Raw genomic sequence first — 144,179 nt, forward strand, 5'->3', positions numbered from 1 at the left:
AATAAACTCAGGGACTTGGGAGGCTGAGGCATGAGGATTGAAAATTCAAAGCCAGCTTAAACAATTTAGCTAGGCCCTGAATAATTTAATTTGATTTAATTTTCATTTTTTATTTTGAGATCCTATCTCAAAATAAAAAATGAAAACGGCTGGGGATGTAGCTCAGTGGTAAAGTACCCAGGGTTTAATCACAAGTACAGAAGTAAAAAAAATTGGCTCAAGGAGCCAATTTCTTATAATCTAATATATAACGTGTGTGTATAAATATATAGCTGGGTGTTGCTATGTACTTTAAGAATTACAGGTGTGGACCACAGTTTCCCTCTGTATATCTACACCACATTTTGTTTATCCATTCATTCATTTACTGGCATTTCCACCTTTTAGCTACTGTGAATATTGCCACTGTGAACTTTGGGGTAGAACTTTGGTTCCCTTTTCAATTCTTTTTTAGTAGATACCCAGAAATGCATCTATCACTTACTTTTAGAGGTTTTATTTAAAAAATAGCGTCAGCAGGGCAATGTGGTGCATGCCTGGAATCCCAGCCACTTAGGAGACTGAGGCAGGAGGATCACAAATTCCAGTCCAGCCTCAGCAACTTAACCAACCTAAGCAATTTAGTGAGACCCGGGATGTGGTTCAGTGCTAAAGCATCCCTGGGTTAAATCCCTAGTACCAGTAAATAAAACAAATAATAAAAAAAAATCCTGTAGTAAGGAATTGTTCCTTTAACAAAGAGTATTTCAACTGCATTTCCCTAGGCCAACAGGAATCTCTCAAACTGTGATGTAACATCATCACTGCATCTGTGAAGCTTACCTTGAGTTACACTTTGAGTTATACACTACTTTTGTCCATAAGACTAGACTCCAAATTACCAAAGCCAAGATTTGTGTAATCAATCTTTGTGCTACCCCAAAACTGCTAGCATTTTTTTTTTTTTTTTGCATACAGTAGGCATTACATGCCTGTGTTAGAAAACACAGTTTCAATGTCTTTTATGGTATGTAAATATACTATGCAAGCCCTCTACCACTGAGCTACATCCCTGGCCCATTATGGTATATGAATAGGCTATTAATTCAATAGTAAACACCAACTTTTGACTTCTAAAATAGGAGTAAGATTTCTTTCAAAGACACCGTCACCCCTTTCCCCCACCCTCTTTAATCACCAACAGGTAAGTGCTGTACTTATTTATATAAGTGTTGAGTCTCTGAGAGAAAGGAGGAAACTATTAAAGTTTTCTGAGAGATCAGACATTCTTTCCACAATTTGTGTGTATGTGAAGTTGGGGTGGGTGGGCAGGAGTTGAGCTGGGAATTGAAAGAACATTTTTCTGAGTTCAGGTGTTTTCAGACCAACTTTACCAGCCTAGCAGTCGCTTAAGTCCCTCCTACAAATAAATGTTCTGGGATCAGAGGGGTGGCTCTTTCTGACACTGGCTGCCGGCAGGCTCGCGCTGAGCCCGGCTGCTCCGGTAGCCGCTTTCCATTGGCCAGGACCGTTTTCAGGTCTTTGGGTCAAACTGGGAACCTCGGACCGGGAACACCACGAACGGAACAGCCACACTTACTCCCGGCCTGCGGACGAGCTCCGTGCTGCGCCCTCTCCATTCACCAGTCACGGGACCCGGCCAAGGCGGATCACAGCTGCGCGAGCTCGGGATGCGGCGGGGTGGAGGTCATAGTGCCCGGCAGGGTTCGGGTGAGGACCTTGAAAATAGCTTCGGGGCATGCGCCACTGCGGCCGTTAAAAAACCCAAAACCGACACCTGGGAGTGAGGAGCAAGGAGGGATGGGGCAGGCGCACTGTGGGGCTTCGCACGCCGGGGCCGACGCTAAGAACCAGTACCGACGCCGAGAGCGCAAAACTTCGAGGCGCAGCGCAGGAGAGCAGAAGGTGCAGGTATGAGGTGCGCAGGTGTGGCCGCAGGCGGGTAACGTCACGTAGCGAGGCTGCGCGTGCGCGGGCGTCGGGGGCGGGGCCTGGAGTTAAATACGGCTGCGGCTCTGCTTAATCCGCTCCATCCTCTGCTCTTTGCTTTTCTGCTTGGTGTACTTCCTTTTCAAAGGTAACGGATGCTAGGACTGAGGTGCCACAAAGATAGAGCCTAGGCTCGCATGAACAGGGTTTCGTAATACGTGTCAGGGAATTATTAAAAGCTAGTTGTTGACATGGTGCCTAAATTTCGGACTAAGTTCTAGTTTATGGGGACTAGTGCCATGGAGAGCCAGAAATTTAAATTCAAGTTCGGGAGTGAATTGGATCGATGTTGCAGTATCTTTTGACTTACTAAGGGCAATTTTTCCCTTTCGAAATTTCATTTAACGATGTTTGATAGAGTTATTGAAAGCAATTTGAATGAGGTTGAGAATCTTAGCAGGGAAATAGGCAGAGGCAGAACTCAGGAGTTTGTTTCAGTGTGCATCAAATTAAACAAATAGCAGGAAAAGGAGAGAATGGGTATTATTGTACTGAGCTGAGTCTGATACTGTGAAGTTAAGATATCCTGACTTGTTTGCTAATGTCCGAAACGATACTACTTAGGTAAATTCTGTGGGCTGCATAGCAACACATAGAGGAGAAAGCTCTCTTTACATTTGGGCCAGCTGTTTCCTATAGGTGTCTAAAAAAAAAAACAAGTGTTTTGGCTAGGGGCGTGGAGCATACCTGTAAGCCCAGCCACTCAGGAGGCTGAGTCAAGAGGGTAGGGAATCGCAAGTTCCAGGCTGGATTGGCAATTTAGCCAGGTCCGTCTCAAAAAACAACCAAAACCAAACCAAAACAAAAAAGGCTAGGGATGTAGTTCAGTGGTAGAGTACCCTTGGGTTAGATTGCCAGTACTTCAAAAACAAATGAATGAATAAATAAAAGTAAATATTTTGTATTTACAGTTGAATCGCTGCTGATTCTCAGATACAGAGCTTGAATGATATATCTGCATTTGTTCTCAACAAAACCTGGAAACAAGATGGAAGAAGAGAATGAACAGGTAGGTAAATGCCACCCTTCTTGCCTGCCTCTATTTCTCTTGGGAGTTATTACAGTGGTGTACTGTGAGGAAATTGCATACAAAATCCATCACATTTAGGCTCTAGCATTTCCAGGGGTCTTAAGTGAAAGAAGGCTATATGTTGATGAAATTTTCTACAGTTGTGCATATAAAGTGTTTTTGTCATCAGTTGGTACTTATTTAAAAAAACTGTCTCAGCTGGGCACAGAGGTGCTAGCTACCCTGTTTTAGGATGAAAAATAAAAAGGACTAGGGATGTAGCTCAGTGATAAAGCTCCCTGTATTGAGGAAAAGGGGCGGGGCAGGAAAACAAATCCAACACTGTCTCTAATGTAAATGAATGGATTGCCTGGAGATGTTTTGTTTTGGTACTAGGGATTGAACCCAGAGGTGCTTTACCACTGAGCTATATCCCTAGCCCTTTTTATTTGAGCCGGGGTCTCACTCAATTGCTTAGGGCCTGAATAAATTGCTGTAGCTGGCCTCAGGCCCTAGAATTGCTGGGATTACAGATTTGTGCCACCAGGTTTGGCTTGGCTAGGCTAAATTACTTTTGCCACTCCTACCTTTAATTTTTACCAAAGTTGTTTCTCCTCCCTAATCTTATCCCAAGGATTTCATCTCCCCCCTTTTGCCTGGTATTCTAAAGAGAAGCCCCACCTAAATGGTTAAAAATCTTAATATAGTAGCTATGGGCTCAAGTGATCCTTCTATCTCAGCCTCCCAAGTAGCTAGGTTTACAGGTTGTGCCACCATCCCGGCCTCCTATAAACATTTTAAAATTTGGGCCTTTTTAAAATACAAAAGTAATTCATAAATATTATAAACCTGGGTGTGGTGGCATATGCCTGTAATCCCAGTGACTTGAGAGGCTGAGGCAGGAGGATCAGGAATTCACAGCCAGCCTCAGCAACTTAGTGAGGCCCTAAGCAACTTAGTGAGACTTTGTCTCTAAGTAAAAAGTAAAAAGGGCTGGAGATGTGGCTCAGTGGTTAAGTACCCCTGGTTCAATTGTTGATAAAAATAAATAATAAAATAAATAAAAATTAACTTTTCTACTTCCATCTGTTTAACCACTGTTCAATTTTGAGTATGTTATATCCTTGTTATGGGAGAAGAGGTGCCTCCAGACAAGGGTTCAAGGAGTTTCCAGAAGGGAGGGGAAATTCAGGACCAGTGGGTTTCTTGGCATATGTAGTAGAAAAGAATTTCAGCATAAGCCAGACAAAGGCTATATTTAGGGGCTGGACTGAAGGTGCAGCTGCACAGTTTTGCACCTGAGTGTATTTTCCTCATTTTTCAAAGGCATGCCACTGAAGATTTACAACCATGCTTTCTGCATCTTAGTGGCTCTTGGGAGTTTCTTTTAAGATTCACTGTATCTTTTTTTATCCTAAATCCCTATCTCACTTCTATTTCCCCTCCCTAACGTGCATTGCCTTGGTGATGTAGCTAAATTTCTACCCTGAAAGTGGTTGGACCTAAGATGGCCGCCAGAGTGACTGATTCTTAGATACCCTCTAACTTCATTATAATACCATCTGCATGTGCTGGAGATGTAGTTCAGTGGGAGAGCACTTGCCTAGCATGTCCCTGAGTTTTATCCCCAGTACTGCAAAAACAAAAATACCATCTGCACATTAAATGACACCCCCTTCCCCCAGTGCCATTGTCTACAGTTACCATAAAGATGACTGAAAAGGATGTAAGGGGGGAAAAAAGGGATGCCACTTGAATGCCCTGAAAATCTCCCTCTTACCAACCTGTCCCTTCTCCATCACCTGTAGATTTTACACAGCAGATTCTGTTTGAGGAGATTTGAGATAAGGCCCAAGAAAGTGTTTTTTTTTTTCTTTTTTTCTTTTTACTGTTTATAGTACTGGGGATTGAATCCAGGGCCTTTCACACACCAAAGCAAATACTGTTCCACTAAGCTACACCCCCAGTCCTTTTCCTTTTGAGGCAGTGTCTCCTAAATTGCCCAGACTGGCTCTGAACTTTTGATCCTTCTGCCAAGGCCTCCTGAGTAGCTGGGATTACAGATTTGAGGAACCTTGCCCTGCTAAGGATTTGCATTTTTATTGTTTCCAGGTGGAGATGCCACTTTTTGGCGGTGTGGGGGAACAGACCACACTTGCAGTACTTAGGCTTTAGATCCCTGTTGTCCAATCTGTATATATGATACATGGCAAGTGGATGCTTGAGTTGTGGCTAGTGCAACTGAGGAAGGAACTGAATTTAAGTTTAAAAAATGAGTATTTGGGTCTAGGGCTGTAGCTCACTGGTAGAGCTCTTGCTAGCTAGCATGTGTGGTCCCTGTGTTGTGGTGCAGGGGATGGAACCAAGGTCTCACATGTGCTAGGCAAGTCCTACCACCAAACTAAGTTCCCAGCCCTGCTTGTATTTTATTTAGACAGTATTACTCTAGATATTAAGAGCCTTTTTGTCCAATGCTTTGTGATATTGGTATATAGGAACAGTAGTCAGCAGTAAAAGCTTTCACTGATTAATCTTACAAATTCTGTTTTTTTCCCCGTTGGGGGTCTGTTAAAGAAAAAGATTATTTAGGACTCTTGCACATTGCTGACAGGGCTTAACTGTGAATAAGTACAGCAAAGGTAGCTGGAAATATGTATCTAAGGAGTAGAGTGTGAGAGAGTAGGGTAGTGGATGGAAAATTAAGAGGATTCATCAGGATGGGGTGGGTGGCAGGGTTCTTGCTAAACAGACTAGAAAGGATTCCTGCTGAGGGCAGACCAGGGTCTTAGATATACATTAAGGATGGGGAATGAAGAACTTGATTGTGGACTGGGGTTATGGCTCAGTGGTAGAGTGCTTGCCTAGCACATGTGGGGTGCTGGGTTTGATCCTCAGCACCATATAAAAATCAAGGTATTGCGTCCAACTACAACAAAATATTTTAAGAAAACTTGATTGTGAGGGTGATTAGATATCCAGTGGGTGAGATTTTCTTTTAACTGATTTAGCAGAATTCTTACTAAAACTGGGCGATGCAGATTAAAGATTGAACTGGGACTAAGGTCAAAGTCTGGTAGAGAAGTAGTCACTGAGGAACCTGAGAGAGGTTACTGGAGAGTCTTGACAAACATTTTCCAGTCTTCTAATCAGACCACAGGCTTTGGCAGTTGACTCCATAAAGGCCCTCTGTTTAGGAGGCTTCTAATTGTTTTTATTAAATGCATCATTTAGTAATGCTCCTTTCAGCTGAAACTAAGCTAGGGGAAGGACCTAGCCTGATTCTCACCTGCTAAAATGCAGGAGGGGAACGGTGGAGGAGATGTGATGTTGCCTAATGATGTTAGGACAGGGGTCTTTGATGACTTGTGTATTCTCCATAATGATAGTTCTCCGTGAATTTAATTTCTGAAGTCATGCATGATTAAGAACTCTTCTTTTTTATTTAAAAACTTTCAGTGCAATAGTGTGATTGATGGTAATTTTGAAGAAGTTTGTCCTGAGAAAGTAATTAAGTTTAAACCTCCACTATACAAACAACGATACCAGTTTGTTAGAGATTTTGTGGATCAACATAAACCCAAGAAGGTAGGTATCTTTTTGCCTACATATAACTATTAAGACTGTCTTATTATATTGTCAAATACACTAGTAAGGAAAGACTTTTTAAATTTAATTTTTAATTTTTGTAAGAAAAAGGTGTTGCTGCATTGCCCAGGCTTATTTTAAACTTGTATGCTTAAATGATCCTCCTGCTGCAGCCTCCCCAAAATTGAGATTACAGGTGTGCCCAGACATACCTTTTTTTTTTTTTTTTTCTCTTGCAGTACTGGGGATTGCACCCAGGGGTACTCTATCATTGAGTTAAACCCCAGCCCTTTTCATTTATTTTGAGGCAAGTCTCACTAATTTGCCCAGTTTGGCCTCAAATATTGAGCCTGTCTCAGATTCCCCAGTATCTGGGATTAGAGATGGATTAGAGATATGCATCACCACACCTGCTAGGAGATCTTTTTCAGAAGGATTTTTGCAATGGGGAAAATACCTTGACTCGAAGATGCAGTATCTGAGTTAAGCAAAAGTTTTTTTTCTTTCCTTTTATAGGAAAGAGTCAAGAAAGTTACAAAGTGGGAAAGTAACTAGTAGTAAGAAAGGATAGTAAGGTGTGTGTGTGACTCAGTGGTAGGGTGCTAGCCTAGCACATATAATGCCTTGGGTTCTATCCTTTAAAAAAATTGCAAAAACAAATAAAGAAAATTTACTCTAACCAGGTTGATTATGGGGAGGAATTTTTGGAAGTTTTTTTTTTTTTTTTTTTTTTTTTTTTTTTTGGTACTAGGGATGTTTGAACCCAGGGGTACTTAACATAATGCTGAGCCACATCCTCAGCCCTTTTTATTTTTTGAGACAGGGTCTTGCTAAGTTGCCAAGGCTGGCTTTGAATTTGCCATCCTCCTGCCTTAGCCTCCCAAGCCACAGGGATTACAGGTATGCGCCACTACACTGGGTGAAAAATCTTGATTTTTGCAGTTGAAAGTGATCTTATTGTTTCCATATTTCTAAAGTGCTTAGTTAGAACATCAGGCAAACTGATATTATGTTCATAAGTACTGTGGTTCTTTTAAATTAGATAATAGTAAGTGAGCCTTGATGGTGTATGCCTTTAGCCCCAGTCACTGGAGGCTGACACAGGAGGATTGCTTGAGTCCAGGATTTCAGTGGCAGCTGGGCAACACAGCCAGACTCTGACTCCAAAAAAAAAAAAAAAAGTAACAAATTGGATGATATCAGGTCTGCTCATCAACCTCAGGGGAAAGTCATGATTTCAGAACATATATACTTGTTGCCATCCTAATGGATTTGATGCTCTGGCTGTGGACTAGTTAATGGTAAAGTGAATTTCTTGAAAGTTTTTTTTTTTTTTTCTTGCTTGATGTTGAAAACAGTTAAGATTCTTTACACTATAGCTGTTTCTGCACATGTGCACAAAGGTGCAGGTTTTATTTATGTCTTTGTAGCCATAAAGGCACATGCATTCAATTGAAGAATCTGAAATGTCAACTCGAGTTCATTATGGGATATCATATGGTTTGTGATTGTTATTTCAAATAAACTATTCAGAAATGAATGAAAGCAAGTTTTAGAGAGCTCAGTCTGCTGAAGTATGATACTAAGAATATTTGACTCCCAAGTTCTGATTCTGAATGGGAAAACTGAGTATATATCTAATCTTTCTGCCTTTCTCATTAGTCAAATACTTATTTGTGGTAGGGGCTGTGGCTCAGTGGAAGTAGTACTTGCTTACTTAGCATGATTGAGCCATGGGTTTGAACCCCAGCACCACAAAACAAATAACTGGAATACTTATTTGTCTACAGGTTTATGAAATTCAAATTATTATTATTTTTTTGTCAGTGTTATTCTTTCACCTTTACTCCTCACCCCTGTACTGGGGATTGAACCCAAGGGTGTTTTACCACTGGGCTACATCCCCATTCCTTTTTATTTTTTTTATTTTAAGACAAGGTCTTGCTAAGTTGCTAAGGCTGGCCTCAAATTTAGGATCCTCCTGCCTCCTAAGTTGGTGGGAATAATAGACATGTGCCACCATACCTGTCTTGGTGAATACTATTTTATAAAAAAAAAAAATGGTCCTGCATAATAGTTTCTTTGTGGTTTTATTACTGACACAATCCCCCACTCCGTTTTTTTTTTTTTTTGTTGTTGTTGTTGTTCATACTTTTTCCGGTTACAAATGTCTTTGAAATGACATTTTGTCTCATCTACAGGTTGCAGACCTGGGATGTGGTGACACAGAGCTCCTAAGGCTGCTGAAAATCTACCCATGTATTCAACGGCTTGTTGGAGTAGATATCGATAAGGAAAAATTGCAGTCAAATGGGTAATATTTAGTGTTATATTTGGATATGGTTCATCCCCCAGAGTTTCATGTGGTGGTGCTAAAATGAAACAGCTGTGAAGAAGTGGGGCCGAGTGGAACTCACTTAAGTTCTGGGGGCTCTGTTCTCATGAATGAATTAATGTCTGCCTGTCTCCCTCTAGGGAGAGGGCTGTGTCTTATGATTGGATTTAGTTTGAGGTTGGGTTATGAGGCCATTCCTTGTACTTGGCACCTTTATGCTACCATTTCCTTTTTCATTTTTCTTATATTTATGTTAGATATTCACAGATTATTTTGAGAATGTTTTTCTTCTAAAGAACAAAAAACTGAAAAGTCACTGATCCAAAATGAACCAGAAGACCAAAAATATTAAGAGAACAATATCAAATATTCAAAATCTTTTTTTTTTTAAATAGAGAGCGAGAGAGAGAGAGAGAGAATTTTTTAATATTTATTTTTTAGTTTTCGGCGGACACAACATCTTTGTTTGTATGTGGTGCTGAGGATCGAATCCGGGCTGCACGCATGCCAGGCGAGCGCGCTACCGCTTGAGCCACATCCCCAGCCTTTCAAAATCTTATTCTCTTTTTTTGGGTGGGGGGTACTGGGGATTGAACCCAGGTTGCTTTACCACTGAACCACATCCAAACTCCTTTTTATTTTGAGATAGGGTCTTGCTAACTTGGCATTCTCCTGCCTTAGACTTCTGGGTCATAGGGATTACAGGTATGTGCCATCATGCCTAGCCAAAATCTTGTTCTCATTGCCCAGTAATTCCCCAAAATGAGAGCAAATTGCCCTATGACCCAGTGTTTATTACATCAAGACAGGAGAATGGACTGAGTCAAACTTAGATTATTGTAGGTAGAAGATGATTATCTAAGGATTTGAGTTCTCTCTCTGAAGAGAACTTTTTTTTTTTTTTAATATGGTGCTAGGAATGGAACCCAGAGCAAGCACTCTACCACTGAGCTATAGGCTCAGACCAAGAGTTTCTAAATGGATTGTGTTCAGAACGTTTCTTATGTGACAATTCTTTTGCAGGCATCAGTTGTCTCCCTATTTGGGGGAGTTTGTAAAGCCCCGAGATCTGGATTTGACTGTTATCTTGTATCATGGCTCTGTTGTGGAGAGAGATTCTCGTTTGCTTGGATTTGACTTGATAACATGCATTGAATTGTAAGTTTTAAACTGTTAATTCATCATTTTTTTTTTAAATAAAAAGTATGAAAATCGGGTACGGTGGTGCTTGCCTATAATCTCAGCCCATTAAGAGGTTGAAGCAGGAAGATCACAAGTTCTAGGTCAGCCTGTACAACTTAATGAGACCCTGTCTCAAAATTTAAAAAAAAAAAAAAAAGGCTGGAAATGTGGTAGAATATCATTTAGTTCAATCCTCAGTATTAAAAAAAAAAAAAAAAAAAAGAACTAGGCTCTTGGTGTTTTTTGTTTTTTGTTTTTTGTTTTTAAGTACTGGGAATTGAATGAACCCAGGGTCACTTTGCCACTGAGCTACAGTCCCAGTTCTTTTTATTTTTTGAGACAGGGTCTCATTAAGTTGCCCAGGCTGGCCTCAAACTTGTAATACACCTGCCTCAGCCTCCTGAGCTTTTGGGATTATGGACTTGTGCCACCATTTCCGGTTGGTGTTTTAAATATTTAGGCTTTATATTTGTAAAGAAAAATGTTCATCAGTTGGGAATATCTTTTTACTCTCCTTTGGCATTTTACTTGGAAATTCCAAAAGTGCAGAAAAGTTCCCAAAAAATAGAGTACCAAGAATACCCACATACCCTTTATCTAGATTCACCTGTGAATGTTTTACTCCTTTGTTTGCAATTGTAGTTGTGTATTCTCCCCACCTATCCAGTTTTTATGGAACTAATTAAGGGTAGGTTTTACACATCATGGCCCTTTGCTCTTGTAAACACTCAGTTTGTATTTCTAAGACATGGGGTTATATGTAACTAGCCTTCTTTTTTTTTTGTTTTTTGTTTTTGATACTAGGATTGAACCCAGGGGCGCTTTACCACTGAGCCACATCCTAGCCCTTTTTATTTTTTAATTTGAGACAGGGTCTCACTAAACTGCCGAGGCTGGCCTTGAACTTGTGATCCTCCTCCCTCAGCCTTCTGAGCTGCTGGGATTACAGGTGTGCACCATTGGGTCTGGCCCTGCCCTTTATTCCTGAAGAATACATGTGAATTATTTTGTAGAAGAATATCCCTTAATCTGGGTTTATCTATTATTTCATTTGATTTGGGGTAGGCTGTTTTTGAGGGGAGGGGCTGGGGATTGGATTTAGGGCTTTGTGCTAAACAAATGCTCTACCATTGAGTGCCACTCCCCGCCTCAGGGTATGCATTTTTGGCACTATCAAGAAGTGATGTATATTTATATGGGGAAGGTACAAACTCAGATAACGTGTTTTTAGGAGTATGATAGAGTCCCATAGAGCACAGCAGAGGACCTTGGTTAAGGGAACACTATGGGTAGAGTTGTGGGTAGGGCAAGATTAGAATATGTGAATAATTGTTTTATTGTGTCATAGCATTGTTGCATAGTTGAAGAAATTGATTTTCCAGATGGTCACTGTTTTTACTAAATCAATTTGGGAAACATTTGTCAGTGAAGCTACTTTAATTATCTTTCCCATTAACCATTTTAGAATAGAACATTTGAATTCAGATGATCTGGCTAGATTTCCCGAAGTGGTATTTGGGTACCTGTCTCCAGCCATGATTGTCATCAGCACACCAAACTCTGAATTCAACCCGCTATTTCCCACAGTGACCCTAAGAGATGCTGATCATAAATTTGAGTGGAACAGAATGGAGTTTCAGACCTGGTAAGTTCAGAAGGTTTCTGTTGTTATTGTTGTTGTTTTAAATCGCTTTTAAAAGTCCTAGGCAGTAAACCCTGATACCTATCTCTTACCTAAATTGTTTAGTTTCTTTGGTACTAGGGATTGAACCCAGGGACGCTTAACCACTGTGATACATCCCCAGCTCTTTTTATTTTTTATTTTGAGACAAGCTCTTACTAAGTTGCTTAGGACCTTGCTGAGGCTGGCTTTGAACTTGTGATCCTCCTGTCTCAGCCTCCCAAGCCTTTAGGATTATAGGCATGTGCCACTGCATTAGGCTTTTCCATATTTTTTTAAAATATTTTTTTAGTTGTAGATGGACACAATACTTTTATTTATTTGTTTTTTATGTGATGCTGGGGAACAAACCCAGTACCTCATGCATGCTAGCCAAGCACTGTATCACTGAGCCACAACCCCACCTCTGGCTTGTCCATATTTTTGTGGTAACTTGGAAACCGGCCCTATGTTGGCTGTTCCTGCATCATAGAAATCAAACAAACCCTTTGTGGCATTGTGTGGTAGTGTGAGGATGTGTAACAAAGTATTTTGATTCATTATATTTATCTGTAATACTATTGACTAGAATTTATTTAGCAATACTCTAATTATTTAGCAATAACTTTGTTTAGTAAAATGATTTCTATTATTTTGATTTCAGGGCCTTACAAGTGGCAAATCGTTATCATTACTCTGTGGAGTTTACTGGGGTAGGGGAACCACCAGCTGGAGCTGAGCATGTTGGCTATTGTACCCAGATAGGTGTCTTCCAGAAAAATAGTGGGAAGGTAACAGAATTGTGCTTTCCAGAGCAGCATGATCAACATGTTTATGAAACTGTGAGTATTTGTGAGGTAGCTGTCAGGGCAGAAGTACATTAATACAAGTTCGAGGTCAACCTCAGCAACTTAGTGAGACCCTGTCTCAAAATAAACAGGGCTGGAGATGTAGCTCAGTGGTAAAGTACCCCTGGGTTCAACCCCTAGTACTCCCAGCCCCCCCAAAAAGATGTTGAACTTTGTTTTTGGTAAGTGTCCCCAAAGTAAAGATAAGTGTACATGATCTTATTTTTTCCTGGTATCGAGGATAGAACCCAGAGCCTTGCACATGCCAGGCGAGTGCTTTATCACTGAGTTGTATTCCCAGCCCTTATGACTTATTTTGAGGCTCATAGGAAGGTCCTTTAGGACTCTCGAATGCTAGTAGAGTTAGTCTAAGGCATCCTTTGGGCTTGTCTAGCCTCTTGGTCTTTCTCAAGGTATAATACAGAGAACAATCTTCTGCTGGGGTCTTGTTAGAGTACTTCAAAAGCCTCCTTTGTGAGCTCTCAGGATTATCAGCAGTAAAGAGAAAGCCAGCAGTAGCTTCTTTCCAGTCAGGAAATGACTATTAGAACTGAGCTTCCAATAGCTATGTGTGGTGATAAGATACATATGAGATGCCAGCAATTTAGGAGGTTGAGATAGGAGAACTGCAAGGTTGAGGCCAGCCCAGGCAACTTAGGGATACACTGTCTCAAAATCAAACAAAAAGGCTGGAAATGAAGTTTAGTGGTAGAATGTTCCTGGGTGTAACCCTGGTGTTGCACAAAACAACAAAAACAGGCTCTGGGCTGTGTAGCTCAGTGGTGGAGTGCTTGCCTTGCTTGTGCAAAGCCCTGAGTTCCCTTGCCAGCACACACATGCACACGAAATACAGTTGATCTTGCCAGAGAAACACATTTTTTCCCCTTAACTGAACCCTTTCTTGTTTTTTTTTTTTTTCTTTTAATTATTTTTTTTATTTTTTATTTTTTATTTTTATTATTATTTTTTTTTAGAGAGTGAGAGAGGAGAGAGAGAGAATTTTTAATATTTATTTCTTAGTTCTCAGCGGACACAACATCTTTGTTGGTATGTGGTGCTGAGGATCGAACCCAGGCCGCACGCATGCCAGACGAGCGCGCTACCGCTTGAGCCACATTCCCAGCCCTTAATTATTTTTTTTTAAAGTCAGGGTCTTGTCCTGCCCAGCATGGCCTCAATCTCCTGCTTCCCAAGTGGCCGATACTATAGGCATGTGCCACCATGCCCAATTTGAACTGTTTTTTTTTTCTTTCACCCTTTTCCTTTAGAAATATTGGATTAATATGAATTGGTAAGACCTGGCTAGGGGACAGCTGGTTATCAGAATTGAAAGTAAACAAGATAGTTAATGTCAGTATGTAAGTTAGTTTGACTCCCATTATAATTGAATCATTACAATGAGGATTTGACATACATCCCATATGTATATATAATTAATTTTTATGTGACAAGAATTACTGATGGCTTTGGAAAGTTTTCCTACATTCTGTCTTCTTCTGTTCAGGTTTATAAGACCTCCTACCCGAGTTTACAGCAGGAGAAGATGCTCAAATTTGTATTGGTTGGAGAAGTGTTGATACTAGTGGAACGGCTGAGATTGAGACAGCAGCGAATGCTGCGAGAACAGAAGGACTTGTGCAGTGACCCAGACAACACTGACTCTTCTGGTCCGCCCCAAGTAGTGTTGGGAGCAGTCTTCACAGAGGCTGAAGAAGCCAGGATAGAGAATTCTCCAAAACCCTTCTGTGAAGGAGATAAGTTTTTCGTACCCCTGCAAAGACTCCTTGCTTATCCTAAAGTGCACCGCTTACGTGTGACTGAGGAGAGGATGAGATCACTCATCGCAGACTCGGTGCAGCTGAGCAGTGATGGTTCTGCAGTCATGGACGACCTGTATAAATCTTGGGATTATCAGTTTGAAGATTATTGAGCCATCTGCATTTCCTAAAGTTCAAGGACTCCGTGATAGTTGGGCTTACTTAGAATTTAAACTTTGTATTGTCATAATTCAAGTAACATTTTAAAAGTTTTAACACAAGACACTCCTAAACTGGTGGACAGATGCGCCTGACTACACTTTACCTGAGAAAGATTTTAGGGTTTAACTAAATGCAGTGTGTTTTCCTTTATAAGTTGGAATTTTTCTTTGTGTTCTCAAGAATGAGGAAATTGGATATGGTGATGTACTAATTTTGAACTCACCCTTTTTTTGGTGTTAGAGCCATGTGTTGAAGTAGCATTAAAAATTTTTTAAAGTGATCAAATACACTGTTTAAAACCTATTCCCAGGGGTTATGAGTTGCTTTAAAATCTTTCTAGGATTATTTGGGCCAAATTTTTACCTATACTTGGCCTAAAATGTCATACAAAAAAAGAATGCAGATGTTTGAAGGGTGCAGAAGTCTCTTCATGATGTCACCACTGTCCATCACTTCATCATGAGGAAGCAGCGGTTTAATGAGTTTTTTTTCTGTCCTTTTCTGGCATAGGAATCCAATGGTAAGTCAAGAGGTCCACCTCTGGGACCCCAGTGTCTGTGTTGCTACTGTGGTTTACCTTAGGGACAGAAATAGAGGTTTGACTTCCAGCTACCACTTGTATTTTCCATACCAGCAGAAAGAGAGGAAAAGGGAGAAGTGGCATGCCAGCTGCCTAGTATGATTTGCTGCAAGTTGGGAACATACTTCCTGTTGACTAGAATGAAGTGTATGGCCAGGGAAGCTGGAGTGTATGTGGTCTGTGTTTGGGAGGCCATGTGCATACTTGGTGGTCTTCTAAGGAACAAGGCGAGAATGTATACCTGTGGCAAATGGTATCACACCTGGAATACCCTGGAGATGGGCCTTGTGGCAGAGCAGAGTTAGTCCCTGGGCAAGTCCTCCTGTGGGAAGGCCTCCTCAAGCTGAGCTTTGGAGGGTTAATCTGAAAAGTGGATTTGGTGACAGTGGGGAACAAAGAAGAGATTCTAGAAAAGTCTTAACCACATAACCACTGCTACCCAGCTGATTCTCCTTAAATTTCATAAACTAATCCCCACCTACTTCACCTATGTTCAGATGTGCACATGATTTAAGAGATTTGTATCCTTCCAACCCATCCCCAAATCCCTCTGTCTTCACCTTTCTAGGCCTCTGCACAAGTTTCACCTTAGGGCTCCCTTCTTTGTTAGGGCCACATTTTCTATCCAGGGTCAGCCCTTTCATATTTCTCCAAAGTTGACTATGTTCATCCAGAAACTGAGGGTACCAGGGATTGAACCCAGGGGTGCTTAACCACTGAGCCACATCCCCAACCCTTAAAAAAATTATTTATTTTTATATTTATTTATTTTTTATTAGTTACACATGACAGTACAATGATCTTGACATATCATACATTTGAATCAAATGGGGTATAATTTCTCATTTTTCTGAGTGTACAGGTTGCAGAATCACATTGGTTATACAGACACAGGTATACATATAGCAATACTAGTGTCTATTTTATTCTGCTGCCCTTCCTATCCCCTCTTGCCTTCCCCTCCCCTCCCTTCTCTTTACCCAATCTAATGTGACACATTTCTTTCCCTCCCCACATCATCATACATCTATTTTGTATAATGATGAGGATCTCCTTCCGTCTTCCATGCAATTCCCCTTCTCCCTCCCTTTCCCTCCTACCTCTCTTCCCTATCTAGAGGTAATTTTCTTCTCATGCTCTTCCTCCCTACTCCATTTTGAGTCACCTCCCTATATCAGAGAAGACATTCAGCATTTGTTTTTTGGGATTGACTAACTTCACCTAGCATAATCTGCTCTAATGCCATCCATTTCCCTGCAGATGCCATGATCTTGTTATTTTTTAGTGCTGAGTAATATTCCATTGTGTATAAATGCCACATTTTTTTTATCCATTCATCTATTGAAGGGCTTCTAGATTGGTTCCACAGTCTAACTATTGTGAATTGTGCTGCTATAAACTGAGCCACATCCCCAACCTTTTTTTTTAATATTTTTTTTTTAGGTGTAGATGGACACAACACAATGCCTTTATTTTTATGTGGTGCTGAGGATCGAACCCGGGTTCTGCCCGTGCTAGGCGAGCGCTCTACAGCTGAGCCACAATCCCAGCCCCCTTCCCCCCCTTTTTAAAAAAAAAAATTTTGAGACAGGATCTCACCAAGTTGCTTGGAGCCTTGCTAAATTGCCGTGGTTGGTTTTGAACTTGTGATCTTTCTGCCTAGCCTCTGGAAACACTGGGATTATACTGCCACCACGTCCAGTGCTTACCCAGAAAACTTTTAAGTGCTCAGGCTGACATGGGGGCTGGAGCTACTTTCTCCTGGATGCCCCATCTCTGCACCTTCTATACCTACATTCTCCCCTACTCCCAGGCCCCCCTGCCAGGTAAGCTTTCTAAAACTGAGCCATCTTCTTAGCCCAGACCTTTGTTCTAAACAGAGTCACCTTTGCCCTTTTAGCAGCATAGAAATGGTGGTCTTCATATAGGGGAAGTAATTAGAGGTTAAAATCCTTACTGCTATAAATGCAGAAAGCAGCTGGCTGGAGTCCTAAGGGAATTTAACCCCATTTATGTTGGCATAGGCTAAATACGTCATTTGATATATGTCATCTGATGTGGCTGTGTTAGTCTCATAGCCGTTCATATTGCAGACTTAAAGAGTTGAGGATAATTTTTTATAATACTGGGGACTGAGCCCAGGGATACTCTATTACTGAGCTATATCCCCAGCCTTTTTGTTTCCTGTTTTGAGAAAGGGACTTGCTAAGTTGGGGAGTTGGGCCTCAAACTTGTGATCCTCCTGAGTCACATCCCCAACCTTTTTTAAAAATTATTTTGATTAGAGTAGAATTAGAGATGTGTGTCACCACATTTGGCAAGCATTATCATTCTTCAAAATAGTTTCTGAAATCAAATAGTCATACCCGACAGCTTAAACAAGCAGTGAGTGGCACCCCACATGTAAGTGTGCAGCCCCCTCTAGAGTGTGAGTCATGTATAGCTTGCAGCCTGGTTTGTCTGAAAGACACTTGAGTGGGGACCTACTGAATGAGGTGTCTCATTCAGTCTTTGTTAAACCTATCACCAGCTGTCCCTTCATTCTTCCTCATAGGGCATTGAATTGCTCCCCCTGCCCCATGATGAATGGACTCCTTTCCTAGTTCAGTTCTGAGACTATCACCCCGAGGCCCTAGGAGCTTTCTAAGAAATCAGAGACAAGACAGGAATTCCTTGAGTGTTTATTATTATTATTATTTTTTGTACCAGGGATTGAACCCAGGGGTACTCAACTACTGAGCCATATTCTCAGTCCTTTTTATTTTTTTGAAACAGGGTCTTATTGAGTTACTTAGGGCCTTGCTAAATTGGCTGAGGATGGCCTTGAACTTGACACCTTCCTGCCTCAGCCCGAGCTGCTGGGATTACAGGTGTATACCACCACACCTGGCTCCTTGAGTTCTTAATGTCTTAATGCTAACTGCACATCTGGAATTTCACAATTATGCTTTGTTATAAGTGGGATTTTTTTTGGCCCTTATCTGGAGTAGTTTATCCTTTTTTTGGGTGCTGGGGATTGAACCCCAGTCCTTGCACAAGCTGAATATGTGTTGAGGTGCTGATCTACACTGGAGCCAGAATTTTTTTAAGTGGGGTCACTTTCTACAGAAGGGATGGGTTTATTTTATTTAGTGTGGTGCTGGGATTAAACTGAGGGCCTCACGCATCCTATGCAAGCCCTCCACCACTGGTTTTTAATGCAATTTGTTTTTCTTTCATTTGTTCTTGTTGGGGAACTTTTTCTTATTTTTTCTTGCAGGGGTGGTTACTAGAGGTTGAATCTAGGAACACTTTACCACTGAGCTACATCCCCAGCCCTTTTGTATTTCAAGACAGGGTCTTGCCAGTTGCTGAGGGTCTCACTAGGCTGCACAGGTTAGCCTTGAACTTGTGATCCTGTTTCAGCCTCTGGACTTGTTGGGATTACAGGTGTGTACCATCATGACTGGCTTGTTGGGAAACTTCTGATAATATATCATCCATTGTATGTTGTGTAAAGCGTGTTCACTGCTGTCACAATCCCAGTGCTCAGCATAGGTTTTAGATAATGTGGTCTGAGAAGCTTCTGGTTGCCGGGGTTATTGGAGGGGCTGTAGGAGAAAAAACATTTTCTCTGAAATCTAAGTTCTGCTGAACTTTAAGATGTCTTAAAGTGAAGGGACCTTGATGGACAAGATAGTTACTGCCTTTACTTCCAGCTCCTTTTCCAAAAAAGCAACAACCCTAAATACCTGTTTTTTCTTCCTTCTTTCCCCAGAACTAGGAATCAAACCCAGGGTCTTATGCATGTTAGGCAAGCACTCTACCACATAACACCAGCCCTCAAAATCCTACCAGTTAAGAACTGAAATAATTTAGAGTGTACTGGAGATTGAACCTAGGGGTGCTTTACCATTGAGCTCCATCCCCAGCCCTTTTTATTTTGAGACATGGTCTTGCTATGTTGCTGAGGCTGACCTTGAATTTGCAATCCTCCTGCCTCAGCCTTCTGAGTCAGTGGGAATATAGGCATGCACCACCACACTTGCAAGAACTGAAAACTTGAAAATAACCTTAAAACTTATATTACAAAAGTAAGACTAAGACAATTCAGAACTATATAGAATTCAAAATAAACTTGGTAATACCTTATGTAACCCATTTTTACCTCCTCTGCTCCCCCCCCACCCCGCTGTACTGGGATTAAACCCAAGGGTGCTGCTCACCCACTGAGCCACATCTCCAGCCCTTTTTATTTTTTGAGACAGGGTCTTGATTGAATTGCTCAGGCTGGCTTAGAATTTGTGGTCCTCCTGCCTTAGCCTCAGCAATATATAGGCTTTATGTTTTTATGGTGTTTTTTTTTTTTTTTTTTTTTTTGTGGAAGAGGGACACAGTGCCACTGAGCTAAATCTCCCGTCTTTTTTTTTTTTGAGACGGGATCTCATTAAACATTAAATTGCTCAGGTTGGCCTAGAACTTGTAATACACCACCTCAGTCTCCCAAATTGCTGGGAATACAGGTGTGTGCCACCATGCCTGGCTCAGCAATATACTTTATAAATGCATCTGGATGTACTCCATTCTTGATTACATGTGCTTTTACAAAACAGTAACAGTAATGCCTTTTCAAAAAAACCTTAATTAAAGTTCATGCTTTAAAAAACCCCAAATTGTTAGCTGGGTGGGGTGGTGCATGCATGTAATTCCAGCAATTCAGGAGGCTGAAGTAGGGGGATCACAAGTTCAAGGCCAGCCCCAGTAATTTTATCATGATCCTGTCTCAAAAATTAAAAAGGGCTGGAGATGTAGCTCAGTGGTAAAATGCTCTTGGGTTCAATCCCTGGTATGAATAAATAAATAACCAACCCCAAATTGTTAATAAGGATGCAAAGAAATTGTGTCTTTCCACATTTATCCCACCTCCCGTCTTGGCCCTCAATTTCACCCCTATTGACAACTATCAAAAATTTATTATGTTTCCAGTTCTAGTTTTCTCCCCCATAGCTTTATTGAGGTAAAACTGAAGTACAATAAAATGCACGTATTTGAAGTATGCAATTTGATCAGTTTTGACCTGTATGTAACCAACAATCAATATAAAAAGAATCTATTACCTTTTTAAAAATTTGAAATCTGGGGCTGGGGTTGTGGCTCAGTGATAGAGTGCTCGCCTAGCACATGTGAGGCCCTGGGTTCAATCCTCAGCACCACATAAAAATAAAGACATTGTGTCCAACTAAAAAATAAATATTAAAAAAAACTGAAATCCTGTAGACTGTGGATCCTTCATTAGAAACCTTGAGATACAAAACCCCACCCCATGTCAACCATTTCAAAATTAAATGGCACACCTATGAATATCTCAGAAGTCAAAGAAAGCACAAAATAAGTAAATAAAAAGTGCTTTGAACAAAGTGATAATAAAAGCTTAAAATATCAGGATCTCTGATTAAATAATACTCAGATTAATGTTTGTAATCTAAAGTACTTTAAAGTACTTGTATCAGAAAGAAGCTAGAATTAACACATTTTCAAATAGGAAGGAAAAAATAAGAGTAGAAGCAGAAATACATGGAATAGAGAAAAAATACAGTGAAAATTTAATAAAAATAAAACCAATAAAAAAGCAAGGACACAAAAAATTGATATCAATGGAAAGGGAGCTATCAAAATCACCCTGCAGATGCTAAAAATATATTAAGGTAATATTACAGTTGTATGCCAATATATGTGATAGCTTACCTAACGTGGTCTATATTAGAGAAGGATCTGTGTGCTGCTGAGAAGAAAGTATATTCAGTCATTAATGGATTAAATATTTTATATATAAGTCTAAATAATTGATTGTATTATTTAGTTCTATAGTTCCTTTGTTTAGTTTCTGTTTGAAAACTCTATCCAGTAGTGAGGGAGGCATGTTAAAGTCACCCAGTATTATTGTGTTGTGGTCTATTTGATTCTTGAAGTTGAGAAAGGTTTGTTTGATTAGTATATAGATGCTCCATTGTTTGGAGCATAAATATTTATGACTGTTATGTCTTGTTGATAAAAAGTCCCTTAAGCAGTATAGAATGTCCTCCTTTGTCCCTTCTTTTTTTCTTTTTTTTTTAAAGAGAGTGAGAGAGGGGGGGGGGAGAGAGAGAGAGAGAGAGAGAGAGAGAGAGAGAGAGAATTTTTAATATTTATTTGTTTATTTTAGTTCTCGGCGGACACAACATCTTTGTTGGTATGTGGTGCTGAGGATCGAACCCGGGCCGCACGCATGCCAGGCGAGCGCGCTACCACTTGAGCCACATCCCCAGCCCCCTTTGTCCCTTCTTATTAACTTTGGCTTAAAGTCCACTTTATCTGATATAAGGGTAGAAATCCCTCCTTGCTTACGTGATTCAGTGAGTGATGTTTTTTCCCATCCTTTCACCTTCAGCATGTGGATTCCTTTTCCTATGAGGTGAGTCTCTTGGAGACAGCATATTGTTGAGCCTTGGTTTTTAATCCAATCTGCTAGTCTTTGTCTTTTGATGAATTTAGGCCTTTAATGTTCAAGGTTTTTGAGAGATGATTTGTGTTCCTGGTCATGTTGATTTATTACTAGTTTTTATTTTATTTTTATTATTTTATTTTTTTTTTTAAAAAGAGTGAGAGAATTTTAATATTTATTTTTTAGTTATCAGCGTACACAACATCTTTGTATGTGGTGCTGAGGATCCAACCCGGGCCGCACGCATGCCAGGAGAGCGTGCTACCGCTTGAGCCACATCCCCAGCCCTATTTCTAGTTTTTAATTTGCATTAGTTTCTCCTTTGATTGACTGTTGCTTTAGTATGGTTCCTCCCTTTACTAGTTTTCATTTAATCTTTATGGAATATTGTTGAATATTTGGAAGTGCAGGCTTTCTGGTTGCGAATTCTTTTAACTTTTGTTTATCATGAAAAGTTTTCATTTCATCTTCAAATCTGAAGTTTAATTTTGCTGGATATAGTATTCTTGGTTGGCATCCATTTTCTTTTAGAGCTTGGTATATGTTACTCCAGGACCGCCTAGCTTTGAGGGTCTGCTTTGAGATATCAGCTGAGATCTGCATTGGTTTTCCCCTATACCGAATCTGATATTTTTCTCTCACAGCCTTTAAAGTTCTATCCTTATTCTGTAGGCTAGGCATTTTCATTATAATGTGCCTTGATATGGGTCTGTTTTAATTTTGTAAATTTGGGGTCCTGTAAACCTCTTGTATCTGATTTTCCATTTCATTCTTTAGCTTTGGAAAATTTTCTTATGTAATTAAAAAGGTTGTGCATTCCTTTGGTTTACGTATCTGCACCTTCATCTATCCTGATAAATCTTAAATTTGGTCTTTTCATGTTATCCCATAATTCTTGGAAGTTCTGTTCATGGTTTCTTAGCATCTTCTCTCCACGGTCCACTTTCTTTTCTTTTTTTTTTTAAAGTATTTATTTTTTTAGTTGTAGGGGGATATAATACCTTTATTTTTATGTGGTGCTGAGGATCGAACCCAGTGCCTCACACCTGCGAGTTGAGCACACTATCTCTGAGCCACAACCCCAGCCCTCCACTTTATTTTCAAGATTACATATTGCCTGAGGTTCTGTCTTCCAAGTGGTCTGTTCTGTTGGTCATGCTATTGAATTTTTAATTTGGTTTACTGTTTCCTCCATTTCAAGGATTTCTGTTTTTTTTTTTCCCTCCCAGAATCTCTCTTTATTGAAATGATCTTTTGCTATCCCTATTTTCTCTTATATCATCCTTTACTTTGCAGATCAGTTTAACTATGTGATGTTTCTGTGGCATTTCTTCCATTGTGGTGTTGATGGATTCTGTTATTGGAGTGTTTTGGTTTGCTTGGGGCAATTTGTTCCTTTGCCATTTCATGTTGTTTGTGTGTCTACTCATCTAACTATATGGATCTGAGGCAGTAGAGTTTTTGCCCTATAGACTTATAGTGTCCCTGAAGGTTTCCAGTACCTCACTTGCTGAGAAACTGGATGTCAGTTTTCTTGGTTTCACTCCATAGAGCAGCCAGGAATGTTACCTTCTCTATTTTGCCATCTCAATCCCCCAGTTCCAGTTTTGGAAGAACTGGTGACCCTTTTGTGGACAGATGGTTCCTTTTTTTTTTTCCCTAGGGGAATGACATGTTTGGACCACACAGTATATAAGGCAGAGGCTCCAAACCCAGCCACTAAAGATGTCTTTGTACCAAGCAATTAAACTGCACTGTATGAAAATGAAGAATGTGGTTTGGTAGGAGGCTGAATTTTATCTGCAGATTTTCCTTTCACAGTTTCCATCACTACCAGCATACCAACAGACACCCTCAAACTAGATGTGACATGTGAGTTACCAGCATTTACCTCCGACTTATATTTCCCAAGGTCTGGGAAGTTCCAAAACTGTTAGCTTTCCACTATTATAACAAGATACCTGGAGTAGTTAGAAGTTTTATTTAGGCTCAGTGTGGGAGGCTCGGACCTATTGCTTTGGCCCTGTGGTGAGGCAGCACACTGTGATGGGAGCACATAGAAGGAACAAAGCCACTCACCTCATGTCCAGGAAGCAAAAGAGATGGGGCACCCCTTCAAAGGCATGCCCCCAAATAACTCCAAATAATCCACTAGGTCTCACCACTTCCCAATAGCATCACTCTGGGAACCCAGCCTTCAACTCATGGACCTCTGGGGAACAGTCAAGATCCAAACTATAGCAAAAACCCTTTTTAGGATTTCTGTGAATTCCCAGCAGCTTCAGTCTTCACAGCACTCTCTGTATTCAAGTTCAGTTTCCATACCACTGAGATCTGAAACTTGGCCCCTCTAACATTTTCCCAAGACTCCCCATAGGCACCTTCCCCTTTCCTCACACAGTAGCCAGCTCACATCCTTCCTGGCCCATTTCCCTCCTCTCTGCTCTAATTTCTAACCTTCCCTCTATGGCATACCTAGTAAGCAGTTTAGCTTTTTACAAGTGTTCCTAGCCCTCAGTTCCTCCATTGGTGTTGTGGTGCCAAAAAAAAATGAAAAAGTCATCACACCCGGTCCTGTGGAAATTGTGGTAAGCAGTAGGCTGGAAGTCGGGGACTGAGCACTGTTTACAGTGGCCATGTGGAGTAATTAGGTTTTTTTGGGGGGGTGTATGTGGTATTGGGGATTGAATCAAGTGTCACTGAACTACATCCCTAGCCCTTTTTATTTTGAGACAGGCTCTTGCTAAGTTGGCCAGCCTTCAACTTGCAATTCTCCTGCCTTAGCCTCCCAAATTGCTGGGATTACAGGCATGCACCATCATACCAAGCAAAATGTAGACAGATTTTTTTTTTTTTTTTTTTTTGTACCAGGGATTAAACACAGGGCCACTTAGCCACCAAGCCGCATCCTCAGCCCTTTTTATTTTTTTTGAGACAGGGTCTCCCTAAATTTCTTAGTTCCTTGCTAAATTGCTGAGGCCGGCTTTGAACTTTTGATACTTCTGCCTTAGCCTCCTCAGTCACTAGGATTACAGGCGTGTGCTACCATGCCTGGCTTGGGTGAAATCTTTCAAAGACTTAAAGAATGACAGATATCTGCCTTGTGGTGCCTGCTAAGTGTTAACTACAGTAAACCCATCTTCTTTGGAGCTATCCAGAAAAGGGGGACATTGGGAATATTGGTGAGATATAACAAACAAGCTGGTAGGAGCTGGAAGTTTTAGAAATGTGTACAGTAAATGTTAGTTTTTGAAGCCTGCATGTTACTTTCATTTTCTCCTGAAAATTAATACTTAAAGCCCTGTTAATGTTCTTGCCAAATTGTATGCAACTCTGCCTACATCCCTTTTACCTTCTTTGCTATAATTATCCTTTTTTTGGCAACAGGGGTATGGAGGGTGGTGTGGATACTGGAGATGGAACTCATGGAGCCACATCCCCAGCCCTGTTTTGTATTTTATTTAGAGACAGGATCTCAGACTTGCTTACCGCCTCACTTTTGCTGAGGCTGGCTTTGAACTCATGAACATCCTGTCTCAGCTTCCCTAGTCGCTGGGATTACAGGCCCACACCACCGTACCTGGTTTGTAATTATCTTGTTTCTACCTATTTCACTTAATCCTCCATGTTGTGACTTTGGCTAGAACTAGTCAAATCAAGCTGTGGACATATTATTGCCTTTCCCAGAAACACTGCTGCTGCTTCCACACCTCATCCTTGACCCATAGGACTGCTGGCTTTCATTGAATGGGTCCTGTGTTTTTCTGCTACCATGTCTGGGTCTAAACCTCTGTCTACATGTACTTAGTCACGCTGCTCTTCTAGTTGTTTTTGGTAGAAATCCTCATGGAAATGTAATTCCAGAATCTTTCTTTAACCCCACACTAAAGGGGAAAAAAAAGTCTAAGCAAAATAAACAATGCTATTAAATCTTTTTTTTTCAAGTATTTAAAAGTATTACTAACCCCTGCCCCCCACAAAATGTTTTTCCTTTGATTTTAATTTCATGGTGTATATATCAAAGAGAAGCAGTCACAGATCATTTGGGAAAAGTAGACTCCCTAAATCACTGGCGTTCAGTGCCAGAAGGTGGCACACTTTTCTTAAGTAACTGCTCACACTTGTCATCTAAGATGTAAACAAAACCCACAAAAACTCATAGGGATGCCCACTTGAAGTACCTCAGGCCAGAACTGCACAGCAGTGGGAGGGTCTAGACCAATCCATACAGGAAGGTCTCTGGCATTTTCTCTCACATGGGGTACACATGGGATAGAAATCTCTGACCCAGGGAATCTCTAAATTTGAGCCTTTCCTATTTTTTTTCCTAATTTTTTGGTTATGTGACATATAACATAGATGGATGAATTCCATTCATGATACCCTATTATACAAATGGAAGGACAGATTTCATTAAGTGCTGATATCAGATAAATGATACATAGGGACACAGAAAGGGAACAGGTGGAAATAGGTAAAAGGATGGGTAGAGGGAGAAGGGGAAACCACTAGGTGTTGAGGTAAGGTGGTTTAAGTCATAACAAGAAGATGGCCCATGCCAGAAATGTGAACAAGGATGTCTGAGGACAGATCAGAGGTCCTGCCAGGTTCTGCTGTGACCCATTACAAAGTTATCCTGGGCAATCCTGTATGATCCTGTGTACTGGGGAGGGGTTTGGAAGGTGTCTCCTCGTGCCCACAACCTACCAGCTTCTGCCAATAAGCATGGCACTTCATCCTTAATCATATAACCTTCCATAATCTGTGCTGTCCACGGAAGACCACCAATCTGTAATTAAAGGGAAGAAAAGCTGACAAGGATATGGGTGACACTAAATCTCTTCTGTTAAGTGTTGATCTTAAATTCTATTAGTAGCACATTTAGTAACCATTTGTGTGCCCAAATGATTGATTTTCAAATCATAAATATTAATCCACACTAGTTGTGAATCACTAATATAAGAACCACCAACATGAGAATTACTAATATGCATGTAGATGCTAAAAAGCTATTTTTGATTTGATAAAATACTGAGTGAGCTGGTCATGGTGGCACATGCCTGTAATCCCAATGACTTGGGAGGCTGAGGCAGGAGGACTACAAGTTTGTGGCTAGCCTAGGCAACTTAGTGAGATCCTGTCTAGAAAAATAAAAAGGGTTAGAGATATTGCTCAGTGGTAGAGCACCCCCAGGGTTCAATTCCCAGTACCCCAAACAAAAGCAATAAAACAAACACTTCAGCCTACTAACTGGAATTTTTTTTCTTTTTAAATTTGTTTTTAATTTTTCAGCATACTCTTAACTCATGCTCTTCATCACAATCTGACAGTCAGTTGTATTATCTCCTTCCTAGATGAGGAAATGGGTTCAGAAGGTAGTTTTCATTCAGATTCAGGTTTGTCTCTCACCAAAGCCCATGCCACTCCATGGGCTGCCCCACGGTTCGAGCAGATGTCTCCACTGGAGCTGTTAAAGTCAGATACTACATAGTCAAGAAAGTTATATTTCTATTTATTTTCTTACCTTGGCACAATTTTATGACAGAATATTAATTTTAAAAGGACATCTAAACTTTTAAGATATATATTTTATTGAACATGTATGAGATTCATCTTTACATTACAAACATTTTACAAATAAATTTTTTTGTTAAAAAAAACATTGCCTGGATTATCATTGTACAGTTTGAAACAAGGAAATATATAAATATGAAGTTCATTCTCCAAGTATTAGCATACTGATGGAATCACTTCAATAACTTTTTTTTTTGGTGGTGCTGGGGATTAAACCCATGGCCTTGTGCATACTAAGTAAGTGCTCTACCACTGAGCCAGTCCCCTGCCACCAATAGCATTTTTCATAAATTGATTGATTGGAAGTTAATACAGGTTGTAGGTAATCAACCAAAGGGTCAAATAAACACACAAGAGGAAAGTGATCCCCAAATAAGATCTATTTCCAAAAAAAAAACAATAAAATTTGTATATACTCTAAAATGTCTTCCCTTGTGTGGGATTTGGTCAATGAATATCAGCTAGAGAATTTTCTGTTATATACATAAATAAACATTTGAAAATGCAGAATACATTGTATGTAAATTAAAAATTTTATCAGCTTTGTCACATGGGAAGACCACCCACATGACCATTTAAAATACAGTATGTATACATTATCTTATGAAAATCACATATTTAAGAGAACAAGGCCTTTATTTTCAGGGCAGTCTTAAAATAGGCTTAATGCAGGAATATTTTGCCCTTTATGTTTTATATTTTTCAACATCTCAGCTATTAACATTATGCATAGTACCTAAGCCAACATATGAACAGTGGCTTATCATTTCAACTACTGTACTTGATTATATTCACATGACATACCATCTAAGAGAACTGACCAAGCATAATTTCAGAACTGCCCAAATTAAAGCCTTGTTAAGAAAATAGAATGCAACCCCATCATATGAGCCCAGTCTCTCTCTCAGAGATTTGTTATGGATTTGTCATACTGTAAGCCTAATACTTCAGAGCACTTCAGAGCATTGAAATATTTTATAGCTTGCAAAGCAGTTTAGTTAGCATGGAAACCTGAAAGTCTAAAATTACTCTGGGATCTTTAAGTTATTAAAACTCATTCCTGCCTGAATTTGAATACATTTTGAACGGAGGCGAGTTGAAGATTATTTTTTCCTTGCAGCAACAAAAGAGCTAAGTGGTCAACATTTGTGGCTCACAGTTTTGTTCAAAAAAGCATATATAGAAGAATCTAATTTGGATATTATTCTGATAATTTTATGCTGGAATGGGAAGGTGGAGTTTAGAATTATTGGTCAAGACTTTTTCAGATCATAAATACTAATGTACACTAGTTGTTTGTACACAGAAGCCTTTACACAGAAGACTACGAAGGGGAGTCAACCTTTAAAGTGTAAACTGATGGCCCAGGGCCTTCTCTGCCCTGTGCTACCCTTCCTCCATATTCTGTCTGTCTCAGTCAACATCAGTTCAAGTCACAGGAAGAGGGTCTCCTAACTGGCTTGTGCATGCTTCTCAACAAGATATTTAAGACTCTTATTTATCTCATCCCAAACATGTAGCTTTAAACTGCCATTAGTCTTTTTCTCTAGGACACAACTAGAAAAAGTGTTACATATTTGCAAATTATCTAACACTGGGCTATTTGAAGTTTGACTTTAATATTTAAAAATTAAGAATCTACTTTTCAAAATCCATTTTATTAAAACAAAATCAAAAGTTTCAAAGTCCAATTATCTAAACGTAAAAAGTGGACTTTGTGTGTGTATGATATAAGTATATATCATATATATATAGATAGATAGATATATAGATATAGATATATATAGATATCATATACACACAAAGTCTCTTTCTTTATATATATCGCCCACCCCTACTCTCCCAGCCCTGGGGATTGAACCCAGGGACTTGCAAATTCTCTACCACTGAACCACCGAGCTACATCCCCAGCCCAGGACTTTGTATTTAATAAGCAGCTTTTTTTTTTTTCATTAGCTACATGAGATTAACAATACAAGTTTTAGGGAAAGAAAAACTATAGTAGTAAGGAAGGCACTTAACTCTTAACAACCCTTAATAATATTCTGATAGGACTGTAGCGAAATTTGAATGCAAAGTATTCCAATGGAATATGAGAATAAATAAAATGAATCCAGACTTTGACTGCAAAGGTCATGGCCATTAAGGTTTTTTTCCCCTCTTAACTTCTTAACTAATGTTTCTGCTTATTAATTTTTTTATATTTACTACTATATAAATCAAGATGGGTTTGGTGGCTGCTAAAATTATAAATGCATGATTTTCATGCTTTTAAAATCTCTTCACATTTCATTTTAAAAAAAAGCATTCTGTACCATTTTAAATACTAAGAACTAATCTGAATAAAGACAGGGCCAGAGGCAGCCAGGGATGAGTAAAACAGGGGCACTGCCCTGACTAAAGCACCTTTTACAGGTCTGAGGAGTATCCTCACTGAACCATGCTTATAATCTAGTTTTATCATTTTTAAAACTGCAAAATCATCTGCCAAAATGCCAATAAAAATATAGCCTAGAAACAATATTTTGAAAATAGAAAAATACGTTTTAAAAAATGTCATAATAAATATCTCTTTAAACAATATCTTCTATCTTCCTATCTCTAAAACTTTGCTTCTTTCCATAATATGTAATAAGGATCAGTTCACTTGAAGACAGACAAGTCTTTCTTCCTTTTTGCTTAGTTTCACAGTCACTGTTGCTTTGGATTTTTCTTTTTTCTTTCCACATTTTTAAAAACCAGTGCACTGTAGTAGTATAGAACAGTGGAGTCTTTACCTCTTAATAAATCATTTTCTTTATTTGGACTAAGAGAACTAACCAAGCATAATTTCACTAAAATATTCAGGTCAATGGTTTTTCTTCAATATATATATATTTTATTTTTTGATACTAGGGATTGAACCAGGCTTAACCACTGAGCTACATCCCCAGTCCTTTTTATTTTTTGAGACAGGGTCTCTCAAATTATTTAGGGCCTTGCTAAATTGCTGAGGCTGGCCTTGAACTTGCGATCCTCCTGCCTTCGCCTCTTGAGTTGCTGGGATTACAGGCGTGTGCTACCGCACATGGCCTTCAAAATATATCTTAAAAAATAAACATATTGGACTTATAAAACCTTTTCAACATCCAAAATATTCTAAATAATTTAAGAATTCAGAATATTTTAAAAATTTCAGAATTTGTAAAAATTTATTAATATGGGATACCCAATCTTTGAAATTAAAAAAAAAGTTCCTAACATGAACTTTTCTATTTTTTTCCAAACCTTTAAATTTGGATATTTTGCCAACATGAAAGCTAGGCCAATTTTATTCTGACATTTTCTTTCTTGAACATGATTTCGAAATTAAGGACTGGGACATCAGTGGTTCTAAGGAATCTGTTTTTCTTCAGTGACTGAGTTTTTATTTGATTCCATGAAGGTTTTGATCTTTCCACATGGAGATGGTCATATAAGAGCAGAAAACCTCTAAAGTTTATATGCTGTGCTGTGAAACTGAAACCAGACGAGATATTCATATTTTAAAGCCATATTTGATGTATATTACAGTCTACTCTTGCCTCAAAACAATTAATTTTTGATATAGTAAAGAAGAAAACATAATGTCTGACCATAGGAAGCTAAAATGGAAAACTACCAATCCTTCAGCTCAGTAATGTTAAGTAGCTGTTTCCTATTTTCTACCCACTACCATGTCAGAGTAAGTTTCAGCTTTAGACAAGCCTGAATTTTCATAGAAAAGGATGCTCTGTTTCAGATCATATCACAAGTTTCCTCGTGTTCTAAATTTTGACTGTTGAAACCAGCAGGTCTTAATTCAGTGAATTAAAATAGTTCTTCTGTTTGGGTGCCTTATGGTGGCCTAACACATTGAATATTAAGCTTATTTTAAATCTTCACGTATAGTGCTAGTGGGGATTCTGCAGCTCATCTAATGTTAATGACAAATAACAGTACTATATACCACATAATAACAACATCACATCCATTTATCTACCTCAGACTTAAAACACACTTGTCATTTGATTTATGACTGATATATTTATAATAATTTTAAGCATTTTATGTTATTGTAGTAAAACATTTTCCCAAAGCATGAACACCCACATTTTATATCAATTATTGCATCAAAATGAGTTAATAAACAGTATAATACCTTAGGTAGTATAATATGGAATATTTCCTTAAGAGGACTTAATAACTATCTTGACAGAATTTATAGGGTTTAAATTAAATTATATTCACTTATATCTAAAATGTAAAATTAAAATAAAAAACATACAGCCCAATCTATTGAGCACCTCTATCACAGATTTTACTCTTGAATACTAAAATTATACTCAGACATATCTAGTACTGTTTTCCCATTGGGTATTTTGAAAGAAAGAACAGTTTTTCACTGTCATGTGCAGTGGCCACAGGAGCAGTGCACCTCCAAGGCACACTCTGGCACACTGCCTTGAGAATACCATTCAGATGTTCCTTTTCACTGGGTGGGGAAGGTGGGCGCTTTTGGAGACGAAATCAGCATTGGCTTTCTTCTTGACAGATGAGGTTCACAGATTCCTTTTAAGTGCTCGACTAAAATGCCTCCATACATCAACTGCCCACACTTTAAATCCACAGGGAAGCTTCAGATCTCCGGCTTGACTGCTAGCGTTTGATCACAACTTGTTCATAAGCTCCAGACCCCACCCTAGAACAGCAGGGGGAATAAAACTTTCAAAATGTTGTGCTGAAGTGTTTGAAATTGAGAGAGAATGCACTGAACAGTTTTCTACTATATTTCATTTTGACAAGGTTAAAAGGTATCACAAGTAGAAAATACTTGAAAGAGTAAATGTTTATAATTAATATATTGGGTTAGTCTAGGCCTTGATCTTCCTACTTATTTCCACAATAATCTAATAACACAATTCTTGACCTATCAACAAACTGCTACAAGGAATATTCTCTTCAAACATGTTTATATACAAATGCTAAAAAGTCAATTCATCCAGGAGTATAAGTGACTTCAGCAGTGCATCAGGCCTTGCACTCAGTTAATGATGATAGTCTTTAGTTGTTATAGTAGTGTGGTTTTCTTATTGAGCCCAAGTCTCACTATGTCGTTGAACTTTTGGGTTCAAACAGTCCTCCTTGCCTCAGCCTCCTGAGCAGCTGAGAGTACAGGAGCATGCCCCAGAACTGGCTAGAGAATTCTTTTAGTTAATACATAAATATCATTTTTTTGGGGGGGAGGTAGATCTGGGGAATGAACTCAGGGCCTCATTTTTGCTGAACAAGTACTGTACCAATGAGCTACATGTGCTCTAGACATTTTAAATTTTTGTTTTTGGTATAGGGTCTTGCTAAGTTGCCAACTTGGCCTAGAAGTTGGGATTCTCCTGCCTTAATGTGTCAAATAGCTGGGATTTTAGGTGTGCATCCTGTCACTGGATGCTTAACGGCATTTTAAGAGAAAATTTTAAAAGATGGCAATTAGTTAGTGGTTATTAGTACATCATGAACTGAGTTGGACTTCTAAGCTGACTGCTGAGGGTTCTTACAAATTTATTGCACAGCTGGGTTTGGTGGCGCACAGCTATAATCCCAGCAGCTAGGGAGGCTGAGACAGGAAGACTGCGAGTCCAAAGCCAGCCTCAGCAAAAGCAAGGTGCTAAGCAACTCAGTGAGACCCTGTCTCTAAATAAAATACAAAAAAAGGGCTGGGGATGTGGCTCAGTGGTCGAGTGCCCCCCCGAGTACAATCCCTAGCACCTCATCCCCCACCAAAAAATTAAAACAGATTCACTGCACAGAAGAAATGATGGGACCATCCTCAAATGAGTACCAATGAATATCCATTTGTAGCCACAGATAATCAGAATTTGTGTGCTGTGGATTTAGCTCAGTGGTAGCATGTTTGTCTAGCATGTGTGAGGCCTTGGGTTCAATCCCCAGCACTGCTTAAAGAGGAAAACAAACAACTCACAGGCTACAATCATAATCTTATTTATTTATTTATTTATTTATATGTAGTGCTATGGATGGAACGCAATGCCTCACACGTGCTAGGCAAGCACTCTACCACTGAGCCACAACCTTAGCCCCAGCAGACAATCGTAATTTGAAGGAACCTGTCTTTGAGATGTCCTTTTAAGTATGCTCTGCTCTGGCCATAATGGAATAATAGGAACCAAGGTTTCTTTCCTGCCTTGAATAATTATAAACTCAATAGAACACAGAAAATGATAGTTTACACACACTGGACAATAGGCAGTGCAAGACTGTTTTCCCAGTAAAAAGGAAATCAATGAAGAAAGTCCTACAATGGCCCCAACTTGCTGCCTGAAGCAGTTTGCTTCAGGATCTCCCTAATCTGCAGGGAGGGAGGACCTAACAACTTGGTGGTCTGAGTGGAGGAGTAGGAGGTCAGGGCTCAGAAAAGCTGGTGGATAGAATTTGAAGGTTAGAATACCAGAAGGAAGGGTAGGATAATTTTCAGATTTAATAAAAACTATAAACCCAGAGATCCAAGAAGCTTAATGAACTCAGGCAGAATAGATACAGAGAGAAATACATCAAGGCATATCATAATCAAACTGTTAAAAGTAGTGAAAAGAGGAAATCTTAAAAGCAATCAGAGATAAAAGACAACATACAAAAGAATAAAAATGAAATCAAAGCAGACTTCTTTTTAGAAAATAAAGTTGATCAAGCAGGTGCACACAGGACCCTATAAGAAACCCTGTGCAGGCAATCAGTATCCACTAGACTTCAGACAGATTACTGCTGAAAGCCCTCACCAAATCTGTATGGCTTGTTGCTGTGTTCTCTCCATTCTCTTTTTTCCCTAGGTAAATGATTCTGGTTTCATTTGTACCACCATAGTTTATCTCACAGAACAGATCTAATGCTGACATGTTAACTTCTCTGATAAATACCCATATCTATTGAGAGCCTATGTGTATAAGTAGCATGCTGGGCACTTCAAATAGCTTAATCTCCAGAATTAACTCTGCAACAGATCTTCAATTAGTGTATATAAAGTGATCGAATGCTTATTGCATACCAGATATTGTTATAAGCGTGTACATATCTTACCTCATTTAATTTTAACCTTATTATTCTTATGAGATAGTTTCCATTAGCAGCATTTTATGGTGAGGAAATTGAGGTAAAGAGAAATGACTTTCAAAGACACAGCTAATAAGTGGTAAAACTTGGTACTAAACTAAGCAGCCCAACTCCTGAGCCTGTGATGTTAACCCTACTGATGCAGTGCTCTTTCTGGTAGCAAGTGAGAGATGTGGTTAGCCAAGATCATAGCTAAGCTGAGTCATAATAGCTAATCCAGGAATGAAACCCATGTCTATCTGCCTCTGTGGCCCATTATCTTTCACCATGACATATTCTCTCTGATGTTCTTTGGTGTTTCTGTGGCATGTCATATGAACCATTTACTTTGACACCTAATGAACACTTCAGGCTTTCATGCATTGGATGATTATTGTTTTTTTCTTCATATTTTCGTTATTAGCAGTGCTAGGGATCAAACCCAGGGCCTTGTACATGCTAGGCAAATAGTCTACTACTGAGCTACAACCCGGGGCCCAAGGTGATTATTCTAGCATTCATTTGAAAAGGGGGTGGGAACCAGAATCAGCTTCTTTACTAAATAAATGTTTTTATATCCTAAGTTTTAGATGATCTCTCAACCAAAATTCATCTTTCTTTTCTCTGAATAACAATAATACTTATAGCACATATTGAAAGTATTCGATGTATCTTTCTTTGCTCTGACAAAATTATGGTCACTTTTCTAAAATGCCATTCTGATAGATCATTTCCATGCAAGAATCACCAATGGCTCCTACTGTAGATATGAGGAAGAATAAACTCTTCATTATATCAACTGAGGCCTTTATTACTGGGCTTAAAGACACTTTTCAACCAACCTTATGTCCTCAAAATTACATTCACATGACCCATCTGGGAAGAAATATTTTAGGCAATTCTCTAACTAGGTTATATTATTTAGAAGCTGGTAAGGTCAAAGTGGTTAAGTGTGATGGGCTTTGGATTTAAAGAGACATGAATCTTGAGCCTTGGTTTCACCACTCAACTAGTTTATGGCCTTGGGCAAATGATCTCTACTTCTTTGTATCTTTGTCTCCTTATTTTATTTTTGTAGTGGGATTGAACCCAGTGACGCTCTACCACTGAGCACCCTCAGTTCTTCTTTAAATTTTGAGATAGGGTACTTCTACATTACTGATGCTGGTCTTGAACTTCAGTCTTTTTTTTTTTTTTGGTGGTGCTAGTGATTAAACCCCAAGGTGGGAGAGCAATGAGTTACATCCATAGCCCCCTTCTTTTTCAATTTTATTTTGAGACAGGATCTCACTAAGTTGCCCAGGTTGACCTTGAATTTGCAATCCTCCTGCCTCAGCCTCCAAAGCAGCTGTGGTTATAGTTGTGCATCTATTTCCATGTTTTAAATAACTAATTATAGTGTGTTGTGTGCACTGAAAGAGATACTATAAGAAATGAATACAATACATATATGTGCTTATGCCTGGCACATAACTAATAAATACTCAATTTTACCTATAATAAGTATTGTATAATTATAATGCCTATAAATTCATTTTATTTGCTCCTATTACCAGGAATATCTGTCTTCCCTGAATTTGCCTGATAACCCCCTACTTATGGGCTGGGGTTGTGGCTCAGTGGTAGAGCGCTCGCCTAGCATGCATGAGACACTGCGTACGATCCTCAGCACCACATAAAAACAAAATAATGTGTCCACCTAAAAAAAAAAAAAAAACTAAAGATACATAAATAAGTAAATAAATATTAAAAAACCCACTTATATTTATTCTCCCAAAGACCCTCTTCAAGTGTCAGCTCTTCCAGGGAGTTTCTCCATCTGAGTCCCTTTGCTGTTCTCTCAGAGTTCCCTCAACTATTTATAGTTTGTCTATCTTACCTGATATAAATAGTTTAGGCTTTGTGGGCCACATAGTCTCTGCTATACTATGCGATTCTGCTGTTACAGCATCAAAGCAGTCACAGATAGTATATATGTAACCAGGCATGGTTGTGTTCCAATGACACTCGCTTTACAAAAACAGGCAATGGTAATTTGGTCCACTGGCTGAGGTGCCAACCCCATGTGCTAGGACCATCCGCTGGCTGAGGGTAAGAGCTGGGTCTTTCCTCCTTGTATCCTTATCCACAAGCAGGTCCAAAAGTTAATGAGTGGATAAGTCATGAAGATTAATTAAAGGTCTAACTTGTGCTATATCCTTTATAAACTGCTTTTCAAATTACTTCTTCAGGGCTGGGACTGTAGCTCAGTGGTAGAGTCCTTCCTAGCACATGTGAGGGTTAGATCCTCAGCACCACATAAAAATAATAAATGTATTATGTCCATTTACAACTAAAAATATTTAAAAAATTACTTCTTCATAGCATCTTTATGGTTCTTTCTTTCCTACCTACCATATATGACTCTAGTTAATGATGTAGGTATTTGCTATTAGACACTATTTTGTATCGTTTGGGCTCTATAATGTGCTGGACACATAGGAGATATTCATTAAAATGAATACTGGTACAAGAAATGAACTAAAAATTCTTTCAGATTTTGAGCATAATAAAACAAATGTCTTGGCCTAGGCACTCCCATACCCCTGCAACTCTGATTTACTCTATTGTGTGTAAGCTGTACATAAATATTACATAGAAACAGTGCCAGGGGTGCACAGAAGGGATGTGGGGAAGAGGACAATCAAAATTCCTAAGGTGTTCTTGACAGCTGTACTTACCATTCTGAAGTATACTGATTATCGCTAATCTGAAAATGTGACACGTTTCAAAATCTGAAACTTTTTGAGGATGGCATTTTGCTTAAAGTTTCAGATTTTGGAGCTCAACTGGTGATGTCAGTGTAAATATTCCAAAATTTAAAAAACTGAAATCTGAAACACTTTTGGTCCTAAGTATTTTGGACAAGGAATACTCAACTTATATTGAGAATCAGGGTGGTAGGTCTGGCAGGTAACTTTTCTCCATCTGAATCTGAATAACTACCAAAATGATATTTGGTTTTCAGATATATTTTTTTTTGGTAGCTGCACAGTGAATCCAGTGGGTGGGAGGCACTTTACTAAGGAGCTACAGCCCCAGCCCTTTTTTTTTAAAATTGATTTTATTTTTTTAAAGATATGACAGTGGAATGCATTATAATTTTTATTACACATATAGAGCATAATTTTTATCTTTGTATATAAAGTATGTTCACACCAATTCATGTCATTATACATGTACTTTGTTTTTTTTGGCATTAAAATTTTTATTACACATATATACCACAATTATTTTATATCTCTGTTAGCCCCAGCCCTTTTTATCTTTTGAGATAGGGTCTCACTAAGTTGCTGAGGCTTAATTGCTTATGCTGATCTGGAAGGTGCAGTTCTCCTGCCTCAGCCTCCCTAGTCACTGGAATTAGAGACGTGTGCCATTGCAGCTGGCTTTAGAAATTAACTTGGATCGTATGTTAGACTCTAGCAGTAAGAAAGGAGAGTGCAAGAAAAGTTAGTTATTAGCTTATGTTGCTGAGTGGGTGCTTAACTACACATAACAGAAAGGTCACTGAAAACTAAAGGTCAAATGTTCTTTCTGATATGTGGATGCTGGAAGAATAGAAGTTCAGAGGATTAGACAAAGGGGACTGAAGGGAATAGGGGGGGGATGGGAAAAGGAAAGACAGCAGAATGAATGGGACATAACTTTCCAATGTTCATATATGAATACATGATCAGTGAAACTCCATATCACGTTCAATCACAAGAATGGGGAGTTATATTCTATATTATGTATAATATCAAAATACATTCTACTATCATGTATAACTAAAAAGAAAAAATTAAATAAAAAGATAGGCCACTGGCTGGAAATATGGTTTTACTTTGTTCTGTCTATAATACTGGACCAAGAGGTGGGGACAATGGCACACACCTGTAAACTCTTCAGGAAGCTGAAGCAAGAGAATTGCCGAATTCTAGGCCAATTAGTGAGACCCTGTCTCAAAATAAAAAATAAAATGGATTGCAGGCTGGGGGTATAACTCAGTGGTATAGGACTTGCCTAGCATGTGCTAGGCTCTGGATTTGATCCCCAGCACTACAGAAAGAGAGGAAGAGAAAGAACTTGGGATGTAGCTTAGTGGAAAAAACATGCAATTTCAGTCTCCAATACAGAAAAACCAACCAAAACAAAAATAAAATATTAGACTAAGATTCTTTTCTAAACAATTTTTTTATATTGAAACTTGTCCGGGTACTCTACTAGTCCTTTACTAATATACTCTAAAAATACATCTAAGGATATGATCAAATTTATAGAATATAATGTCAAACACATCCTGAATAAGGAAAAGTGAGAGCTACACCAAGAACTGTTAACTCTTCTCATGCAATCACTAATATTAGTATTGTATAGCCTCAGTCTAATAAAAAATTTGCAACCTTTGTCCTCCACTCAAGCATTTTTTAAAAGTTAAGTCTGTATTTTAATAAGTTACTATTTGGACTACATACCTGTTTGGAAGATGATGACTGCCAAAGGCTGTACTTCCACCAGGACCCACAAATAACCTCAGTCCTTCTTCTGCAATGCACATTTAAAATTTTGTTAAATGGATATTTATTAGGCTACTGCCAAATAATATTCATATTTTAGTAATTCAAAATTCATATTTATTTATTAAAATAATCAAAAACTCAAAAACAATTATGTACATGGCAATTTAAGAGCTATTCTAATAGTTACTTCTGATCAACTTCCCTTCAACTCTTTTTCTTTTAACTGAGTAAAGAAGACAGTCTTTCCTACAATTTTTCACAAGGTTTAATTATTTCTCTTTACAACCCATTACACAATGGAACTAAGTCCATTGTTAAGTGTGCTGTATACACATCATCTGAGTAACTTCATCTGAGTAATTGCACTTTTCAAATTCGTGGCACATAAATTTACAGTTTAGGGAAAACACTAAGGAGGGACTGAAGGACTACGTTATTCCCCATTGTTCAAAACCACTAGCCCAACTTTCGAAATCCTGTGACTTGAAGTACTACCACAGACACAGATGTAGATCTCTATTGTAAGGTATATGAACATGGCAGATGCAGAAACATAATTTTAAAATACAAATATTCTTTAGAATTTCTTTTTGTTTTTGGGGGTGCTAAAAATTGAACCTAGGACCTCACAAAGGCTAAGTAACTGCTCTATCACTGAATGACAGCCCCTCTAAGACTGATCACTTTTAATTAAAGTTTGTTTCTTTCCCAAACTCAATATCCATCCTCAGAAATAAATAAGCTACCAAGTTATCTTGAGATTTTTATGAGCATCAAGTTTCTTTTACAAGTGCGTAGCAGTGGCATGATGTACTGCCACTTTCCTGCTGATCACATGGATTGTACAAACCTGGGTTACAGAACTCTATACTTAACAGTTCTGTACATACCTTCTGCACTAGAATCTAGGCTGAAGTCTTGACTTTGTAATATTTTTTCCACAATATCATCTGCATCCACTCTGGTGTCATCAACTCGCTTCATCTGAGATTCTACAGAATCCTGGTTCATTGGGCATCTTCAAAAAGAATCACAGGGTTTTTTTTTTCTTTTTTATCTGTTATTTTATAAAAATAATTTTTTTCTTTTCTTTTTGTGGTACTAGGGAATAAACCAAGAGCCTCACACATGCTAGGCAAGTGCTAGGCAAAGTTTTTTGTTTTTAAATTTAAATTTATCTTTAAACTAAAAGGATACCTGTTGGGTTTTTCGGAGGCTACATCTTCTTTATCAGCTGCATCAAGATTTGGCTCAGCTATTTTTTGCTCAATTTCATCACATGGCTCTAGAATACTTTCAATTCCTGTTGATGTACTTCCCACTGAGGTATTTCTCCTGTGGCAGAGCTCAGAGAAACTTGATGACCGGGAGTGACATGTGCTATACCCTGTCAGAGAAAAAAATCACTTTGGATATAATACTAATGTCAGACACACTGTAATCTAACACCCTTCTCCCACAAGATACTTAACACCCTTCTCCCACAAAACAGCAGTTTCAGATCCTTTTAGGAATAAGAAATAAGGGATTCAACTTCACTGCTAGCCTCTACCTGATACTTTTGACTGCTGGCTTGCATAGCTTGATGTTCTAGAATGTCCACAGGCACCAAGTTCATCTGGAACAGAGGCACTTTTTGCTGAAAGATCTGCAATAAGTCATAACATGATGTTATTATTACCAAAAATTAATGGTCAATCTCTATTCTAATGTTCAGATTTTATAAGCTATTAAGTTCATTTTCAAGAAAAATAAGTTATAAAGTGACAGAGATCTCTTTAAAATCAGTACAATCACATTGCAAGAAAATTTTAAAAAATCTTACAAATAAAATATCTTAATTCATAGTATATTTCATTCAGCATGCTATCTTAAAAATATTATAACTTGGGCTGGGGCTGTAGCTCAGTGATAAAGCACTTGCCTTGCATGTGTGAAGCACTGGGGTTTGCTCCTCAGCACCACATAAAAATAAAGACACTGTGTGTTCATCTACAACTAAAAACATATTTAAAAATATTATAACTTGTGTTCAGTACTTCTCTAATAAAAATGAGACAAGTTTATTCCTTTAAGTTCTCACAAAATTGCCAGATTTAGAGTGAGTAGTTTTTGAGGAAATCTTGCTTCTTTAAAAATGTATCATGGCCTTAAAGTAAAGAACACTTTATTACTTTAATGTTAGTGTTGCTAGTGCTAGGTTATAATTTGCATCACATCTATGGCTTAATGCGGCATGGAAAGTTCTTACAAAATTGATTACAGTACTCAGTTTCAAAGTAAATGTACAAAAAAGCAGTGCTCAAACTGTTTTCTAGTAGTTCCCTGATCACATGCATATTCCAGATGCCAATTAGGTCCTTCCAGAAACAGACTTCTCCCACTGAATGCAGAACTGTGACCATTTTCATTAGGATGAAATATTTGGAAACTAGAACTGTTTTTAAATTAGAAGCAGAAGGAAAGCAATTGAGTAACATAGTAATTATAGCAGCAGTTCTATAAATGATATTGTACACAGTTGGACCAACAAATGCTGCCAAATAAGTAAGCTACTGGAGTGACCTGGCCATCTGCGAAGGTTACTCATTTCTGGACAGATTGCAAGCATAAGAGCATCTATCTCTGCACCAGTCCTAATCCCAAAGGTTAACTCCAAGAGAACACATTTATAGAGCTGGTTCATAGTGAGAATTATATAGAGCCCAAACTACTCAGATCATAACTCGTCCATTTATCTCCTGGTTTTAAAAATTTATTTGTTCAATAAATATTTATTAAGTTCTTACCAAGTCAGGTGCCCAAGGTATACAGAGTACAAAGGTATAGATAAAATAAATAAGATAAAATACATATTCAGAGTTTAGAGGCAGAAGCAAACAGAAAACAATGCTGCAAGCAATAAAATAAAGCACCCCAAGGAAGCTGTTAAGAGCTCTAAAGGACAGTGCACATAACATCACCTGGTTACAGTGGAAAGAGCTCACAGAGGCTAACCAAGCCTTTAACAATGTCTCGAAATCCCTCAGGTAGATGAGGAGGGAAAGGCATAGTAGTAAGTGCATACCTTGCTTGTACAGAAGCAAATGGTTTGGTAAAGTTGGCAAATAGTAGAGGGGTTGAGGACTGAAGGGAAAAGAGGCTGAAGAGATAAGCTAAAGAACTTCCTGTGAGTTTATGAAGCAAACAATTTAATGGCTCAAAGCAAGAGTGTGACTGACCAATCCACATTCTGAGAAGATTACTGGGGCAACAGAATGAACAAAGTATGAAGAAGTGAAGGTTTTCCTTGGAATGGAAGCACCTTTTAACCCAGTTATCCCACTTCTCAGTATCTACTCAAAGGACTTAAAATCAGCATACTATAGTGACGCAGCCACATCAATGTTTATATCAACACAATTCATACTAGCTAAGCTATGGAACCAACCTAGGTGCCCTTCAACAGATGAATGGATAAAGAAAATGTGATATATACACACAATAAAGAAAAATGAAATTATGACATTTGCAGTTAAATGGAAGGAACTAGAGACTATCATGCTAAGTGAAGTAAGCCAATTCCAAAAATCCAAAGGCCAAATGTTCTCTCTGATGTGCAGATGCTGACTCACAATAGGCCAGGGAGAGGGAAGAGGGGAAGGTTCACACTTGGACTGGGGGAGTGAGGGGATGGGAGGGAGGATGGAAATGGGAAAGAAAGAGAATGAATTGGACACAGCTTTCCTGTGTTCATATATGAATATACTACCAGTGTAACTCCACATCATGTACAACCACAAAGGTGGGAAGTTATACTCCATGTATGTATAATATGTCAAAATACATTCTTCTGTGATTTTTATATAACAAAAAGGAGCAAATAAAAAAATTAAAAAAAAGAAGTGAAGGTTTTTCACAGTAACCCAATTGAGAGAGAGGGGTCAGGGAGAGAGGGAGGGATGGGGGGTATGTATGTTTGTATATATATTTTTTAAGCAGGCACAAATGACAGGACTCAATTACTAAGCAGAAATTTATGTCAGGTTAACTGGAATAGAAAATGTGGGAGAAAGAGTTAGACTGTGATGGATGTGAAACTCAAGACCCCTGAGAGTGCCTAAGGATAGGCATCGTGGGACATACTGTAATCCCTGCTACTCAGAAGGCTGGGGCTCAAAGCCATGACATTGTGACTGTGTTCCTGGCCATATGCTGGGATACAAAGACAAGGTCAGAGCATAAAAAATACCTAAAGTTTGGATGGGGTAAAAGATAAACAGATGGGTGTCAATGTAACAGGTGACATGAAGTGAACTTTTCCAAAACCCATTTGGAAAGTTTAGGAGGGAATTCAGGGAGAAAATCCAGAAACAACATAAGTTTGTGAAACAAAAATATTTAACTCACACCTATATGATCATATTTATATTTGATAGCTAAATCCAAGGCTATTCATGACACTGCACAGGAAAGTTAAGTAGGGGAGACCAAACCCAACAGAACACCAATATTTAAGAGGAAGACAGAAAAGGATAAAGAAGGCTTTAGAAGTTCCAAAAGGAAAGGTCAAAGAGGTAGGAGCCAAAGGAAGAGAAAGTTTCAAGAAAGAATAAGTGGCCAAGTCAGAGGAGAACAACAAAAACAATAAAATTTGACAATCATATAACTGGAGACATCATCAAGAAAGGAAAAAAGATAAGAGTCAGATTGCAAATGTGTTTAAGAATAAATGGATGGGCTGGGCATAGTGGTGCATGCCTGTCATCCCAGGGGCTCTGGAGGCTGAGGCAGGAGGATCTTGAGTTCAAAGTCAGCCTCAGCAAAAGTGAGGTGCTAAGCAACTCAGTAAGACCTTGTCTCTAAATAAAATATAAAATTGGGCTGGGATATGAATCAGTGGTTGAAAGCCCAGAGTTCAATTCCCAGTACCCCCTTCCCAATAAATAAATATATAAAAATAATAAATGGGCAGATGGGGCATGGTTGCACATATATGCAATCCCAGCTACTTGGGAGGTTGAGGCAGGAGGATGGCAAACTTGAGGCCAGTCTGGGCAACTTGGTGAGACCCTGTCTCAAAAAATAAAAAGGGCTGAGGATGTAGCTCAGTGGTAAACCACCTCTTGGTTTAATACCCAGTATTGCACAGAAAAAAAAAGAAAGAAATTAATGAGAAGTCTATTCTTTCTGGAAGTTTTTGGTTATCAAGAGTGATATATGTAATTTATTTGTGTGTGTGTGTGTGTGTGTGTGTGTGTGTGTGTATGTGTATATCTATCTATATACATATGTATATCTTGATGATTTCTCTCTTTCTCCAAATATACACAGACATCTATCTCTAAAATGACAGGCACAAACCTGCTGGAGTTTACAGCACAGCAGTAGACAGAGAAGGATGTAGGGATAATGGATTTTTTAAAGTTTATTTTCTCAATGTAAGAAAGAATTAAGAACATTTACATGCTAAAGAGAAAGAGCTTATTAAAAGGTCTAAGAGTAGCCAAAGGACTTGCTGATCAGGAACTTTCAATAACCATTATCTGTAAGACACTATATATCACTGCATATTTGAAAAGGTAGTGAAAATGTTAATCTCATCACTTCATCTTTCTTTCCTTCCTTCCTTCCTTCCTTCCCTCCCTCCCTTCCTTCCTTCGTGTATTTTCCCCCCTTTTTTGCAGTGCTGGGGATGCAACCCAGGGCCTCCCTTGAGCATGCTAGGCAACTCTACTAACTAATCTACATTTCCAACCCTCTGTTTGTTAAAACAATAAACAGATCTGGGTCACATAACTTAGATGATAGAAAGAGGTTCCTAAGTCTTCCTCCAGCCAACTTCACATCTTGCCACCCTGTTTTTAACTCATAGAGCAGATTCAGACTTGCTGAAAGTTTGCCTGGAGAAGATTTCAAAGTGTGGACCAGGGACCAGTAGCATAGGCATTACTTGGGAATTCGCTTTTAATACAAAATTTCAGGGACCAACCCAGATTTATTGAGTCAAAAAGCATAGCTGCTGGTGCCAGCAATCTGTGCTAACAAGTTCTCCAGGTGATTTTGACACACACTAAGGGCTGGGAACCACTGGTAAGGGAAAGTGATTTCTGGAAGAGAAACAACACCTGAGAGGTGACTGGCAGAAGTTGCTGGCAATGTGGAATGGGAAAAATCTGTAGTCTCCTGTTGCATCTGTTGGGAGGAGAGGCACATGATGGGGGGTGGGTGTCAACTCAATATTTAGCTTTTCAGTCTGTCAAAGCACATCACTTTAGACAAAATAAAGCACTGGCTTACCAAGAACTGCACAATTAAAACTCTGCTGATTCTTAAAAGTAAAAATTTAAATCTGGAAGACTTTTGGGAATTTTTTTAGGAGATCAAGTAATACTATTTCTCACAAATTAAAAAAAATCAGTAAGCTATGCATACATACCTGCTATTCCAAGATGGACTTTGAGAGTCTCTCCACCTTTCCTGTCTTCTTCCAGAGACTCAGATTCACCAGCAATTGGTATTGACATCGATGTAGAGGGAGGTCTGTAAATAAACATTTCTAAGGATCAGAGCCTGAAAGTCTGAAAACAGTTAAGGAATGCCTGTGTAGTCAGTACACAGCCTTGGTAAGCTGACTTGGAATGTTAGTCTTTTGAGGGTAGAAGTAATAAAAATCAACAAATAATGTATAAGCATCTCTTAAAAGCTTGAATGAAATTCATGGGGAAAAAGGCTTTTTATACAACAAAATAAGTGAGAGTAGAAAGGGCACTGTCTGCATAAAGTCCTGAAAAGGGAGGATTCCCATGGCAGCGTGCACCCAGCATTGACAATGCAGGTGGGAGGCACCTCTGAGCTGATGAAGAAGGCACCAAGCCCCTCTGCATCTGAGGCTAGGAGATGACATCATGCCTCCTGCCCACTAACCTCCTAACTAGTGTCCATGCCTTTTCTCTCTCTGTAAATAGTTCACCTGATCCAGGAGAGTCAGTAGAGAGCCCTGATAGTTTATTTTGCTTTTGGGGCTAGATTCTCTGGGAGGTGATGGACCTCAGCTATTTTCCTCAGCTAATTCAGGGCTCCTCCTATTCCATGTAGAACTTGTGAAACAAGGAGGGACAGGTTTGAGTTTTAATAATTTTCTTTTTAAAAGGGATTTTCATTATAAAACATCTCTAACCTTTTGAAGCTGATATTCCAGAGGAAAACAACAACTTCCTAGAAATTATACCCTGGTGATCTGAGATAAAACTGGAAGACGACTGAAGGGATTATGGAGCTGGTCCACTTTATGGTAATATTTAAATTCTTATTATATTATCTCAATGGAATTCTCAGGCTATTTAGGTTTGGGGGATGGATTAAAGACTGCCATCATAAAGTGAGGCTGGATTTAGTCAGTGCATGCTTATGCATATATTGATATATCATACTGAACCTTATTAATCTGTATGATTAATACCTATTAATACAAAATAAAAAGTGAAGATTGCCATCACATCTTTTATTTTTATTTAAATTTTTTTTTTAGTACTGGGGATTAAACCCAGGGGTACTTAATCATTGAGCCATATCCCCAGCCCTTTTTTAAAATTTTGAGACAGGATCTCCCTAGGTTGCTAAGGCTAGCCTCAAACTTTCCTCCTGCCTCAGCCTCGGGAGTCACTGGGATTACAGGCATGTGCCATCACAACAGGGTGATTGCCATCAAATCCATTTAATTTATAGACTGTTTTCAGCTGAGGATTTCCTAAATTATAGACTTACATGCTCTATTAGGATGTTTTCCAAGAACTGCATCAAACTCAATATATGTTCAACTAAACTCTTCTTTGCCCAAAGCTGTTGTCTTCTTTTATTCTCTATCTCTGTGAATGCCATCAGATTCCACAAAGTCACCAAAACTAGAGTCCTGGATATTGCCTTTGTCTCCTTCCTACTATATTTCTATACCCAACCAACCTCTAAACCCCAGATTCCAATAGTTTTCCTAGTTATAATTTCTTCTCCACCATTGTGCCTTTTCCTGGGTGACTTTGAGAGTCTCCTAACTGGGTTCAGATCTCCACTCCATGCTTTCTGAAATGTGCCTTTGAACATAGAATGGCATATAAGAACCCTTTTCAGTTCTGCCCAGACCTACCTCTTGAATTAACATTTTTTTAAGTTATGTACATTTTTAAGTTATGTACAAGAGCTTGATGAAAAAAAAACCCCACTCTATATTCAATTTTTCATGGGAAAAAATAATATGTAGAAGATACATAAAAAGAATGGAGTCTTTACTCACAGTCATTAATCATCGATGGCTGACTCACTCCTGTGTGACCAAATTTTTATCTTTTTGTTGTTGTTCTTTTTAGTTTTATATGACAGTAGAAATTCTTATCTTTTTAATTCCAGTTGCTTCATTTTCCCTTTCACAGGTGACCTGTTTACAGTGTCTCTATCTCTCTAGCTCTTGGACCTGTTTCCAATCCTTCAGAACTCTCCAAATTTGGCTTCATCCCTATCAGTCTCCTCTGGCTCCACTCTTGCCCATCCAGTTCAATTCCATAGCCCAGCACTTTGAGCAATACCTCAATTTGGTACCCCTTGTTCTGCGGCCTCAGAAAACCTGAGGAACCCTAACTCTTGACAATGTCAGTCATCTGTACTAACTACTCAAAAATTGGGACAATTAAGCATTTTGGAGAAAATTCCTGACCCTGGGGATTGATAATACAGCAAATTAGGAATCTAAAATCTTGCTGAGTGTGGCAGTGCATGCTTATAATCTCAGTGATTTTGGAGGCTGAGGTAGGAGGATTGCAAGTTTGAGGCCAGTAATTTAGCAAGATCCTGTCTTAAAAAAATAAAAAGGGCTGGGGATGTATTTCAGTGATAACACACTCCTAGGTACAATTCCCAGTTCTAAAAATGAAAACAAAAAAATACACAGGGCCAAAGGTATGGCTCAGTGGTAGTGTTTGCCTAGCATATGCAAGGCCCTGGGTTCTGTCCCTAGTACCTTCCTCTGCTCCAAATAAAGAATATGGAGAGGAGATAGTAGTGTAGGAGATGACCTCCTATAATGACAATACTATCCATGAGACATTCCATAAATATGCCATTTGTTATAATGATGCTAAGCAAACTGCCTTCTCTTCTTGAAATGTCTCTATCCACCTCCTGTGCTTAATGAGTTCCTATTCATCCTTCCAAATTCAGCTCAGTGTTACTCCCTCAGTGAAGATTTCCCAGGCTTTCAAGGAACAGTGATTAGGATCCCAATTACATCATAAGCCATGTGTAAGTCTCCTAAATCAGCAGTGAATTCAGTCATAGCAGGGACCCATCTGTCAGCATGGGGTAGGAAATCAACGCAATCAATGAGTGGTTCCTGAGACTCTGGACAAATTAGTTGCTTAAACCTCAGTCCCAATGCCTTCCCTCAAAAATATGCATGATACTTACATCACAGAGCTCTTTCAAAAATTAAATTGAGAGACTGTAACATTTGTGAAATCATTATGAAAATGGTAAGCCCCTTTCTTCTAGAATACAAATGCTTTAGAATCGTACATTCAAGAGTTTCATCATTCCTAATCTTTATCACCAGATTATTCTAGTATAGTATGCAATTTCTCACTCAAAATATACTTTTTCTTTATCAGCACTTTTCAGAGTCAGTTCCCCCTTTTATAAGAATTGGTGGCTATTTTCTGAGTTGTTGGAGATTAGAGGTAGGTGGTTAGGTTAGCTGACCAGCTTATCTTCTTCATAATACTGGTTTTATGGTATATAATATGGGTTTCAGAAAAATTATACAATCTATGTCACAGATATTCTGTTCATAAAATATTAAAACTAGAATTTAAATTTGATGATGCTAAGCTTGACTTGTTTTCTTTTCTTTTTCTTTTTTTTTTTTTTTTTTTTTTTTTTTGGTGGTGCTAGAGAACAAACCCAGAACCTCACATAGGCTATGCAAGTGCCTCACCACTGGGCTATCCCTCCCGCCCTGCTGTACTCTTATTAGTTTCTCTAGTATATTCTAAAGTTTTGACATCATGAAAAACTTTAGACAAAAGCAGCGAGAAGAGTTGAATGCACCACTCCAGCAGTTATTTACATGTTTGCTTTACACAAAGATACTTGGTTGTCCCTCAGTTCCTCTGTGCCTTAATTTCTTCATCTGTTAGGTGACAATTTGGATTATATTAATACTTTTAAAAAATTGTACATATTTAAGGGGTACAGTGCAGCAATTTGTTACATGTATACAATGTATAATGAGCAAATCAGGGTAATTATCATTTCTATCTCCTTAAACATTTATCATTTCTTTGTCTTATGAACTTCAGAACTCCTTTCTTCTAGCTCTTTATACAAGTTATAATAAATTGTTGTAAACTATATTCACCCTAATGTGCTGCAGAACACGGGTACTCATTCATCCTAACTGTATTTTGGTGCCCATTAATCTGACCTTCCTCTATCACCCTTTCCACTTACTCTTCTTGGACTCAGATGACCACTCTTCTACTCTCTACTTCTATGAATGTACTTTTTAAGCTTCAACATATGAGATATGGGTACCTGGCTTATTCCATAACATTCTCCATGTTCCATCCGTGGTGCCACAAGTAACAGGACTTCATTCTTTTTTAATGGCTAAATGATATTTCATTGTGGATATGTATTACATTTTTTTAAACCATTCACCCACTGATGAACACCTCAACTGATTCCCTGTCTCATCTATTTTGAATAGTTCTGTAATAAACATAGGTGTGTAGGTAGCTTTGATGTATGATTTCATTTCCTTTGGATATATACCCAGTAGTGAGATAGCTGGGGCATATACATCAAATTTTCGCCCTACTATTAAGAATTGAACCCAGGTGTGCTTTATCACTGAACTACATCCTCAGCTTATTTATTTATTTATTTATCTACTTTTGATAGCAGGGATTGAACAAGGGGGTACTTAATCACTGAGCCATATCCCCAGCCCTTTTTATTTTTTATTTTGAGATAGGATTTCACTAAGCTGCTGAAGCTGGTCTCAAACTTGTGATCCCCTACCTCAGCCCCTCAAGTCGCTGGGACTAGAGGCATGCACCAAAGCCATTTATACCAATGTTTTAAAAACTGGCTTCTTGATGCTCCCAAAGAGATTCTGGGAATATGCAAGGGAGAGTACTTAACAGATTTTTTTTTTCTGTTTGGTGCTGGGGATTGTTCCCAGGGCCTTGTGCATTATAGAAAAGTGCTCTACCACTAAGCTTTACTCATCAACCACCTGCTTATCACCAAAGTCTTTATAAACTCTATATTGTCAGAATTATCTTTGTAGAGATAATACAGAACATCAGAGCATCTATGTTTGAGCTCTTTGATATGGGAGTTTCCTAAGTAGAGAAGTAAAATGCAAAGAAAGGGCCAGAAATGTTCATAAAAGGTTCACAGGAAGGAATAATGAATTCATTTTCTTTTATTAGGTTTTGCTGCTCATTTTCTTATTTAACCCTAAACTGATTCCACTAGAAAAACAAATTGTTTTTCTGAGAGAATAAAAATAGTATAGCAAAAACTGTTTAATCCTAAGAGAACAGTAAATAATGAACCAGGAACTTATGGCTTGTGAGAAAATAGAATAGAAGTTATAGCAAAATGTAAAGTTTTTTTTTTTGAACCCAGGCATATGTACCACTGAGCTATATCCCCAACCCTTTTTAAATTTTTTGAGACAAAGTCTTGCTAAACTGCTGAAGCTGGCCTTGCACTTGAGATCCTCCTGCCTCAGTAGCCAAGTAGCTGGGCTTACAGGTGTGTGTCACTGCACCTGGCTCTATAAGTATAATCGAGAATAGATTCGTATTAAAATACATATTTTCATCTTTACAAAACAGTGTAAAACTAGAGAACTATACGGACAATACTTCCTAAGTTATAGTAGGAGCCATTAAAAACACAAAGTTCATATATAGGGAAGTAAATGTTTACTTTCTAAGTATGTTTTCCTTAGATGTTTAAATAATATCTAATCAATCTTCATTTATAATTAATAAGTGTCTTCAAGCTTGCTGACAGGCAATCCTACTGCATTTCCCCAGTTCACCTCACAATCTAAGACTTTAACAATCATTTTCCTTTTTCTGCACAGCCCCACCCTGTCCTTGCTGTAATGATCATTCTGTTTCCGATTTTACTAAGAAACCAGAAGCAGTTAGACAGGAACTTCCATCTGCTTTCACATATCTGCATCAACAGCCACGTTCCCTGCCCTCATTCCTCTTGATAGTCCAGCAACTGTCCCTTTTCTCTTTCCCATCACTGGTTTCTCCCTCTTTATTGGGCCAATCCCATTGGCTGTTCAAGCTCCCATTTTAAAAAATAAATAAACCCCGCCCCACCCCATATCTTCTCTTTACTTATGAACCCATCTTTTTATTCCTTTTTTTTCCCAGCAAAATTCCCCAGAGTGTCGTTTATATTCGCTGTTTCCAATTTTCTCTCAAACTCTCTTGAACCCATTCTGAAAAGGCTTTAGTCTAAGAGCATTCTACCAAAATTCTTGTTAAAGTCATCCACATCTCTAGATGCCAAATCAGTCCTCAGATTCTGAGACCTACTGCTGCAGTATACCCCCCAGCTGCTGTGCCTCCTTTCTGGCCATTTCTTCACTGGTTTTCAGGAAGTTCTCTCCTTTGCTTCCCTCCTCTTGGCTCACTGTTTGTTCCTTTACTGGTTCTTCCCACCTCCCCAACCTCTACATGCTGGAGTGAGTGTCTCACACTATAACTATGGCCCTTTTTCTTATCCCAGTCCATTTAGATCATTTTACTAAGCCTCGTGGCTTTAATTACTATCTGTATGCTGATGATATAATGATTTCCAGTTTATGCCTGCAGCCTGTCGTTGATATATTCACCTGCCTATTTAACTCGCCCTGCTGGGGATTACACAGGGTTCTCAAACTTAACATGTCTAACGCCCAAGCTCCCAGTTGTTCCTTTTGTGGTTTTTCAGTAAGTGAAAACATTCTTCCTGCTACTCAGACCCTAGACTTTGGACTATTGATTCAGTCTAATTATCTACCTGTTTCGGTACCCTCCAGTGATCCCTCAAATTATCTGTTCTCCACCTAGTAGTCCTCAGTCAGATAGTTGTACTCCTTGCTTGAAACTTGTATTATCTTTTTTTTTTTTCCTTCTAGTACTGAGGATAAAACCCAGAGCCTTGTGTGTGCTGAACAACTGTTCTATCACTGAAATATATCCCTAACACTTTTTATTTTTAATTTCGAGAAAAGGCCTACGTTGTCCAAACAGATCTTAAATTTGCAATCTTCCTGCCTCAGTCTCCAAGGAGCTGGGATTACAGGTACGTGCCACCATGTCTAACTTCCATTAGATTTTTTTTTTTTTTTGGGTATGGGGGATTAAACCCAGGAGTGCTTTACCACTGAGCTACTACATCCCCAGCCCTTTTTATTTTTTGAGACAGGGTCTCACTAAATTGCTTAGGGCCTCACTAAGTTGCTGAGGCTGGCCTTTTTTTTTTTTTTATTGGTTGTTCACAACATTACAAAGCTCTTGACATATCATATTTCATACATTAGAATCAAGTGGGTTATGAACTCCCATTTTTACCCCAAATACAGATTGCAGAATCACATCGGTTACACATCACATTTTTACATACTGCCATATTAGTGACTGTTGTATTCTGCTACCTTTCCTATCCTCTACTATCCCCCCTCCCCTCCCCTCCCATCTTCTCTCCCTACCTCATCTACTGTAATTAATTTCCCTCCATGTTTGTTATCCCATTCCCCTCATAACCTCTTATATGTAATTTTGTATAACAATGAGGGTCTCCCTCCATTTCCATGTGATTTCCCTTTTTTTCTCCCTTTCCCTCCCACCTCATGTCTCTGTTTAATGTTAATCTTTTCTTCCTGCTCTTCCTCCCTGTTCTGTTCTTAGTTGCTCTCATTATATCAAAGACATTTGGTATTTGTGTTTTAGGGATTGGCTAGCTTCACTAAGCATAATCTGCTCTAGTGCCATCCATTTCCCTGCAAATTCTGTGATTTTGTCATTTTTTAGTGCTGCGTAATACTCCATGGTGTATAAATGACTGAGGCTGGCCTTAATCTTGTGATCCACTTGCCTCAATCTCCTGAGTTGCCAGAATTACAGGTATGTGCCATCAACCTGGCTTCCATTAGCTCTTTATCTCACTCAGAGTATAAGTAGAGTCCTTATTATAATGGCCTGCAGGATTCTATCATTTGACTTTACCTCTTATTACCCTCCTTTTTATTCACTCTGATCTAGATGTACTGGTCTCCTGGCAGTCATTTAAACATGCCAAGAACACTTCTCTCTCACAGCTTTTCGCCTTGTTCTCTCTACCTCAAATGCTCTTTCTTTAAATATCTGCATGACTTGCCTCCCATCTCCTTCAGGTCTCTACTCAAATATCATCTTGACTAGGGAGTCTGTTCCTGACTACTTGGTATAAAATAGCAGTCTCACTCTCCACTATGGCTCTGCTACCTGGCTTTATTTTTCACCAAAGTAGTTATCATCATGTTTATATATATTTACTTAAGTTTTGTTATTTGTTTTCCTCTTAACAAATGAGTTCCAAAATGGCAATGACTGCCAGGTGTGGTGGCACATGCCTGTAAACCAGTGACTTGGGAGGCTGAGGCAGGAGGACTGGAAGTTGGAGGCCAGACTCAGCAACTTAGTGAAGCTCTAAGAAATTAAGATCCTGTCTCAAAATAAAAAATAGAAAGGGTTGGGGACGTGGCTCAGAGTTTAAATAATCTTGGGTTCCATCCCTGGTACCAAAACCAAACCAAACCAAAACAAAATGGCAGTGACTTAGTCTATTTTGTTCAATGTTGTTTCCATAGGGTATAAGATAGGGTCTTACCATTTAAACAAATCTCTGCTATACTATCAGATAAGTAACTAATTTTTTGGATATCAACTTACGTTTTAAAACATGGGTCACCAGACATCAGCTGCATACTGATCAAAACCTAAACATAAGAACAAGAAATATCATAATTAGAAAATATTTCTCAAGAGCAAAGCTATGTATGATGAATCTTTCTTTCCCCCACAACATAAAGCCCATTATTTTCTATTTATAAAGCATTAGATAAAATGATAGTCAAATTGGTTATACTCAATATTAAATTACTGCTTTATGTAGATAAAAAATTAAAAATAATTTTAAACATTCAAAATCATAATTACAAAAATCAGATTGGAAGAGATGAAAACAAAAGCAAGTGATTCTCTAGTAACAATCCTTCTTGTGAGTGTGTGGCTGTGCTCATCTAGTTCATGTCTTCACTCCCAGACTACTGTGCTGCTTAAGAGTCTGCTGGTGGCTTCTCAGAGAGCTTCTGGCCTCTGCTTTAGGTCAGGATTTAGAGCTTTTCTTCTTTCTTGAAATGCTTTTCTCTGGGTGCTGACTACTTTTTAAGAATCACCCAAAGGACTATTTCACATTCTTATGGGAATAATAATGGTAATAAAAATGATGTTAAAATGGTCATTATTTGAGAATTTATCATGGGACATACATAAGCTAAATGTTTTACATGTAGCATTTTATTTAATTTTCAATACTCCCATGAGAAAGTGATACTCTCATTTTAAGCTCAAAGAGATTTATATTTTCAAGATCAGAGAGTTGGCAAAGGAAAGAGCTGAGGTCTTCATAAAACCCAGGACTGCATAAAACCCAAATTCAAGGTCTTAATGAATAATAGGATATGAATATATTATTACATGTTTTCCAGTTAATGGCTAACATGTATCTTTTATAACCTTATTTCATTGAAAACTCTTCCGTCAGTGCGTCCATTACTATTCCTCTTTTCCTTAAATGTCAAACATAACCTTCCTTATCACCTCTTCTTTCTTACAATTCTATCAAGATAGCACTCTTGAATATCCTGAATGTCTCAGGAAGAAGATGGAGATGACACAGACATCTTTTAAGAAACTGCACAGTGCGGAAGAACAGAGAAGGCAGTAGCTGGAAGAGATGAGGAGCTGGTCTGTGTCTGCTTTTTAAACTATGGGAGGGCTGGGTGTAGCTCAGTGGTAGGGCACTTGCCTAGCAAGCACCAGTCCCTGAGTTCTGTCCCCAGTACCACACACACAAAGGGAGACAGATAAAGAACTGTTTCTTTATACATTGATAAGAATGGATCCTTAGAAGAGATGCTTAAGAGGGAATAATCCAAGGAGAAAACCCCTTGATTAGGTAAGATTTAGATTCTAGAGGCTGAGAGGAGGGATGAACTTCTGACACTTGCTATAATAGAAGGCAAAAAGGATAGTGAGTCTGGAGAGACAGGTAGAATTTTAAGTTCGGTGATGGGAAAATGAGGGCATTTGAATGTAATGACTTCTATTTTCTTAATAAAGGATAAGACGAGGGCATGAGCCGAGGGCAAGAGTGGTATATAAAGATATAAGGAGAAAGAAGGTATGAAAAAGAATATATAAAATTGGGAAAGATATGAAAATAGGCTAGAGATCAGTGGAATAGAGAAAGGGAATTGAGGGGGAAGGAGGAAGGATGGGAAAAGGGAGGAGTGGTGGAATGAATCTGACCAAAATTTCCTACATACATACATGAATATAACACAGTGAGTTTTACCTTTATGTATATCCATAGTGCACTAATTTAAAAAAAAAAGCTATAAATAAATAGAAAAAAAGATAAGTAGAGTACAGGAAGGGGAACAAGAGGAGGGAGGAGAGGAGGGGATGTGCTCAGGAGTGAATTGGAGTAAATTGTACTTCATTTTGTATATTTATACCAAAATGAACCCTAATATTATTTATATCTATAATGAACTAATAAACAAAAAAGGAAGAAAATATAATTCTAAGACATTGGTGCTAAATAAAGAGGAAAGAAGTGGTGGAGGCAATCCATAAATAGAATGTAGACTATACAGAATCAAGATTAGAGACTATTTTTGAAAAGAAGAGGGATTAATTGATTAGAGGAAAGGAAAGAAGGAGTTAGCTTGGTAATTTTAGGAGTTAACGATGAGGATACTTAAGAGCTCAATTCAGATGGCTTCACTATATTTACCTTCAAACCCCAAATTAGATTATTGCTGCTCCAGGATTTATTGGAAGCAGGAGTGAGTGTTAGAGTTGGGATCAATTTCAGGCACTCATTTTTCCTCTCCATAAATAACAGGTATTCAGAATAGATTCATGTGGATATGTAGGAATTAGCACCCCCCCCCTTTTTAATACCAGGGATTGAACCCAGGGTTGCTTAGCCACTGAGCCACATTCCCAGCCCTTTTTATTTTTTTATTTTGAGAGGGTCTCACTAAGTTGCTGAGGGTGGCTTTGAACTTGAAATCCTCTTGCCTCAGTCTCCCAAGCTGGTGGGAAATTGGTGTGCGCCACTGTGCCTGGCTAGCTTTGTTTTTTTTTTTTTTTTTTTTTTTTTTTTTTTTTTTAAAGAGAGAGAGAATTTTAATATTTATTTTTTAGTTATCGGCGGACACAACATCTTTGTTGGTATGTGGTGCTGAGGATCGAACCCGGGCCGCACGCATGCCAGGCGAGCGCGCTACCACTTGAGCCACATCCCCAGCCCGCTAGCTTTGTTTTTAAAGATAGTTAATTTTTCCATAAGATAATTAGTTCATAAAAAGCCTTTTTTTTTTTTTTTAAACATCACACTGGTAATGTGCTGATGTCACAACAAGGGTTAGAAGGGGGCACATCTCACACTACAGCATGAACATCTAATCATCGTACTTATGAACTGAAAAGGATCTAAAAATCCTTTAAAGCCAGACACGATAAACCAAAACAGTTAAACTAAGTTTGGATACAAAAGAAATTATTGAGTTCTTCCCAATAATCTAATTTGGAGTTTGAAGGTAAATATAGTGAAGAATTTAATGAAATTCTTATTTTTAGTGAACACTGTACTGATTTTGAAATATAGTAGCTATTAATAACTGTGATGATTCAGTTTACTTTTTCCTTGTTGATAACCATATTTCAATAAAGCAAGTTTATTATGCATTTTAAAAAATTGGGAAAGGAAGTAGAGTATGACTGTGGGTTGGCTGTGAACGTGACTTCAGTAATGGCCGCTAGCCTGATTACATGCCTTTTCCAGCAAGTAGGGGAAGATAGACAGCTGAATTCAATAATGGTTGGAGATTACTTAAGGGAGAGCAATAGACGTAGGTGCCAGGAGTATTAGGACTATGATACTTATGAACCATGGAATCTAAAATGGATCAAGATGGAAGGGAAAGGAAGTGGGAGCTGATAATAGTGAGAAAGTGGCAAAGTGAGAAAGTGGTGGTGCTGAAGATAGCTAAGTGAGTAAACCAAAGGGGCTAGGCTCAGAGGAGACAGTGGGAAGAGAGGGGAAAACTTCAAAATGAAAATTTGGAAGTGGTAAAGTTTCTAGTGATAAGAAAGCCTAAATCCAGGCACACATCTCTAATTCTAGCTACTCAGGAGGCTGAGGCAGGAGGATCCCAAGTTCAAGGCCAATGTGGGCAATTTAGTCAGACCCTACTTCAAAATAAAATTTAAAAAGGGCTGGGGATATAGTGATAAAGCATGCATGGGTTCAATTCCCCCCCAGTTCCGGGGGGGGGGGGACAACAACAACAACCCAGAAAGTGATCATGGGAGTAAGAATTGAGAGGAGGAAGAAAATGTTGCTGGAAATAGGCAGTTTAAGGAAAGGAGGGTCTTAGGCACATTTAAGATCAGCTATTAGAAGAGAATATACATTCACAATACATCCACAAAGATAGCTCGCCTGCATAGATTGTAAGGTCACTCAAAAATGACAACAGGAAAAGGGATAAAGAGAAAACCTGGGAGCTTGAAGCTATGTCACCAATGAATAGGAGGGAAGGTGACTAGGTAGTCAGTAGACATCAGCAAAGGAGGGAGAGTTACAGATAACTGGTGTGACCTTCAAAAAGGTGTGTTTTGTAAGACACGGTGGGAGAAATGGTGCAGAGGAATCACTGGGGAACCAGAAGGAAACCACTCTATGAGCTGATGCTAAGGAATGTGAAGCTCTGAAATTATAGTTATTTCACTCTCCAATGAAAACAGTATAATTCAGAGACAGACTTCATGAAATATAAGTAATACAATGAATTTAAAGGCCACTGACCAGGTATTAGAAGCCATGCATTCTGGCCTCGGGTCTGCCACCGACTACTTCTGTGATACACTTAAGTGAGTCTCAGTGTCTTTATCTACAAAAAGGGAAATCTTCCCTATCTACCCAATCCTGCCTATCCCATAGAGATATTTCAGAGTTAACCATAAAACTACAGAACCAACATAAAGCTTATAGCATGATGCTTTTCTAATTTCTTTTTATCTTCTTTTACCATATTAATTACCCATATTAATTACTCCATATTAATTACCCATCTCATCTTTCTTTAAAGCTGCTAAACTCATGTGAGGGATGGACTGACAATAAAAACCATTTCATGGGCTGGGATTGTGGCTCAGCGGTAGAGCGCTCGCCTCGTACAGGCGGGACCAGGATTCGATCCTCAGCACCACATAAAAATAAAGGCATTGTGTTGTGTCCATCCATACCTAAAAAATAAATATTAAAAAAATAAAAATAAAAACCATTTCATGAATTTTTATATTTTTAGAGTCAAATATTTATTAAAAACAAAGTTTGGAAACTATAGGTATAAGATCATTCTTTGCTGCACTGACTTCTGAATAAAAAGCATCCAGTTTCTATTTAAAAGTATTTCCTTTTCTTCTTATTAGGTAATTTACCACATTGTGAAGCAAGAAACTAAAATATAGCAAATGGTTTATCCTATGTCTTTTATTAGGCACAAGATACTTTCCAAATATCTTTTCAATGGATCTTATTTAGTATTTTGTTCAACACAGTGAAGTGTATAGTCTCTCAAGTGTTTACCAGAACATGTAGTTCCTGATAGTACTTGGAAAAATAGGGCAGATGCTCAGAAGTGGGTTTTTCCTATCACTCTCCTAGTTACAAGGAAACCCTGCAACGGTGATGAATCCATCACAGTTGCTTTGGAAATCACTTTTTGGGGGCTATAAGCATTTTAAGATATCAATCCATTTATTGTGCTCCTTCCTCCCAATGAGCACTTGTGTTGTAGTAGTCTGTTTGTGTTCTTCTCTGAATCTTGCAGCATGACAAGAAACACATTAAGGTCACAAAGGTAAATTTTGTTACTTTTCACTGCTTCTGTGATTTGGATAGTTTTCCCCCTTCATGGTGAGTATTTCGGTGGTGTGGTCAGCTTATGATTTCAGTACTGATTTACTTCTTGTCTTTGACAGTATATACCTCTGCTTATTTAAAGGTAGAGACTCTCATTTGTCAGCATGTCAATCTTGGGTACTTACTTTAAGAATGGAATTATCCTGCCTTGTATTTTTGGTATCATAGCCTTCCAGTAAACAGCGACGAGTGGTATTTCCTGATCCAGCAAACTCTGCCAGGTTTAGATCTGCAAAGCCCAGCTATGAAAAGAAAGAGAATTATATTAATAGAATATCTAGTAGGCTTCTATCACATTCTGTCATATTTTCTTTAAAATAAATATTCAGTCATGCTCTAAACAAGTTTTCTCAAAATTTGGTCCTTTGCAATTTTTGCCATTTTAACAACTCCTATTCGATTATTTGCTTTATACGTGCCCTGAAATTGGTTGGCTTTTTAATAAAAATGTATTACCTATTCTATTCTTGTCTTAAGCAAGATCTCCAATATCATAGATTTGATGTGCTAAATATTTTTTTCGGTATACATTAAAATAAATACATTTCTGTTGTAATACAACTAATGCATATCAAACAAATAACATCACTGCAAGTAGCAGTGACACACCACACTGGGAAATACTATCACAGCAACAATAATCATTTGCATATAAATAGAGAAAAATGATCGGAATCCCCTCTATTCTGGTTCTTGCTCTATGGAAGAGCTAACCACATAGTTGCAGATTAAAGTTCTCACTCTGTGCAAGTAGTAGGATGATTTAAATGAGCTACACACTTTCTTTGGTACAAACCTCTTTTATCCTCCTATCTTTCACAACATTTGCCTTGTTGATTGTCCTTATGGAAACTTTCCCTCCCTTTCTTTTTTTTTTAAAGAGAGAGTGAGAGAGGAGAGAGAGAGAGAGAGAGAGAGAGAGAGAGAGAGAGAGAGAGAGAGAGAGAGAGAGAGAGAGAGAGAATTTTTTTTTTTAATATTTATTTTTTAGTACTCGGCGGACACAACATCTTTGTTGGTATGTGGTGCTGAGGATTGAACCCGGGCCGCACGCATGAAAGGCGAGCGCGCTACCGCTTGAGCCACATCCCCAGCCCCTCCCTCCCTTTCTTATAGTTTTGGCTTACACTCACCCTCTCTGCTGATACCCAGAAATATAGTTCAAACCTGTTGCTCTTTTTTTATTACCACCCCGGTGTTATGGTTTGGATATGAGGTGTCCTCCAAAGCATTCATGTGTTGGGCAGAGATGAAATGACCGAATTATAAAAAGTGTAACCTCATCAGTGGATTAATTCATTTGATGGACTGAAGATCTAGTGAACTCTGGAAGTAAAGCCCTTCTTCTCCTCCTCCTCTTCCTCCTCCTCCTCCTTCTTGGTACTGGGGATTGAACCCAGTGGCACTTAATCGCTCAGTTCTTTTTATTTTTTGAGACAGGGTCTTGATAAGCTCCTTAAGGTCTCACTAAATTGCTGAGGCTGACTTTGAACTTATGATCCTCCTGCCTCAGATCCTGGAGTCAGTGGGATTGCAGGCGTGAGTCACCATGCCCAGCTACCATGTTCTTCTGCCATGATATTCTGCCTCACCTAGGTCAATGGAGTTGGTCAGTGATAGAACAAATCTCTGAAATCATGAGCCAAAGTGAACTTTACTTCCTTTACTTACCTCCCCAGCCCTTTTATTTTTTATTTTGAGATAGTCTCGCTAAGTTGCTTATTGCCTTACTAAGTTGCTGAGATTACAGGGGTGAGCCACCATGCCTGGCTTAATCTTTTATTAACAAAAACATGAATTGAATAAGCACATCTCTGAGAACCTATAATAAAATGCACTATACATTTCAAACCCTGTTGAGATTGTTTGCTTTAAGGCTTTAAAACAGTGGCACATATAAATGGCATTCAAGATGAAATTTAATTAATTAATTTAGTGGTATTGAACCTAGGGGTGCTCTACTACTGAGCTACATCCCCAGACCTATTTTTAATTTTGAGATGGGTTCTCACAAAGTTGCTGAGGCTGGCCTCAAATTTGCAATCCTCCTGCCTTAGCCTAATTAGGACTACAGGCATTTGCCACTGTACATGGCCGAGATGAATTTTTTTAATTGAAGACTGAAGCATTATTTCATTAGCTTTTAACTCATACAGGAAGAATGAAGAGTAAGAACCTAGAGTATAGTTGAAGGGCCAAATGCAGTAAGTTAGGTGCACAATCAAGTTACAAGTAACATATACCTCATTTTTATATGAGTATGCTCTGGTCTTATTGCCTTTCCCGGGCCAACAAATCAGCAGAAAAAGCCTGGATTTATCCAGGACAAAACAATATCCAATTGAGCATATGCAGATGCATGTGACTTATTTGATCACACATTATCAACACACCCTATTTCATATATTACCCTTTTCTTTAAACCTCCAACACCTCTTTCCTGTCTTCTCTCTGCCAATCACCTTGCTTCCTATTTCACTCAGAATGTAAAAGCAATCAAAAGAGCACTTCACTTCCACAAGCTCTTACTGCCGGCTACATCCACTCTCCTACCTGCCCTTGTGCTCTGTATCTGCCTACCCACTTACAGTGCTGAGATGAACTGGCTGTGTTCCTAAGGCCAACTGCTCTCCTCCTACCTACCTGACATCATTTTAGCAGTTCTTTATGCTCCTTGGCATTCTAAAATTTCCTTTCTCTTCTGAGTCATTCCCATCAGTATACAATTACTTTGGATTTTCTCCTGTCTTTCCTTTGTGTGGGGGTACTGTTAGGGATTGAACCCAGGGTCCCTCTACCACTGAACTACATCCTCAGCTCTTTTTTTGGGGGGGCGTGTACCAGGGATTGAACCCAGGGGCAGTCAACCACATCCCCAGCCCTATTTTATATTTTATTTAGAGATAGGGTCTCACTGAGTTGTTAAGCACCTTGCCGTTCCTGAGGCTGGCTTTGAACTCGAGTTCCTCCTGTCTCAGCCTCCTGAGCCGCTAGGATTACAGGCATGTGCCACCACGCCTGGCCCAAGCTCTTTTTATGTTTTCTTTTGAGACAGGGTCTTGCTAAGTTGCTGAGACTGATCTCAAACTTGCAATCTTCCAGCTTCAGCCTTCTGAGTCTCTGGTGTGTGCCACCACACTCAGTTGTTTTTTCTCCTTTCTTAATGAACAAAACAAACCAAAATCTCCTCTCTCTCCAGAATACTGGATCATTTTTCTGTCTCTGTTAAACAACTACAAAACTCCTTGAACAAGCTGTCTACATGGTCCCTGATTCCTCTGTCCTAGGACAACTTCACTTCCTCCCTCTCTACTTGTCTTTGGTCTACAAGCCACAATGTCCTGTTCTTTGAAAACACCAAGATCACTTCAAGGCCTTTAGCTCTTTTTTTTTTTTTTTTTTTAATTTTTGGCCTGGGAAACTGTCACATGGTCTTGTAGCTTTCTCTTTCACTGCACCCATGTCAGTGTTCAAATGTCATCTCTCTAAGGAGCCTTCCCTGGCTATCCTGAAATGTGTCCCCCTTTCCTCCCTTCTCCTAAAGTTTTTGCCCTCGACCCCTATGTGCTCTGTTTTCCTCCTTAGTTGTTATATCATGTCCACATACATTTCATACTTATTTTGTTGTCTGTCCTCCCCCATCTCTGTCACCTCCAATTAGAATATAAGTTTCATTAAAGGCAGGGATTTTTGTGTGTTTTGCTAACTGCTGTATCTCTAGTACTTAGAATAGTGTCAGCAAAAATGTCTGGCACATGGTAGGCACTTAACAACATATTTACTGAATGAAAGACAGCTTACTGACTTACCACCCACTGTAATAATACTAGTATTACATAGTCACTAAGTTGGAAAAAACCTGATCTGTCTCTGTTATGAACTACATGTTTGTGTTTCTCCAAAATTCACATATTGAAACCCTAATTACCAAAAAGATGGTATAAAGTGGTGGGTCTCTGGAATGTAATTAGGTCATGAGGGTGAAGCCTTGGTGATGGGGATCAAACCTAGGGCCTTGCACATGCTAAACATGTGTTTTACCACTGAGTTGTATCCCCAATCCTAAATTATTGTCCCTTTAAAAAAGGTAGAAAAAACTGGGCACAGTGGCACACACCTATAATGACTTGGGAGGCTGAGGCAGGAGGATCAATTTAGCAATGCCCTAAGCAACTCAGTGAGACCCTATCACAAAATAAAAAGTAAAAAGTGCTGGGAATGTAGCTCAGTGATAAAGAGCCTCTGGATTCAATAACTAGAAGTAAAAAAAAAAAAAAAAAAAAAAAAAAAAAAAAAAAAAAAAAAAAACCAGACAGGAAAGAGTTTGCTTCCTCTTTGCACTCTGTCATGAGAGGCCCTATGCAAACTAGGAGGTGGGCTCTCATGAGATACACGACATCTGTCAGAATTTTTTTTTCTTTCTTTTTTTAATGGTAGAACACCCACTCTACCTCTGAGCTACATCCCTAGTCTTTTTTGTGTGTGTGTGTGTGTGTGTGTGTGTGTGACAAGATTTCACTAAATTGCTGAGGCTGGCCTTGAACTTGCGATCCTCCTGCCTTCTCCCGAGTTATTGGGATTATAGGTGAGGAACACTGCACCTGGCTCTGTAAGAATCTTGATCTTGGACTTTCCAGTTTCTAGAAACATGAGAAATGAATGTCTATTATTTAAGTCACCCAATCTATGATAATATATTAAAGCATCCCAAACTAAGATCCTACTCTCTATTAAAACAGTTAAAAGATGGAATATGTTAGTGTAGGATGTTTTAGGCTGAAGGGTATCAATGAATAGTTCAATATTTATTGAGTACCTTTTATGTCCCAGGCCCTGTTCTAGACACAGGAAACAGTAGAGTATAGCAGAAATACTATGCCTTCAAAGAACTTACATTCTAGCAAGGGACCAAAGAGCCCATACTCTCTTATATCTTTTTCTCTGACTTCACTAAGATGAATAATTCACACATGAGAATAATACATAATAATACACGCACACATACACAAGCTGTATATATGTGGTAGATATTAATTTATTCAGAAAATAATTTTCAGCATTTAAATTCCAGGTAATGTTAGTAATTGGGAATAGAGACTTTTTTTTGGGGGGGGGTGGTGCTAGGATCAAACCAGGGCCTCGTGCATGCTAGGCAACTGTTCTACCTCTCATGGATTCTTACTCTCATGGATTAATGTGGGAAAACAGAAAAATAAAATAAATTCCTACAATATTGTGTGACAAGTGCGGTGATAGAGGAAGACACAGCTATAAATAAGAAGAAAAATTCTCAGTGGAGTAGGATGACTAAGCTGAGTCTTTAATGATACGTGAGTTGACAGGATAAGGGGAGGGAGAAATACATGCATAGTAAGGACACCATCAAGTCACAAGGCAAAGAAGCTAAAATAGCATAAGACCCTCAGGAAGTTTATGACGGCAGAATGTCTCCTAAGGATGGGTGGTTGTGGAGGAAGGAAAGTAGCAGAAATAATTTGCAAACCAAAATGGGTCTTACATGCTAGGTTATAGAACTCTAAATTTTCTTTAGAAGCAAAGAATAACTTGCTGAAGGACTGAAAGTGGGAGAATGATATGATTATGTTTTAATTTTAGAAAGACAACTCTGGCGGAGGATACAGGAAGACGACAGAAGCAGAGAAACCAGACAGGAGGCCAACACAGACGACAAATAGGAAACAATGAAGGCACAAACCAAGGCAGTGGTCTTGGCAGTAGATAGAAGGTATAGCTTCAAGCTTTTCAGAAGGAAAAAAAATCAAGAGGATTTATCAGCCATCACAGACCTTGTTTGCCTGCCCAGCATTCAATGCCCTGCTATTCCTTGATAGCAAAGCCTTGATTGTATTCAGGTGTCCACTCTCCTGAGTTCATCCAAGTGCACAAGAAAGGTAACCCAGTCCTACCTCATTACTAAACTATGGTTAGTCTAAGATAACCATGGCAATCCATTATAGCCACAGATAGCATAGGGGTGAGCATACGACCCTCTTCTGGCCAGTTACAAGTATGGGAAAATCCTCAGAGGGCCATGTAGGGAAAGTTTTCTCATTAAAAAGAAGAAATGCATGGAGAAGCAACTGAATTCTGTCAAAAGTGAATGTGCTCACTATAAGTTGAGCAGCCAGACACCTAGTGTTCAGAAGAGGAGCTAGCCAAGAACAAAGCCATCGTGAAGAGAATGCGATAATGGAAAGAGAAGAATTTGGGGTCTTGATAATGTTCTTCAGTAGTAGATTAACCAGTCCTGAAGCAGCTCTGTCTCATGTTTGTTTTATGAGATTTTTAAAAAAATCTCTAGTTGAGGAGGTTTTTATATTACTTGTAGCAAAGAACATCTTAGCTGACATTGCAAACTACTAGATTTAGTGTTTAAGACTAGGGTTCAGAGCTGGGTACAGTGATGCATTCTGTAATCCTAGCTACTCGGGAGACTGAAGCAGGAAGACTGCAAGTGTAAGGCCAGTCACAGCAACTTAGCGAGACCCATTTGCAAAATAAAAAAATAAAAAAGGGCTGGGGATGTAGTTCAGTGGTAGAGCACCACTGGATTCAATCTCCAGTACTGGGAAAAAAAATTAGTATCCAGATTCTTGGCTTATATAACTGGAATGATGAAAATACCAGAGACTGGAAATAAAAGGAGCATGTGTTGCTTACTCATTCCTTCAATCAGCAAAAAAAAAAAAAAAAAAAAAAAAGAGCATAATTCATTAGTAATTTCACATAGCTAGTAAAAGCATCAACAGGAAGTAGTGATATATCAGTTGGCCCTCTGCATCTATAGGTTTTCAATCTGTAGATTTAACCAATTTGGATAGAAAATATTTTTAGAAATTGTGTTTATGCTAAACATATACAGACTTTTTCCTGGTCATTATTCCCTAAACAATATAGTACAACTACTTTATGTACAGCGTTTATATTGTATTAGGCATTATAAGGTATGTATATTGGAGGATACATGTAAAGGCAAGAACTATGTCTATTTACTTATTTATTTGTTGTAGATGGACACAACACCTTTATTTTATTTATTTATTTTTAGGTGGTGCTGAGAATAGAACCCAGTGCCTCACATGTGCTAGGCAAGCACTCTACCACTGAGCTACAACCCCGGCCCCTATATATTTATTTATTTGTATTTTAAGACAGAGTCTCGGGCTGGGGATGTGGCTCAAGCGGTAGCGCGCTTGCCTGGCATGCGTGCGGCCCGGGTTCGATCCTCAGCACCACATACCAACAAAGATGTTGTGTCCGCCGAGAACTAAAAAATAAATATTAAAAAATTCTCTCTCTCTCTCCTGTCTCACTCTCTCTTTAAAAAAAAAAAAAAAAAAAAGACAGAGTCTCATTAAATTGCTTAGGGTTTTGCTAAGTTGCTGAGGCTGGCTTTGAACTTGCAATGCTCCTGCCTCAGCCTCCTGGGTAAATTCTATGCCATATTATATAAGGGATTTGAACAGGCTTAACTTTTTTATCCTGGGGGAGAGAAGAGCCTTGGAACCAATCCTTTGCAAACACCAACAGATGAATGTGTACAGAGTGCTAAGAGAGTACAGAGGAAGATCCTATTTCAATAGGCCTGGGAATACCACCAAGGAAAGACAGTTTGAATTATCAGTAAGCTACAGCTTCAAGAAAACCAGAGGTCATTCTCTAAGAGGGAAGCTAAAGTCCAAAAATAACATCTCATAATAAGCATTTAGAAAGAATATGCCTATGACTGATTGTTAGTTCCAACTGTTTAACCTCTAAATTGCTTTACTCAAAATGAGTGAATCTGGAACATCAATTAGAATTAAGTTTATAGATAGTGATGAATGATATTACATAGGCCAAGAGTTAAAGAACATCCACTTACCTTTGCATAAGCTTTTCCACCTTTTAATTCCTGCCAAACATAGAAAACACTATAAGGACATCATATAATTAAGGATTTAAAATTAAACATACATCAAACAATGCCAAAGTAGATATTTATATGCTGACAAAACAGTTAAAATCTAATGATCTTAAATCTAACTGTATAGACTCTTCAAAATTCCCCCAATGACCAGAATGTTTACTTAATGTATAATTTATTATTTTTAATATCAATACTATTATTATTGAGATGAGGTCTCACTATGTTGCCAAGGCTGGCTTCAAATTCCTGAGCTCAAGCAAGCCTCCTGAGTAGCTGGAACTACTGGCACAAGCCACCATATGTGGCTGTAGCATGTAACTTTAATAAGAACAACACAAATGGTGAGAAGACAAGCTAATATTTTATTTATACGCTGAAGTAGGCCCTAGGCCTATTGCAAAAGCCTGAAAAAGGTTAAATTACTTACTCAGTTAAACACACTCATATATTATAGAAAGATTTCAACAAGTTGAAACTTCACTACAGAGACAACCATTGCTATCAATTCTTATAAAGTATTCCAAAGATGCTCTGTGCATATAAAAGCATATAGATAGAATAGTATAAAATCTCTTATCTAAGGTAAACAAGACTGACAAAAGTGGAAAAATAATAATATATATCAATATTTTATTTGAATTTATGTGTGTGTGTGTGTGTGTATAGTAATTTGCCAAATGTTTGTATTTAGAACATCACAGCTACAAGAATTAAGTATAAAACACTCAGAAGAATTTCTAGCACATGGTATATTATGCTTTTGTGTTTGCCTTTATGATCAGAGCCAAATTCTTTGCAGTATTATTAGTTCTTGCTTATTATTCTTTAAAAACAGACTTTGAGTATCTTTATTTGAAGTTATGCTTTACTCTAAACTTGTCATGTTTTATTTATCTTAAAATTCAAAGACCGACAAGTCATCTTTCAGAAATCATGATCAAAACTCCAATTAGAAGGACTAGGGTTACTACTTGGCTCAGTGGTAGAGAGCTTGCCTGGGACATGTGAGGCGCTGGGTTTGATCCTCAGCACCACATATAAATAAATAAATATATAAATAAAATAAAGGTATCATGTCCATCTACAACTAAAATTTTAAAAAAGATAACTCCAATTAGGAAAGGTTTTAAAAAAAGAGTAGTAGCCATCAAGGTAGAAAGGAATGATGGTAGGATGCTCTACTTATATGTCAGCTAATCCCTATACCTTCCTGAAGAAGAAAGTATTATTCCTTATTTGGATGAGGAGATAGATTTTACAGGACAGAATTGCCTCAGGTCTCATAGCTAATATATGACCAATGGGACTCAAGCCCATGTGCACTTTCACTGTACCAGACTTCCTTTAAGGCCGCCACCATTCAATGACTGCTGCTCTAAAGGACCATTTAAAGAGGTCTATCTTCATTAAAGTCTTCAAACTTATAAAATTATTTACATACACATGTGTTTGTTATATTTTAACTGAGCAGACTAAGCAATACAAAAGAATTTTATAAATATAGCCACATATATCATAGTGCTATCAGTTCATTCAAAAAGTAGGATACAAAGACTAAACATACAGCTTTGTTTTTCTAGGCTATAGGACTAGAGTGAAAAAAAAGCAAGACAAGGGTCTGCTTTTTGTTCTAAATCTTTTTCTATTTAATTTTTGCCAATGTATGCAAATTACTTTGTTAATTTAAAAATATGTAATATAAAACATAGTTTACTTCTTTTTTTTTGTACCAGGGATTGAACCCAGGGGTATTTAACCACTGAGCCACATCTCCAGCCCCCACCACATCTCACATCTTTTTTTTTTTTTTTGAGACAGGGTCTTGCTAAGTTGCTTAGGGCCTCACTAGATTGTTGAGGCTGGCTTTGAACTTGTAGTCCTCCTGCCTCATCCTCCCAAGTTGCTGGGAATATAGGCATGTGCCACTACACCTGGCCAAAGTTTATATTTTAAAGCCAGAGTTTATTAATTCACTAGTAGTGGTGACTAATGGATTCCTCTTTTTTCACCCTGAAAGGCAGCATCACACACATGCACAGCATACAAGATGACATTATCACACTTGTGGATTATTGGTAATATACTTCAATCTAATATGTGGAAAAGAAATATAAAAAACAAAACATGTATTTGTAATTAGAAAAGTCTGTGTTAAGAGTTCCTCCTTCTCCTTTATTAACAATGTAAATTTGGGCAAATAACTTCTTTGAACCTTAGTTTTCCTGAAAATGAAGAAAATGACACCTAATTAGAGAGCTGTTATTAGATATGATATTTATAAAGTTCCTAGAACAATGCCTATCAAAGAACAAGAACTTAATAAATGGCAGAATATAGACATACATAGTCCCCAAACTAATGTAAATAATAAAGTCAATATTCATGAATAGTGGTAGTGAGATGAGGGTTCTTGAATATTTTAATTTATAACTTCAGATTCTTCATCATATTTGTCATAGGAATTTAAATTATTGCTGTAATTGTGAAGTAAAATTATATATGAATCACCACAGTTCTAACCCAAAAGCAGAGCTAAATAAAACGAGTCAGCAATTATGGAATTATGGCTTCTAAAATGGGAGAAGTAATAGGCTCTTTTTATACCTTCCTCACAGATACTCTGTAGATACATGGGTCGAGGATTCCTGTGGCAGCACTGGCACTCATTTTGCACATAAATGAAAACTTCTTTCTCCAGTGAACGCAGTTTGCTTGAACCACTTCCCTGAAAAAAAGGGGGGGCAATTACTCATTATTGATAACATGTTAAAAACACACCCACAATTTCACTCAAGCCTATAATGCAAAGTGATATATTAAAAGTCATCATTTGTAAATATAAGAGCAAGAAGAAAATATGTTCCTAACAATGATCTGAAAATAACTGCAAAGTTTTAATTTATATACAAGAAACTGAAAAAATGAATTTCTTATCAAGTCAGTCAGTAAAAATTGAGGCTTCATTATTATTTCATTCAACACACAATGCACATTCATTTTATGTGTGTTGGTAAGAGCTGGATGTTTAAAATACAAAGATGAGAAGTACAGAGTTCCTAACCTGCAGGGCTTATGTTTATGATTAGTGCAAGAGATAGGAAATATATATACAAATACTACAAATATAAAAATATTTACTCTAAGATAGAGTATGACAGTACTGTTTCAGAAACAGAAGCTACCATTTACTGAGAGCTTACCACTCACTACTTGATTCTCTATAACCCTAGGAAGTAGCTGGTGTTTCCCTCACTTTGTAGACAGGGAAATTGAAACTCAGCAGGGAAGTTAACTCAAGGTCATTTACACAGCAAAAGCAGAACTGGCAAACCAGGCTCATTTAACTCTACAGTCCCCTTGCCTACAAATGAAAATCTCTATTTTTTCCAATAATTCACTCTTTCAAGTTTGCTGGTTTTTATACATGTTGTTCTTTCTACTATCCTGTGCAGGTTCAGTGTGCTAAACCTCAGAAAGCAAGAATAATTGTTTTCCTAGAAGAACTCAAACTACCATTATTTGCTGATGACATGATTATATTATATACTTAGAGGATTCAAAAAAACTCCACCAGAAAACTTCTAGAATTAATAAATGAATTCAGCAAAGCAGCAGGATATAAAATCAATATTCATAAATCAAATGCATTCTATATATCAGTGATGAATCTTCTGAAAGAGAAATTAGCAAAACTACCCCATTCACAACAGCCTCAAAACAAACAAACAAACAAACAAACTTGGGAATCAACTTAACAAAAAAGGTGAAAGACCTCTACAATGAAAACTACAGAACACTAAAGAAACAAATTGAAGAAGACCTTAGAAGATGGAAAGATCTCCCATGCTCTTAGATAGGCAAAATTAATATTGTCAAAATGACCATACTACCCAAAGTGCTATACAGATTCAATGTGATTCCAATTAAAATCCCATTGTCATTCCTTATAGAAATAGAAAAAGCAATCATAAAATTCATTTGGAAAAATAAGAGATCCAGAATAGCCAAAGTAATCCTTAGCAAGAAGAGTGAAACAGGAGGCATCACAATACCAGACCTTAAACTATACTACAAAGCTATAGTAACAAAAACAGAATGGTATTGGCACCAAAGTAGACATGTAGATCAATGGTACAGAACAGAAGACACAGAGACAAACCCACATATCTCATACTAGACAAAGGCAACAAAAACATACATTGGAGAAAAGATAGCCTCTTCAACAAATGGTTCTGGGAGAAGTGGAAATCCATATGCAGCAAAATGAAACTAAACCCCTATCTCTTACCATGCACAAAACTCAATTCAAAGTGGATCAAGGACCTAGAAATTAGACCAGAGACCCTGCACCTTTGGACCCAAATTTAAGACACAGACCTTTGGACCCAAATTTAAGACACAGACCTTTGGACCCAAATTTAAGACACAAACCACAGCAATATCTTAAAATGTTATCAAGTATTCTAAGAATTAACACTTAGATACAAAAAAGCTATTAATATTGCAAAGCCCTAAAACCTTGCTTTAAGTTATGTCACTTTTCATTTATTTGTGAAATATCAGTAATTCCTCAACCATACTAATTACAGAAATATATTTTCGGTTTTTATCTAGTTTAAAATATCCTTAAAAGATAGTGTAGAACAGCACATGCTATCATTTGCACAAATGCAGATTTTTAAAAATCAAGTGAACTGTATGTGGATATCTCTTTTTAAAAAATAAATAAGCAGGAAAGATGTATTCACAGAAATATTTATCTGGTCTAGCAAGAGAGAAGAGGAAGCCAACATTAAGCCTAGTAGGCTTAGAAACAAGAGATTAAGAAACTATAGCACAGCATTAGAAATATGGGCAAATAATTGAAATTATAGTGTAGAAAAGAGATAATAAGTTTTAACAAAGAATATGACATTAAATATTAAGGGGGAAAATATACTTCCATAACCCTATATCCAAGTGTACTTAAACACTACCTACTTATTATCACTTTCTTTGCCCCTAGGTTCAAGCTTCTTAAAGATGATACTAATGCTAGGTGTGATGGCACATGCCTGTAATCCCAGCAGTTTAGGAGGCTGAGCAAAGAGGATTGTAAGTTCAAAGCCAGCCTCAGCAAAAGCAAGGCACTAAGCAACTCAGTGAGACTTTGTCTCTTCAAAATAGGGCTGGGGATGTGGCTCAGTGGTCAGGTGCTCCTGAGTTCAATCCCCAGTACTCAAAAATAAAATAAAATAAAATAAAATAAAATAAAATAAAGATGATACTAATGACAATGGTGACAGCATTTACTGATGAGAGCTTTTCACACACCAGACACTGCTGTGAGGATGTTACATATATTAACACATTTAATCCTCAAAACTGTCTGAAGAGGGTACTGTTGGCTCCATTTGCTAAACAAAGGAACTAAAATACAGAGAAAATAAGTGACTTGTCCAAGGTCACTTAGCTAAGAAGCATTAGAACTAGAACTTGAAGAAATGCCTACAGTATAGACATTGTCCATCTCCTCACCTCCCAGCTACTTTTCAGTGTCCCTAATCAGGATTCTACCTCCACCTCTCCACTGAAACTGCTTACCAGTGAGGAACTAATTGCCAAATCCAACGGGCTCTTTTTAAATTATCATAATTGATCCTTTCATATATTCTTGGCGCTGGGGATTCAACCTGTGGTCTTGTGCATGAGAGGAAAGCTATATCCTCAGCCCTCATATATTCTTGAAATATTCTTCTCTTTTTCAATTTCTGTGACTATTTCTTCTCAGTTTCTTGTTCCTGTCTCCTTAAAATGTTGATGTCCAACAAGTTTCTATCTTTGGCTTTTACTCTGATGATCTTAACTATTATTCATATACTGAGAACTTATAAAACTAAGGTTTTTGTTTTTTTTTTCTATGTTCTCCTGTTAATGGGAGATCCAACCTGGTACTGCTGGCCTCTAAGTATTGCTTTAGGCCCATGACATCTGTCCATCATGGCCCTCTCCAGCAGACTAGTTACCAGTTTGACTATGTTAAACTAGTCAATAGTCTGCCTAGCATATGGTAGACTGTCAGTTGTCCACTATCCTGTCTCTCTTTTTCCTTAACAGAATCCTGATTTTATTCAGACTGGCTATGTGTCCACTTAAAAGACTACATTTGATAAGTCTCCCATGCAGCTCGGGGTAGGCATGGAATTGAGTATAAATGAGAAATAAATGGAAGCAACTGGATGTGATTTCTGGAAAGGCACGGTAAAAGAAGGATAGTGGAGACACATCCTTTTACCTTTTACAATTTCTTCCTTCCTCTGCCTGGAAAAGCTGCAAGATGGTGGTGCCAAGAAAGTAGGAAGGTGGGTTCCTGATAAACATATCCTTGGACTGTCTCCATCCAAACTTCATAAATCTCATTATTTAAAATGTTTGAGTTTTGTTACATGCAGCTGAACTGAATCCTGATATAGTCTAGATCTGTTCATTCCTGAATGAAGATTGTAAGAGTTTGCTTAGTTAGCCTTTTCACTGCTGTGACTAAAACACCTGAATGGCATAATTGTAGAGGAGGGAAAGTTTATTTGGGGGCTCACAGTTTCAGAGGTCTCAGTTCATGGATAGCAGGCTCCATTCCTCAGGGCTTCAGATGAGGCAGAATATCATGGTGGAAGAGTGTGGCAGAGGGAAGCAGCTCACATGACCATCAGAAAGCAGAGAGAGACTCCACTCTCCCATAGTGACACCCCCAATGAACCACTTCCTCCAGCCACACCCCACCTGCCTAAAGTCACCACTCAGTTAATCCCACCAGGGGTTAATTCACTGATTAGGTTAAGGCTATAACCCAATAATTTCTTCTTCAAACCTTCTTGCATTGTCTCACATGTGAGCTTCTGGGGACACCTCACCTCTAAACCACAGCACAGCTCAAATGTTATTCCCATTGTGGTAGGTGCCTCAGGAATCCCACAGTCCCACTGCCTTCATTTAAGGTTATGGTATGGTTGAAATGCTTTGAAATCTATTGTATATATTTTTCATGACTTGCATAGACCCATTCAAAGAAGCCACAAATCAGCCCAGGTCCACTTCCTGTGTGGGTTAATACACCCTTCAGATACATGAATACTGCCTCCAAAGTAGCAGAGTGACATACATACTAGGACTCTGGAACAGGTTCTATAGTGAATAAGAAAGTCCAGTAAGCCAAGAGATCGGGTTAGAATGAACTAGATCTGTGGAAAGTATATCTGCCTCCTAATTACTTTACAGCATGCATAACAAAGAATTTTTATCGAAGAAGAAACCCACCAATGATCAAGGCAGAAAATAGAGGGTCCACATAATATTATAGACACAGGCTTCCAACTACAGTAAACATTCAATAAATATCTGCTGATCCAATGAACAAGTGAAGTCATTTGTGGGATATAAATTCCTGCCTAAGTTACCAATTCTTATCTATGCTACTATTTAGAAATCAAGTCCTTTCCTGTGTCTATTGTCACTGTCCTAATTTAGATTCTATCTCTTCCATGAAATATGGCAAGAACCCTCTTAATGGCTTCTGCTCAAATCTACCTTCCTCACTGCTACCAAAGAGCTCCTTTTAAAATACAAATGCAATGATGTCATTGCTCTGTTTAAAAATCCTTCACTGCTTCCTCATATTTTATAAGATGAAGTCCAACCTCTTTAAGAGGGAATCTGTGGATAAATCCCTGGCTATCTTTAGTCTTATCTCTTGACACTGTCTATCCTCATGCTGCCTATTGTTCCTATTTACTTTGTTCTGTTTCTCAGTGGTGTGCCTCTGTTCATAATGTATTCTTTCCTTGCACGCCATCTACTCCCTCTTTCAACTTTCAATCATTTAGTTTAGCATTACCTCTCTAGAAAATTTCCCTAACTCAGCCCTCAGGTGAAAGCCTGGTGTTCTTTATGACCTAGTCTTCCTAGGTTCTCTTAATTCCCCAGTGCACTCCCTTCCCCCTATCCTGGAGCAGGGTCACTGGGGGGAGGGCTGGAAGAGCTGGCTGAGTTGGCTTCCCCAACATTCCATTCAGTCCTCCTCCCCCAGACAGGGTCCTCATTTCCTTTTTCCCTGCCGGTTTTCTGGCATACTCTCCTGTTATACACATTCCAAATGAACAAACATTATAAATGAATTTTAAAATGTATAAGCTTAAAAAATTACTGATGAATAAGCTTAAAATGTATAAGCTTAAAAAATTACTGGCCGAGGTTGTAGCTCAGTGGTGGAGCGCTCCCCTAGCACATGTGAGACCCTGGGTTTGATCCTCAGCACCACATATAAACATATAAATAAAATGAAGGTATTGTGTCCATTTACAACTGAACAAAATATTTTGAACAAACAAACAAACAAAAAAATTACTGATAAGTCCTTTCTTAAAAGAAATTCAAGTCAAAAAGACATGCTGGGGGGTGGTTAAGAATAGAAGTTCAGTAGATTAGATAAAGGGGAATGAAGAGAAGGGATGGTGGGTAGGAAATAGAAAGACAGTGGAACATTTTTTTAAATTAATTTTTTAATTAATTTTTTGATTAACATTTATATATATATATAAATATAAATATATATATATATAAATTTATATATATATATAAATATATATAAATATATATATATATATAAATGTTAATCAAATAATCTTTTTAGTTTTATAACATCAAATAGCTCTGAATTATCAAACAAGATCTAGAAACAAAGATTTTGTTTATGTGCCTAAGGCAATTACTCAGAATTTTTTTATGTAACATTTAATGTGCGTGCGCACGCGGGTACACACACACACACACACACACACACACACACACACAGAGCTGTGAGAGAGCTGTCCAAACTAAATAAACCAAAAAAGTGGCAAATTTAGTTTGTGAGTTTGTTATACTGGTGGGTTACCATGGAAACATACAAGACTAGTTGGCAACTGAAACAAAAGTCACATTAGCAAATGCTTTCCGTTATGTGAGTCATTAATTTCCTATGAGTTTTTTATGGTTGCTTAACCACTTTCAAGAAACAAAGCAACAGAGTATGATTAGTGTTGAGACTGTGAAAAGCCAACTCTTTCTTTTTTGTTATCTTAGAGCAGAGAAATTCAATATTTATTGGATACTGACTCATCCCCTCTCAGCCACAAAAAGACCCAAATGAAAGTCCCTATATTTTCTTGAATAACTTAAAATACATCACTATATATTTATACCTCAATAAATCTTAATCTATAAAGCACATTTCTTATCATAGTGATCAGAAAAATCTATAAACAGGTTCCCCTCTGCCTCACTTCTTTACCAGCTGGCCCAGGCATTTAGTGCTATGCTTTTAAACAAGCTCATGCAAATCTCATCTTCCATTTTAAAATTTGATCCAAGCACCAGATATAACCCAAATGTCTGGAACAAGAAAACATTTGTATTTGCATGGATCATTTTCCATACGATAATGCCCATTATAAAAAAAGTCTTTTCTCATATTCAGTATTTTGACTTCCAGAGTTCTTAACTGAAAAGTAGAACCACAGTACTTAGGATTCTCAATCAAGGAATAAATAACTCTATTACTACAATATATTACTTCAATACATTTTTTTAATGTGTTAGGATTGAAAATTTAAAGTGCTGTTCACTTGCCAGGGAATTTTGTCCTTAACAAAAATAAAGGCAAAATAGGGCTGGGGTTGTGGCTCAATTGGCAGAGAGCTTGCCTGGCACATGTGAGGTACTGGGTTTGATCCTCAGCAGGACATTAAAAAAATAAAATAAAATAAAAGGCATTATGTCCATCTACTAGGAAAAAATATTTTTAAAATGAAGGCAAAATAAAGACAAATTTGATCTTTTGAGTCTTTTTTCCTAAAAGCCAAGACAGAGTATTATCTTTTTTTGTGTTGTTGTAGATGGATACAATACCTTTATTTTATTTATTTATTTTTATATGGTGTTGAGGATTGAACCCGGTGCCTCACACATGTCAGGCAAGTGCTCTACCACTGACCCACAATTCCAGCCCAAGACAGAGTATTATCTTATACTTACATTCATCATTCACCAAAAATTTGTACTTAGTATTATAATTTCTTTTTCTTTCTTTCTTTCTTTTTTTTTTTGTAGGGTGGTGGTACTGGGAAGTAAACTCAGGCACTTGACCACTGAGCCACATCCCCAGCTCTATTTTGTATTTTATTTAGAGACAGGATCTCACTGAGTTGCTTAGTGCCTCGCTTTTGCTGAGGCTGGCTTTGAACTTGTGATCCTCCTGCCTTAGCCTCCCTAGCTGCTGGGAGTACATACAGGTGTGTACCACGATGCCCAGCTTAGAATTATAATTTCTACTTCCATACTTTTACAACTTTTACTGTTTAGACTATTTTTAAATGATATATGGGGAAACTTTCATTTTCATTAATAAGATGCCCCCAAATTAGATCGAGTGAGTGGCTTTTGAGTTTTCCTATAGGAGGATGGACTGCACTTAGATAATAAACTGATATATCTCAATGCTTAGATCAAAGTATGCATATATTTTCTCTAATCTAGATGTCCTATTCATTTTTTAAAAAATCATCATTACTTCTTTTTTTTTATTGGTTGTTCACAACATTACAAAGCTCTTGACTTTGTAATCATATTTCATACATTAGATTGAAGTGGGTTATGAACCCCCAATTTTACCCCAAATGCAGATTGCAGAATCACGCCGGTTACACATCCACAATTTTACATAATGCCCTATTCATCATTACTTCTTATCTGAGATATTTTTTCCTCCAGTGAGAGCAGAATCTTTATTTCAGGGGGAAAGGAAAAAAGGATCACTTCACGAATCTGTGTGTTGTCCTTACACAGGGGCTGTGCTCATCTTCTCTGCATTGCTCTAATTTTAGTATATGTGCTGCAAAGCAGGCGCCTTACCTGAGATCTTAAGGCTCATTCTACTCTGAAGCTTACTAGTCCTTTTTTTTCTATTTCCTCAAATGTATATTCAAATTATGGAAAAGGAATCAGATAATTTTTAAAGGATAGTTTTCAAAATGACTTAAGATGGTTTTCAGACTTTATGATTCCAGTGTTGCCTTTTAAAGAAGGGAATGTATCTTTACAAAGAACATTTCAATGATTAACACAGAAATAAGATAATTTTCTAAAAAAGGACACTTTTAAGGAAGGTACAAAGAAGCAGCTAGTTCATTATTTGGAAAAAAAATATAGAATATAAATATTATGTAGAAAATGTAGGCATTAATACCTGAACTAAGTTTAAAATTTCAGTTTTTAGGCACTTCTTTGAAGATAAAATTATAATGGTGAGTGAAGACTTTTTAAAAAATATTTTCCAGTGGATCTTCTGATAGTATATAGGGAAAAGGTAATCTGTATCACTTTTGTTTTTACTTTTGTCTTCATTTCTGGAAAAAAAAATACTTCTTCTTTTGGCAATGTCTTCTGCATTGTGTACTCTGATGCCTAAAAAAGTTTGAGCATTGACTGACTATAGGATTTCCCAATTGAACACATTTATAAGATTTCTCCCCAGTATGGATTCTCTGATGATTAATAAGCCCAGAATTCTGGAGAAAGGCTTTCCCACATTCAAGATGTTTATAATGTTCTTCTCTGGTGTTTCGCAAGGGTGGAACTTCTGCTGAATGCCTTCCCACAATCAGCACATCCAGAAGGTTTCTCTCCACTGTGGGTTGTTTGGTGAAGAACAAAAACTGAGCCCTGCTGAAGGTTTTCCACATTCTCCACATATATCCTGTTTCTTTGTAGAGGGATCTCTCTCTTTTTCTTTTTCTTTTTTTTTTTTTTAAAGAGAGAGTGAGAGAGGAGGGAGGGAGGGAGGGAGGGAGGGGGGGAGAGAGAGAGAGAGAGAGAGAGAGAGAGAGAGAGAGAGAGAATTTTCAATATTTATTTTCTAGTTCTCGGCGGACACAACATCCTTGTTGGTATGTGGTGCTGAGGATCGAACCCGGGCCGCAGGCATGCCAGGCGAGCGCGCTACCGCTTGAGCCACATCCCCAGCCCCGATCTCTCTCTTTTTCAAACCTGCCATTTGGGAAATAGTTTTCTCCATATTTGAAAATTGGAGAAACATCTGTATCAAGAGTGCCAGGAACTTTATGAGATTGTGTTGCCAAAGGAGTTTACTGCGTTGGAGCCAGTGCTCCCTTTTCAGGCCTAGGGTCATTATCACAGTGCCTCAGGGAACAGAGTGTCCAGGATGCCTATATGAGCTGGTTCTCCACAGCATCAAGCTCAGAACTCAATATTCCTTGAGCTTCTCTTTGAGATACTACCTCCTACTAGCACTATCAATGGATAGAATCAGTTCTCTAGGGTCAACCAGTTCACTCTCAAATCCCTCAGCACAGTCCTTGCCTCCTCTGTACTCTGGATGATGCTCTTGAACCAAATTCTGTGCTTCCTTGGGTAGTATTACAAAAACTGCTCCAGCATTACTAGCCTCAAGATGTTTCCCTTTGTGTGCATCTCTGGCCTGAGCCACACATAGCAAAGTTCTCAGAGCTGGGTCACTGTCTCATGGGGCCCAGGTGAATTCTGATATCCACACTGCTCAAATTGCTATCAACAACCTTTGGGTCAGGGAGACAGTTCCAGGTAATACTTGATCTCTCTTCACTATCAGGATTCTACTCAAACTTGACTATCAGAATTTTTCCCTCTTCATCTAGAGTTGGGATAAGTGCTGAATCTTCTTCCACTAACTACACAGACACCTTGACTTACAGTACTTCAAGAAAATACAATCAAGGCAGGATGAAAACCTGAGGGAAATGCCCCACTTTCTTTATAGGTACTCCCCTGGCTCATGAACCACAACATCTTTGCTGTCCATGGCAGATGCAGAAACACTGCTTCAAATGATTTCCCAGAAACTTCTGGCGTAGGCAGCTCAGAAAGCCAGTTACTTCTAAGATAAAATGATAGAGCTGCTGTATGTGATGTAAAATAAGCAAAGAATTCAGAAGATAAAGTTGCTATGGCCATTGTTTATGCTTCAAAACAGTCAAAAGAAAATCTAGAAAGTTGTTAAAAATAAAAGTAATTTAAAATAGAATAGAAATTATGAACCCAACTTTTGTGATTACTTATTCTACGAGCAAACTACATTATTATTCTCAGAACAATATGCAAAAGTATACTCTTGGCACACATTTAAAATTATATCACTTTCTCTCTGCTTTCTGATAATCACGTGAGCTGCTTCCCTCTGCTAAACTCTTCTACCATGATGTTCTGCCTCTCCTCGAGCCCTGAGGAATGGAGTCGGCCTTCTATGGACTAAGACCTCCAAAACTGTAAATATGTCTCCCTGAGCAGTATGAAAAGACAAGGAAAGAAAGGACCACAAGCAATGCAGGTCAACTCAACTTTAGAAGAGGTAATATCTGCTGCAGATGGAATGTCAGATAAACAATTCAGGATATACATGCTTCAGATGATCTGGAATCTCAAGGAAGACATTAAACAGCAAAATCAGACAATGAAAGATCACTTTGACAATGAATTACATAAACAAATCCAAAAAGCAAAAGATCAACTATACAGGGAGATAGAGGTTATAAAAAACAAACAAACAAACAGAAATCCTAGAAATGCAGGAAGAAAGAAGCCAAATTAAAAACTCAAATGAGAGTACTACAAGCAGAGTAGAATACTTAGAAGATAGAACATCAGACAATGAAGACAAAGTATTTCAACTTGAAAAGAACATAGACAGTTCAGCGAGACTGTTAAGAAACCATGAGCAGAACATCCAAGAAATATGGGATAACATTAAAAGACCAAACTTAAGAGTTATTGGGATACAGGAAGGTATAGAGGTCCAAACCAAAGAAATGAGCAATCTGTTCAATGAAATAATATGAGAAAACTTCCCAGACTTGAAGAATGAAACAGAATCCCAAATCCTAGAAGCCTACAGGATGCCGAATGTGCAAAATCATAAGAGATCCACACCAAAACACATTATAATGAAGATGCCCAACATAAAGAATAAGGAGAGAATTTTAAAAGCTACAAGAGAAAGGGAGCAGATTACATTTAGGGGTAAACTAATCAGGATAACAGTTGATCTTTCAACACAGACTCTGAAAGCTAGAAGATCCTGGAACAACATATTTCAAACGCTGAAAGAAAATGGGTTCCAACCAAGAATCGTGTATCCAGCGAAATTAAGCTTCAGGATGGAAGATGAAATTAAAACCTTCCATGATAAACAAAAGTTGAAAGAATTTGCAGCTAGAAAACCAACTGTTCAATACATCCTTGGCAAAACATTACAGGAAGAGGAAATGGAATATAACAATGAAAACCAACAGCAGGAGGTAGTACAGTAAAGGGAAAAAATAATCAAAGAGGAAAAACAAATCATGTTAAGTAACATAAATAAACAAATATGGCTGGAAGTACAAACCATATCTCAATAGTAACCCAAAATGTTAATGGCTTAAACTCACCAATCAAGAGACTCAGGCTAGTAGAATGGATCAAAAAAAAATCCAACAATATGCTGCCTACAGGAGATGCATTTGATAGGAAAAGACATACATAGACTGAAGGTGAAAGGTTGGGAAAAATCATATCACTCATATGGACCTCGGAAACAAGCAGGAGTGTCCATACTCATATCAACTAAAATAGACTTCAAGCCAAAGTTAATCAAAAGGGATAAAGAAGGACACTACATACTGCTCAAGGGAACCATTCACCAACAAGCCGTAACAATAATAAATATATATGCCCCAAACAATGGTGCAGCTATGTTCATCAAACAAACTCTTCTCAAGGTCAAGAGTCAAATAGACCACAATACAATAATTATTGGAGACTTCAAAACACCTCTCTCACCATTGGACAGATCTTCCAAACAAAAGTTGAATAAAGAAACTATAGAACTCAATAATACAATTAATAACCTAGACTTAATTGACATATATAGAATATACCACCCAACATCAAGCAGTTACACTTTTTTCTCAGCAGCACATGGATCCTTCTCAAAAATAGACCATATATTATGTCACAGGGCAACTCTTAGAAATTATAAAGGAGTAGAGATAATACCATACATCCTATCTGATCATAATGGAATGAAACTGGAAATCAATGATAAAATAAGGAAGAAAAATTCCTACATCACTTGGAGAATGAACAATATGTTAATGATCAATGGGTTACAGAAGACATCAAGGAGGAAATTAAAAAAATTTAGAGATAAATTAAAACACAGACACAACATATTGGAATCTATGGGACACAATGAAAGCAGTTCTAAGAGGAAAATTCATTGCCCGGAGTTCATTCCTTAAAAAAACGGAAAAACCAACAAATAAATGATCTCACACTTCATCTCAAAATCCTAGAAAAAGAAGAGCAAAACAACAGCAAAAGAAGTAGAAGGCAAGAAATAATTAAAATCAGAGCTGAAATTAATGAAATCGAAACAAAAGAAACTATTGAAAAAATTGACAAAACTAAAAGTTGGTTCTTTGAAAAAATAAATAAGATTGACAGACCCTTCGCCATGCTAACAAAGAGAAGAAGAGAGAGAACTCAAATTACTAGCATATGGGATGAAAAAGGCAATATCACAACAGACACTTCAGAAATACAGAAGATAATTAGAAATTATTTTGAATCCTTATACTCCAATAAAATAGAAGATAGTGAAGGCATCGATAAATTTCTTAAGTCATATGATCTACCCAGATTGAGTCAGGAGGATATAGACAACCTAAACAGACCAATATCAATTGAGGAAATAGAAGAAGCCATCAAAAGACTACCAACTAAGAAAAGCCCAGGACCAGATGGGTATACAGCAGAGTTTTACAAAACCTTTAAAGAAGAACTAATACCAATATTTTTCAAGCTATTCCAGAAAATAGAAAAAGAGGGAGAACTTCCAAATTCATTCTAAGAGGCCAACATCACCATGATTCCTAAACCAGATAAAGACAATTCAATGAAAGAAAACTACAGACCAATATCTCTAATATATCTAGATGCAAAAATCCTCAATCTGGTGAATCAGATACAAAAACACATCAAAAAAATTGTGCAACATGATCAAGTAGGATTCATCCCTGGGATGCAAGGCTGGTTCAATATACGGAAATCAATAAATGTTATTCACCACATCAATAGACTTAAAGATAAGAACCATATGATCATCTCAATAGAAAATAAAATAAAATAAAATAAAATTATATCATGTCTTAGTAATTCAAAGTACTCTAAACTTTTTAAAAGAGTGATTTAAAAAAAAAAGACCACTGGGGGCTGGGGTTGTGGCTTAGCAGTAGAGTGCTCTCCTAGCACGTGCAAGGCCCTGGGTTCGATCCTTAGCACCACATAAAAATAAATAAAATAAAGGTATTATGTCCAACTATAACTAAATAATAATAATAATTAAAAAAAACTGCTATGAGGAATGCAGATGTTTGCCAGGTAGCATTGTGACAAGGTTAAGAGGTCATACCCAGAGCCAGGTTCAGATGCTGCCTCTGCTATCTGCCCCTTGTCTCTCACACTGGACACATTCTCTAACCTCCCCATATTTCAATTTTTCTCTTCTAAGAAACAGAGAAGGTATCTGGAGAAATGAAATGAAATTACACAGTATTCATAACAGTGTCTGGCTTATAGTGTATCTCAAAAATAAATGCTTAGAAGCTGCTATTATCAAGGATATGTGTAGTAGTTCTAAGTCCATTTAAATTTGTCCCCCTAAGTCAAACAATGGACAAATTTGTAAGAAGAGAATTTTCTTCCTCAACATTAATGAAGATCTCTGTGTTAAAAGAGATGTAGGAGAGAGAGAGAGAGAGAGAGAGAGAGAGAGAGAGAGAGAGAGAAAAGAAACCTTTGGGGAGGCAAAACCAAGTAAAATTGTGGCTTTTAATTGCAACATTAAGGTTAAATTAATCTGACATCCCCAGAGGTGTCTTTATTTGGCTTAAGTGGGTAGAAGGTAGTATCATTCATGTGGAAAAAGTGAACACAAGAATATTTTGTTTTACTTATTTATTCACTGATGCATTTTGCTAGTGGGATTAGGGAGAGGAAAAAAAATCTGATTTTGGAGTGGCTCATTTGGAAATGTTTAGTAGGCAGAGAGACATATAGTGCTAGAACTCAAAGGAGAGGTCAGGACTGAAAATACAAATGTGAAGGCCCTAATCATGTAAATGGTCACTGAAGAAAGGGAATGGACGAGGCCGTTTGGGAATAGTGGGCACAGAAAGAATGGAAGAGAAAGCCTAGAACTCCAAGGAACACCAATACTTTGGGTATTGGAGAAGGTGGGCAGTCAGAGGTGACTAAAATGTCAACAGAGGAAGAAGCAAAGATTAGGTTATCACCAAAACCAAGGGAAAAGATTTTTAAGAAAGAATTGCTCAACATTATCAAGTGTAGCAGAGAGGTCAGGTAAGGTAGAACTAAAGAGGGCACACTGGATTTAGCAACAAGGAAGTCACTGATAACACTGGTGAGTGTAGTTTCAGTGAAAAGGTGGAAGCCAGATGACCTTGGGAAATGGAGACAGGGAACACAGACAACTCATCTGAAGTCTTTTAGTAAAAAAGAGAGAATTCAGGGTGGCAGCCAGATGGGATATGACATAAAGGAAAGAATTCATTTTAACATCCAAGAGACTTAAGTGTGCTATAGTAGGAATAGGAAAGAACCAGCATGGAAAAAAGCTGAAGATGAATAATGGAGGAGATCCAGTCCTGAGAAAGTCAGAGGGAAGGGATTCAGAGGACAGTTAGGAGAAGGGTGCTGGACAGGAGAAGGTATCCTCTTTCATTATGAGGAATAAAAAGAAAAGAAAGAGATCTGATACAGACAAATTTATCATTGAATTTTCACTGTCCAGAATTGTTCTAATGAAAACTTCCATAGAAACAGCATAGCACTACTTGGCATGTAGCAGGTCCTCAAATGTTTGTGTGATAATTACTTTCTTACAATGTTATAATAATCTTTGTAGCTTCATATAAGAAAATACTTCTATTGGATCACACAAATCCTAATGAGAAATATAAATTTTTAAAATAGCATGCCTTTTATGGAGTGGGAGAAGGCGTTACTGTATGATAGGGATTAATATTCAAAATATATAAGGAATTCACACAACGCACAGCAGAAAAACAACATCAGACAACCAAAACAAGCAAAAACTCAAAAAATGGGCTAAAAATATGAATAAACATTTTTCAAAAGAAGACACACAGATGACCAACTGGAATATGAAGAGATACTTAACAGTATTCATCAGTGAAATGTAAAGAAAAACTACAATGAGATAATACTCCACAACAATTAAAGCAATAGATAAAAGAGAATAAGTTTTAATAGATAAAAGAGGATAAGTTCGGGCCAGGATGTGGAGAAAAGACAACACTTATACAGTATTGCTGGGGATGTAAACTGGTATGGCCAATAAACAAAACAGTGTGGAGGCTCCTCAAAAAAATGAAAAAAAGAGCTGGGCACAGTGGTGAACAATTATAATTCTAACTAGTTGGGAGGCTTAGGCAGGAAGATCACAAGTGACGTTAACTTGAGCAATTTAGTGAAACCTGTCTCAAAAGGGCTGGGAGCCGGGTTTGGTGGCTCACACCTATAATCCCAGCCTTGAGGCTTTGAGGCATGATAATCACAAGTCTGAGGCCAACCTCATAACTTAATGAGACCCTGTCTCAAAATAAAAAATAAAAAGGGTTGGGCCGGGTGTGGTGGCACATGCCTGTAATCCCAGTGGTTTGAGAGGCTAAGGCAGAAGGATCACAAGTTCAATGCTAACCTCAGCAACAGAGAGGCACTAAGCAACTCAGTGAGACCCTGTCTCTAAATAAAATACAAAATAGGGCTGGGGATGTGGCTCAGTGGTCAAATACCCCTGAGTTCAATCCCTGGTATGTGGGGTGGGGTGGGATTAAGCTCAGTGGTAAAGTACTCCTGGGTTCAATTTCCATTACCATTAAACAAATTAAAAATAGAACCATAATATTATCCAGCAATCCTATCCCTGGGTATTCATCCAAAGGAAATGAGCATTATTTGCAATAGCCCAAATAGGGAAACTGCCTTAAGGGATAAATGAAGAAAGAAAATGTGATGTGAAATAAATAAATAAATACACACACACACACACACACACACACACACACACACAATGGGTACTATTCAGCCTTAAAAAAAAAAAATAAAAGGTTGAGGAGGAGAAATTTTGCCATTTGCAACAATGTAGATAAACCTGGAGGATATTGTGCCAAGTGAAATAACCCAGACACAGACAAATAACTGCTTGACCTCACTTGTAGCATAGAGTCTAAAAGTCAAACTCATTGAAGGAAATAAATTTATTTGGCTACAGCTATACAAATTCATCAGTTCCACACTTTCTAGAAAGAACAATACAGATGCAGAAGACACAATAAAAAATAAAACAAAAAATTCCTAGATTAACTCAAGGAAAGACCTCATAATGAAATTTTGAGAACACACACCACGGTCTAGAAAACCAAACACCCCAATTTCAATAAGATTAAAAATCCTGCGAGGACATAGGAAATTAAAATCAGTTTATGAACTGTGACCTTCTGAAAAAGTAAAACTAAAAAGAAAGTGAAAGGATCTGGGGTTGGAGTAGAGGAAGGAAGACGAGATGGTACATAGTGGATTTTTAGGGCAATGGAACTATTCTACCTGGCACTACATAGTAGTACTGGATGGTGAATACATTCTGCATGGTACTGTATGACGGGTACATCTCATCACACTTGTTAAAAGGGTTGGGAATGTAGCTTTGTGAATGAAGTGCAATGAAACGTGAGGTTCAATCCCAGTCCTGCAATTATAAAAAAAAAATGGAGAAAGCAACAAGGGAATATAGAACTCAGAAGTGGATGTAAACTGTGGAGTCTAAACTATGCCTAGTCCAAACTATGCCTTTCAGAAGAAGGTAAAAATGTTTCTCAGAGATGCATAAAACTATCACCTTTCTGAATAAGACAAAGAAATGTACAATAACATGAAAAAATTTTAAAAAGCTACATCTTAAAAATTAAGAAAAACTGAGGTTACCTGTTATTTTAAAAGTACTGTATATTTGAACAAAAAGACTTTTTGCCCTTTGTGAATATTCTAAAAACACAGGTGAAAATAATAGCTGTGAACAGTTTCTATAATCACATATTTTCTGATTTTATGGTCAGTTTCCTCAAGAAACTTGTGGCTCTTAGTGTATATACCACCGTGTTCACTGAAGCATTACTTGCAATAGCCAAGATATAAAAATAACCTAAGTGTCCCTCAACACATGAAGGGATTCTTTAAAAGGTGATATGGCGGTATATATCCACAATGAAATACTATTCAACCTATGAAAACAGGAAATTCTGTCATTTATAACAACATAGATGACAGTAGATTAAGTGAGGAGATTATGTTAAGTGAAATAAGCCAAGTAGTGGGAGAAAAAACCTATGCTGTCACTTACATGTGGAATCTAAGAGTCAAACTCATAGAAGTAGAAAGTATAATGGTGTTTACCAAGTCTCATTTGTGTGGCAGGGAGGCAGGAGGCAGCCGGGAGGGTAGATGGGGAAAAGGGGAGACTTTGGTAAACAGGCACGAGGTTAAGTTAAATAGGATGAGGGCTATAATTAACAATAATGTGTATCTCAAAATAGCTAAGACAGAATTTTAAAGCTCTCATCACAAAGAAATGACAAATACTCAGGTGATGCATATGCTAATTTATCTGAAATATCACATGGTACCCCATAAACATATGTAATTAGTTTATTAATCAAAAATAAAACTTTTTTATAGATACACATAAAGCTTTACATAAACCACAAAATGTTATGATTTAAGACTTCACTCCAAAGCTTTTCTTATGTCCCTGCTTAAAATATTTCTCCTGTTCTGGTAAACTGAAGTCTTCTACATGTAGGTCTGTAGTAGTTGCATTGTAAAGAAAAGATACAAGAGCAAGGGATAAGAGTTTAATGAAATTTTGATATGTATTACGAAAGTATTCTGCTGGTATTACCACAAAAGTTCTTATCAAAAGAGAAATACATAATTCTAGAGGAGTAAAATGTAGGGGGGTTTTCTGTAACAGGAATATTAACTAGTGAAGTCAGAAAAGCCTGTATAGGCCACCAAGACATTCTTGGAGAGACAGATAAGGAGAAGAATGCAAAATGTTGACATTATTGAGATTAAGAGTGAAAGAGCTAATGACACAGTTGGGGTGTGACAAAAAAAAGCACAAAGAATGCTGCAAAACTTTAGTGTGAAGGTCCATTCTGGCTGTCTGGGTTATCCTTATGATAATGATATCACAAGGATACAAACTCCTGCAGCTGAAGTAAATTACCATCAAAGAAACAGCAACACTACTAGCTAGCTCTACTTTGAAGGAAGGTCTGGGGAGGAGCCTGGAAGGGCTCTATCTACACATCTGCCAAAGGATGAGATTCCAAGGAGGCTATATATAAAAGGCCTGTACTGAGCATTCATGCTGGGGTATTTCTTTAGTGGCACAGTTTTTTTTTTCTTTTTTGTGTCTTGAATTTTATTTGCATACTTTTATTGATGTATCATAGTTATACACATTGATGGGATATTTTGTTACATGTTCATACATGCACACATTATAAGAATATAATTTGGCCAATATCACTCCTTAGCACTTTTCCCTCATTCCCCTTCTCCCACTCCCTGGTCCCTTTCCTCTTTTGATCTCCCACTGATTTTTAGGAGATCCACCCCAACTTTTGTTTTCCATTTTCTCTCTAGCCTCTACATATCAGAGAAAAACATAACAACCCTTGATCTTCTGAGTTTGGCTTATTTTGCTTAACATAATAGTTTCTAGCTCCATCCATTTTCTTGCAAATGACATAATTTTATTTTTATTTATGGCTCAATAAAGTTTCATTGTGTATGTACACCACATTTTTTAATGCATTCATCTGTTGATGGACACCAAGGCTAGTTCCATAGATTGGTTATTGTGAATTGTGTTGTTATAAACATGGGTATACATGTATCCTTATAGTATGATGACTTTAATTCTTTAGGATAAATACCGAGGAGTGGTATAGCTGGGTCATACGGTGGTTCCATTTAAGGAACCTCCATACTGATTTTCATAGTGGTTGTACTAATGTACAATCCCACCAACAGTGTAAAAGTGTCCCTTTCTCTCCATATCCTCTCCAGCATTTATTATTATTTGTATTCTTGATGACTGCCATTTTGACTGTTGTGAGATTTGCATTTCCCTAATTGCTAATAATGTTGAACATCTTTTTCATATATTTGTTGGCCATTTGTATTTCTTCTTTTAAGATGTGTCTGTTTAACACATTAGTATGTTTATATTTATTAATTAGGTTATTTGATTTTTTTAGTTCTTTATATATTCTAGATATTAATCCTCTCTCAAAACAGTAGCTAGCAAAGATTTTCTCCCATTCTCTAGGTTTTCTCTTTCCATTCAAATTGTTGCCTTTGTTGTGCAGAAGCCTTTTAATTTGGTGCCATCCCATTTATTAACTCTAAGCATTATTTCCTGAGCTTTAGGGGTCCTATTGAGAAAGAGATTGTCTATACCTGTATGCTGGAGTGTTGCCCCTACATTTTCTTCTAGGATTGCATTGTTTCTGGTGTAATAGTGGCACAGTTTTACTGTGAAATCTCCTGCTGATAATGATCACAATTAGTACAAATAAGCTTCATATTTATGCATCACATTGCATCACTTGACCTGTCTGACACCACTTCTCATATCTAGGAAACTTCAGAGCGAACAAAGTAGCTGAGTTAGAGAAACTGCAAAAAAATATTTAAAACAAAAAAATATTCTTCTTAATTATTTTGAATGCTAAACAGATGTTTCTTTGAAGGCAATAAAGCAGAGAGTTATGTGGCAGCTAGATTTTACATAAGTTAGACTAGCAAAAACAATTTTCAAATTCATTTTGACTTGTTACCAGCTGATACTATTAGTTTTCTCAAATGAGGAAATGCTAAGTGCTAATATTGCAGTTATTACTGAGTTCCTGGTTGCTGAAGGAAGCCTGATACTTTATTAGTATAATGAATTTACAATTCTCAACTTATTTAATTGCAAATACATATTATCTGTATTACTAGCTTGATGATTATTTTTCCATTAGTAGAAATTGTGTCATTTATAGTTACTCATTTATAGTTGTTTATAAAAGTTTCTTTATTAATTTAGCTTAAAGCAAAATTTTAGAACCAATTATCTTCTTTTGAAAGCTCTATGAACAATCTTTTGTAATAACTTTGCTGGGGCTAATATATCTGAAGCTGTTCATATCTTGGACATGAAAATTGCAATGTTCACAGAATAGTCCAAGCAAGATAGTCATTTATTAACAATAAGGAATGACCAAAATGCACAGATGAGACATAGAGGTGATATTTTAAAAATATAAAACTTACTGGGAACCTGAACAGGTCAAAAAAGATTAACAATAGAAGATAAAATGTTAATAATTTGTTTAGATATCAGCACTAGAGAATTCCCAGAAACTGCTATTGAAATATGGTTGCAGTCTGTGGGCAAGGAAATATATAAAATTTGAACTAGAGAGAAGATGTTACTAAATGAGCTTATTCTAATGCTATGCTACTGATGACTCATATGAAACAAAAACAAACATGCAAAGTCTAAAATCAACATTATATGCAGTTCCTCATTTCATCAGGCCAAAATAGTCTAAGCCACAATGCATGGAAATAGCAAATGATTAGGAGGAGTCTAAAATTTTCTTCTGAAACTAATTACCAGGGTTAAGACAAAAAAGAAAAAAATGTAAAACAGCAGATGGACTTCCAATCTTCAGTTTGTTTTTAATACTCGTATCCCTATTTTCTCTTTCTCTCTCTCTTTTAGTTGTTAATAGTCCTTTATTTACTTATTTATATGAGTACTGAGACTCAAACCCAGTGCCTCACACATTCCAGGCAAGTGCGCTACCACTGAGCCACAATCCCAACCCCCTATTTTCTCTTATGCTATACCTTGGCCCTAACAATATTCCAGTCTCTATCTTTAAAAATAAATACATAAATAAAATTTCTACTTGTTCTTGTTTCCCCCCTTTTACCTAATTCTATTTTTCTCCTTCTCTTCATCAACAAACCTCCCAAAAGTACAGTTACATTCCATGCTTCTGAACTTCACTGCCTGCTTACTCGCTTGCTTAATCCTGGAAACCCGGTTTTTGCTCCTAGGACTCAATGAAAGGTCTCCCTCAGAGCTCACTAATATCTTGTCAAATAAAGAGAGCAGCTCTAACACCACCCCATGTATCCACACAGTCAGAGCCATTTTATTTTCCATATTTTTATTGGTGTATCATGCCCCTCATTTTCCTGAAACTGGTCTTTTTCTACAAAAATTCCATCCTCTGGCCCTTGGGTATTGTTCTATTTGCTATTCCTCAACCACCTACATACCTTCATACACCTTGCTTGCACCTTACATTCAGAGATCCAAGAGAAATATGTATAAAAGATAAAGGCAGTAAATTGGAAACAACAGGAATATCCAAAATGAACAATCCTTAATTTACACTCCAATCCCGAAAGAATAGTATGTATGTCACTATTAAAATAACATATGCTAAAGTTCTTTTTTTTTTTTTAATGTACTTTTTTTTTTTTAAGAGAGAGTGAGAGAGGAGAGAGAGTAAGAGAGAGAGAATTTTTTTTTTAATATTTATTTTTTAGTTCTCGGCGGACACAACATCTTTGTTGGTATGTGGTGCTGAGGATCGAACCCGGGCCGCACGCATGCCAGACGAGCGCGCTACCGCTTGAGCCACATCCCCAGCCCTAAAGTTCTTAACAACATGGAAAATGCTTATTTTATAATGTCAGTTTTAAACAAAACAAGTTAAAATACATGTATGAAATTTAGTTTCAACTATGTAAAGAAATGAATCGGAGGAAACTAGAAAGCTACATTCCAAAATGTTAACAGTGAAAACTGCTGATGGGTAACATTTTTCCTTCTTGGTAATTTTATGCATTTTCCAAATTTTCTATACTGATCTTGTTATAATTTTAGAATCATAAAAAAGTGAGTTCAAGATCATATTGCTGGGCTGGGATTATGGCTTAATAGTAGAGTGCTTGCCTAGCATGGGTAAGGCACTGGGTTTTGATCCTCAGCACAACAGATAAATAAATTAAATTGAGGTATTTTGTCCATCTACATCTAAAAAAAATTTAAAAAGATCATATTGCCTACAGAAGTAAGCCCAATTTTTATGTTGGCATTCACACAAAATCTAACCCTCAATACACTTTCCAGTCTTGTCCCTCACTATAACCCAAAACATTCTCTGCTCTCTTCCTTGGACACTACATTTTCAACAATGCATTCCTTCACGGTTCTGTCCATGATTTAGGAAGTCTGTCAAAAGTGGGACATGTCAACCCTGAAGAACTTTGTTCCCTAAACCCTAAGACAGAGCTGGAGGACAATGCTCAGAATTACCTATGAAAAAAAGAAATTCTTTTATTCAATCCATAATGGATATATTGGTAGCAATAATAAACATAAAACTCACCGGCTAACATGACATGATAACATTTGCTCTTGAGTATAAACTGCCACAAAAATTAAAAATTCCTAATAGAATTTAGATATATAATCTGATCCTAAAAAATTAAACTTAATAAAAATAATAGCCACTATATAGATTATGGAGATCAAGATAAATCAGAATAATAAAATATTTATACATTGTACAGATAGGAGAATAAACACAAAGAAAAATAATTTCATAATATAAAAAGAGCAAAAAATAACAAGTAGTTTAATGCCTGAAGCAGTATCTAGTAGATACTCAATAGGTATTTGTTAAATAAAAGAATGTACTTTTCCAAGGAATTAGATTGTGCCTGATGGGAATTAGTCAGAAAACACTTGTTTTAGAAAACGACTTTTTTGATATAATTCACATAATATTCAATTTACCTATTTAAAAAATGTTCAATGTTTTTTAGTATATTCAGTATGTGAAATCACCATAATCAATTTTAGAACATTTCTATTACCTCTAAAAGAAAGCTTGCACTCATTAGTAGTCATTCTGTACCTCCCTCCCACCCCTCAGACTCAAGTGACAACAATTTATCTACCATTTGTTTCTAATATTTTGCTTTTTCCAGATATTTCATATAAATGGAATCATACAATATGTGGTATTTTTGTGACTGGATTCTTAACATGATGTTTTCAAGTTTCACTTACAGTGCAGCATGTATCAGTACTTCAATTCTTTTTATTTGCAAATAATATTCCCTTTTATGGATACACCACATTTTATTCAGCTGACAGATCCTGGGGTCATTTAGATAGTTTTCAACTCTTATGAATAGTGCCATATAAAATCCATGTGCAAGCTTCTATATGGACATTTTATTTTCATTTCTCTTGCATATAGACCTATGAGACTTGCTGAGTCATATATGCTCTTTCCCCTTACTGGTTAAGTCTAAGTTACAAGAAAGAATGGAACTGTTAATTCTGGCTGAGAAATTACAGAAGACTACTTAGAAAAAGTGGTATGTGAGCTAAGTTTTGAAATAGGAGTGATAGGATTCAACAAGAAAAGGGGAAATGACATGACAGCAAGTCAGACATTTTGACTTGAATAACATTTTGACTTATGTTTGCAAATCATTATCCAAAGTACATGTATGAAGACACGAATTGGTGTGAATATATTTTATATACAACCAGAGATATGAAAAAATGTGCTCTATAAGGGTAATACGAATTGTAATGTATTCCACTGTCATATAAAAAAATCAATTAAAAAAAGGCATTTTAAAGAGTGGTATAGCAGTAGTAAATCTTCATCAGGACAGCATACGTTTTTACTTCTGAATGTTTTATTAGTACATTATAGTTACACATAATAGTGGGGCTCATTTACACATAATTATACATCATGGAATAAAATTTACTCCACTTCAGTCCCCAGTACTTCCCCTTTTCCTCTCCTTCTCCCTCCTCCTGTTTCCCTTCTTCTACTCTACTGGTCTTCCTTCTATTTATTTATAATTTTAAAAATTAGTTCTTTATATATAAACATAAAGGTCAATTTCACTGTGGTGTATTCACATGTACATAGCACAGTTTGGTCAATTTCATTCCATTGTTCCTCTCCTTTCCCGTTCCTCCTCCATATGTGTGTATGCCAAATTTTGTTTATCCATTCAACCTTTGATGGACACTTAAAATGCTTACACCTTTTGGCTACTGCAAATAATGCTATGAGCATGGGTGTACAAATACCTGTTTGGTTTCTGTTATCAATTCTTTTAGGTACATATACCCCAAAGTGGAATTGCTTATTAAGTTTTTTCAGCAACTGCCATACTGTTTTCCATAGTGGCTGTACTATTTTACATTACCCCACCAACAACACAAGAGGGTTCCTATTTTTCCATTCCCTTGTCAACACTTGTTATTATTATTATTTTTTAATAGTAGCCAGTCCTAATGGGTGTGAGGTGGTTCCTAATTGTAGTTTTTTGATTTTCATTTCCCTAATGATAAGTGATGCTGTGCATCTTGTGCTTATTGACCATTTGTGCAACTTCTTTGGAGAACTCCTTTGCCCATATTTTAATCAAGTTTTATTGTTGTTGAGTTGAAGGAGCTCTTTATTTACTTTGGATTTTTTAAAAATATTTACTTTTTAGTTGTAGTTGGACATATACCTTTATTTTACTTATTTATTTTTATGTGGTGCAGGGCCTCGCATGTGCTAGGCAAGCGCTCTACTGCTGAGCCACAACCCCAGCCCATTACTTTGGGTATTTTTAAAAAATATTTTTAGTTGTAGTTGGACATAATAACTTTATTTTATTTATTTTTCCATGTGGTGCTGGAAATCGAACCCAGTGCCTCACACATGCTAGGCAAGTGCCCTACCACTGAGCCACAACCCAGCCCAACTCTGGATATTAAACCCTTATGGGATATGTGATTTGTAAGTATTTTCTTCCCTCCTATAAGTTGCTATTTCACTATTGACTTAACGTGTTTTAAATATAATAAAATTCTTGGGTTTATTAGAAACTTTAATATCCTCACTCTTGAAGACCTTAAAATATTATACTTTTCTTTCTTTTTTTTTTTAAAGAGAGAGTGAGAGAGAAGTGAGAGAGGAGAGAGAGTGAGAGAGAGTGAGAGAGAGAGAGAATTTTTAATATTTATTTTTTAGTTCTCGGCGGACACAACATCTTTGTTGGTATGTGGTGCTGAGGATCAAACCTGGGCCGCACGCACGCCAGGCGAGCTCGCTACCGCTTGAGCCACATCCCCAGCCAAATATTATACTTTTCTAGCTGTACCTTTTCCCCACCCAGTTCTAGGCAAGACGTTACTGCAGTCTTTTTTGAGCTGTGTGATAATTTTAGACTGAGACCCCTGGGTAAGAAATCTAAACTTTTTCTCTGTTATGTAAAAAAGTAGTAAAGATAGTAAAAAGTCTTGGACCAGTAGGGAGAAATCCCAAAGTATAGACCTGCTCTATCACTTATTACTGTGTAATCCTTGGGTAAATCATTTAACTTTTTTGACCTTAAGTTAAGTGTTTACAAAGCAGAACACTAATGATTGGCCTCCTATGAACCATTCGCCTTTAAAAAGGGTGGTCCAGCAGTCATATTCTCTGGTATTTAATCCAGTGAATTGAAAACATATCCACGTAAAACCCTAATTAAACATATTTATAGCATCTTTATTCATAACTGCCCAAACTTGGAAGCAATCAGGATGTTATGAAGAAAACAAATGAATTAAATTCTATATAATAGAATATTATTAAGCACTAAAAAAAAAAAGTTAGGAAGCCATGAAGAGACATGGAGGAAGCTTAGATGCATATTACTAAGCGAAAGACACCAGTCTGAAAGGGCTCCATATTGTCGATTCCAACTACATAATATTCTGAAAAAAAGCAAAATTATGAGGAAAGTAAAAAGATTAGTGGTTGGGAGAGAGGGAAAACAGGAAACCTACAGAGGATTTTTAGGGCAGTGAAATTATTCAGTATTATACTACAATGGTGGATACATGTCATTACACATTTGTCAAAACTCATACAATACCTAACACCAAGATTGATCTTTAATGGAAACTATGCACTTTAGGGGACAAGGAGGTATCGGTGTAGATTGCCGATTGTAACAAGCATACCCTTGTAACAAATGCAGGATTACTATGGTGGGGAAGGCTTTTTGAGTGGGAGCACAGGAGGTATACGGAAACTATGTAGTTGTTTTAAAAATAAAATTGATTTTTTAAAAATGGGGAGAAGTAACATCATCAGAGAATTTAGTAAAGGAAATAACATCATCAGAGAATTTAGTAAAGGAAATAAAGAAGTGGGAGGTAAAAGTAGAGAATATGGTTCATGAAACCAAAATAGTCAAGGTTCAAAAAATAGATAATGATAGAGTTCTGAGCAGAGCACAAAGGTACAAATGAGAAAATATTGACTAGTTATGTCAACTGGAGATGACTGATGATATTAGCAAAAACAATTTTTGAGTCAAATAGTACAATAGGACTCAGAGTAAGAGTTAAAAGGGAGAAAAGGAATGCTTAAGAGATAGGAAATGTAGATTATTTTTTTCATAAAATTTGGATCAGAATTGCATAGCAAAACAAGAAGAAGAAAATAAGATGTGGATTGGGTCAAAGATATAGGGATGGCAGGGGGTAGGAGGAACACTATTTTTCTGAAATGAGAGCTAATAGGCAGATGATGATGAAGATTAAGTCCGTAGGTAGAGGGGTGAGAGAGGCGCCTTGTGTCTCCGGGGCCTTTGATATGAACTATTTCATGTCCATATTGGACATCCTCAGGCCTCTCAGTTCTATCTATGCCTTTCATCCCCATAATCCACAGGAGAAGATGAAAATGGAAGTCCTGGTCACCTACTCTCCTTCAGTTCCCAGTCTGCTCTGTCTTTTCTCACTCTGATTCATTCTCTTGCTGCAAATTTCTTTCCCCTTATTCTGTCACACCACCTGAAACCCTTGTTCCAGGATTCAACAAACCCTCACGTTCTCTGTCTTTTCACTAACCCTCCACTGACTGCCTAATTGAAATCTGGCTACCTCAAGAGGATGCCACTGGAATTATGCCCCTGCTGGCAGGAGGTTTATTCTCCACCTCCATCTCCCACAGGTCCTGAGGCAGCACCAGCACTTTGCAGCACCCTGTCACTTGCAGGTTGTCACCCTTCTATTTTCAAACTTAAGACTCAAAACCTCAAGGTATAACATGTCTGGTTATGTCATGCTCTTCTCCTAGTTGATACCACAGTTGAAGTATCTGTTTTGCAATCTCTCTCTCTCTCTTCACCCCAACACCTGCAATCATACTAGCTACCTTAACACTAGACAAATAACCTTACACCCTAGGCTCAGCGTTCTTTGCCCTACCCAAGCCTTCATGCCATTTCAGCAACACCCATGCCCTTGACCTTGCCAACTCTACACTGCTTTACTGAAGGAATCTCAGGCTTTAATCCCACCCTTGAATCCCTACCCCTCCTCCAGCTTAATCCCGCATCACAGCATTACTGCTTAAATACGCACCTTCTTTGACATCACTGAGGCCTCATCTTCCAAACATTCTATACTTTCCAGGTTTATCTTCCTGGCCTGATTTCCTTCCTTATGCAATCTGGATCCCATAATTGATTCCTTAAATTTCTTTCAACACTCTTAATCCCTTGCCTTCTTACCCTTCCATCTAGCTATAAACTTCTAAACCTGAATCAATCCTACCATCCATTTTCTCCTACACCTAACCTATGTGCATTACTGGAGGAAACTGTATAAATGTGCATTCTACTGTTACTAAATTTCATATTTTAAAATTTCAGTGGGGCCTTTTGGACTTTCCTTTATTCTGCTTCCTAATCCATCACTTGTAGAAGCTTTTCTGATATTTTATCCTACTTTACTCTACCTTTCTTGATTGCTGAGAAAGCTAAGGTGGTCTTTCAAATGAGAATTCCCCTCAATTTCAACCCAAAGCCAACCTACCACTTTGCTTAAGTCACTCTTCTGTTTTTGGCTCCCTAGATACAGAATGCACACAAATCTAGACTCCCTGAAATAACCACTTCCTCTCCCTATCTTTCACTATCCTCAATGTGCCCTCAATACACCATGTTTCTCATGCTGCTGCAAATGCTGTTCCTTCTGCCACTCTATTTCCTCCTCCAGTTAGACTTAAAAAAAAAAAAAACTTTACTAAAGAAATATCTTCCAAAACATGTCTCCTAACTCCCCTCAACAAAAAAAGAAAAAAAAAAGCAATTAAATACTTCTTACTTTCCTCATTTTCTTATTCTTCTTCTTTTTTTTGGTATTTGTATTACTGCAATTTTTACACAGCATCTTATTTATCCATAAAGGTAATTCAAAGAACAAATTTGGTGTGAAAAGACTGGTAGGAACAAGAATTATAACAACCGAGTGAGAAGTCAAAGTAGGATGGTGAGGAAAGTTCTTCATTCATTAAACAAATAACCAGCATATTAACAACATATTTAGTACATACACCAAGGGAGAGAAATAAGTGGGTAGGCTGTAGGTTGGGACAGGTGTGGCAATCAAACTGATGAGACATTAAATTATATCTAGATCTTGAAGAAAGGTTGGAATGTGAATCAACTAAAAGAAGATTGAAGGAGAGGTAGGGAAAGGATAGGCTACCAAGGAAACAAACACATACATAGTTGGCTAATATAAGCTGACTGGTCCTGGCTAAAAAAAAGGAAGGTTTAGGAACCCAGGTATCAGGAGACAAAACTGAAAGCTCAATCATAGACTCTTGGAATTAGAAAAGACCTTAAGAATCATCTAAGTGACCCATCTTCCTAATGAAGAATGTTCTCGTTCTCTCTCTCTCTCTCTCTCTCTCTCTCTCTCTCTCTCTCTCTCTCTGTCTCTCTCTCTCTCTAATTTTAAGATAGGGTCTTGCTAAGTTGCTGAGAGTCTGAGTTGCTGAGGCTGGCCTCAAACTTGCAATCCTCCTGCCTCAGCCAAGGTGCTGGGATTACAGGCATGGTGCCTAGCTAAGAATGACATCCCTGACAAATGGACAAGGCCATTCAATTGAGGTAGCCTATTCATTATTGTACTCTTCTAAATGTTGAAAATTATTTGTTCTAACATTAGCTGAATAGAAACATGCCTCCTTTAATGTCTCCCTACCAGTCCTGGTTCTGACTTCTGATGTACCCAGCATAACTCTATGCCCTCTTTATGGGACAGTCTTTCAAATATCTTAAGTTATGTGTGGCCTTGAACAAATTATTTTCTGAGGATCAACTTTATCATCTCTAAAAGAGAGGTGTTCAGAGGCTAATTGTCTCCTGATATCTACTGTCCCCTCCATTTATTATAATTAGATTTTTTTCTAGGTATATGGAACCCAGCAACGACTATATTTCTTATCCTTCCTGACAATTGAATGTGACATCTGCTTATGTTCTGGTCAATGGACTGTGAGTAGAAGGGACCTCCTCATCCCCTTTCCTCATTCCCAAAGGCTGGAGCTAGAATTCGGATGTAGGGTGAGCCAAGTTAATCCCTGTGGATGAGCACAATACCCTGAAAACAAGATAAAAAGAGTCCAGGCCCCTGACAACTAGACAAAGCAGAACTACCATGCCATTTTGGACTTTATATAAGAGAGAAATAAACTTCTATTTTGTTTAAGCTACTTGTTACTTTTTAAAAATAGATGTGTTATGACACAAGAACATATTGTCCAAATTTGCTGGTCTCCCCAAATCTATGGTCACCTGAAATTTTGGTTCAGAGCCTATGCTTGCTTTTTAATACTCAAACTATTTTTTAAATATTTATTTTTTAGTTGTAGATGGACACAATATCTTTTTTTTATTTTATGTGGTGCTGAGGATCGAACCCAGGGCCTCACACGTGCTAGGCGAGCGCTCTACCGCTGAGCCACAACCCCAGCCCTTAATACTCAAACTATAAGGAAGAAAAGAAGTACTGTACATTTGCATCATGCTATGGCACATGTAACTTAGGGAACACAACACTTCGAGTCACAGAGGGGAAAAAGAGAACAGGGTCTCCATCACCACTCCACTCAGAGAGCACAAGCCCCCAGTCAGCATGAAATGGGAGACACCAATTTCAATTTCTTCAGTTACTCTGGCCTTAGTTTCCTGGTAACTATTAAAACATGCACATCTTGCTACACAGGTATGATTTTAGAATTTAAAGATATGTATTGTCATGCAACATGATCCTTAAAAACATAATCCAACAACTTGATTATAAATTTATGTATAATACTTAACAGATATGCATATACTACTGCATTTATTGTTTTGGTTTTGTGGGTGTTTTTCATTATTTTCAAGGCTAACTTTGACAATTCATGATTCCTGTGTGTTGTGTATGTGTGTGGGGGTGTACTGGGGATAAAACCCAGGGCTTCATGATTACGAGGCAAGCATTCTACTACTGAGTTACAACCCAACAATTCATGATTTTTTTCTTGACTCTATAACCTTTGACAATTACAACTCAACTATAAGGAAGAAATACAGGAAGTAAACAACAAAAAAATACTGCAGATGGTATCACATCCTGAAAACTTCAGGTATACAAGTGGTTTTAGAGGTCATCTAAATCAAGAAGACTCTGTATCAGTCAGGATAGGGTCCGTTATGCTTTGGTTAACATGCAACCCCCAAATTCTGATGGTTCAAAAAACATCCAAGGGTTTGTTTCTGTTCATGCTAATGCCTAGTGTAGGTCACCTGAGGTTCTGCACCATACCATATTCATTTGGTGACCAGGTTGACTACACATGGACAGCTGTTTTTGGTAAGAGGAAAAGAGACACAGCAAACTGCATCATTTCTCTTAAACCTTTTGCCTGGAAATGGCAGATAACCACTTTTGCTCACATCTCATTCATCAGAGAAAGTCATATGATCACTTCTGAGTTCCATAGGTATTTAATCTACTGCAGAGAGAGGGGAACACAATATTTAGCAGACTTGCAAAGATTCTGGGATGGGGCTGTAGCTCAGTGATAGAGCGCCTGCCTCACGTGTGAGACACTGGGTTTGATCCTTGGCACTACATAAAAATACATAAAAAGATATTGTGGGGCTGGGGATGTGGCTCAAGCGGTAGCGCGCTCGCCTGGCATGCCTGTGGCCAGGGTTCGATCCTCAGCACCACATACAAAGATGTTGTGTCTGCCGAAAACTAAAAATGAATATTAAAAAGTTCTCTCTCTCTCACTCCCTCTCACTCTCTCTTTAAAAAGATAAAAAGATATTGTGTCCATTTACAACTAAAAAAGTATTAAAAAAAAAACTTCCAAAGATTTTCTCTTCAACATTTCCCAAAACAGTCGTTCAGTCAATGCTTAGGACGCCACTGTCCTCTCAAAGAAACCCATTCGATGTCCATTCAGTACAAAGCATTGGGAAGTGCTCCTTTAGGTTGATTACAAATATACTTCCCTGGAGCTCCCACCTATTGGTCCTCATTTTGTGCTGTTGTGACAGTAAGGTCAGATATACTTATTTTACTTTTCCGTTTTTTAGCTTTATTTTATTTATTTATACATGGTGCTGAGGATGGAACCCAGGGCCTTACATGTGTGAGGCGAGCGCTCTACAGCTGAGCCATAACCCCAGCCCCAGATCTACTTATTTTCTACGAGACAGTTCCTCAACTATCTGAAACACTCTAGCACTTCAGTTATTTCTCATGCAATAGGATGCATGGTCTTTGCTCAATATTTTTCTTTTTTCTAAACACCTATTCTGGTAATAAATTTCCTTAATATTAAAGAAATAAAAAATGTGTTATGACATATCTCCTAATCCAAGAAAAATAGCGATGGTTTCTCACTTCTGTTAAAGGGGTTTTGTAAGAATTGAGTAAAATTAGGAATGTAAAATATACATGCATATATATACACATATAGTGTATATATGCTATACATGCATATTTTATATACTATATAAGCATATATATATTATATATATTCAATTCTCAGCATTTGAAGACCTTCATCTCTCCCCCACCCTCTTGTACTGAGGAACTGAATTCAGGTGTATGTTACCACTGAGCCACATTCCAGCCCTTTTTAAAATTTTGGGTCCTCGCCAAGTTGCCCAAACTGGTTTTGAATTTGAGATTCTCTTACCTTGTGTGCATGGCTTGCTGATATAATGGCATAAAATGCCATTAGTGGCATAAAATGGTATTTGCAAAAGTTTTACAAGGCATGAATACCTAGTAATGAGACTGAATTTTGCAGACTTAGAACTAGAAAGCCACAGCTTGAAAAATAGAGTATATGCATAAGTATTATGTTTCTTATCTTTTATATATACAGTTATCTTGAGGCAAGTGTAAATGGTCCAGGTCTACTAACCCATTTAGTGTATCACATATTGGAACCAGTTTCCTATAACTAACATTCAGGAAAAGTCATACTATATAGATTTATGCATTTGTTTTCTAAAACATAAAGCTGAGAAAGCATACAACCCAAAATGTAAGCAGCATTAAAGTCTAGTGATTAAAAATGGACCCTGGAGCCTGCCTGCCTCCTGGTTCTGTACTTACTAGCTGACTAACTTTCAACATTTCTTTGTGTTTCAATTTCTTCAGGCATAAAATGACAGTAATAATAACAACAGTGGTAATAATAGCAATAGTGATGAGAAAATAATAGTACTTCCTCATAGGATTATTTTGAGGATTAACATAAAGACTTAAAAATATATTAGGAAAGTGCTCAAATAAATGTTAGCTACTAGTAGATTACAGCTATCATAATAATGTGAATTGATGATTCCGTTTCCAGCGAGGATATAAAGAGTTCTTTTTACATCTTTAATTATATTAATATATAGGTGATACACAAAAATTGTGCACTCAATTATATATTTCATAATGTGTTATTACATAGTGTACAATGATATTTGATATATGGTACATTGTGAAATGGTTCAATTAAGTTAATAATTTCATCAATCACTTGTTTTTTGTTGTCAGAACATTTATCATCCACTCTCAGCAATTTATAAATGTACATTAACTCTAATAATTATGATATCTCTGGGACTTATTCATTCTAACAGAAATTAGAAATTCCCCATACTTTCCACCCTCTATGCTCTGGAGAGGGTGGAAAGATGGTGGAAAGACCACCATTCTATTCTCTGCTTCCATGAGTTTGTCTTTTTCATGTTACACATGTGCACTGTCTATGCCTGGCTTACCTCATTTAGAATAATGTCCTCCAGGTTCATCCACCTTGTCACAAATGACAGGATTTATTTCTTTTTAAAGACTGAATATTATTCCATTGGATATACCACATTTTAAAAATCCATTCATCTGTTACAGACAGGTTGTTTCAGTGTCTTGGCTATTGTGAATAATGCTGCAGTGAACGTGGGAGTGCAGACCTCTCTTCAGCATACTGATTTCATTGTTTTTGGATACACACCCTGAAGGGCGATTTGCTGGAACCAGGGTGTAAACAATTATCTGCCATATGGTCAAACAACACCTTATAATATTGGTTACTTTTGATATTTGATACTTATTAGTGTTGTTTTTCTCATCAAAACTCAATTTAATGAAAAAGGGTAAACTGGCAGTATATGTCAAAGGTTTTAAAAACATGCATGCATTACTAGATATTTCCATTTCTAAGTGTTAATCCTAAATAATCATGCACCAAATTGGGCTATATGGATGCTTATGGTGGTTTATTTATAAAAATATTAATTACAAAGGAAAAAAAGGGCTGGGGATATGGCCCAGAGGTAGAGGTCCAATACCCAGCATCTCAAAACAACAACAAAAACCCGACTGCTACAGAAAGGTTGGTACAATAAATCATGGAAATTAATAAAATAGAATGATATGCATCTATTTGAAACATTTTAGTTTTTATTAGCACATTATAATTATACATAATAGTGGAGTTCATTCTGATATAATCATACATGACTGGAATGCAATTTGCTGCATTTCAGTCCCAGATACTCCCTCTTTGACTCACCTCTTCCCTGTCTCTATTCCCTTTCTCTACTCTACTGTAATCTTCCTTCTGTGTATTTATTGTTTTTTAAATTGGTGCTTTATAGGAGCACATAAAGGTGGAATTCATCATGGTACAATCATATATGTAAAGATCATAAATTTGGTCAATTTCATTCTGCATCCTCCCTTTTACAGTCCCTCCTCCTTCCCCTTCAATCCTCCTCTTCTACTACATTGGTCTCCCTTCTATTTGTATGGGGCCCCCGCCTTTTCCCCCTTATTTTACTCTAGCTTCAGCATATGAGAGAAAACATTTGCCCTTGATTTCTGAGTCTCATTTACTTCACAAATGCCATGATTTCATTCCTCTTTATGGCTGAGTAGAATTCCATTATATATATTACATTTTCTTGATCCTTTCATCTGTTGAAAGTCACCTAGACTGGGTCTATTACTCCGCACTGCTATAAACATTGGTATGCATGGATCACTATAGTATACTAATTTTAAAGCACTTTAACATTGAATATTTAATGATATAGAAGTAAAAATGTATTAAGTACATTATGATCTCTTTTTTAAAAAGCTGATGATTGTGGAGGGGGTGTGCATATATGTCTATGTATGAATGTATATGTGGGGATTGATAGAGGTTCCTAGGTCATACACCAAAATATCAGTAATAGTGTTTATTTCTGGATTGTTCACTTATGGGCAATTTTTGTTCTTTTTGCTTTTCTAAGTTTTTCACATGAGTCTATATTACTTTTGAAGTATGGAAAATTAGTAAAAAGAAATAAACAATGCAGTGAATTAAAATATTGAAAACAGGGAGGGGGCACGGGGTAGGAATGATGGTGAAATGAGTTAGACATCATTACCCTAAATACAGGTACAAAGACACGAATGGTGTGAAAATACTTTGTGTACAATCAATGACTTGAAAAATTGTGCTCTATATGTGTAATATGAAATAAATTGCATTCTGCCATCATGTATAACAAATTACAATAAATAATTTAGTTAAAATAATAAGCAAATATTTGTTATACAGGTTAAAAAAACAAAATCTTGAAAACAAAGACAGTCTTTGACAAAAAAAAGAGAGAAATATTTTTAGCTTGTTTACAAAGTAAAAGATCCAATACACAGATGTGTTTAGTAGCTTCCTGGACACTCCCTGAATTCACATGTGTTTTTGCCACAAACTCATGTGAAACTTGAAAATTTACTTTAGTTATTAGTATCCCCACACACACAGATGAAGAAATGGGGAAAATTGGCCTAAAATATGTAGAAAAAATTTCTTCCTTTATTTAAGCAGAACAGAATTAAATCTATCCTGACAGTCTTAATAAAACTTCAAAAGTGATTTAAATGTTTACAAAAGAAGAACTCTAAAAAGATTCAAATAATATAATATTTTGTCTAAGAGATCATTGAAAATATTTTATTATGCAAGAATTTGGCTTCAGTTCAATAGACGAATATAATTTACAATATATTTTCCAAATGTATAATAATTATGGTTATGTAAAATCTAACCATTTACCCTGACCATTTTAATAAAAATTATAGTTGGATACAGTGGCTCTCCCCTGTAATCCCAAGGACTGGGAGCGTGCAGGTTACAGCAGGAGAATCCCAAGTTCAAAGTCAGACTCAGCATTTAGTGAGGCTCTAAGCAATTTAACAAGACCCTGTCTCAAAATAAAACATAAAAATGGATGGTGATGAGGCTCAGTGGTTAATTGCCCCTGGGCTCAATTCCCAGTACCAAAAATAATAACAACAACATCACTCATTACAAATAAATACCTTTTAGTCTTATTTCTTTTTAATCTCTTCACTGAACAAACATTCCCCGGAGAAACTGGATCCTTCTAAAATTAATTTTCACTAACGATCACTAAAAGGGCAAAACAGTATAAGGAAGACCTAAGTGAGAAATAAGCAGGCTTGTATGGCTCCCATAGACTAGAATTTAAGAAACACATATATCGCAATAAATGTGATTTCAACTGCTTATCGGACTCACTGTCATCTCAAATGTATCATGTTATCAACTTAACTCTTCATATCTTTTACCATCATATACAATACTCCTCTTAAACAAAACAAAGAGTTGTCTGGACTTCCTTATTTCTCTCCTGGCATCAAGGGATCTGTCATAGCATTTTCATCTATCAGTCACTCATATGAGAAACTTTGAGTTCAGGATCTCATTTGCTCCTGCCTGCGTTATTTTAATAGGCTCCTAATTTGTCTCCTCATCTCATCTATTATCATTTGAATTCAAAAGCATCAGCCTGCCAGCAAGCTCATATATCACTTTAATCACATTACAACTCAGTTCAAGAATTCTAGCTTGGATTTTATCCTATGAGCCGTGGAAAGCAAACTTTTTATAATGGCATTCAAAGGCTTTTTCTAATCTTATCTTCTGCTTCTGTTCAACATGAACTCTGTGGAATCAGGATGATCTAGAACCAATTCTATGAATGTCTTGCTCAAGCTGTCCTCCCACCTCACTTTCTTGTCAATGCAAATTCATCCTCCCAGCATGCTCAACTGAAATGCAAATACAGTTTCCAGTAACCAGTACAGCTGTAAATGAACTCTTTTCCTTTAGAATTTCAACAACCCTCACATATGTCTGACCCATAGGCAGGGCAGCAAGTCATACTGACTCCTACTGACAAATAATTATTTTTATTAACTTGAGGTAATTTTTTGTGGACCCTTTATTTGTTGTACTTCTCACAGCTCCTAACAGCTAGAAAACTGGTAAATGCACAATTAATATTTGGTGAACAATGAATTATCTGCATGTTTAGGTTTTATACAAAGCCAAGTGTGTGTGTGAGAGAGAATTTTCTATATATCTCCCAGACGTTTCTCTAACAAAACAAATATTATTTTACATTAGTTCATGTATGGGGGTTCCCAAGGCCATCCCTGGGTTTGGTGATTCCTTAGGAGAACTCACAGGAGTTGTATTATGGCTACGATTTATTACAGCAACAGGATACAAAGTAGACTCAGCCACAATTTCTTTAGCATCAAATTGTGACATGTGTTGTCTACTAGGAAAACTCAATGCTGAAGGTTTTTATTAGGTTGGTTACTTTAGCACCCTTTACTTAATTTGGACCCAAATGCATGACTCTCAGAAGATGTTTATCACGAATCACACTTTGTGCAGTCTAGGCACACTGAGCAGCTTGTATCATTTAGATGAAGTTTTATATCATATAGTATCATAAAGGGTGAAGCTTATCACAGGACAGTTTTTCATTTACACTCAGGTTCCCAGACACTAGCCAAGGGCAACCTGGTAAACCTTTCTAAAAACAGCAGTCTTGAGTGTGCTTTATTATACCTTTTACATATTATTGATTTCACATTTTTATGGGAGAAATGTTACAGTGTTTAAATGTTTCTGATTTAAAATGGTTCCACAAACAGATTTTTAGAAATTAAAGCCTAGCATTTAATTACAGTTGCATTCCTAGACTGGCATCCACTATGTAAGAGTTATGCAATTTTAAAATAATTTACTTACCACTGGTATTTCAGGATTTCTTTTTTCTCTTGTAAAATGAGGAATATTTCTTAAATCAACATTTTTGTACTTGTTAAGAAAAAGGAATTAAGTATAACATCTAAAGCAAACAGACCTTCTTGAACAAGTTGGTCATCTCCTCTTTAAATGCCAACTGGACGCCAAAGCACTGTTAGGTGTCTTAGGCACACCACCTTACTAAATTCTCAAAATTGCCTCAAGTGTCAGCGACTATTTCAATTTTACAGATTTTTAACTTTGAGAGCCTAAGTAACCACAACCAGGTCTACCACGGTGGAACTGGGATTAGGCTTAAACCTACCTCATTCCAAACTCTTGTTCTTAGCTTTATGCTAATTCTCTCTACCTAACTTCAAAGGCACATACTTCTTATTTTGAATCATTTCTCTCAAACTCTGTTTTTGTTTGTTTGTTTGGCTGTACCAAGCACTATTCTTTTTTCCCATAAATACAAATTTGTAATGATAAGAACTGAGGAGGAGGGATGGGGCTGTAGCTTAGTGGCAGAGCACTTGCCTAGCCTGTGTGAGGCACTGGGTTCCATCCTTCGCACCACATAAAAATAAACAAAGGCATTCTGTCCATTTACAACTACAAAAATAAAAAAAAAGAATTGAGAATGGGGGGTGATGAATCAAGAATCAGTTTTCTCATTCTCTGCTCAGCCTAAAAGGTTAAAAAAAAAAGGAAAAAAAATCAAGCAATATGCTTACCTGTGTTTACCTTGATTAAAGCCAGATTTTAGTTGGAAGAGAAAGGGTGAAGCTTATCACAGGATAGTTTTTCATTTCCAAGTCTTGCAGAAGATGAATCAAATGATACCCACTGCACCTTAAAACCATTAGGAAGCTGCCTATTTAGAAACTCTTCAGCACAGAACACACTTTCCCCCTTTATCTGCATCACCCTGTTTGAAGTTACACCTGTATCAGAGTCTCGGCATTACACATATCATCTGTGGGGACTTTGAGTCATTTATTCACAAAATGTGGATCCCTAGGCTTGCTGTGAGAATTAAATAGGATAGCATATTTCAGGAGGATCGCAAGTTCAAAGCCAGACTCAGCAATGGTGAGGCGCTAAGCAACTCAGCCAGACAATGTCTATAAATACAAAATACAAAATAGGGCTGGGGATGTGGCTCAGTGGTCGAGTACTCCTGAGTTCAATCCCCAGTATGAAAAAAAAATTATATTCAAAAGGCCTAGTGGACATGTTTTCTGCAATGACTAAATAACTGACTTTAAGAAGGTAGTCGGCAAGTGTCCTGACCACCAGGTGTCACCATTGGGCCAAGAGTACTCACCTAACTGCTCCAGGTAGGGGAGTAGAATCCAGCAGCAAAACAAGACTGTCACTTTCACCTACAGTACATTCAGAATTCATATAGGCTTTTTGATACCTTGGGAGCTGGTATTATATATATATATATATATATATATATATATATATATATATATATATATATATATATATTATTTGCACCATTCATTGTTCTCTTACAGGTGTGCTAAAAATTATTGTACTATAATTAATTAGCTGAATACCCTCAGATTTGTTACTACAATTTAATTTTTAAAATTATCCTCAGTGGACTATTTATTAATTTTGAGAATCAATAGTGCTTTATACATCCTTTGGTTTAGCCAACCAGACATTATCCGGCTCCCATAGACTTCAATATTGCCACAGTGGACAACTTTCTGGCTCCAATTCCACAATCCATTGACATTATTTCCTTCACAATTTTAATGGGATGACAGATAAAAAAAGAAAGTACAATATTTTTAGTGTAAAAAAACCCACTGTATGTGGGTTAAACAAAGATTGTTAACCCTTTTCCTTGACCTCAGAACTAAAAAATTCAGTTATTAACTTTTTGTTTTCTATTTTCTTGAAAAGAAAAAAACACCCTAGGGCAAATCTGTCAATCTGTGAATAACCCTGAAATTACTCAAGGAACACTGCCACACCTGGCTGCATTCTGGAACCTACTAATGTCTCTCCCAGAGAGTGCATGGGGCACACAAGGAGAGGCTCATTTCAAAATGAGCTCAGAATTTGGGCTTCCCTCCTGGTTCTAAGTCCCCCACATTGAGACTCACAGTGGTCACTTCAAGACAGGTATTCGATGAGCATTAGCTCAGAGCTGGAGGTGCAAACTATAGTCTCATGGACTGTTGCCTCATCTGCTAGGAACACTTGTCTTACGTTAAGGCCGACCTGGCCTACCTCAGCCTCAATCTGGGCGCGCAAAACCCCTCCTAGCCCACCAGAAAGAAGAATGACAACAAGCATAGGCTGTTCAGAGCGGGTGAACAGCTGGGGTCATTTTTGTTTTTAACAACAGCTCCAATTGCACTTTGTATTTTACAAATATGGAAATGTCTTAAGGGAAACAAGAAGCATCCTCTCTCTCCCTTTGGCCTTCGCTCCCATTCCTAGAGAATTGGGAGGAAAGAGTTGACACCAGGAACCATTTGGAGCCAGGAACGCAGAAGCCAAGGCCAACCTAGATAAACCCATTTGCGAAGCACTTTGTGCTGATCGATACATTCCTGACTGATTTCAGAACGGTCCCTGGAGGACAGCGAGCTCAGAAGGCTGGCTGCCCGGCTGGAACGAAGGGGCCAAGGGAAGGGATGCTGTCCATGAACCAGCCAAGGCTGCGCAGGCGGGGCGCAGGGCTCAGGAGGCGCGGGAGGCGCTGAGGGCGCCTTACCTGGAGGACTCCGCGGTGAAACTGCCGCCGTCCAGCAGCCGCATCTTGCAGAAGAGGACCCCATTGACGAAGGGTACCGAGGAGAGCTCCTCGAGCTCGAAGTCCACCTTAAACTTAAACTTCTTCTTCTTCATCATTGTGAGAGCCAGGCGCCGGCGAGCGGGCTGCGCGGGCGGGCGCCGCCGCCTTAGCTCCGCTGAGCCCCGGATCCGCCCAGATCCATGGCCGGGGCCGCGAGCTGCGCGCGGGGGCGCGGCCGGGGGGCGCCGCGGGCCGACCGGGGCTGGGACCGCCGCCGCCGCCGCCTCTCGCGGCAGCCCGGGCCGGAGCGCGGCGGCTGCGGCACGGACCCCGGCCGCCTTCGGCAAGCGGTTGTGCTGCAGCTCGCCCGGGGAAAGAGCGCCCTTTGGTGCGCACCTCGCCGCTGTCGCCACCCTTCTGAGAGCGGCGAGAGGCGAAGCTCAGAGTACGGTCGCGGTCTCCGCCTCAGCGACTCGGGCCCGGGGCGCCCCCAGCGGCCGCGATCTGCAGCGCACCGCCGGGCGGAAGCGGGAGGCACGGGGAGGGCGGGGAGATTCGCGGCGGGCGGGCGCCTCGCGGGGGAAACTAATCCGCGACGGCAGTTAGCGCGTCACGCCTCTCCCGGGTTAAAAAAAGACGAACGCAGCCAAAAAAGCTTCCTTCTACAGCTTCCTTGGCGCCTTTGCTTTCAGTTTTTTTGCACCGCCTCTTTTCTCCCCCTCCCCTTCCAGCGATTTCTTTCCCTTGGGTTTTAGAGTGAATAGGGACCCTCAGAATATGACGTTGTTTTAGTCAAATTGAGATCCAAAAACTAAAATTTCCTTTAAATTCTCAACATTCGCGAACTTTCAAATATGACATAAAGAAGAGGAAAAAGGAAAGGAAGGAAAATGTGTTGAGGGCCTACGAAGTGCCCAGCCCTGTACTGATACAGGCATTTTTTTTTTTTTTCTCATTTATGCCTTATCTAATGCCTGTCACCCAGGGTAAAAAAAAGAGCGTAGAAGGAATTAAAATTACACCTTCCCTTTTAAAATTTGCCCATACTCGGAATTGAAAATGCTTAAAATCAAATTCTTCAGGGTAAGCTTTTTTTTTTAAAAAAAAAATCTTGCTACGTGCATAGCAATTACCTGTTGAGTATAAGCACATAGAGTATCTTGTTAAAGTGTATGTTGACTTTGTTACACAAAGTTCAGGTTTTTAAACTGAGATTTTTATCCCTTAATCTCAAAGATTCTCTTGCAGTAACCTCTGAACGGGTGTGATTGAAAAGATTCTCTTTCCTAGTTAATTCATTTATTTACTCATTCATATAAAATATTTTAATTGCATAAATTTCTTTTTTTTAAATTTTTTATTGATTATTTAAAGCATTACATAGCTCATGATATATCATCTTTCATACATTAGACTCAAATTGTGTTTTGAACTCCCATTTTCACCCCAAATATAGATTGCAGAATCACATCTGTTACATATTCACATTTTTACATAATGCCATATTAGTGTCTGTTGTATTCTGCTACCTTTCCTAACCCCTACTATCCCCCCTCCCCTCCCCTCCCCTCCCATCTTCCCTCTCTATCTCCCCTGCTGTTGTTCAATTCTCTCCCTTTTTTTCCCTCCCCCTTGCCCCTCATAGCCTCTTATAATTTTATGTATCCTTGAAGGTCTCCTACCATTTCCATATGCTTTCCCTTCTCTCTCCGTTTCTCTCCCCCCATTCATCTTTGTTTACTGTAGTCTTTTCCACATGCTCTTCCTTCCTGTTCTGTTCTTAGTTGTTTAATTGCATAAATTTCAATCACAGGCTCGTCCCAATGACTTAAAAAAAAAACTAAGAATTTTACCCTCTACTGATGGAGACATGTTTAAATCCAACATTAAAAGACATGGCATCAAGCCAGGTGCCCTAGCCGTCTACTCAGCTCAGCTACTCATCAAGCCCAGCTGCTTCTGAGGCTGAGGCAGGAGGATCACAAGTTGGAGGCCAGTCTGGGCAACCTAGACCCTGCCTCAAAATTTTAACAAGCATGGGGGATCTATAGCTCAGTGGTAGAGTGCTTAACTAGCGCATGCAATATCCTGGGGTCGAACCCCAGAACTGCAAAAACATACAAAAAAAATCCCACAAGCAGACAAACATGGAATCCACTTAGGTAGAACTTGGAGGAAGAAGCAATGAGTTGAAATTGACCAGTTTTCTGAATTTCAAAGAATGCAAAGGATTTGAGATAAAGTGGGGGGAAAGTGTTCTTGGTAAAAGAAATAGGAAAAATAAAGACCCAGAAACAGAGTGTAAAATGTGAGAATGGATGAAACTTGTTGCCCAGCAGGACAGACGGGGTGGGGGGGCAGTGGAAAGAGTTGGAGGACTTTGAAGTTTGTCACTTGGACAACTGGGTGGACTGAGTACTGCTTCAGGAGGAGGACAGGTTGGGAATGGAGAAATAATGAGACTTTATCTGAACTACTTGCAGGGAGAGAGGGCCAGCCTTAGCTCATGTGAAAGGATAAGATTGAAAATATGCTTTTGGGGATTGTGGTATTTACTGATGGCTGAAGTCCAAAAGGCAGATAAGAACGAGCTTCTCTGAAGAATAGTTAATGGGTAGACAGAGGAGGAGTCGATTGTGAAGGCTTCCAAGAACAAAGAGCCAGAGAAAGAGGAAAATCAAGAAAGAGAGATGACCTGGAAGCCAAGAGAGAGTTTTAACCATTCAACATTTGTAGTTACTAAGACCTACTGTGTGCCAGGCTATTAGCTGGGATCTAGATACAAATGAATAAGAATAAGACATACAGGGGCTTACAAATGAATGGAAGAAAAGCAACAGATCAATGAGAGACAGAAAGAGAGACAGAAATACACAGAGAGAGGTAAAGACTCATTGCCTGTCCTAGGGATCACAGTCTTGGAGGACACAGATAAGTAGGCAATTGTAGTACAACGTAACAGTGAATACTCTCTCTGTATAATGTACATAAAGACTGCAAAGGGAGAGTATTCTACCATCTCAGGGAAGCTTCTGAGGGTAAGTGACTTTTTGATGAGAGTGGGGGTGGGGAGCAGTTTCCAGCCTACTCTGAGTGTGCAGAGACTCAGAGGAAGAGAACACATTGCAGAGGGAACTGAAATTACTTCTGTCTGGCTGCAGTTTACAGTGGGGGTGTGGTGACGGGTATACTTGGGAGCCATTGACATTTTAAGGCAGAAGAAGGGCATCTTAGAAAGACCTCCAGCTGTAGTAAAACTGGAAGATGGGAGATGGTCTGTTATTCTATTTTGGGCTTATAGTCGAAAATTTTTGCTTATTAAACACCTACTATGAGTCAGGGTCAAAACAGACATCATACTTAAAGTGTTTAGATGAGGGAAGTTTAATGAAAGGACCCTACAGAGTTGGGGGCAGGATCAAGAACTCACAGTTTGGTGGGGAGTTGAAAGGAGGCAGAGATAAATATCCTGATCTGTGTCAACTCCTGTTTTCTCCTCTCCTGCTGGAGTCTTTCATGATCCCACCCAACCAAAACCAGAGGGCAAAGGAGCCTGGAATATACAGTTCATACAGGACAGCCTTAGGAGGCACAGATGGTAAGGAAAGGTAGTGGTAAAATGATAGGAAGTACCAGCACACATCCGATTCAGCCAGCCTTTACTGTAGGAATCCACGACCACTCTAGATATTTCAAAACCCAAAGGAATTTCATCCAGCATTTCAGTGCTTCTGAGGTCCCTGCAAGGGATGGAGGAGTAGAAATCCCCAGAATAGTGAGTCCAAAGTCATATCAGTTATGATGAACATTACTAGTCTGGTCCTACTTTACTTCCTTTTAAAATTTTTTAATTTTTTTTTTTAAATTATACATGACAGTAGAGTGCATGGAGTATAACTTCCCATTCTTGTGGTTGTATATAATGTGGTGTTACACTGGTCGTGTATTCATATATGAACATAGGAAAGTTATGTCCGATTCATTCTATTGTCTTTCCTATTCTCATTGCCCCTCTCTTCCCTTCATTCCTCTTTGTCTAATCCAGTGAACTTCTATTGTTCCCTTCACCCCCCTCCTTATTGTGTGTTAGCATATGCATATCAGAACATTTGGCCTTTGATTTTTTTGGGATTGACTTGTTTCACTTAGCATGATTGTCTACAGTTCCATCCATTTGATGGCAAATGCCATAATTTCATTCTTCTTTATGGCTGAGTAATATTTCATTATGTATGTATACCACATTTTCTTTATCCATTCATCTGTTGAAAGGCATGTAGGTTGGTTCCATAGTTTAGGTAGTGTGAATTGAGCTGTTAGAAACATTGATGTGGCTGTATCACTATAGTACAGATGATTTTTAGTCCCTTGGGAATGTGCCGAGGGATGGGGTAACTGGGTCAAATGGTGGTTCCATTCCAAGTTTTCTGAGGAATCTCCTTACTGCTTTTCTTAATACTTGCACCAATTTGCAGTCCCATCAGCAATATATGAGTGTACCTTTTCCCCCACATCTTCACCAACATTTATTGTTATTTGTATTCTTGATAATTGACTTTCTGATTGGAGTGAGATGAAATCTCAAGGTAGTTTTAATTTGCACTTCTCTAATTGCTAGAGATGTTGAACATTTTTTTTCATGTATTTATTAACTGATTGTATTTCTTCTGTGATGTGCACATTCAGTTCCTTTGCCCATTTATTGATTGGGTTATTTATTTATAATTTTTTTTTTTGGTACTGGGATTGAATCAGGGGCACTTGACCACTGAACCACATCCCCACCCCTATTTTGTATTTTACTTAGAGATAGGGTCTCACTGAGTTGCTAAGTGCCTCACAGTTGCTGAGGCTGGATTTGAACTCATAATTCTCTTGTCTCAGTCTCCCAATCCACTGGGATTATAGGTGTGCAGCACCACTCCCAGATGGTGTTAAGTTTTTTGAATTCTTTATATATCCTGGAAATTGATGCTCTGAGGTGCAGGTGGCAAAGACTTTTTCCCCCCATTCTGTAGGCTCTCTCTTCACATTCTTGCTTCCTTTTGTGTGACTCCTTTACTTCCAAATATGGAAGCTTACTATTTCTAGGCCCACAGGTAGATAGGACCATGTGACTAATTCTAGCCAATAATATCTGAGAGGAAGTAATGTGTCACTTCCAGGATGACACCGTCACAAGCTTGTGAGCACTCTCTAGACTGTCTCTTCCCTGCCACAAAAGTCATGGAAGAGACCCTGGGGTAACATATAGTAGCTACATAGTTGAAGCATCCTAGATTCTAAGAACATGGAGAGCAACTGTCCACCTCTGCAGTAAACAATTTGGTGTGAGAAAGAAACTTTTACTGCATTAGGCCACTGAGATTTTGGGAATCATTTGTTACTTTTTAAAAAAAAATATTTTATTTTATATTTTTAGTTGAACACACTACCTTTATTTTATTTATTTATTTTTATGTGGTGCTGAGGATCGAACTTAGGGCCTCCCACATGTTAGACGAGCGCTTTGCCACTGAGCCACAACCCCAGCCCTACCCCCACCCCAATCATTTGTTACTAATAATCCTGGCTTATTCTGACTGGAATGTACCTGCTATTGCTGCTGTCAGCACTGGCTCGCACACCATGAAGACCATAAGGGGAGTGTGACTGTCATATACATGTCATCACACCTCGCTTACAAGTGACCTGTAAATGCAGGAAGGTAACCTTCATTTACTTGTACATTTTTTTTTCTAAGTATATCTCTTTGGCAGACCTTATTTGTACCTAGAACTCAAGTGGGAAGGGATTCTGAGAAATGTCATTTTTAGCTTTTCAACTTCTGCAAACAGGAGGGTGGAGTGGAAGTTGGAAGGGGTACCAGTAATATACCCGTAATGCAAGTTCTTCAAAGGCAGGGATGATTTGCTAAGCATCTTTGTATGTTTTCTGTCCAGTCTGGGACCTGACATTAGTGAGTGTCAAAAAATATTTCTTGAAATGATCTGAAATTTATGGACCAATCCTAAGTTTTATATCTCTCAGGTGAAATAATAGAGATGTAAAATAAGTGCTAAAACTACTCGCTGCTAAAGATTTGAGCGTTCTGAAAGTACTCTGGACGATGAGAAGGAAATAGCAGAAGTCACCAATACAAAGGGGTGGAGGAGGACAGAAGAGAAAATAGCCATACAGAGCAATTAGAGAATACCATTGTAAGTTAAGTTAGATTCACTGCAAATGAAACTCAAAACTACAGTGGCTTAAATATGACAGGAGCTCATTGTTTTCTTAAAGACAGCGGGTAAACAGCCTGGAGCTCATCCATGGGAGCTCCTTGACCCTCAGGAACTCATGCACTATTACGCCATCATCTTTAATGTGTGGTTTTGACCAGATGGCTGAAGATAGCTTCTTCTGCTCCAACCACCATTTCTCAATTTCAGTCAGAGAGAAGATGGTAGGAAGAAAAAGCATGCTCCCTCCTTTCAAAAACACTTCCTAGAAGATGCACACTCCTCTTTTATTTAAATCTCATTTAAATGAATGTGCAATGTGAACAGAAGTGATGGTAGCTTCACTTGAGGCCTGGTCCATAGAAACTGCCCTTACGTGATCCTCTTCATTTCTGGCATCTTTTGGTCAGATTTTGACATCAAGGGAAACTTTGGATATCACATATTGAGATGATAGAGCCTCTATTAGCCTGGATCCCTAGGTGATTATGAAGCAAAGAGTTACCCCCTTCACTACCCCCTTGGCCAGGAATGCTTACACTGAACTGTTAAGCTCAGTGTTGAGCAAGAAACAAAAATTTACTGTGACCCTTTGAGATATATTTGCCACAACAACTAGCATTACAGAAGCAGGGTGCTATTTTAAAAATCTCAAATTAGTCAGGCAGTAGACAACAAGAAAACTTACCAGAGGCTGGAAAATGGAAATCCATGACAAAATGGTCTCTTTTCTCCTACTAAAAACATAATACCACAATTTGGATAAGTTACAAAGAAAAGTGGTTTATTTTGGCTTATAGTTCTGCTTCAAGGTCAAAGGGCTGCATCTGGTGATGACCTTCTTGATGGCAGAGTCCCAGAGTGATGCAAGGCATCACAAGCAGGAGACAGGGACCCTGAGAACTGCCTTTTGTAGCAAATCCACTCTCAACCCATTATCCTGTTAATGCGTTAATCTATCAATCACACAAATGAGATAATCCATTCATGGGGAAGAGCTCTAATCACTTCCTAAAGGCCCTCCCTCTTACTATCCCATATGGATTCAGTTTCAGTACAAATTTTGGATGTTGAAGCCATAGCACAAGACATTTGGTAAGAATTGCCTGCAGGAACGTGGAAAGAAAATAAGATGCCTCCAAATCCCATAGCTCTAGAAGGGGTTGGAAAGTGAAATGCTGGTAGGCTGTATTCACTGACTGTATTTAACAAGATATTGAAAAAAATAAGATGAGCTCCTAGAATAAGTAATAGGTTCCAAACGTGAATGAAAAAGGAATATAGAGAGTTCAGAACTTTGGAGCCTTGAGAGCTTGGAAAAACTGACTGTTCTAATACTTCAAAGAATAGGAAATAAATCTGAAAAAAGCGTTTGAAAAACAAAGGCCCATAAAAAGTCAGTCATGCAGCAAAAATTAGATTTAGGGCGTGGCCTCACATTGGAGGTCTCAAGTAGCCCCCTCAAATCGAGAGGAAAAGAGGCATAGGAGTGAAGAAGCAAAGAAATAGGATCAAGAATTATCTCTAGGAAACTTTCATGTTTACTGGCTTATGGAACTGACTGGGAAGCAAATGGATCAGAAGTCTTTTCAGCGTTTGAGAAATTGTACTGCTAAGAAAATCACTTAAGAGCTTATTTTAAAAGCTGTACTCTCCCTAGAGACGTCATGCTTCTCAATACCCATTTTAAATGCAGGCTTAGAGGAAGAACTTCCAGAACGCAGAGCCAGTGACCCAAGAGGACCAAGGACGAGAGCGGTACCAGGGTCTAATGGAGGAACTTCCCGTTCAGGTCCATCACAGTGCCTCCCAGCAGAATCTCATCTTTGCGTAGGCCAGTGTCTTCCTTTCCCTGCTTTCCTACCTGGACATGTTGACTGCAGTAATTTGCTGCATTGTTACATATTGGGTACAGGGTGGAAAAGATATTAGTCATGGGTTGCAGTAGAGTTTCTCACCCTCAGCACTACTGATATGTTGGACTGGACAGTTCTTTTTTGTGGGGCTGTCCTGTGTATTATACAATGTTCAGCAGGATTCCTGGCCTCTGCCCACTGGTTGCCCATAGTATCCACCTCTCTCCCCCAATTGCGTCAGTCAAAAAGGTTTCCAGACATTGTTTAATATCTCCTGGGGCACAAAACTACCTCTGGTTGAGAATTATTGGGCCACAGGATAACATGGAGTGATATCCAGACCAGATGGAGAATCCTGTGCATTGCCTGGGGATCCTGTAATTTGAATTTAATGCAGCGACTGGGTGGGATTTTAGGTTATCTTACTTGGTGAGGGAATGGGTGTATTATTTGTTTGCAAAAAAAGGGTTCAATGGTGACTTGGTGTCCAAATGGATGGACTATAGCATAGAGTTCCAGGTTATCACCAAACCTGCTTTCTCTTCTTCTGGAAGAGACAGTTCAACTAAATTTCCCTGTCTTCCCTGCAATTAGATGCAGCTGCAAGACAATTCCAGTCAACGAAATGTATGCAACTTCCAAGCCTGGTTCATGAAGAACTCCTGGGTGTGGTCCTTCCACTCTTCTTCCCATCTGATGGCTGCATATTGGTGTCAAGAATGACCTTTGAAGCCAGGTGTTGTAGATGGAAAAGGCTCTATCAGCCTGTTCCCTGTTGGGAGTCTATAACATTTATTGTGTGTGTGTGTGTGTGTGTGTGTGTGTGTGTTTTAAAAAACACATAGTAGCTTGAAATAATTACATTCCTAGCCAAGAAAAACTTTTTAAAATAATTTCACTTCCTGGGGCTGAAGTTGTGGCTCAGTGATAGAGTGCTTGCTTAGCATGTGTGAGACACTGAGTTCAATTCTTAGCACCGTATACAAATAAATGAATAAAATAAAAGTCCATCAAATCTAAAAAAAATCTTAAAAAGTTACTTCCAAAGAAATGTGGTGGTAAACACACATTTTTCTTTGGTCTTGTGGTTGAATAGATATTCTTGATCCCTAAGAACTGATACATAATCATCTTGAATACTAGTTTACCTGATTGAAGAATAAAGGCTTTCAAATATAGCACCTTTCTGAGTTATTTTTTTATTTGTTTAGTTTTTAGTTGTACACAATACCTTTATTTTGTTTATTTATTTATTTTATGTGGTGCTGAAGATCGAACCCAGGGACTCGCACGTGGTAGATGAGTGCTGTACCGCTAAGCCACACCCCAGCCCCTGAGTTATCTTTTAATGCTAAAACTTGATCTCTTTCATCACTAGTTCTTTTTGTTTGACCCATGTTCAAATTTCTATGGAAAGATGAAAAATTGCCTTTGTAGTTTTAAAAAAACAAATATTGGATTGTAGAATTTTCTATCAGAAACCATAATGTTTAGCCAGGTGTGGCGGTGCACACCTGTAATCCCAGCAACTCAGGAGGCTGAGGCAGGAGGATCACAAGTTTGAGGCCATCCTGGAAAACTTAGCAAGGCCCTAAGCAACTTAGGAGCTCAAAATAAAAAATAAAAAAGGGTTGGGGATGTAGCTCCATGGTAAGTGCCTCTGGGTTCAATTCCTAGAATTAAAAAACAAAACAAAATAGCATGAGTTTGTTGGGATGAACTCACCTACTATGTATAACTATAAAGCTCAAATGAAAAAACGAAGAAACAAAAAGAAACAAGAACGTTTTTTTTTCAAGAACTTTTTTCTAGTTAGGACATAACTCAAGTGGATCAAGAGTGACTTTAGCTGAGCAACTGTGAGAGCTCCAAGTGCTCTAGGGGATAGCCTGTAGGGGATCTCCAAATTCTTACTTGGTCCTTCCTTTCCTGGCCTTCTTGATAGTCTACAGTTAGAGAAGCCACAGGAATGATCAGGAACAGTGGCTTTGTCACCTCTTTATAATTATTCCTGTCCTATCAGGGTGAACTGAATTTCTCTTTTTCCAGAGAACACTAAACATTAATTTCATAAACAAACACATCATGGAAGTTGTAGAAAATGAGACTCTTTCTCTAAACGCATTGAAAAAAAAACACTGATGGTCTCTATAAAAGCAGAAAGATATTTTCAAATTCAAACCAACTTTGAATTTTAAGTCATAACAAACTGTATTCATTTGTTGTTTAAGATCCAGTCAATTTTTACAAATCAGCAAACCTAGGAATGCATTTAAAGAAACCAAAACAAAAAGCACCGTTTAAAACCAGAGCCCATTCTATGAATCAATTTTCTAACTAAATTGGCACAAAACCCAGAATATTATAATATTTTGTTTTGCTAAACACATTGAAAGCACTTTGAAAGTTAGCATCATTTTTTCCTCATACACCAGAAGTAGAGAGCTCCTAGATACATATTGTACCTGCTGTATATTTTTTATAAAACATGCAAATTGATCAATTAAAATGTAAATAACTTCTAAGGCAATCATAAGACAAAGACCATGTTTCATATAGTATCACTGGAACTCTAAGTTAAGGTTACACTCAATTGGAATTCTGAAAGGAATCAGCTATAACTTAACAACAATGGATTTGATTTAGGGGTTCCTGGTTTTACTACCAGTTCTGCTTCTAATAGCTTGTTTTTGTGCAAGTGACAACTTCCCTGAGCTCATTCAGTTCTGCAAAGTGAGGGAAATAGTCTAGACCGGCACTGTCCAATAGAACTTTCTACAATGATGGGATTGTTCTCTGCTTATGTGGTAGTCGCTAGCCACATATGGTGACAGAACACTTGAAATGAGGCTGGTGTGACAAAGGATAAATTTTAAATTTTATTTAATTCTAATTAATTAAATAGCCTCATGTAGCTAATGGCTGCTTATTGGACAATAGAGGGCTACATGCACTCTTACATCATCACTCAGAAAGCTTTTGAGTGCCTACAATCTCCCAAGCAACAGGTGAACAGGTGAGGTGAAGGCAGGGACGGTGGTCATTATGTCTTTGCCCTCAAGGAGGGAGAAAAACTAAATGTTTTTGCTAATACATATTCAAAACCACTATGTACTCATAGAGGGGAGAGAAATAACTGGAATCCTCTCTAAGGTCCTCTTTGACTCTAAAATTGCATGAATTAAACTCAGCAAGTATTTACTGTTATCTGTGGAGCTCTTTATTGGCTTTATTTCTTAATACAGAGATAGTAGGAACCAAGCACTTTATTGGCTTTATTTCTTAATATAGATAGTATGAAACAAGTACTATGAACACTCTCATTTCATTGATTGATTGTATGGCTGATTAATTAATTAATTAATTCATTCATTCAATATTTAGTGAGGTTTTGTTTTGTTTTAATACCAAGACTTTGCTAGGCACACATGGGAAAAAAACAAACAAAACAAAACAAGAACAAATCTGATGATGACTTAAGGGTGATCTAAAAAGTTCTTAGTGAAAAAAAGACTTAATTTTTCAGGAAATGGTTACCAGGTGCTATGTTCACTCGGGACATATTTAGAATTGATGGTGTTTCGAATGTTATTTGAACAAGCTAGGGCCAAATCAGGAGTCCTGCTACATTCTAATAATAAAGAAAGTAGAATAGTTCTGCATATCTGTCTGTGAGGCAGTAGCTAGCGATGAGTAGTGAAATGCATGGCAAGGTCACAAGTGCTCTTTAAACTACTTTAGGGTCTTCTTTAAACTATTTCCAAAGTAGATGAGAAAGCAGAGTGTGATAGTTAATTTGTGGAAAATAAACAGAAGCAAAGGAGATAATGGGAACACACATCAAGAGAAAAGGATTAATGGGACTAACTCTAGACAGGGCCCATTAATATTGGTGTGAAGCTAGGAATTATGGCTACAGGTGTTTGCATCGATGTGGGAAGGAAGGCTCCTTTAGTAGCACAGGTGCACTAAGGTAATTTCTACCTGGCTATTGACTCCAGTGCTCACATTAACATGGGAGTCTTGTAGATGACTGCCCCCAGCCCCCAATTAGGATGGCCACCATGACAGCTCCAGAGAGGACCAGCTAAGGTCAAAACTCCACTGCCTGAGGTGAAGGAGGAGTTGAACACCTGAATGGCAAAGAGTGCAGAAGGCGGTCCCCAGTTCTCCTGGTAAACAGCACACAGTAATGAACCTGGAGACCGCATGGTCTCCTCTGTCATTTTCTGCTGGGAGACAGCCGGTCCTCTCTCTTGACAGTGCTCTGTGCTTAAGCCTCATTTTGATTTTACTTTACTCTCACCTCACCTTCTCTTTACATTTACTTATGATAAAGTGCTCTTGCATGGCTTTTGGTTTCTGACTTTAAATTGTCTTTCATTCAGAACGCAAGAACCGAAGTTTGGAGTTTTAGCTTCCTGCTTTCCAGTGACGTGTCCATTAGAAATTATACACATGGGCTGGGGTTGTGGCTCAGTGGTAGAGCATTTGCCTAGCATGTATGAGGCACTGGGTTCAGTCCTCAGCACCACAAAAAAGTAAATAAATAGAAAAAAGGTATTGTGTTCCTGTACAACTAAAAATATTTTTTAAAAACTATGCATAAAAGCCGGGCGCGGTGCTGGGGTTGTGGTTCAGTGGTACAGCCCTCACCTTGCACTTGTGAGGCCCTGGGTTCAACCCTCAGCACCACATAAAAATAAATAAATAAATAAGATATTGTGTCCATCTACAACTAAAAAAATACACGCCTGTAATCCCAGAAGCTCGGGCAGGAGGCTGAGACAGCAGGATCAAAGCCAGCCTCAGTAACAGAGAGATGTTAAGCAACTCCATGAAACCGTGTCTTTAAATAAAAAATACACAAAATAGGGTTGGGGATGTGGCTCAGTGGTCAGGTGCCTCTGAGGCCAATCTCTAATACCAAAAAAAAAAAAAAAAAAAGAAAGAAAAAGAAAAAGAAAAAACAACTAGGTACAAGCTTTATAGTAGAATATATTAATTAGAATAAATACTTTGGGGAGATACTTCTTAGAAAAGATTCTTTCAGGCTGGGGATATAGCTCAGTTGGTAGAGTACTTACCTTGCATGCATAAGGCCCTGGGTTCAATCCCCAGAACCACATACACAAAAAAATTTATTCATATTGTTACCTGGACATAAATATTTATTCCCTCTCAATGTGCTTTTTCTTTTTTGCTATAGTATTGAGTCCAGGATTTTTTAGATCATGTCTTTTATCTGCTGTGATGTTGCACATTTATTTCTTCAACTTTCTTTAGTTCAGTATGCAGGTGTTACTGTGCATTCAACTAGAGAATACAGAAACAAATGAGAGTTTGATCTTCTTGAGGAATTGGGAGTAGAAAAATAATGAGAAGAAAGTTGAGAAAAAGGCATTTACATAATCATATTCAGAGTACTTCAGAGGTAGGAGCAATTGCTTCCAGACAGGAAAAGAAGACTTTGTGGGGGTGTGGCACTGAGCTAGACCTTGAGCCTTGAAGGAAGTGTAAGATCTACAAAGGCAGAGAAGGAAGGAAAGGCCATTTCCAAGGCAGGAAAGCATGGAGTTAGGGAGGAGAAGAATCAAAGTTAAAAACAAAGGAAAAAATTAGCTGTGAAAAAGTCGACGAAAAGCAGTTTGTGGATCTACATCGTGGTTCATATTCTGGTTTTAAATGCTAGACAGGGACATCTAGATTTTGTTTTGTAGTTTGTAAGGCACTGAGAATAAAAAATCATAGTTGTTCATTAAAAGATTGATTTGACAGAACTATTTGCCTTGAGATAGGGAGAGGCTAAATGCAGGGACAAATTGTAGGAGCAGTTATCACAGCAGGGCAGGTAATCCCTCAGAGTTAGAGGGATTGGAGAGGAAAGCACTCCGAGAGGCTATTGCAAAACTAGGATCAATAGAACCTGAAAACTGATTATATATAGTGATTGAAGAAGGAAAGAATTTTAAAAAATGACTTTGGTATTAAAAGTCTTCCTGATAGAGAGGATAGTGGTACTTTAAGAAAATTTAAGGAATGCAGGAGGAAAAACAGATTTAAGTTGACATTAGAAAATATGCTCTTGTAAGGAAGAAACATATTTAAACTACATTCTGGAAAAAAGAATATACATAATTTTTAGGCATCTATATCCATCTATTCCTATATATGTGTGTGTGTGTGTGTGTGTGTGTGTGTGTGTGTATATATATATATATATATATATATATATATATATATATATATATATTTTTTTTTTTTTTTTTACCTTAACTGATGCCAAGATGAAAATGAGAAAGGCACTGGGGAATATCTTGAATTTTTGCACTGAGGTAATGAGTGTCCAGGTTACTTGTATTTAATACTGTTTCCTTTATTACTTAAATGTATTTATTCTCTCAGACTGACGGGTTGGAAAAATGCCTCTTGTAACCTTAAACTGACCTTCCTGGTTAGCCATGTGTCTGAGGTCTATAGATTTTCTTACTGCATTCAAAATCTTTAGCCAAGGAGAGATCCTTAAAATAGCACAAAAGATCTTTATTGTAACAACAACAAAAAGTGTCCATCCTTGGAAAGACTTGATTTAAGCTTTTAGCTCACATGCTCTTTGAACACTTAAACTGAAGGACTTTCTGGATTAAACCTGATATGCTTAACAAATTTAAAATAAATAGCCCATAAAAAATTGCTGTCATGAAATGAAATACAATTTCTCAGTTGGAAATCTCTCTGAGAAGGAGTATTCAGATTTCTGAATTGGTTAAGATTTAAAAATAATAATAATAATAATAAGTGCTTAACCAATTGCTTCACAAGGTACTAAATAGGGAGAGAAGATCTGTTATTACAAGTGAGTCATTTTATAACACAAAATGTCCTAAGCAATACTTTATTCCATATCTATGGCTTTGCATTTTCAATCTGAAATCACAGTAGGAATATGTGGTAGGCTCAACTAGTATGGTATTTATAGTGCCATAGTTAACTTCACTGATTTTTAATTCTCCCTTGAATCTTAAGAGCTGTCTTTATGAGAAGCTCTTCTTTTGTCTGGCTGTTGGAGGGACAGGAGGGCTGAGGCTCAAGGTATGTTGAGACACCCAGCACAATCTCCTTTCTTTGGCATGCTTTGAAATTCTAAGAAAATATGGGAGGTTGCTTTGTGGGAACAGAAAAATGCAAATGCTTGGCAAGTCATTTTGGCCAAAGGAGAGTACAGCAGAATCCTGATGGTTTTAATACAAAGTAAAAACACCAGAATAATGCAGATAACAACAATAACAACAAAAATATAGAAAAAAATTATTTCCCTAATGATATGTAGGAAAAGAAACAGAGATAAATGCATAAGCAACTGGCTTAAAAGCAAATTTTATCAAAAAATATCCATATTTTTTGCTTCAATCTTTGGCTTATTTTTAGTGCAGAATTGATAGTTAACACTTAGCTAATCAATCACCTTCATTTGTAGAACCCTTTTTGTGGGTCAAGTTTATTGGCTTTGCACTAATGTGATAAGTTTGGACTGGAGCTGCTTCCTCCAGATGGAAGCTGTTAGTAAAGAGGGACATGGTGGTTATGTGGTGTAGAAGGCACAAAGATAGTGGGAAAGGATTCCATCTTCTTTGCTGATATTGTGGCATTTAGTTTTAAAGATACAGATGTGCTTTGATATATACTACAATTGTTATCCTGAAAAGTTGTATATAAACTAAATTTTTTGGTTGTTAATCAAATTTGAATGGCTCCATCATAGTTTCAGACTTCCTTTGTCTTTATTGCTGATTTTTATTTTATTTATTTTTAGTACTGGGAATTGATCTCAGGGGCACTCGACGAATGAGCCACATCTCCAGCTCTATTTTGTATTTTATTTAGAGACAGAGTCTCGTTGAGTTGCTCAGCATGTTGCTTTTCCTGAGGCTGGCTTTGAACTTGTGACGCTTCAGCCTCCTAAACTGCTGGGATTACAGGCATGCACCACCACACCCAGCTGCTGATTGATTTTTAACTGGCAGAGGTTTCTAAGACTTTCATTTCAAGTTTCTCTGCTATTTTTAACGTCTGCTTTGTAAATCCTAATACACATTTGTTATGATTTTCAACTGTCCTTTCTAATGTGAAAAATGGCCCTTTCTTCTACCTCCTTAATTTAAACTTTGAAAGTCTAGAGTTCTGTAACAATAACAATATCAGGAGGCTGGGGATATAGCTCAGTTGGTAGGGTGCTTGCCTCACAAGGCCCTGGGTTCAATCCCAAGCACCCAAGCACCACCAAAATAAATAAATAATAAATAAATAAAATAAAAAACCAAAACCCAACAAATATCAGCAAGCACTAATTGAATACTTATTATTATTGGGCATTATCCCAGAATAAGCACTTCATGTATTCATTTATTCAAACCTCATACTCAATGAAATAGGTGACATTTTCTTCCATTTCACAGATGAAGAAATTGAGGCACAGGGAGATTGAACAACTCTCCTCAGATTACCCAATCAGTAAGCAATATATAGGGTTTGCTAAATTAGATTCAAAACTCTAATTGAGTGAAACAGGCACATTTGTTTAGAATTCATTAATTCATTCTTTTTGTTCAAAAATATATATATTGCATTCCTACACACTGAGAGCTACTTCTTCTATGCACTGAAGAAACAGCAGTGGACAAGGCACACAAAATTCCTGTGCTCATGAACTTCCACAGGCTTTAAATGGACACATAACAAGCAAGTGAATAGGTAATATCAAGTAGTAATAGTGCAATGGGAAACAGTAAAACAGGGGAAGGAGATGGTCAAAGTGGGTGGGGGCCATGGGAAGAGGCAAGGTGCTATTTTTGGGGGGTTATCAGGGATTGAACCCAGGGTTGCTTAACCACTGAGCTACATCCCTAGCCCCTTTTGACTTATATTTATTATGAGACAAGGTCTTGCTAAGTTGCAGAGGCTGACTTTGAACTTGAGATTCTCCTGCCTCAGCCTCCCAAACTGCTAGGATTATAAATGTGCACCACTGAGCCCAGCTAAGGTGCTATTTTTTTTAATATGTCGGACCTTTATTTTATTTATTTATATGCAGTGCTGTGAATCGAACCCAGTGTCTCACACGTGAGTGACAAAGTCGTGAGCGCACGTGGTAGAAGAGTGTGCCAGGCAGAAGAAGAGTAGATGCAAAGGCCCAGAGGCAGGAAGGAGCAATTGCCTTCAAGGAACAATCACAAAAGTAGAGGAGTAAAGAATCAGAAGAGTGGTTAGAACTTTGCTGGATTGTTAGAGAAGGAGATGAAATTTTAGAAGTTATCAATGTATAGATGTATTAAAAACCTGGGATTGGTTATGATCATCTGGAAGTGAATGTAAATAGAAAAGAGAGCCCTAGGACTCAATGAAGTGTTCTTAGTATTCTGTGAATAATCTCAAAGATCCCTCGTTCCATCACCAATAACAGTCATTGGTGATCATTGTCTAGATTCATTAATTCATTAGTGTTTAAAATGGTGGTAATCTAATGCTATCATTCTTTCTTCAATTTATTAACTGGAATCTTCTATAAGGAGAAAACTTCTGTGGTGCCGTGGTGCTTACCTTTAATTCCAGGGACTTGGGAGGCTGAGGCAGGAGGCATGAAAGTTCAAGGCCAGTGTCAGCAATCTAGCAAGACCTTCAGCAACTTAGTGAGATCCTGTCTCAGAGTAAAAAGGGCTTGGGATGTGGCTTAGCAGTACTGTGCCCCTGAGCCCAAAGTCCAGTTGGGAGAGAGAGAGAACTCTTAATCCAGTGAAAGCTTGATTTTGGTTAGGGAATGATCCAACCAGGCTGTTGCTGATGGCTTGAGGATCCTGGACTCCCTCCATTAGCACTAACCCACTTCTCCTTTGCAGTTCTATACTCCTCTGGGTCTTTAAATCTTATCTATGAAGTTGGTGAATGGAAAAAGTGAATGGAGGATTACATGTGGCAGAACTCTGCAGGCTAGACCTGGAAGCTGCCTGTATTCCTTTGGTTAGAACAGTCATCTGGCTGCACCTAACTGCAGGTGAGACGGGGAAATGAAGTTCAGTTGTATGAGGAAGATGGAAATGCTTTGGCAAATAGTTACAATTTAGGATTATAACCTGTGATAGAAGCTGTAAAGTAAAATAATATATTCGGATGAGAATAACGGGGTGGGGGAAGGGAGCGATTTCAGGAAAGTCCTTTGTTATGAGGTAAACATAAACACCCTTGGTAGTAATGCATACCTGGGATCATGCTTAAGAGGCCTAAAAAATGAGAGAGCAAGAAGCAGTGGGAGAGCTGAATGAGGTGGCGCAGGCTTATAATCCTAGCAGTGTGGGAGGCTGAGGCAGGAGGATGGCAAGTTCAAAGCCAGCCTCAGCAAGAGCGAGGTGCTAAGCAACTCAGTGAGACCGGGTCTCTAAATAAAATACAAGATAGGGCTGGGGATGTGGCCCAGTGGTCGAGTGCCCCTGAGTTCAATCCCTGGTTCCCCCCCCCCAAAAAAAAGCAGTGGGTAGGAAAGAGCTGAGGGAACCCAGGGACCTGCAAAAAAAGACCAGTATGGCTGGACCCAGGAACGAACCTTGGCTATTCCTCTGTGGAGAATGAGACGAGGCTGGACGATAGGTAGGTGCCTCTGGACACAGGGCTCCACACACATATTAAAGGATTGACATTCAATCCCAGCAGCAATGGGAAGACAATAGGATGTGTTTCTAAGAGGATGTGAAACTGGGACTCTTTCTGGCTCACTTTCAGCAGAGGGCTCAATTACCCCCACATTCCACAGTGAAGTGTTCAAGTCAGATCATCAATGGCAGAATTACACAAGAGGTGTTTAAAACCATTCTGTGGGGCTTGCTCCCCATGCAAAGCCCTGGGTTAGAGCCTCAGCACCAAAAACCAAACACATACGAAAACCAGTTCTGTGGACCCTCATTCCCCTGCCCATCTTTTTTTTTTTTAATATTTTTTATTTGAAGTTGGACACAATATCTTTATTCATTTTAGTTATTTATATATGGTGCTGAGGATGGAACCCAGGGCCTTGCACGTGGCAGGCGAGTGCTCTACTGCTGAGCCCCAATCTCAGCCCTCCCCTGCCCATCTTTTTTTTTTTTTTTTTTTTTTTTTTTTTAGAGAGAGAGAGAGAGAGAATTTTTTTTTAATATTTATTTTTTAGTTCTCGGCGGACACAACATCTTTGTTGGTATGTGGTGCTGAGGATCGAACCCGGGCCGCACGCATGCCAGGCGAGCGCGCCACCGCTTGAGCCACATCCCCAGCCCCCCTGCCCATCTTAAGGCTGACACTGTAGTGCTAAAATTGAAGAGGTGAGGAGCTAGTTGAGACTGGGAAGATTCGTGGAAAGAATCTTCACCACAGGGTGAGCCTTCCCTATGGCCCTGGTGGGGTCACACTTCACCTCAGGTCATACTTCACCTCAGGGAGTGTTTGACTTGTACCCTCTGAATTCCACAGGTCACAGAAATACCTGGAGAAGAGTTTACTGGCACCAGAACAAGGAACTGTTTGGAAAGTAGCTGTAATCCTTCATTGGCGCTCAGAAGTATGGAATCATTGGTAGGAATAGGTACCTGAGGTCATTTGAACGGGGATCATGCTTAAGAGGCCTTTTGCCCACCCCAGGGCAGAAGCAAAACACGTGCTAAGACTCAGCAGCTGCAGGAGGCTGGGGTGGAGTGGGTGTCTAAATGTCCAGTTACGTTTGAGGCTTTGCCTGCTTTGGTAGAGCTATGGTCAGGAAAACCCACCGAGGAGTGTCCAAGGTGCTCACAAGGGCCCTGAGAGCCAGAGTGGACTTTAACACTTATCAGGGCCAGGGCGTATCCATGCTAGTTACATCTATGCCTGTCACACAAGAACATTCTTGTCTCTTATCTCCCTTCCTTTGCTGGCCCCTGCAGCCCTGGCTGGCCAAAAGTCAGCAGAGAGAATGAAATGGAGGAGGGCCAAAGGAGAGGGGCTGACCCCCCCCCCCCACAAAGGCCACAGCCCAGGCAGGTCTGGGTGGGAGCTGGGGACGAAACATTAACTGTAATGAAGTTTAGGGTTTTAGCCAACATGCCAGATTGGGCATTTTTTATTATTAAGATGAGACTACTCCATGATTAAAATAAATTTTATTAACTAAGAACATCAATAAAAGGCAAGGGACTTGCCCTAGTCATTAGGAAAGAATCTGTCTTGAGAAGCTGGCTCAATTGGGCTGTTGGAAAGAAGAATTAAGGTATTTTCTGTTTTCACCTTAAGGGAATTTGTGGTTATCTATAAGTTATTTGTTTTAAATGATCATACTGGCTCTCATGTTGAAATTGGATTAGAACATGGTAGGTATGAATGCAGAGGATCAGTTAGGAGCTGATTTCTGACTCCTCTATTTCCTAGCTGTGTGGCTTTGGAAAAATCACTTAACTTCTCTGTGTATCTTTTTTTCCATCTTAAAGTGGCAACATACTAGAATGCCTTATAGGGTTATTCATAGGAGTAAATGCATTAATCCATGTAAAGTACTTAGAAGAGCGCCTGAACCATACTAAGCATTACAAGACATAGGCTACTTTATTATTATTATTTTTTAAAACGCTTCTTTTTTAAAAAAAATTACTATTACAGCAGGCCATTCCTTTAATCAGAGAATGAGGAAAAGTTCATTATGTATTTTAGAATTATAGATGCAAGACTTTGTAGGGGATGAGTGGATGTGGAGAGTAAGGGAGAGGAGAAGACAAGAACTGCTTGCAGACTTCTGTTTGGACATCTAGATGGAATTGAGATTGAGGAGGAAATGAATTGTGGATAAGCTTCATATACTCCTGGTGACCAGTGCTTTGAAACAACACAGGAAGATTTAAGCACCAGAGGAATAGTTTTCCTCTAAAACATCTGGGCACAGTGAAACATGCCTGTAGTCCCAGTGCCTAGGGAGGCTGAAGCAGGAGGATTACAAGTTCAAGGCCAGCCGCAGCAAACTAGTGAGGCCCTGTCTCAAAACAAAAAAAAACAAAAATAAAAAGAACTGGGGGTGTAGCTCAGTGGTAGAGTGCCTCTGGTTTTAATCTCCAGTACTTGGAGTGGGGGGCTTTTAAAAAAGTACTCTAAAACAAAGTTCCCTTTCTAACCCATCACCCCACTATTTTGGAGAATTGGGAGAAGGGTAGTTACCTATGTGATAATAGGGGTTTTCTTTCAAGAAGCAAGAATGACCTAAGGGACAATCAATCCTTGAGTAATATCATTGTCATAAAAAATAGAATGATATTAATAATTCTAAAATGAATGTCACATTTGATAACTTATCCCAATTTTTTGTTTTATTTATATTGTATCTTTTAGTGCTGGGGACTAAACTTAGGGCCTTGAACATGCTAATCATGCACTCTAACAACATGCTACTCTCCAAACATCCCCTTCCAAAATGTAATTGTTAGATGTCTTGTAAACGTAATAAACTACATAATAAATTTACCCATGGGGACTGCAATACAGCCTTCAGGCCTTTTTTCCCCAAAAGTTCACACATAAATGCACAGAAAATGTTTTTGGTCCCTGTTATCTTAAACACCTCAAATGGCTTGTCACCCACCCACCCCTCCCCTTATCTCTCCTTTTCCTGGTGCTGGGAATCGAACACAGAGCCTCGCACATGCTAGGTAAGGCTCTACCACTGAGCTGTATCCTCCTCGGCACTTTGCATTTTCTCTTTTGAGACAGGGTCCCACTAAGTTGCTGAGGCTGGTCTCCAACTTGCTATCCTCCTGCCTCAGCCTCTCTAGTCACTGGGATTGCAGGGCATGTGGCACCACAGGCCAGTTTGGTTTGTCACTTACCTGTGTTGTAGTCAATTGATCGTCGTAACCAGGGCAACACACTCATTCCCATGCTAAAGATCTGCTGTGGAGATACAGGAACCTTTTGTTGTTTTCTTCCCTTCCTACCTGGGATAAAATCAGGGGTAGAGAACCAGAATTTCTCTTTTGCTTGCAGTCTGGACAAAAGCTGTCTTTATTATCCCTCCCTCCTAGGGTTTGGAAGAGCATTTGCATCAGATGCCAAGGCTGATCCATGAATAAGCAGCAGAGGCCACTTTTAGTCTTAGCCCTTGAATTTTATAGAACCTATAAAAGTGACTCAAAGAACTCTTTGTAGACCTGCCTATCGCTTCCTCATCAGAATGTCCGCCCTGTTCTCTTTCTGGACATGGCTTCACAAGGAGAGGCTGGGCCCTCCAGGGCTCTGTGAGCATGGGGAGATACTGGCTGCTCCCCGAGACCTTGAAGTCCGGCCACACCATTCACCAGGGCTGGGTCCTCATCTTGGCTTAATGACTACAGTGTTCCTGGTGTAGAAAACACTCTTTTAGGTAAGACCAATTAATTTCCTGCTGCCTAGTGACAAATGTTTGGCTTGGCATGCTATACTTGCGTTTGGCAATCTCATAAAGAGGCCAAGCCAACCATGTGATCCAGAAGGGAGAAAATAAGATCAAATGCTAAAATACTGCACCAGTTCCCCAGCAGCTGACAGGTGGATAAGAGAAGAGGCCCTGATGTCCATATAGTGACTATGTTGTTAACAGAGGAACATTTTGAAATCCTTGCATGTTGATATCAAGAAGTTACAATGCTTAAAACCAAATGTTTCATGTTATTTTATTAGTGAGCAGCTGGTGATACTTTGAAAATTTCCAAATCTAGCATCATCTCAGTTGTGATGGTACTTTGGGGTTCTAGGGTACCTTTTTGCGTGTGCTAGACTGAACAGAGAACTGTTTATTCTTTTTCTTTTTTAAAATTGATTTTCTTTAATTTCCATCAAAGTAAAAATAAAATACTACTGAAGAGTTTCTATAGAAAAACAAGTGTTTTGCCCTCTTCCTAGTCCCACTTGCCACAGGCAAATATTCTCCCCCTTTTTGGCAGGTTAAAAAGACTAAAACCTTTAATACTGATTTTTACCCCTGTATTCCTTTCAACTGATCTCTGAAAAATTACATCTGCAAGTAATCTGGTGTGTACCCTTCAATAATTTGTTTCTTGGCTCTTAACAAACATACATATGGTCATGCATTGCCTGTGGTTGGGCTATGTCCTGAAAAATGTATCTTTAGGCAATTTGTCATTGTAGAAACACCACAGTATGTACTTATACAAACTGGGACAACTACCATGTCACTAACCACTTTATAGGACAACCATTGTGTTTGTGGACTGCTGTGTTATTCTATTGTTGTACATATGTAGAAACAGTGACCACTTTTTAATCACCAGTACTGCAAAAAATAATTATTTTTTCTTTTTAGTATTCTGGTAATGACCTCCAGACATTCAATTAGATGCTTTTGCTCATATTTCTTTATTTCTCAATTTAAAATTCATTGTCTTCTGAGTACGGTGGTTCATACCTGTAATCCCAGCTCTTCAGGAGGTTGAGGCAGAAGGATTGCATGTTTGAGGCCAGACTGGGCAACGTAGGGAGACCCTGTCTCAAAATAGAAATAAATAAGGGCTAGGGTTGTAGCTCAGTGGTAAAGCACTTGCCTAGCATGCAGGAGACCCTGGGTTCTATCTCTAGGACCACAAAACAAAAACCATGAAAGATACTATCTATTCACTTTCCATATTCCATGTGAATATCTTTGGAAGAAAGTTCCAGACAGGGGCAACAGCAAAAGCCTCAAAGCAGGAGTGTGAGACGGTGAAGGGCCACATGGATCAATTTAGGAATTTTTTTTTTTTAACTCTAGGTTAAATGGGAAGCCACTGCAAAGTTTTGAGCAGAGAAGTGACATGGTCTGACCTGGGTTTAGAAGGCTGTGTGTGCCTTCCATGTTGAGAGGTGCAGGAAGACATTGGTGGAGGCAGGGGACTGACCTTGCAGCTCCTAATTAACCCAGACAGATGAGGTTCCTTCTAAGCAGGTAGAGCTTTTGGGGTTAGTGAAGTAGCCCATTCTGGATATGCTTTGATGAGGCAATTGGACCTTTTATCCTTTCTTCCATCTTCCACAGGCTTGTATCCTAACCCCCACTTTCTGTCAGCTGTATTTTTATTTTTGCATTTCAAGGTCAATGACAAATTCATTCTTTACAGAAACCCATCTTTCACATGTTGCTTATAGGTTGATCCTGAAAATTGAAAATTAGTGCTTTCCCTAATTTATATTGTTGTGTTTTTTTAAACTATCATTTACTGCATAGTCAAATAATGTGCAATGATTACATTTCTTTTTATAGGTGTAAAGTCATGATCTCTAGGATCCTTGGAGAAGAATGTTCTAGTGTCCAAATGAAATAAATTCTCTTTTTATCATTTCAGAAATAGCTTAGAATGATGTTGTATTTTAACAGGCTTTGGATTCGTATCATGAGTTATTTTACACAATTTTTGTTGTTTGTCTTTCCTGGAATTTCCGTTTGTCTTTCTTTTATTTTTTTACTGAGAGAAGATTTCTTTTCTGTATCATGGATACCACCCATTTCCATAGTTATTCTATCTTTGATGTAGACCACATTTCATTTTTGTTCTGAAGACATTGTATTTGGGGCCAACTGGCTTCCTATTCTGATTTAGATTGCTTAGCAAATTCCATGCACAACTCTCACCCCGGAATTGTTTTTGATTAAACTTCACGCCTAGTTCCACTCCCTTATATTCTACATCTTTGTTGGTTTGTACCTCACTTCTCTGGAACACATCCTAAGGCATATTCAACAGAAACACAAACAAATAGATGGGAGATGAAATTTCTGAGCACTTGCAAATTTGAAAATGTCTTTCATATGCCTTCACATTGATTTATAGTTTGGCAGAGCACAAAATTCTATATTCAAACTTTTCTCTCTCCTCAGAACTGTGAAGACATTGTTCCATTCTCTTCTAGCACAGAGTGTTCCTAATAAGAAGTTTGATGCCAGTGTATTATTGTTTCTTGGTAAGTGTCCTTTCTTCCCCCCTCTTCTTCTCTAGAGACTTTAAAGAAATCTACTTTTCCTATGTTTATTGCAGCACTGTGCACAATAGCCTAGATATGGAATCAAACTAAATGTCCATCTGGAGGTGAATGGATCAAGAAAATGTGGTCTGTACACAAGGGGAATTCTATTCAGCCATAAAAAGAAGGAAATCCTGCCATTTGTGACAACAGAGATGAGCCTATAGGGCATTATGCTAAGTGAAGTGAGTTCATGACAGAAGGACATTTTCTGCAATATTCCACTTACATGAGATTCCTAAAACAGTCAAATTTGTAAAAGCAGAAAAAAATGGTGGCTGCCAGGGACTGGGGGAGGAAGAAATGGGCAGTTGCTGCTCCATGTCTAGAAAGTTTCAGTTAACCAGGATAAGTAAGTTCTAGAGATCTGCTGTACAACACTGTGCTTGCAGCTAACACACTGTCCCATAAACTTAAAATGTTGTCAGGAAGGTAGACTTCATCTTACATGTTCTTACCACAGTTAAAAAAGAAATTAAAAACCTTCTCTAATCATTTGGTGTTCTAAAATTTAATGGTGATGTGAGATGGTCTTTTCTTGGTACTCATTTATCCCCTTTACTAGGAGGTAGTACCATTAACTTGGGAGGAGATCTCTCTATAATTTTTACCATTTCATCCTTCCTTATTTTTATTTTTTCTTCTCTATTCTATTTGCGGAATGTTGGAACTTCTGGATTTATTTTCTTTGTTTCACCTTCTCCGAAGCTCTCTTTTTCTCATCTTTTGATTTACGTTCTAGAAGGGGTCCTAGGCTTTGTCTTTCAACACTTCAATTTTATTTGGGGGGAGGTTACTGGGGGTTGAACCTAGGGGCACTTTACCACGAAGTTACATACCCAGTCCCTTTTATGTTTTTATTTTAAAACACGGTCTTACTGAGTTGCTGGAGCTGTCCCCGAACTTGTGATCCTCCTGTCTGAGCCTCTTGAGTCCCTGGGATTACAGGCGTGTGCCACAAAACCTGGCTCTTTCAATTGATTTTTAAAAATTTAGCAATCATATGCTTATTTACAAGGCTCTCCTTTTGTATTTTTATTTTGATGTGTGGGGGGACAGGGCAAGGGGTAGGATTATCTAGTGCTAGATTTGTCGAAGTAATTAATACGTTTTCAAATTTCTCTAAGAACACAAATTTAAAAATTTTAGTTTTTTTTTTTTCCTATTCCATCAGCCGACGATCTCTGTTCTTCTTTCTGGATTAGTAAATCTTGAATTTGTTTGTTTATTCTGTTTATTTTCTTTCTTGTGATCTTGTCCATCATATTTACGAATGGGACTGTTCTAGATAGCTTTTCGGAGTTTCTTCCTATTGAATATATAGGTCTTTCCTCCCACAGTTTAACTGCCTGTGCTGGGAGCTCCATGTACATGGGAAGGATAATTAACTATGGTAATGCTGGTTACCCAAATGAGCCTCAAAACTTCATGGTTTTCTATGATGTATGCTTGTTTCTCAACTGCGGCATAGTTCACATGTTCCTGATTCATGGGTGACTTTCCCGCACGTAGTGACTCAGAGACCCAGGCTCCTTCAACTGATGCTACCTACAGGCAAGATCTTCTTGGACCTTCGTGCCTTCTGCTTCTGGCTGGCAGAGTGAGTGAGAACGTGAAAAGGCACTTTTTCTTTCTTTATTCCTTCCTTTCTTCCCCACTTCCTCCCCACCACCCCACCATCCACTGGGTACAGAACCCAGGGCCTCACAGATGTTCAGCATGTGCTCTACCATGGTGCTACACCTCCCAGCTCCACAGTTGCTTTCTTAAAAGCCCTGGCCTGAAAGTGACACACTCCACTTCTACTCATGTTCCATGTAGTTAAATGGCTACATTTGGATATGAGGGAGGCCAGAAGATGAAATGCCCAGTCTGGTAGTCCCTTCCCAGGAAAGCACCAGATTAAGGAATGAGGAAGCCAAGTTCTCGGTACATAGTTAACCACAGCTTCTTTTAAAAAAATTTAATATTCTTTAAAATTGTGGATGGACCTTTATTTTAATTAATTAATTAATTAATTTTTATGTGGTGCTGAGGATCAAACCCAGTGCCTCACCCATGCCAGTCGAGTGTGCTACCACTGAGCCACACAACCCCAGCCCCAGCTAACCACAGCTTTAATAAACAGATTTACCCATGGGTTGCCTTAATCTTGGGGTTAGAATGTCGATACCTTTTAGTTTTGCAGGGAAAGGTTTGGAACTCAAAAGAAGAAGGGAGAGGGCTTTACTTGGGACACTGATGTCCATCCTCAGCATAACCTAATGCTCCTCAGTTTATTCTGTTTTTCAGAAGAAGAAACCTTATTTTATTTTTCCCAGAGGTGAAATGCTAGTTGGTATTCCATGTATTTAAAAATGGCAGAGGAAGGCAGGAAGTGTAGGCAGATATCTGGTGCCATCATGTGCTAGGCCCACTTTCAAACAATCCTTCCAATTTAGCCCCTTGGCTCCCTGCCCTTAGAGGCACCTGCAGACTGAGCCTGAAGCTTCCGTGGGTTTCTGCCATGGAGACTGATCTCTCCTACACTAACTTCCTGCATATTCCATCCTGCACTGGCAACTCTCCTCCTGCTTTCCTCTGTGTTCTGAATTAATTCCCATGTTATCATTAGTCCTTAGAAAGGTAGGGAAGAAGAAACCTTGTGCTGGGTCTTGAAGCCCCCAGAAGTTTCCTTGCAGGAATCTTTCATGTATTCCACCAGAGTTTGATTTGGCTATATTATCTTTAAAAGGTCACTTTTATGTCTGCTCACTTGTTTTAAAGCATGTTCAGAACTAGCAGCTCAGACTACTAACCTTGGGTTTTTATCAGGGAGCATGGCTGGTAGAGTCTGTCATCCTGTACCTACCAAAAGGCCGGGCAGGAGGGTGATATTTGAAGTGTGTTTGGAGGACATTTGTTTCAATTCTTTAACCTCTATTCTTGAAATAAGTTGGAACAATTATGGCTTAGCCTTAACCATAACTGTCTTGACTGAGTTGTGGTTTAGCATTATGACCTTCATTTTAACAAAACAACATAGTACCCTTATTAAGCCTGTTATTGTGATTATTTTAGGAATTTTTAAGAGATGTTATCTGCTATCTTCATCTTTCAGAGAGATATTTTTCAAACAACTCATTGCTACAAAAACTTGACTTTTTTCAAAACCCAGATGCATTCCCTCCTTTCTGATAATGAGAATTGTGCAATTCATTGTAGAATCATGGGCTGCATGCAGATGCTTTGATCAACAAGACAAACCGCATACGTGGTAGCTAGAAGATACAGCCTAGTGTGTAGTGGAGCTATGCCACCTAGGTTTGTGTATGTGCACTCTGGTGTTCACTCAATAACATTGCCTAAGAATGTGTTTCTCAAAACACATCCCTGTCATTAAGCAACATGATGGCATTTCCCTTTATCATCTTTTTAAAGTTCTTTAGTCTTGATTTTATTCTCTAAAAACTCTGAAAGTGTCTCTAAGATCATGGAATTCAGGGCTGTGGTTGTAGCTCAGTGGTAGAGAACTTGCCTGGCACATGTGAGGCACTGGGTTTGCTCCTCAGCACCACATAAAAATAAATAAATAAATAAATAAATAAAGGTATTGTGTCCATCTATAACCAAAAAAACCCTGATAATACACATTGAGATAGAACTGGGTTGGTAATTGGTTTCATACTTCACTGGCTGCAATTCTCAAATGGGGACAGGCTAAAGGTGTGCAGGGTGAAGAGTCAGGAAATGAGTGCTCTGTGATTATTTGGGGCTTTCTTAATTTAACGTATGGAACAATTTTAAAATAATTTGTCTGTTTCTTACACATTTTATAAATGTAAACATAAATTAAAATACACATTAACTGGAAAGCTAATTGAGAAGTTTTTTTTTTTTCAACCTTGCAATAATGTGGCCATGATTCCCACATGATAGAACTCTTTGGACTCTACTTATGGTAAGATTTTACTGTATCTTCCTTTATTTATTAATTCTACAGGGTTAATAAATGTATACACTATTTGTTGACAATGAGCAGCATACATTTTATGTTATACATATTGTATATTGAATGGGTTATTTTATTATACACTTCAAAACTCCTGTACAAGATAACATAAATAACATGAATATGAAAATGAAGTAAATAAAAAAATTCAGTTGAATACATTTTGGTATACATCTATTTTGAATATAATATATTTGGTACTCATTTCCATACAGAAAATACTTTTCTTCCTTTTAAAGATTTCTTTGAAGACATACAAAATAGCCTTACTATTTGTAGTGGATTGAAGAAGGAATCTGCAAAATTTATGTCCATTGGAACTTCAGAATATGATCTTGTTTAGAAATAAGGTCTTTGCATATGTAATTAGTTAGGATGAGGCCATACAGGATTAGGATGGGCCCCCAATCCAATGATTGGTGACCTCATAAGAAGGTCATGGGAAGACACAGAGATACATATAGGGCGAATACCTCTTATGACAAAGGCAGGGATTAAAGTGATATAGCTACAAGTCAAAGAAAACCAAGGATTGCTGGCAACCACCAGAAGTTAGAGAAGGGGCTAGGAACAGAATCTCCTCTGAGCCTTTAGAAGGAACCCATTCTGCCAACACCTTTATTTTGATCTTCTGCCTCCTGAACTAGGACAGTGAATTTTCTGTCGTCTTAAGCCATGGGGTTTCTGGTAATTTGTTACAGAAATCCTAGGAAACTGCCCTAGCTCAAATTTAAAACATCTCCTTCTGTGAATACTTACAAGCTGAGCATTTAGTGGAGCTCCACAAATAACTGCCAGCTGATAACTTTCCAAATGAGAGTTAACTAACTCACTGGTACCTAGAGGAGCATTTCCACAGTAATCTAAAAACAAAACATTGTGATGAAGAAAAGCCATTTTCCCCCTTCTTTTTTGTAGAAAACCCACTGTGGATTAATATAAAACGCTTTAGTGCAATTTGAAAAGCTTTGATCATATGAATATTTTTATATGAATTATAGTCAAAGGAGATGACATAAATGAAGGTTGTCAAATTTTATGCTGCAAAGAGATGCTATTCACAAGTAATTTGAAGAATTTTTTATTCTTCGGTCAAAACCCACAGCTGGTGCCCACATTGTGTTTTATTAACTAATCTTGGGAAGATACCAATAAGAAAGAAGTAATCTGCAATACTTAAAACCTGATGAAATGTATTTTCTTGAATGATGAATTTTCATGATTTTATAACATGGAGAAAAAAATATAAAAAATGATAAATGCCACAGGAATAAATTAAAATTGTTATTTTTAATCTGATTTTTGTCAAATAATGAATGTATTTCATTCAGAATGAATTTGTGCAATTTGTATATTCATAGCTAAATATGTCATTGAGCCTGGGAAAAACACTTGGTTGAATAAATTACTTTTATAAAAAAGGCCTACAGCATGGTTAACAGAAGCTTGCTCAAGCTGTCATTTTGATGTTCTGTCGCCCTCTACTGCTCAGAGAGACAAATTACAGTTAGCCCTTTTCTCTACCAAAGTTGATTTCTTTTCTACAGGTTAATTTTTTTTTTTTGGTCCATTTGTTTAATCAACTACTTATGCTCAGAAACAAATAAATAGTATTGGAAATTAGAATACCTAAATTCATCTGTTTATGTCTCTGTGAACTCCTCAATGGTTAGGGACTCTTTGTTTTATCTTCATATCCCTGGCAGCCAATATACTGCTTAGCATGGCATAGTACTCAATAAATGTTGGGTAAAGAAAATGCTGAGGCAATCTGTGCAATTACTCCTGTCTTCATTTATCATTTTTATAAAACTCCTTATTAGAAATATCATTATCATATGTATTTATAAATTTAGTAAAACATTTCTAATATATTATTTCCATAAAAAACTAAAGTTATTTTAACTTTGATATAATTCACCATTTCAAACCCTTTTTTTTAGAAAAATGAAAGCTGATTTTTATTTTATCATCAACAGCCATCCTTTAAACATGAACATGCCTACGTAATATCTACGCACACATCACAGTTTTTAACGTTAGTTAATAAAGGTTAAACACACAACATACATCCTTTAAAAAAAGTCAAAATGCAAACTTAAAACTTTAAACAAAAGTCTTAACTAATTTTAAAAAAAGTTTGTGTTGGGTACCATTTTTACAACACAGTTAATTTAAACATTTTCATTTTGGCTGCACATGAAAAAAGCGGCAGTAGAAAATAAAGTCATTGAAGTTTTTTAAATAGCAGAGTAGGCAGTTTTGCCATGCAGGAGAAGCAATATTAAATATTAGTTTTCAAAAAAAATCCACATTTAAAAATATTTAGTTCAAGTCACAGAATTTTTCTCAGTGGAGAACCCAATGCAATGCATAATTAGCTGCCTTAGATGGCCTGTTTGAAAGGACAACGTCCCCTCAGAGTATAATTTTACTGATTTTGGCACAGAAAAGAAGTCTTAAGAACAAGAACATGATTAAAAAAGAGGGAAGAGGAACCGAGGAAAGAAATAAAAGCAAGAATAAATGAGATAGTAATTGCAATCACTAAAAAACTGCATTCTCAGTCATTCCAGAATACTGTCTTCTGTCTACAGCAGGTGCTTACTCCAGAACAGTTATTGCAGCATGGATTTAATTTGCTTGGAGGTAGTCTCATCATTCAAATGTTTTGTTGTGTACCTGAGAGCATTTAGAAGACCTTCTACACTATTAGGAGGTTGGTCCTTAAGAACTTTGATACAGCCTTTCATATCAATTTTGGAAGTTTTGGCAAATGCTCCCACTGGATGTACATGGTCATAGAGTATTATGACACCCACCATTACCCGCAAGCAGAATGACACTGTCTCTTCATTTGTAAATCTGCTTCTATACTTCAGAGTTTCCAGCATGACTCTACATACACTAGCCATGGTGCTTAAACAGTCTGTGGTATTTTCTATTGGTAAATTTTTATTCTCTGATACAAATTTTGTTGTAGCATCACTTAAGGTTTTCAGCATGGGGGTTGCCTCAGCATAAAACAAAGACATTCGATTTGCCAATTCATTATTTACTTCATTTTCTCCTTCTGCTGGAACATTATTAATCCTCATCCGACTCAATGTTCTTCTATAGTGGCTGAAATCATTCTGTATGGCAGGATTTGTCATCTTGAGTTCATCAAACCGGAGTGTGAAGTGAAGAATTTCTGCAAACTGTTTAGCAAGAGCCTGCTCTCGTTCTAGATGCTGGGTGGGAGAATATGGGGTACTGGTCAAGGCTCCCAGAAGGCCTCTTAATGCTGCTTCTAACCTCTGAGAAAATTCATAAAATTTCTGTAATTTTCCTACAAGTGGAACAACTGCACCCCATGCCTTCTCTTGCAACTTCTCATCTGCTGGATGTTGGATTGCCTCTCGTATTTCATGGCCTGCTCCTCTGTATGACTGCAAGTCCTCCAAGATGTCTTCTGCATCTTTTAATACTACATTCACCTGATTATAAATTTCCTTCTCAGATTCTGTAGGCTGGGCATCTTCAGCCAGTGCTGGTGATTCTGTTGTTGTCCTTCTTTCCTCCCTTGAGCCTCCAGGCTCTCAGCCCCGCTCCTCCGCCCTCCTCGAGCGCGGCGGCGGCTCCTCAACGGCGCTAGGGGGAGCCCCGGGCCCGGAGCGGGGAGCGGCGGCGGGAGCCCCTCCGCACCTGCCCCTGTGGCGGCGCCGCGACGAACTAGGCGGCGGCGGCGGCGGCAGCGGCGGCGGCTCCGAGCGGGGAGGGAACCCTTTGTTTTTTGACTGTAGTTTTTTTTTAAAAAATTTTGTGGTTGTAGATGGACAGAATGCCTTTATTTTGTAAATTTTTATGTGGTGCTGAGGATTGAGCCCAGTGCCTCACACATGTTAGGTAAGCACTTTGCCACTGAGCTACAGCCCCGGCCCTTGACTCTAGTTTAACATGGGTACTTTTGTGGTTATGTTATTCTAATTAGTTAACTGGAAATTTTTGCTGGTTAGAATTAGGATCAACTGTGGGAGGCAGAAAACCTGAAATACTAGTGACTTAAGGTCTGAGTTTATTTCTGTTACACACAAATCTATGTGTACCAGGTCTGACATGAAGTTTCCATCGTCCACAGGATCCTGACTCTTTTGTGTTATAGCTCTACCATGTATCAGCCATGTGTACTAAGTGGCACGAGGAGGTGCAGAGCCTCTGTGAGAGTGCATTAGGATGTCTGTATGCCACATCAGAGTGGAGGTTGGCATAAGGGTATTCTGACAGAAGATGTGATGTAATGGTCCGTTACAACTGTATAAGATTGGTGTGCTCAATGCATTTTATTTTTTATTTAGAGCAGAGTCTCCATAAGTTGCTTTAGGACCTCACTATGCTGAGGCTAGCTTTGAACTTGTGATCCTTCTGCTTCAGCCTCCCAAGCTGCTGGGAGTATAAGCATGTGTCAATTATAGGCATGTGTGCTCA

At 38.2% G+C, this 144,179-nt stretch overlaps 3 protein-coding genes across 7 annotated transcripts; 1 reads left to right on the forward strand and 2 right to left on the reverse strand.

Annotated features, from left to right (window-relative positions):
• Positions 1-636: 636 nt before the first annotated feature.
• HENMT1 (HEN methyltransferase 1) lies at positions 637-65,125 on the forward strand. Of its 5 annotated transcripts, none has more exons than XM_081305913.1 (9): positions 637-1,911; positions 2,901-2,998; positions 6,455-6,583; positions 8,785-8,897; positions 9,942-10,076; positions 11,566-11,745; positions 12,425-12,602; positions 14,113-15,107; positions 64,770-65,123. In XM_081305913.1, the coding sequence occupies exons 2-8, from the start codon at positions 2,936-2,938 to the stop codon at positions 14,536-14,538; spliced, it is 1,224 nt and encodes a 407-aa protein (XP_081162039.1). In that variant the 5' UTR covers positions 637-1,911; positions 2,901-2,935; the 3' UTR covers positions 14,539-15,107; positions 64,770-65,123. The 5 variants fall into 5 exon arrangements, with proteins under 5 accessions (XP_081162039.1, XP_081162040.1, XP_081162042.1 ...); XM_081305914.1 differs by having other exon boundaries at positions 637-1,710; XM_081305912.1 differs by lacking the exon at positions 637-1,911 and adding an exon at positions 1,979-2,077.
• On the reverse strand, positions 30,470-111,082 carry EEIG2 (EEIG family member 2). The gene is made up of 11 exons (XM_081305918.1): positions 110,599-111,082; positions 69,688-69,808; positions 67,039-67,068; positions 59,279-59,395; positions 53,822-53,868; positions 45,262-45,365; positions 40,396-40,491; positions 40,041-40,230; positions 39,734-39,861; positions 38,799-38,868; positions 30,470-31,900 (listed from the first exon to the last, which is right to left on the reverse strand). Exons 1-11 carry the CDS (start codon positions 110,733-110,735, stop codon positions 31,858-31,860), a joined length of 1,083 nt encoding a protein of 360 aa, XP_081162044.1. The 5' UTR covers positions 110,736-111,082; the 3' UTR covers positions 30,470-31,857.
• Positions 111,083-141,660: 30,578 nt separating this feature from the next.
• LOC308657031 (CYFIP-related Rac1 interactor B-like) lies at positions 141,661-143,010 on the reverse strand. The gene has a single exon (XM_081308485.1). The coding sequence runs from the start codon at positions 142,865-142,867 to the stop codon at positions 142,331-142,333; it is 537 nt and encodes a 178-aa protein (XP_081164611.1). The 5' UTR covers positions 142,868-143,010; the 3' UTR covers positions 141,661-142,330.
• Between the last annotated feature and the right edge of the window lie 1,169 nt (positions 143,011-144,179).

Source organism: Spermophilus citellus (assembly GCF_964194105.1).
Source record: "Spermophilus citellus genome assembly, chromosome: 9".
In the NCBI taxonomy this organism is placed as follows: Eukaryota; Metazoa; Chordata; class Mammalia; order Rodentia; family Sciuridae; genus Spermophilus; species Spermophilus citellus.

Excerpts from the sequence above, each read along its gene's own strand:
- LOC308657031 (XM_081308485.1), bottom strand. The coding sequence starts at position 142,867 with ATGACAAATCCTGCCATACAGAATGATTTCAGCCACTATAGAAGAACA.
- EEIG2 (XM_081305918.1), bottom strand. The coding sequence starts at position 110,735 with ATGATGAAGAAGAAGAAGTTTAAGTTTAAGGTGGACTTCGAGCTCGAG. Across the intron at positions 69,809-110,598 it reads TTCACCGCGGAGTCCTCCAG|GGAAGTGGTTCAAGCAAACT; the intron begins GTAAGGCGCCCT and ends CCTTTTTTTCAG. Across the intron at positions 38,869-39,733 it reads CCTAGATTCTAGTGCAGAAG|AAGAAGGACTGAGGTTATTT; the intron begins GTATGTACAGAA and ends TGTGCATTGCAG.
- HENMT1 (XM_081305913.1), top strand. The coding sequence starts at position 2,936 with ATGATATATCTGCATTTGTTCTCAACAAAACCTGGAAACAAGATGGAA. Across the intron at positions 11,746-12,424 it reads AGAATGGAGTTTCAGACCTG|GGCCTTACAAGTGGCAAATC; the intron begins GTAAGTTCAGAA and ends TTTTGATTTCAG. Across the intron at positions 12,603-14,112 it reads ATCAACATGTTTATGAAACT|GTTTATAAGACCTCCTACCC; the intron begins GTGAGTATTTGT and ends TCTTCTGTTCAG.